The 144,179-nt window shown below is 38.8% G+C and overlaps 3 protein-coding genes across 4 annotated transcripts; 2 read left to right on the forward strand and 1 right to left on the reverse strand.

Annotated features, from left to right (window-relative positions):
* Positions 1–46,638: 46,638 nt before the first annotated feature.
* LOC143856401 (metaxin-like protein) lies at positions 46,639–84,932 on the forward strand. Of its 2 annotated transcripts, none has more exons than XR_013238187.1 (6): positions 46,639–47,104; positions 50,103–50,443; positions 50,866–50,942; positions 51,080–51,140; positions 53,544–53,907; positions 64,845–64,982. XR_013238187.1 is itself a non-coding variant. In XM_077366601.1 (6 exons), the coding sequence occupies exons 1-6, from the start codon at positions 46,948–46,950 to the stop codon at positions 84,665–84,667; spliced, it is 999 nt and encodes a 332-aa protein (XP_077222716.1). In that variant the 5' UTR covers positions 46,668–46,947; the 3' UTR covers positions 84,668–84,932. The 2 variants fall into 2 exon arrangements, 1 of the variants encoding a protein (XP_077222716.1); XM_077366601.1 differs by lacking the exon at positions 53,544–53,907 and adding an exon at positions 84,477–84,932 and having other exon boundaries at positions 46,668–47,104; positions 64,845–65,016.
* Positions 84,933–99,391: 14,459 nt separating this feature from the next.
* Positions 99,392–99,949, reverse strand: LOC143856097 (calmodulin-like protein 2). The gene has a single exon (XM_077366153.1). The coding sequence runs from the start codon at positions 99,947–99,949 to the stop codon at positions 99,392–99,394; it is 558 nt and encodes a 185-aa protein (XP_077222268.1).
* Positions 99,950–108,567: 8,618 nt separating this feature from the next.
* Positions 108,568–109,173, forward strand: LOC143855867 (agamous-like MADS-box protein AGL29). The gene has a single exon (XM_077365920.1). The coding sequence runs from the start codon at positions 108,568–108,570 to the stop codon at positions 109,171–109,173; it is 606 nt and encodes a 201-aa protein (XP_077222035.1).
* Positions 109,174–144,179: the final 35,006 nt, after the last annotated feature.

Consider the following 144,179-nt stretch of genomic DNA (forward strand, 5'->3'; position numbering starts at 1 on the left):
CTTCTTCTTCTTCTTCTTCTTCCAACTTCCTCCACCTCCATTAAACCCAAATCTCCATCGGGAACCCCCTTCTCCACCGATCTTTCAACCGTAAGATTTAACCCATTTGCCTTTAATTCCGGCCTGGAATCCGAACACCTCCACCACCATCTCTCCCACCTCCAAGCTCCGGCCGATCATTGCTACCTTGGATCTGATTCCCTCTTCAAATCTGTTCGTGAAAGAGAAATCTCATATCTGAGAAGAGAGAGAGAAAAACAGAGAGAGAAAGAGAGAGATTTTGTTTTTTTTTCTCCCTCTGATCGTCTTCTCCGATCAGATCTGTCAGATTCCGGCCGATTTCCGGTGGCAAGTTGCTTTTCCTTTCTCTTTGATAGATCTTGATCATTATCTCCCTCATCCATCTTTGTTTTCTTTCTTAGTTTTCTTTTTATCACCTTCTGTTGTTCCATCTCAACCATCTCCCCAGCTATCTATCAAACCTTCATCTCCTTCGGCCTAATACCATTCTTCTCACCGATTCTTATCTTCTCCGGCAAGATCCGTTATCTCTTTTGCTGGAAATCCTAGATCCATGTTTTCAAATCTCATATCGAAGCCCTATTTCAACTTAAAACTCATTTTCTGCACTATGAGCTTTAGATTGGTTGTTGAAACCCTTACTGCGAAGAAAAAGGAGGAGAGATTGTTGATCTCTATTTGACAAATTTGCTCGAGCAATCAGTTCTCTTCTCTGAAAGCTACTGCATGAAGAGCAGAAGAGGCATATTGGATCAGAGCATTTCCGAGATTGAAATAGAAAGGTAGAAGAAGCATCGAGGGGTAAGCTCACATTATTTTCTATAAATTTAGTGATGTTTTCTTCTCTCGATGAGTTATGCCTATGATTGTGCTTATATCTCTAATCTAATCTTTTATAACTCTATGTGTTTGTGATATTCTTTGTGTCCTTTAGTTACTGTATGTGGCAATATCTTATTTTAGTGTGAATTAATCCTTTTGTGTGCTTATCATCATTTGTTATAAAAGAAAAAGAAACTAGAATTTCTATTTCAATGCTTTCTATAGTCAGATTTATTTGTGGAAAATGCATTGATTTTCTATAACATTAATGGGCATAAAGAATCACGCTATTGAAATAATCGATGTTGTCTTTACCTTGCTTTGTCTAGATTTTTGCGAGCCTTGATATGAGGATTTCAAATATATGGGTTGTTTTCTTTTTCTGTTGATATAACTTGTATGATTGTGGGGCTTATATGAGAGGTTGTGATTTTATACTTATAGGAATTTTGCTTGTAAAACTGTAATAACAATGTGAAAGCATAGGCTTGTTTGTGTTCTTCACTGATTATTCTCATGTTTTAGTGGTTTGATTAGAATTAATGCTGTAATCTTTCCTGTTGAAGCCATTAAAGCCATATATATGTTTCCTGTTGGAATTATTTTCTTTAGAAATTTGTCTCAGGAGCTTATTAGATGGGAAATGAAAATTAGATGATTTTCTACCCTATGTCGAGAGTGTAAGTGTTTGAATCATCAGATTGCATGATTTTCTACAGATCCTAAAATGTTCAAGATTTATTGAAGATAGTATTTCTGCATTTCTGTTGGTTTTCTCTTGTTAAAATCACTATCTGCCTTTATTCATGGAAACAGAGGTTTGAGTCATACAATTAGATTTGGTTCACTCATCTTTATAAATTTGGCCTCATTTTCATTATGAATTGTCCATTTGAAGTATCTAATGGAGGGCCTAAATTATATAATATTATTGTCTAGGATTGACCATCTCATGGTTCCCATTCCAATATGCTTACAAAAGATTGCTAGAATAGAAGTGTTCACCTTATCACTAGTAACACTGTGCATATTAGTAGTGGCGCAAGTTTAGACCACAGTGTGAGCATAAAGGAATTATTTCATTGAAGAAGTTGTGGAAAGGATTTGTTATCATGTTGATATGAAGTTTAAAATTATAGTTACTGTAATGTATAGATCATAAGTTTTGGATGATTTTCCCCATATTGTAGTGTTGAATTGAAGTTCTAAAAAGAAAAGAGTAATCATAACTGCTGAGTTGATAAGGCATTGTTCGGTACTTTGGGCTTTACTAGTCTTCAGTCCCCTTGTTTAAGAAATTATTGGAGTCTCCTTTTATTTCTTCTTGAAAATGATATTATCAATGACTCAATGAAGGGGTAAGATGAGTTATTATATTTGTGGGGACATGTTTGTGGTAGCTGATTTTAATCATGGAGAATTATTAATGTCAAGACATAAATGGGCCAGTTATGAGCATTGTGATAGGAGTGTGGCTACTATCATCACTCATACCTTTATGATATTGACAGCCTTAACACCCCTGTTGATAATGATAGCCCTGTTATAAATTTGATTGCGTACTGTTGCCATGATTCTCATGTGTGCATAGTCAATTTTTCCTTGGAATATGTGAGATGGTCTTATAATCTTATCTCAGTCTCATTGATTGCATTACTAATTTTCTTTTGGAATATGATAAAAATCTGTTGGTTGATAGTCTTGTTTGTTATTCTAATAATTCTTCTGATAAATTGACTTTAAAATGTAAGAAGAATAAATGTTGGATTTTCGAGATTGGCTTAGATTTTAAGGTTGTTTACCATAATCTTTGAATTGTGCTCAAAGGAATTTGGTCATTAAGGTTGTGGTACTGATGTTGTAACACGGAAATGTTTGCTTTGGATCCTTGATATTTGCATAAATAGTTCCAAATACCTGCAGTATATTTGCATCGTTTACTGAGATATCCTAATGGCCATTAATGCTAAGAAATACTTCATGAGATTGTGTACAAGTTGTGCATATTTCTGTTTTAGTCAACTTCAGTTCAGTTATGCTTCTATTATCATGTGATTGCTCAATTTCAGTTCAGCTACGTCTATAACATCCGACATATGTTTCACTTTAGCTCAGTTGTGTCATCACTACCATGTGTATTTCAGCCCATGTCAGTTGTAGATCGGCCTATGTTTTAGTAATTATAAAAAACCAGTTAATCCATTTTTGTATTTCAGCTCAACCACAACTGTGTGTATGAATATATATGTCAATGAATGGGTGTGGCGGTGAAGGTGTATGTGTCTGGGTTTGTGTTTGTGTATGTGAAGGTGTTTATGTATATGTATGTTATATGCGCGTTTTGAATAAGCAAAGGTGTTATCATGTAGTGTATAGCTGTTGTTCCAACAGGTTATATACTACATGATTTGTGATTTTGGGGTTGAAATAAGAGTACATAATTGTTGCCTTGCATCGCATAGCCACTGTTCAGCAGGGTATACATTTAACAATTGAGATCTTGTTTAGTATAAAAAAAATAAAAAAATTCACAGCTGCTGTCCTATAGTTTCTATGCTTCATAATTGTGATTTTGGTAGAGTTAAAAAGCACATGGCTGCTGCCCTGCAATGAATAGTTGCTGTCTCACAGGCTATATACTCTGTAGTAGTCATTTTAGCTTGTTGAAATAATATGTGGCTGCTGCCCTGCAATGAATAGTTGTTGTCTCACAAGCTATATACTCTGTAGTAGTCATTCTAGCTTGTTGAAATATGTGGGACCCGATCCCGCAAGATGGGGTGGGGCGCGTGCCGCCACGCTCTCTCTTGGTCTCTCGTACCCACGCGATTGGCGTGTGCATTTTTATTGTTCATTTTAATTCATCTTTTATGTGAACTTGGGATCACTAAGGCAATCCGAATTCCACACAAAAAGAGACTGACAGAGTCGCCACCTAGATGTGGGATCTAGGACCCTAAATTAACCAGAAATCTAGACTCGCTACCTGGTTACAAGAATGGAAGGTATGGGGAGTTATCCACCACATGCACCATTCCTGCCCGATAATCGGTCTTCGATTCCAAAAGCTAACTCTTTTAAATTTATTTTAAATGGCTCATTCAACTCTATGTTAATGTGCGAACTATGTGACATGCATCCTATGATCTAATTTCAATGTAAATCCTAAGTGTGTATCTTGATTACTTTATTTGTTTGAATTCAATCTAAGTGAAAGTTCTCCTAAAATTCTAATTTCGTGGAAAATCTTAAGTGATTTGATTAAGCATTTACAAGAAAATTAATATTCAAAACACCACAATTTGTTGTAGTGCCGACTCGCGGTTGGTATGCCATCAGACATCCAAGCTGCCTACGTACCCAAGCCTCACTGGGATCAGAGTCGACGTAGTTCGGTGCACCTAAGCTAAGCTACTTATGCCTAACTCAACTAAGACACCGATCTAGACTGATTTGACTGTTTCAACAGTTTTAAGAGAAGTTATTTAATTCAAGTTGAGGATTTTATTATCTCAGGATTTCATCTAAGATGCTATATGATCCTATCTAAGTGCAAGTTGTCCCTTAGACTAATGCAGGTTAACCTACATCCTAGGTAACTAGGCTTGTCCTAGGGAAAGATTGGGTGACTAGTGTAACTAGACCTATGGTACGGTTGCTATCCATAGCAAACGCCTGTGATGAGGCTGGACTCCTAACTCTAGGACTCCCTAAAACATAGGACACGACATGACGTAAGTGTTCCTAAGGAGCCCTAAAGGTTCCTAAAGGAATTTTGAATCCAAAAGCTCTTAGGAATTTCGAATTCTTCGGGGCTTGTTGAGACTTTTATGAGTTTTCTTGAAGCTTTTTATTATCTGAAGATATTTAGTGTGTTTGGTAGCTTTTAAAGTTGTTTATTTAGAAGGTTTTAGTTTCACTTGAGATTTTTAGTGGTCTTTTGGTTAATGGCTTTTAATGGATTTAGAGCGATGGTTTTTTTACACGGGTAAATTTTAGATTTGTGACTCTTAGGTTGGGTATATTTTAAATTAATGTTTTTTTTTTTTTAAATTTTGGTTTAGAGAATGATATTAACACAAAAATGTTTTGACAATTGCACAAATTCGACAAAACCTTAACCATTTAAAGATTTAGCAAATCCAGCCCACTAAAACTGTCATAACTCTTTAACCACTTAGCCAAATCTAACATACGAATATGCGTTGGAAAGATATTGTAAAGGGCTTCAACTTTGTAGTTTACCATTTTCTATGAATCTGTGGTTTAAAGGTTCGAAATAGGGTCACAAGACGGGCAGCCAGCACTATGGCGGGAATGATATTGGCACTACCACGTTTTGCCCTATTATTTGTAATAACTCCTGTTGTCGTTGTTGTGATTAATGGGTCAAAAGGGTGTGGGCTGTGAATATCAATTAGAAATGAGGGCTACTATTATTAGTTTGGAATGGGGCTACGAATATCAATTTGGAATGATGGCTGTTATTATTAATTTGGAATGAGGGCTGTTATTATTAATTTGGAATGGGGTTGCGAATATCAATTTGGAATGAGGGCTGTTATTATTAATTTGGAATGGGGTTGCGAATATCAATTTGGAATGAGGGCTGTTATTATTAATTTGGAATGGGGCTGCGAATATCAATTTGTGAAGTGGATGTGGGCTATATTTGTTAGCGCTGCACAAGTTGGTTCTAAGATTGAGTGGGTTTTGCAAAATTGGGTTCTTGGTTGCAAAATTGGGTTCTTGGGCTACGAAAATGGGTTTTTAAATTGAGTTTTGGACTGTGTTGTGGTTGCAAAATTGGGTTTCGGATTATTGATTTTGCCCAAGAGGAACCGAAAATCCCATGAGCCTAAGATTCAAATTCCAACCTAAAGGGTTACCTAATTAGGTTTTATAATTAAATCTAATCAAAGCATGCAAAATAAAATTCATAATATATAAATCAAAGTTAAAAGAACACAAAGAATATATATAAGTCTGGTCAATGCAATCCTAGAATTAAAGGGGCAAAAGAAAATCATAGCGCACCTTTTTAGATGAAGAACACGACCGAGCTTAAGAGATCCGACCACAAAAATGTACTGTGCATGAAAATTGTTGTGAGGAGTTTCGACCACAGCAAGATAGAACCCAAGTAGGATCTGGCCACCGAGATTTTTTTCTCCAACAGAATTCAACCATCATGAATTGAATCTCCAAAAAATTTTAAAAAAATCCGGCATCACAATGTTAGGAATGCAATTCGGCTACAAGAGGAAGTTTAGCCCTTGATTTTTTGTTCCGAAAGGAAATTTTACTATTCAAAGAGATGAGAGAGGATGTGAGATGAGATATTGGGTAGGGATATAAGTAGATAGAATATGGGTATGGGTTGGATACATGGGATGTATAGGATGATAAAGTGATATGGTACGGGAGAAGAGGGAGCCCGGATGAACTTTCGAAGGTGATCCAAAAGGGCTGCTTGGACTAATTTTTTGAAACTTGTGGTGTGCTATCCTCCTATGTGAGAAACAAGAGAGAGCTCCCAAAAAACGTCCCTCCTCTAGGGAATAGGGCTGCTATTGGTATATATATGAGAGAGAGCATGAGTAGCAAGTCCAAAAAAAAGAACCTTCCCTTCTTGGTAGAAACATCCCATTTTTATAATGGGGGAAAAGAGAATCCAAAGATTCCGTGACTCTTTACTTTAGAAAGAGGGAGAGAGAAAGAAGCAAGTTTCCCTAAAAAAAAAACTTCGGATTTTTATAAGTGATCGAATCGCCTTATTTTTATAGAAATTCCATAAAAGTCCACTTCCAAACAAAGGGAGTCCAAATGATAAAGGAAAGTCACAAATAAAGAAAGAGGATTGGGCCAAAATATTCCAAGCGTGTGATCAGGACGTGGGGAAAGTTTACTGAACATTCCCTTTTATTGAAAACCAGGTTGAGAATCACTTGAGTATAACACCTCCAAACTAACAGGGACCGAACTTCTGTATTCCCTTTGAAATAAAAATAAATTCATTTCTTTTGCCATTGACGCGCTCCACTTTAGGTTGCATGAATTTTATTCACGCAGAACTCCCTTTCACTATCTTCAAAAAAAAAATGAAGCTTTAATAAGCAAATAGTAGACCCCACTCCAGTTTTACCAAAACATGTCAAAATCGATTTGGCTTTTAAATTTGTGTGGGCCATCGTTGAATGATTGAAATAATGTAGTGGGCCCGCCCTATTTGTGAAGCACATGAATGAAACACACATGAGTCCCCCAAGCAAATCGATTTCATTAAGTGGGCCCAAACACGGTCAAAATCCATTTTTCATAAAAAAAAAACAATACGGAGCCCACTTGCTTAATCCCATTCTAATCAAAATGTTCAATGCGGGCCTACCAAACGGGTCCAAATTCTCCCTTGCTCGGATTCTCGTGAATAACCCTTCTCAACACTTAGCGGGAAAATGCGAAACACGGCAGAAATGATCGAAAAGATCGAGAAAACATAAGAGGGGGACACGGGAATAGAAAAACACTAGAAAATCGATAAAAAACACTAACTTCTTTGTTGATTAAAGCGGAGCAAAATGGAGGTGTCTACAAAATATTATGTGGCTGCTGCCCTGCAATGAATAGTTGCTGTCTCACAGGTTATATATTTTGTAGTTGTAATTTTGGCTTGGTGAAATAATATATGGTTGTTGTCCATCAATGTATAATTACTGTCCTGCAGTTTATAGTCTTTGAAATTGTAATTTAGTTAAGTTTGCATGATATGAAGGTGCTGACCCAAGCCTTTTCTTAGGGGACTTGCTCAGTCCTAGTAGAGCTTCCCCTCTTTTATTTAGAGACTTCTCTAGTCTTTTAGATACTATTAGATGATGGTTCTTACTATTCATTGCTAGGGCGATGAAAGAGTTGTTTAAAGCCCCTTTAGAAGACATGCTTTGTCTCATTCTGGCAATCCTCCCTTGGAGACAAGCCTTATCGTTTAGGGCGTATCCCTTAAAGAGTTGCCTTAGTTTGGTAGGGAGTTTATTCATAGGAGGCATGCATTGCCTCGTTTATAGAGCCCTTATTTGAAGGTGAGCCTTGTCTCATTTAGAGAGTTTCCCTTTTAGGAGGCTTATCTAGCCTTATGTTAGAGTGCCTTTCTTTTAGAGCGAGTCTTTGACTCGTTTGTCCTTTTAAAGATATTATTAGAGAGTCTTTGACTCAATTGTCCTTTATTGGAGAGCCTTTGACTCATTTGCCTTTCTCATTGGTCCTTATTAGAGAGTCTTTGACTCATTTACCTTCGCTTTTGATAGTGTTATTAGTTGGGAGTTTCTCTTTAGTGTTGTCGTCGTTCTTCTTTATTAGAGATTAGCACAGTCTTATTAAAGCTTTGCTTGGTTGTGATCTTAGATCATCTCATTACCTTTGATAGCTAGCTTATCTGGTTTAGGGGTTTCCCCTGTTGACCCTAGGGTTTGGCCCTAGGGTTTTGCTTTGTCTATTCCCTTAGGTCTTTGACCGAAAGGGTAAAATCAGAAACTTAAAATCTAAAAACACTTGAAACATCTAAAAATCCAAAAAAATATATTGAAATATCTTAAAATTCAAAAACATGTTAAAACATTCAAAACTCAAAAACATTAGAAATCTAAAACATCAAAAACATTTAAAAAAATATCAAAAGCCTTAAATCTTTTGAAGTGTTGGGTGTTTTAGAAGTAGCAATTAGGAGAGTTCGTTTCGAACTACGTTGGCTTGATCATCTTCCATGAGGTACGTAGTGCAGCTTGGGATCTTTATCCCAAGTCCAGCCAAACTTTGTAAATAAAAACTATTCAAATCCTTTAAAAATTTAAAAATCTTTCATAAAACTGTTTTCAAAAAGATCTTCCTCTAGAGTTACGACTTTGTCCTAGATAGAGAGTTTTAGAGTTATGATTTTTCTTTGATTTGTTGTGTGCTTGTTTGTGCTTGTTTTTAGAGTTAGGGATTTGTCCTAGAGTTATAGGAACGCCTCCATCCGATCAGTCGGCGATCCACATCGCCGAGTGATGACTAGAGTAGGATACGTTAGTCCACCCTTTGTTTTCCTTAGGAAACACAGCCTAGTTACACATAGGTTGTAGAAACCACCTGCAGTAGCTTAGGGCTAATCTGCATTTAGTTAGGGCATATAGGGTGTCCTAAAATCCACAATTCACTGGAATTTAAATAATCGTACAAGAAACTTTAATAACTGGTTCGGTCTTTTAGATCGAGTCTAGGATAGAGGTCTAGGTGTCTTAGGCATCATAGCTTAGAATAGGCGCGAAGAACTACGTTGCTCTGATTCTTGCGGAGGCGAGGATACGTAGGCTTCTTTGGATGAATACCTGACCATCCGAGGACTTGGGCTAAATGGTTTAGAGTCTTAGGATTTGTTGTGTTGTTATTGTATGTTTTGATGCGTTTCTTTACTTTCTTGTATTGATCCTATACCTTTAGCTGTAGCTTGCATGTGTATGTTCACCAGAACTTAGACACCAGTTAGGCATGTCACTCACAATCTAGTTGTCATTAGGCGACACATCTTTTATCTTACTTTATGTGTGCTGATTATTTCATCCCCGAGTCATGCATGATTAGGTAGACGTTCACTCGGGGATATTTGTTCTCATTTCACATGATTTTTACCCAAACTTCTTTGTAGTTAATGAAAATGGCATAAGAGACCAAGTGCTTGCACTCGGATGAATTGGGGGTGCTCTTCGGACCTTCTCCATTCGTAATCAGGCACGAGCCTATTTATATTTCTGGTTATCCATTGCACAGAGGATTTGATTTTGGGGTTCCATGGACTATCCATGGATGGCGACTCTGAGTTATTTTAGGTACGTCATGGTTTGGGGATTTATCCTTGAATCAAGAGGTATCTCTTTCTTTTTATATCGCCACTCGTGCTATGCTATGAGAGTGGCATCCGTTTCGAGAGTTCCTTGGTAGAGCTCTCATTCATGTGGAGATCTTGAGGATGTAGGGACTCGTTTCCTCATCGTCCTCTCAGGATCGGGGTCCACACATATATACCTTCCTTTTTCTATTATTTTATGGGTAAGCTTGACGTTGAAAGGGATGCCGACGTGATTTAGAAACTAACAAAACATAAGGTTTTACACTCGCATACATTTTGCCATCTTCAATAATTCAATAATATGATATCAGCTTCCAATAAGATGGCATCCCTATTGAAAGTTCCCCCCTGAAGCCTCAAGCATTTCAAAGACACCAAAGGGCACTTCCAGTTCAGATAAAGCACATTCTTCTTTGCCAAATTCCCCCATTGAGAATCCTTGGCAAATTGTTTCAAAAAAGAAAGAAAAAACCCACCCATCCACGAACTCAACTCCTGGAATAAGATCCCCCCCCCCCTTTTAAGGGTCTCATTCCAGGATAGTCTTGGGTGGTGTTGGGTTGGGATATTCTCCCTTGTTTTGGTTGGGTCAGTTTGGTGCTTGATTCCTCTGTTGTTATGTTGCTGCCCTTCTTCTTTTTTGTTCTCTCTCTTGTTGAAGACTCTTTGGGAGCTGTTTTTTCTTTGCTTCTTATTTGCTTTGTGTTTTTGAGCTATCTTGCTCTTGATTTGCCCTCTGTTTTTGGATCAGGGGCTGGTCCTTCGCTCTTAATGCTGTATCCTTTTCTTATTTTAATATACCTGGTAGGGGTCTGCCTAACCCCAGCTTACGCATAAAAAAAATAAGATGGCATCCCTAACATCTTTACCCTGAATGAACATGTGCAATGTAGTGCGGCCATCAGTACGTAAGTGATGACAGTACCAATGCATGCATGTATCTCTAGCTGAATAAAATGGTGAATGATAAACCCCTTGGTATTTTCTTGAAGACATTCTATTGAAGCAAACTTATTACCAAATATTTTCCTTGTGCATAAACCAGGGAAAACAAAAGAGGGGTGCAACCTGAGGAATTCTTAAGAGGTCACCCATTTAAGTAATATTCTAGATAAATATATGCAACTATCGATATATGAACAAATCTACATAAATATATAAAATTAAAAGTTTAGAACTACATAAATAACAAGTGGAGAGTTTTACATTGGACATGTAACTATGTGCGTTTAACATACAAGTTCACAATGAACATCCTGACACAAAAATATTTTATAGCATAAAATGTCCTAGTAACATACAATTGATAAATCATATACTTCGTATATTATAAGGAATTAAAGCTGCCCCTAAAAAAAGCCAAATTGTTTTCATATGCCTCAAAGAACCTCTGCGGACTAAATTATTCACTACCGTCCTTTTTTCTTTTTTGTATGATGATGAATATAATAGAGAGAACAACATAATCAACGAGGTTATTAAGAAAAAAATAACGTAAAAAAGGGTGCTTAATAGCGGGCATAGTCAGGCATCTCCAAAGGCAAGGAATCTGAAATGATCAAAGCCACTCTAGTCACCAAAACAACCCTAGATTGAAATGGTGGAATAGATCCCATTGTCAAATCCACCTGTGATATCCAGTAGACCCGGACACCATTTCAACATATCACTACCCAAGAAGCATCTACCAGCGACATCGAGATCAACACCTACTTGTTTTCGATTGGCCACATCTTTATCCTTTGCTCCAGGTTCCAGCCCCTTTCTAACCATCCTTCAAGAACCTAAACCGGATTTGAAACTCATTGAGGTATGTATGGTATTTTATTGGCTGAGTAATTAGAGGAATTGAAGTACTACCCCAAGTGGAGGAGTCTGGGACGATGCCCCGGCTGAGGGTCATCGAGGGTAGCAGCCCCGGTTTGGAGTTTGAATGCAGAGCCCTCAACCAATAGGTTTACCCTGTTATAGGTGGTACTTCCGAAATGTACCGGACGTTTAGTTTTTCTGAGGAGCTTGGTTATTTGAAACAGTTACAGTTTTGGATTTTGACTGATGAGGCGGAGAAAAGCATGCAACCTTAAATCTCAAAGGTAGTGGAAATATTCCCACCTCGGTAGAGTTTGGCACACGGGCGAACCACATGGATCTTATTTTGTTATGTATTTCTGCTTTATTTTTTATGTTGCATTTGTGGTTTGATCTAGGTTTGCATCCATAATCTGGAATCACCATAGGTATCCCCCATCTCTCTCACCTAGACCAGGAAAGAAACTACCTCTGGCATCCTCTCGCATAGGACAAACGAGGGAGCCTCCCTGATCGCAATCCGCAACTCACCCCGGCCTACACATTTGAAGGCCTGAAAAAGATCAAACAACAGTATAGAACTTCCTAGGCTCAGATCTATGGCCAGTTGAAGATGCCACTCATTCACAATCCCCTACTGACCTGCATTTCCCACAAGATCTGCAAATAGATTGATATTTGAAGTGATGTGATTTAAATGAAGTAGAAGTGATGACTCTTTTATGGTTTCAAAAAGAGAACTCTCTTCCTAGACTGAGCTTCCGGTAAGTTCTCTGGCATGTTCTCCGGCGTGTTCTTTCTTTGGCGAAATCTAGTTGGGGCTTCGTGTTAAGATTTAATCCGAGGAAGAATCAGTGGATAAATCTATGAATGCCATGGGATTTAGTGACCGCGGTGATCTTCTTCTCTGGCGATTGATGGGTAGTTGGTAAGCGCTTCGGAGAGATTCGGAGTTTGGTGGATTTGGAGTGGGAGTCCTTCTCAGGCTAGCCGTAGTAGCTTGGTCACCTTCCCTAGTTCTCTCCATTTCAGCATCGAACTCTTCCCTCTCCGATCATGTTACTGAAGTTTCTGATGTAGAGGTTTCTACTTTGTACACGTAGGGCTCATCGTATTCCTCATCTGTTTCTTCTGGTCGGGGTCTGAAATGATGGGCCCTCTATGGGGACTTCTTCTACCTCATTTAAGGACCCATAATACCTTCTTTAATATCATGTGGAGACCCATGTAATGCCCTACAGAATCTCCCTTTACCTACTAATAACCCAATATAGGTAGCTGGGAACCCTTGAGTGTGAACTTCATGACCACAGTCTGTAGTTGATGGGTCCTCTATGGGGACTTCTTCTACCCCATTTAAGGGCCTATAATACCTTTTTGAATACTTTGTAGAGCTCTCCTATATTGTCCTTCAAAACCCTCTTTAGGTACTAGTAACCCCACCTAGGTAGCTGAAAACCCTTTTGTGTGAACTTGAGGACCATGGTGGGCAGTTGATGGGCCCTCTATGGGGACTTCTTCTACCCCATTTAAAGACCCATAATACCTTCTTTAATACCATGTGGAGACCCATGTAATGCCCTACAGAATCCCCCTTTACCTACTAGTAACCCAATATAGGTAGCTGGGAACCCTTGAGTGTGAACTTCATGACCACGGTTTAAGAGGTTTAAGAGGAAGGATGTCTTCCTCTTTTTGAATCTTAAATTTAGTAGCAGTGCCTTTATTTATTGCTTTTCAAGATGATAATGCCAATGAAAACTGATATTTTGTCTCTAGCAGATTGGTCCCACATGGGAGAGAAACTAAATGCAAAACACGATTTTATATTAAGAGTTGAACGATTCCTAGCAACGAGCTCAGTGGCACGAGCACTACTGTGTAAGACCAGGGTTGGGCCGAGTCTTGCTAGCTTGAACCACCCGTTCTAAGTCACGAGTCGGAGTCAGGAGTCGACTCCTCTGACTCGGGCGAAAATCTCCGCTTCCCGCTCCCTCCTCAGCCTTGGGTTCAGTAGGACATCTTTTTCCTTTTTTTCTCTTTCTGTCATCAGCAGATTTTGTCTTATTCATCATATTAGTCTCTGATATTTTGGGTCGCACTTGGGGATGGATAGGTGCAACTGAGAACGTTGATTTTATACAAAATTATCAGATGACTCCCGTCTAATATAAAGTATTACAAAAACCAACAACTAAAATTTGTACTACCATGTTTTAATAATTGCACTAACTCACTTTGTATTTTCTTTTCATTTGGCTTTGAGAGCTTTTTTGGGAATTGTAATAACCTTTTACAACTGGTTAAATAGTAAAAGACAAGGTGGGTTAGTGCAATTATCCAATCATAGTTGCGCAAATATCAATCACCATTCTTGGCAGAAATCTAAATGACCCTTTATAAATCAAAGGGCTCATCATTTGATCAAGGCATCCTAAAGTTGTCTTTAGACCGTTGATTTCTAAATATGTCATTCTACAACTGAAATCTCTGCTCGGAATCTGACCCGGACCCACTAGCCAGCCTTTCGATAGTCCATCAGATCAACGATCATGATGATAATCGCTAAGCACATATGCCGAGTGATCATATAATCACCAAAAAACGCTATAAAGAAAGTCACATTTAGCTCCTTAAAAGATAGTTAAGGGCCCCACTCAGACCTGTTTATGTAACCATATCCGTTGATTTGAAAAACAAGCATGAGACTGGCTAAATAAACTATAGATCACCTTAATCGGATGATTCTAGGCTCTTGATCGATCAAGCCTTATTTAAGGTTTTACCAAGAAAGATGAACCGTTGATTTTTGTAGTCTTATATCTTACGGTTGACACACAGGATGGAGATTATGTGGCCCCCCCATGGTGTTCTACATGTTCAACGATCTTGATCTTGCATGCATGCCATCATGGTTTTAACTTTAGACCGTTCGGTGGAGACCAACACCGAAATAGTCATTTATTTCGGCCGAAATTGAAATTTCAGTTTTTTTGAAATTTGACCCAAAAAATCTGTTTTTTTTTAAAAAATTAATTTAATATTTCACCGAAAATTCGACCGAAATTAGCGAAATTTCAGTAATTTCGGCCGAAATTTTAAACCTTGCATGCCATACCCAAAAATTGCATTTTTTGTACAAGAATCTCACTGTCAAACATCCTATTTGTCTGATAAATAAAGGCTACGGATATTGGTACTACTAATTTCTGATAATTGCACAAACCCAGCTTGTCTTTTCTTTTTCAATATGCGGGTGACCCGGTGAGTGCTTTTTGTGAACCTTAAACAGCTGTTTTAAAAAGGAAAAAGACAAACAGAGTTGGTGCAATTATGAAAAAATGGTAGTGCCCATATCAATAGCCTAATAAATTGTTTTTTTTAGGGAACATAACCAACGGTTCAATTTAATCTGCAGACGTTCATCGATTAGGGCAGTTAAGATCGCCCACAGAAGGCCCCATACAAATACCACGTGTACGGTAGAGATCATGCTGGCTGATAAAAATGCACTATGAATTAGGATAAGGATTCTCCGCTATTTCAACTCTCCAAACAAATCTCGGATTTTACGTAATGAGCAATCTTAAAAAATTCATCTCTAGCAGATTAGTCCCACATCGAAGAGTAACTTAAGCCACAATACGGTTTTATATTCAATGCTAATCCAATTAGCTAACAAAGCTCAGTTGCTCGAGCACTACTGTGTAAAACCTGGGTTGGGTTGAGCCTGCTATTTGGTCACGCCTATTTTGAGTCGCGAGTTGAACTCCGGAGTCAAGTCCTCTAACTCGGGCGTAATTTCTCCACTTCCCGCACCCTTCTCAACCTTGGATTCAGTAGGAATACTTTTTTATTTTCTCACTTTCTTTAGTCAGCAGATTTTGTCTTATTCATGTTACTCCTCTGATATTTTGGGTCCTACTTGGGGATGTATACGAGCAATTGAGAACAATGTTGATTTCATTTGATCAAGGCATCCTAAAGTTGTCTGTAGACCGTTGATTTTTGAATACCTAAATCTACGACTGAGAACTATGCTCGGCATCTGACCTGGACCCACTGGGCTGCCTTTGTGATGGTCCTCAGATCATGATGACCAAGCATAGATGCCTAGTGATAACCAAAGAAAATGCTATAAAGAAAGTCACTTTTATGCTCCTTAAAAAGTGTTATTGGGCCCCACTTAGACCTGTTTATGTGATCAGATCCGTTGATTCGAAAAACAACCATAAGGCTGGCTAAATGACGTATAGATCAAGCCTTAATAGGTTGATTCTACGCTCTCCGTCGATCAACCCTCATTTGGGGTTTTACCAAGAAAGATAAACTGCTCATTTTTGTAGTTTTATATCTTACGGCTGGCATTGACCAAGATTTTGTGGGACCCCATGATGTTCTACATGTTCAACGGTCTTGATCATACATGCATGCCATATTCTGGACTCCATGATTGCCTTTTACCATTGAGTGTAAGTGACTTTTTGTAAAATACTAAAATTGGCTTTCTTGTACGAGAATCTTACTATGGAACATCCTATCCGTCTCATAAAAACAACCTTTCCGTCTCATAAAAACAGGCTGCTGTTATTGGCACTACCATTTTTTATAATTGCAGAAACTCTTCTTGTCTTTTTTCTATAATTGGCTTGTGAGTAGGGGTGCAACTCGGGTCGGGTTGACGACGGTCAACCCTAACCCAACCCACCTCCAAAATGGCTCGGGTTGAGTCGGGTTAGGATCGGGTTCTACGGCCAAACAGAAAAATACAAGAAATAAAAACATAATCCTAAGAAAATAATTATAAAATTAGAGGACGGAAGTCGGGTCGGGTTGCCAAGGCCTCAACCCTAACCCAATCCGAATTTAGATCGGGTTGGCTTTTCCCAACCCTAATCCAACCCAACCTGAGAAAATGCCAACCCAACCCGAGCCAAAATAGGGTTGAACCCGTCGGGTTCGGGTTGAGCCCGACCCAAGTTGCATCCCTACTTGCGAGACCTTTTGGGAACTGTAACAAGCTTTGATAGTGTGGACCCCGATCCCGAGGACGGTGAGCGAGGGATACGAGATCCCACGTCGGTTCTTTAAGATCTCCACAATGTAAATGAGAGCTCTACCAAGGAACTCTCGAAATGATGCCACTCACAGCATGGGTGGCGATATAAATGAGATACCTCTCGATTCAAGGACTAGCTCGGAACCAAGATGTACCTATAACAAAGAAGAGTCGTCATCCACGGAAGTAGGCCCTGGATCCCATGAAATACTCTGTTGCAACGGATAACCAGAGATACAAAAGTCCGTGTCTGATGACGAATGGGGAAGGTGCTAAGCACCCCCAATTCGCCCAAGTGCAAGCACCTGGTCTCTTGTGCCATTTTTAATTAATTTTGAAGAGTTTTGGGCTAAAATCATGGGAAATGGGAATGAGTATCCCCGAGAAAACGTCTATCTAAGCATGCATGACCCGGGGATGGGCAAAAGAAAATAAACATCCAAATCCTAACTCACCGCATCTAATCCTAACCCATCACATCTAGGAAAGCAGTAACATCCACACGCACAGCTACAGCTAAGCAGATAATCAAGATAAGATGAATAAATGCTACAACTAAGCAGGTGAGAGGACAGATAAGCACAGCAGTAAACTATCAAAGCAATAGAATAAACACACTATCATGCGAGCCTATGTAAGAGATCATGCTAAGAAAATAATAATCAATCTCATGCTAGGAAAGTAAGCAAGCTAACAGAAGCACATAAGAAGTCAAAGATAAACACACAATGAGCTAAAAGATACAGGGAAAGAAATGAATCGGAAAATCAACGGTACATGAGGACCGAGAATGCCAGGGAAAAAAAAGGGAGCGTACGATAGGCTCAGGGAGCGATTCTAATGAATCAAGCTCGGCGATCCTGATCCACTAAAGATCGGATAAGTCTCACGATCGTCATAGCCTATCATTGGGCTCAGCGAGGACAATCCCTGTGAAGGGGCCACGCTACGTCGTCGCCCGTCCCAAAACCCGATAAAACGTCGGAAAACTGATAAAACCGGAAAACCATGATCAAAATCGGAAATGAAATGAAAGGAAGGCTCCGAGTGACCTGACAATCATCATCCTTGCCCATTTTGATTTTTGTTGTGAAAGGTTTGAAAGATTTTTTGGATGTTTGAATGATTTTTTGAAGGGTTTAAATGATTTTATTGAAAAGTTTGACTGAACTTGGGACGAGAATCCCAAGCTGCCTACGTACCCTGTGGAAAGGGATCAAGCCAACGTAGTTCAAAACAGCTTTTCGAAAAACGCTTTTGTTGTTTTTGGATTTTTATGTATTTTTTATCCCTTTTGATTGAAAGGGGATTTTGGGCTCAAGAGGTTGCCATCCGTCATCGCCTAAACCCGACGATGCGTTCCTGTGATCGATGGAATCCCGAAACTCAAAAAGGATCCCGAGGAACGTCCAAAGAATAGTCCCGACGGACGGTCTTATTCTTCTCTCGTCTCCCATTCATGATTTTGAGGAAATCCAGGTTTTTAAAATCCTTGTATCCAAATTGCCCCAAACAGACAAGATTTGGGCACATTTACCAGGATCCATGGACCCAGGTTCGAGTTGCTTGTACAAAGCCTCGTCAAATCGGTGAGTTGAGGTCCCAAATTGAACCCTGAAGTAGCTTATGGTCCCACCGAGGTCCCCGTAAAGTTTCGGCAAAATCCAACTTGATTTGGCAAATAGGACGAGCCGAGAAGGAGGCGTAGTAGAAGTGCATAAAGGGGGGCGAATTTATCTACACCAGGGGGTGTATTTACAAAGTCATTAAATATGAGTTGAGAAGAGGGGTGCGTTTATCCTACAAAGGTCGCGCCCAGGCCAAATAAGACAAAAATGGCGGGCGCGACTCATCCTCTTTCGCGCGCCCTATCAATCAGGGGTACGGATATCAACATTGTTTTATTGATATATAAAAAAAAATCAAGAGGAAAAGGGGAACTGTTCATTATCGTTGAAAGCAAAGAAAAGAGAGAGGGAGAGCAGAGGGATTTAGGTTTTCTTTTCTTTCATTTTTTCCTCCGCCGGTCGTTCTTCCGATCGTTAGTCGGAGGTCTAACCTCTCATCCGAAGCAGAGAGAGAGAGAGTCGGAGATAGAGAGAGAAGGAGAAATCGGATTTCAAAACATTAGTTCATGATCCTTCTCCGATCATTCTCCGATGGAATTCCGATCATCCTACTAGATCTTTTATGCTGAAAATTCTTCAATCCTATCACCTTGAATCTCTGTAAGTTTTGCTAGAAACATCAATTTTCATTTTTCCTCTTCCTTATCTTCTTCTCCAATCGGATCTGGCTCAGATCTAAATTTTTCCGACCTAATTCATTACAAATCCAGTAACCTTGCCGGAATTTGATCATTGCCTTCAATCTCCGTTCATTTTTCCTACCAGATTTTATAGAAATCTAATCATCCTTATTTTGTCTTCTCAATCCCAAACTCTTTAAATTCTAGAATTCATTTTTTAGAATCATCTACCTTGATCTCATTCTCTCAAGCCTTAGATTTGTATCTAAACTTTAGAACTAAGGCTCCAAACCCTTGATCCGTTCATATACCCTATAGATCTGATTTTTGTTGGTCCAGATCTCATTGTTAATGGACAAGATTTGAGTATTCCACTTGATTTTGGACAAGGAAGCATCACTTGCAAGTAGATCTGTGTGTTGAGCAAGATTTCATTCGAAATAATTTCTTAATCTCCAGAGAAAGGGTAGATCGAGACTTTGAATCAAGTAAGTACGATCTATTTCATCAAATTTCATCTTGATTTTGAGTATATGATTTATCTCTATAAGATTTGTATGGTTCATGTGATTATTTTCCCTATTTTAGCCTCTTATCTGATCGGATGGTATTTGCTTCACTTGATTGATTTGTACTTACAAAAGCTTACAATCTGTTCGATTAAATGCCTATAAGAAGATATTTGTATTAGCTCTAACTGGATTTTTATTCTTAAAATGTTTTTAATCTTAATGTAATTGTATTGTGGCTGATCCCTATCTTATTCTTAGCCTTGGTCCATACATGCGTTTCTTATGATTACAAGTAAATAAATCAATGATTTGTATCATTGGTTTCAACATTTGTGTTTGGTGATTTTAAAAATATGGGAAGATGTATCATGGTTGCAGATTAATTAAAATATCCTGAGGTTGTTCCTTAGAATTTTGTAAGAAGTATGGATCTTCCAAAATCTTCACGTTTTCTTTTCTTCTTATGAGTTCATGAACTGGATGAACACATAGATGGCTTCTTTTGTTTCATATACTTGGGTCACCTTCATATGTGTAGTTTTACTTTTCCTAAATCATTCAAACATAACCTGTTGTGAAGTTCTTACTACTTTTTGTTTTGTTGGCATTAATTTCTTGGAATTGTGTGCAGAAATAGTGCATTTCTTTAAGCAGTTGGTTTTTCGTGGTTAGGATCTTATCCAATATTTGTTCTTCTTGTACAATCTATATTTTGTGTGATTTTATTTAACTAGAGAAGATCATTTTTTGAATTAGTCCTCTTCAATGGCTGCAATTTCAGTGAAAGGATGAGAATATTGTTCTTAAGATCATTGTCAGGCACATATTTGTTGTCATGATTTGAATGTTCAAATGCTTGGATCTTTTTTTAAATACTCTCCAGGTTATAGCATTGTTAGATCAAGCTTGTTTCTTTTGTCTCATCTAATCATTTACATGTTCTTCTATATACTTAACTTAGAAATCGTGAAGAGAAGTCATTATAATTTGAGACAATCCTTTAAATGATAAAAGATTGACAAGGTCAATACCCTTTGAAAAAATGGCCAGCGCTAGTTTTGAGATTTGTTTTACTGAATTTCATTTGAACCTTGGTTTTCCATGAGCATTACACATCTTGAAACAACAATATTTGTGCATCCAGAGTGTTTTACGTTATGCGAAAAATAGAATGGTGATGTGTGATAATGATCTTGTCTTGCAAACTGTTTTGGATTTCATTGGTTGAAATGAAACTTGCCCGTAGAATGATAAGAAACGGTTCTTATATGGGTTTAAGTGGCTGGTGCTGAAATTCTGTTCAAATATATATATATATATATATATATATATATATATATATATATATATATATATGTATGTATGTATTTTGGCTTAGCAATACCACGTATATGTTGTCTTTTAAAAAAAAAAGAAAAAAAAGAAAAAAAAAGAAATGGAGCAAAGGTAAGCAGAAGGAGAAGGTGAACAACATGGTTCTCTTTGATCAGGGTAGTTATGACAAGCTTCTTATTGAAGTTCCCAAGTACAAGCTCATCACTCCGTCAATCTTGACGGACAGATTGAGGATTAATGGATCACTCGTACGGAGGACAATCAAAAATCTAATGGCGAGAGGTTCTATCAGGATGATTTCTGCTCACTACAGCCAGCAGATTTACACCAGAGCCACCAATACCTAGTAGTCCTCTTTCATCAGTTTATGTGCTGGATAGCCAACTGGTGGCCTTTTTGTTAGGAGTAATTGATGATGGCTTTAGTTTGCAGTTTTTGGACTACATGGTGATTCAGTCTTCGTGGGGTTGGATTTTAAATTCTGTTTACCGTTAAGTGGCTGCTAGTGCAATAGTCATTTCTATTTCTTATGGTATTATAAACACTTCCATGGTGTGGCTGTTGATCGCATTGGATGAATATTCTCTGTAGGTCTGCAACTCATGTTCAATCTCTTCTGTTATGGATTCAGCCATTTGGGGCTGCCCGTGGAATGATAAGAAATTGTTCTTATATGGGTTTAAGTGGCTGCCACTGAAATTCTGTTAATATATATATATATATATATATAAAATAAAATCTATTGTTATATTTTTTAGATAAGTTTGCTGACAATGAAGTTCAAGTTGTAGACCCTTGGGCACCTCCGTAATTCAAGGGCCAAATCGCAGGTACTCATGTTCTTGATTTGGAAAGCTTTCAAGGGCAGGAAAATCAAATGAAGTGAAGCTCTCAATATCGGATGACAGTGCAGCAAATATTATTTTGGAGGAGGATGCAGAGACTGCAAAGGCGCGAGTTGTGGAACCAGTGGCGGATCTCATTACCCTCAAATGTGTCATCCATCTCTCTAATTTAAATGGCGCTGGCCGAGGCCCCCTTTTCGGGAGGCTATTTTAGTCTCGTATTAATATTTCCCTTTTTAGGAGACTAGCTAAGTCTCATTGCCTTATCCTCTCTCCAACCTTTTAGGGGACTTGTTTAGTCCGAAAAGTATTCCCCTCTCTTCTTTGGCAGACTTTCCCAGTCTTGTTGGTCATGTAGCTTTATTCATTAGCTTTCTTTCATTGCAAGGGCAATGATGGCGATAGTCGGAGCCTCCCCTTTAGAGAGACAATTTGTGTCTCTATAGAAAAGCCCATCCTTAGGGGACTTGCTCAGTCCGAGTAGAGCTCCCCTCCTTTGTATATAGTAGACTTTACTAGTCTTTTGCGTGCCAGTAGAAATTAGATCCTTACTAGGAGACATGCTATGTCTCATTAGGCCTTGCTCCTTTGGAGACAAGCCTCATTTAGAGCCTACCCTCTGGGAGGTTGCTTTGATTTTAACAGATAGTGTACCCATAGGAGGCATGCCTTGCCTCATTTGTGGAATCCCTATTTGGAGACAAGCCTTGTCTCATTTGAGGGTTTCCATTTTCAGAAGGCTTACCTAGCCTTATATTAGAGCAGCTCCTTTTAGAGAGTCCTTGACTCATCACTCCTTTAAGTTGTAGTATTAGAGAGTCTTTGGCTCATTTGTCTTCTGTAGTGATTTTTATTAAAGAGTCGTTGGCTCGCTCGTCCTTTGGTAGCGGTATTAGAGAGTCTTGACTCATTTCCCCATTTTCTTTAGTTGTTTTTAGGAGTTTCTCATTTAGAGTTGTTGTCATTTCTTCTTTGTTAGGGACTGGCACAGTCTCATTAGAGCTTTTTCTTATTTGTGATCTTAGATCATTTCCTTCGTCTTTGGCGTTAGTTTACCTTGTTTAGGGGTTTCCCCTATTTGCCCTAGGGTTTGGCTCTAGGGTTTTGCTTTGTATATTCCCTTAGGTCTTTGACCAAAAGGGCAAAAACTCTTTAAAAACTTTAAAAACATTTGAAAAGTTTTAAAAATTCAAAAAACATTGAATATTTTAAAACTCAAAAACATTAGAAATTCAAAACATCAAAAATACTTGAAAAACCTTAAAGAAGCCTAAAGTGTTGAGTGTTTTAGAATTAACAATTAGGAGAGTTCGTTTCGAACTATGTTGGCTTGATCCTCTTTCACGAGGTACGTAGTACAGCTTGGGATCTTTATCCCAAGTCCAGCCAAACCTTTAAAAATAAATTTGTCGAACCTTTCAAAAATGTAAAAACTTCTTCAAAACCTTTTTTCAAAGAGATCTTCCCCTAGAGTTAGGAGTATGTCCTAGCCGTTTGGTTTGTTTTAGAGTTAGGAGTCTGTCCTGATTTGTTTGATATGGTGTGTCCTGTCGTGTGAGTGTCCCTAGAGTTAGGAGGCCTCGAGTCGATCGATTAGACATTTAGTCGAATCGATGGCTAGACTAGGAAGCATATAGTTAGCCCATGGTTTTCATTAGGTTGCACAGCCTAGATACACATAGGTTATAGGACCCACCTGCAATAGTTTAAGGCTAATCAACTTGCATTAGTTAGGACATATAGAGAGTCCTAAAATTACAATTCACATGAATTTAAGCTGTTATACAAAAAGCTTTAAAAATCAGTCTAGTTTAGTGGAACGAGTTTAGTTTAGTGGTTCTAGATGGTTAGGCATCGTAGTTAGAATAGATCATCGAACTACGTTGACTCCGATTCTTCCCGAGGCCGGGATACGTAGAGCAGCTGGGATGGACGGCCATCTTGGTCCGAGTCAAGTCGCATTAGAGTTAGGACTTGTTTTGTCCTGTCATATATAGGATTGATTTGTGTTGTATGTTTTGATATGTTTTCTTACTTCATTGTACTGATCCTATACCTTTAGCTATAGCTTGCATGTGTTTGCACATCAGAACTTAGACACCCATTAGGCATGTCACTAATAACCTAGCTATGCTTAGGTGACACATCTTTCATTTTATTTTATGTGTGCTTATTATCTTTATCCTCAGGAAATGTATGCTTAGGTAGACGACTCCTGAGGATTGTTCCCATTTCATATGATTTTTACCCAAACTTCTTTGGAGTTAATAAAAATGGCATAAGAGACCAAGTGCTTGCACTCGGACGAATTGGGGGTGCTCTCAGACCTTCCCCATTCATAACCAGGCACGAACCCATATATATTTCTGGTTATCCATTGCACAGAGGATTTGATTTTAGGGTTCCATGGCATATCCATGGATGGCGACTCTGAGTTTATTCTAGGTATGTCTCGGTTTCGAGCCTTGGCTCCGGATCAAGACATATCTCTTTCTTTTTATATCGCCACTAATGCTATGCTATGAGGGTGGCATCCGTTTCGAGAGTTCCTTGGCAGAGCTCTCCTTCACACGTGGATGATCCAGAGGTGGTAGGGACCAGTCCCTCGCCGCCTATCTCGGATCGGGGTCCACATCGTGTTAGTATTTTTAAATCAAAATTAGAGTTGAAAAGTCAAAGATACTTTTCCTTGGTATTTAACATTTAGAGGGAAGATTCAAATTAAAGATTTCCCTCTCTTATTTGGAAGGCAAAAGTCATTTGCATGAATGGGGACTTGAACCCAAGACCTTGATGTGTGTGTGAACATTGTGCTCTCTAAACCAAGGCAAAATAAATAGTCCCACATGGGAGCTTGAGAGAAATTTTCTCATCCATATAAGATGGAGAGTTAGAGAAAGGCTTGAGCCTTCAAGGGGCTTTAGAATTTGTTGGGTCTTGGGCTTTTAGAAGTGCACAAGCCCATGTGTAAAAAACACACACACGCGCGCGCGCGCCTCGCCGGGCCGTGGTCCGGGTTTGGGTTTAAAGGTTATTTTTATTGTAAAAAACCGTTTTAATTTTTACCCTTTGGTTTTGAATGGACACACTACCTTAATTGCAAAGAACCGTTTAGAATCTCAACGGTCACAAAAATGACTGTTGGGAGAAAAAACGTTACTGGCCTTTAAGGGTGTGTTTTAATGGTGGCTCTCCCCAACAGACACTTTCAAGTCTATAAAAGGGGACGAGACAGATTGTTTTAGACACAGAAAATTACACATACGTTTTTGCACTCAAGGCTTTCTGTTCTGTTCTCCTTTTAATTTTTACCCTTTGGTTTTGATATGGACACACTACCTTAATTGCAAAGAACCGTTTAGAATCTCAATGGTCACAAAAATGACTATTGGGAGAAAAAACGTTACTGGCCTTTAAGGGTGTGTTTTAATGGTGGCTCTCCCCAACAGACACTTTCAGGTCTATAAAAGGGGACGAGACAGATTGTTTTAGACACAGAAAATTACACATACGTTTTTGCACTCAAGGCTTTCTGTTCTGTTCTCCTCCTTCCTTCCATTCTTTCTGAGCACAGTTCCCTTGGTGATTCTGGGTGGACCAGTCAGCGAGTGCACATGGACTGGGGCCAAACAGATAAGTTCTATTTTATTTCTGATTTCCAAACAGAAAGAGTTTTTCATTTCAAGTTGCAGATTTTTTGGGTTCGAATAAACCATAGATCAGATCCATAATCTATATTCCAATAGTCTTAAGAATCGTAATCAAACAGATCTGATCTTATGGCTTCTGATAATCAAAACCCAATTTCTGTTCTTCCCATCTCTGGTGAGAATTCCAATCCAAATTTTGTCGTTCGAACACCTGTTGGGAACAGAATTCTCAATACTGTTCCTGATTTTTCAAAAATCGAACGACTAACTGGTTTGAATTACAAAAGGTGGAAACAACAGATCTTGTTTGCTTTGCAACAAATTGGTGTTGCTTTTGTCCTTACCCAACCAAAACCAAATGAAGAAACTGCTGAATCGGATAATGCAGATTATATTTGCAAAAATTATTTGTTGAATGGTTTGTCAAATGAACTTTATAATATTTATTATTCCTATGAGCATGCTGCTGATCTTTGGAATGCCATAGTAACTAAATATGAATTAGAGGATGCTGGAAATATGAAATATGTGATAGGAAATTTTTTAGACTTTACCATGGAAGATGTGAAACCTATTTCTGCCCAAATAGATGAGTATCACTTTATTATTGGTGAATTAGCTAAGGAAGGTATGAAATTACCTGATACATTCGTGGCTGGTTCTCTCATTGAGAAATTGCCTTTGTCTTGGAAAGATTTTAAAATCGGAATGAAACACAAGACAAAAGAATGGACCTTAGACCAAGTGGTTGTTCGGGTTAAAATTGAAGAGAAAAACAGACTTAAGGATAAGCAACTAAAGGCCAAAGAGTACACCTCTAAGGCAAACATTGTTGAAACTAAGAATGATGGATCTAAGAATCTAAAACCGAAGAAGGATAAGAACTTCAAGAAATCTGGACCTAAGAAGAATGGAGTCTGTTTTGAATGTGGGAAACCGGGACACTACAAGAAGGATTGTCGACACCGAAAGACTGGTTCATCCAGTGCTAAGGTTAATCTAACCGAGGCAGATATGATTGCAGCAGTTGTGACTGAGGTGAACTTGGTGGAAAATCCAAAAGAGTGGGTGCTGGATACAGGTGCTACCAAGCACATATGTGGAGACCGAAGTTCCTTCTACAACTTCACTACAGTTGATGGAGGAGATCAGGTCTATATGGGAAAGTCACAGACCTCGAAAGTCATGGGTAGAGGCAAGGTCCTTCTGAAGTTAACTTCAGGAAAGATACTTGCATTGCAAGAAGTGTTGTATGTGCCGGATATACGGCGGAACCTGGTGTCTGGCGCGCTCCTCAACAAAAATGGACTGAAGCTCACTTTTGAAGCAGACAAGGCGATCCTTAGTAAAAGTAATGTATTTATAGGAAAGGGCTATAATGCCAATGGTTTGTTTGTACTGAATGTACTTGAAATTATGAATGAAAAACCATCTTCTTCTGCTTACATAGTTGAATCTTTTGATATATGGCATGGTAGACTAGGTCATAGAAGTGCACCTTATATTAAAAGACTTTGCAACTTAGGTTTAATAAATGAAAAGATTGAACCTAGTAAAGAAAAATGTGAAATTTGTGTTGAAGCAAAATTCACTAAGAAACATCACTTTAGTGTTGAAAGAAAAACTGAATTATTAGAGCTAATTCATAGTGATCTAGCTGATTTTAGAAATCTTGAATCTAGAGGAGGTAAAAGGTACTATGTAACCTTTATAGATGACTACTCTAGATACACTAAAGTATACCTTCTTAGATCTAAAAATGAGGTTGAAGAAGCCTTTATCAAATATAAAAATGAAGTGGAAGATCAGTTAGATAAAAGAATTAAAAGACTTAGAACAGATAGAGGAACAGAATACTCTATAACTAAGTTCTGTGATGATAATGGTATTATCCATGAAACCACAGCCCCATACCAACCTGAATCAAATGGTATAGCAGAACGGATGAACAGAATCTTAAAGGATATGTTCAATGCTATGTTAATAAGTTCTGGTTTACCCTTAAACTTGTGGGGGGAAGCACTTCTATCGGCACGTTATATATATAACAGGATACCTCCAAAGAAGAACGGTCAAATACCATATGATTTATAACATAACAAGATGCCTTGTTTATCTCACTTAAGAGTTTGGGGTTGCTTGGCTAAGGTTGGAATACCTGAACCTAAGAAAAGAAAACTAGGACCTAAAACTTGTGACTGTGTATTCATAGGATATGCTAAAAATAGTACTGCCTATAGATTTCTGGTTTTAAAATCAGTTGAAAATATCCTAGAATATAACACTATAATTGAATCTAGGGATGTTGAGTTCTTTGAACATCACTTCCCTATGAAGAAAGAAATTCCTAAAGAACCTAGTAATGTTTCAAGAAATCAAACTGAAACTGAAAAGGAATTGGACCCTGAGTTTCAAGAACTCAGAAGAAGTAAAAGACAAAGGAAAGAAACAAATCTAGCAGATGGGATGTTCACCTATCTAATAGATAAAGATCCTGTAACTTATACTGAAGCTGTAACTTCTCCAGATGCTGTATTCTGGAAAGAAGCTATAAAAAGTGAACTAGACTCCATAATAGAAAATCACACTTGGGAACTAGTGGACCTTCCTCCTGGAACTAAAGCACTAGATAGCAAGTGGATATTTAAAAAGAAGCTAAGACCTGATGGGACAATTGATAAGTTTAAAGCAAGGCTACTAGCTAAAGGCTTTAGACAGAAAAAGGATATAGACTACTTTGATACTTATTCTCCTGTTGCAAGGTTGTCCACCATTAGGATATTATTAGCTATAGCTTCTATTCATAAATTGGTAATACATCAAATTGATGTAAAAACAGCTTTCTTAAATGGAGATTTAGATGAAGAAATCTACATTAAACAACCTGAAGGATTCATTGTAACTGGACATGAAAACAAAGTTTGTAAATTAATTAAGTCACTGTATGGCTTAAAACAAGCACCTAAACAGTGGAATGACAAATTTGATAGTGTCTTAATTACAAATGGCTATAAGATAAATGAATCTGATAAATGTGTTTATAGTAAGTTTAATGGTGATGAAGGTGTAATTTTGTGTGTATATGTAGATGATCTACTGATTATGGGTACTAGTTTGGACATAGTTAAATCTACTAAGAGATTTTTAATGTCAAACTTTGAAACCAAAGATATGGGTAAAGCTGATATAATTCTAGGAATGAAAATCATTAGAAAAGAAAATGAAATAATATTGTCTCAGTCTCACTATGTGGAAAACATTCTTAGGAAGTTTGGACAATATGATAGTTCACCTGCAAAGACACCTTTAGATTGTCAGGTTCACCTAAAGAAAAACAAAGGTGAGTTGGTATCCCAAAAGGAATACTCAAGTATTATAGGTTCAGTGTCATATTTAATGAACTGTACTAGACCTGACATTGCACTAGCAGTTGGAAAACTCAGTCAACACACACATAGACCAGGACATGAACACTGGCGGGCTTTGACTAGATTGTTGAGGTACTTAAAAGGTACAATGAACTTTGGACTGCATTTTAGGGGGTTTCCTGCTGTCTTAGAAGGCTATAGTGATACAAATTGGATCTCTGATTCAAGAGATTCAGTGTCTACCAGTGGATATGTATTCACCCTTGGTGGTGGTGTGATTTCTTGGAAATCGGTTAAACAAACATGTAGTGCAAGTTCCACTATGGAAGCAGAATTTATAGCCTTAGCCCTAGCAGGAGCTGAAGCCGAATGGCTCAGGAATTTTATGGCAGATGTGCCTTTATGGCCAAGGCCAGTTCCCTCGGTGTTTCTACACTGTGACTGCCAAGCTGCTTTAGCCAAGGCCAAAAATAAGACCTATAATGGCAAAAGAAGGCATATTCGCCTGAGGCATAATTTGGTAAAGCAATACTTGAGTGAGGGAACAATAGCACTCGACTTTGTAAGGTCGGAGAGGAATCTGGCATATCCTCTGACAAAGCCACAGATAAACAAGGTGGTTTATGAGGCATCGCAAGGAATGGGGTTAAAGCTCGTGGCATGAACCATTAGTGATGGACACCCAACCAATGTGAAAGGAGATCCCTGGAATTTGGTTCAATGGGTACTAACAAGTCACCGGATGGTTTGTTAACACTATCACCCCCTACTCCTAAGTGCAAAATGTTGGAAGATGGTGCTCACTGCAAATGAGAAAGGATGAGTTATAGGCTCTTAATCAGTTCATAACCTATATTGGGTGGTATGTTACTTGCAGTGCATACTTGATGACTGACCTAAGTGAATGTGGAAGTAAGGCCGCCTCCTATGAGAATTTAACGAGTAATTCTCTAGAACATTCATGAGAACCAAGAGGGGAACAATGCCAAAATGTTCCAAAACTGTGATTGAATCACCAAGGAATCGATGGTAGGGTGTGGGTGACAGGTTAGTCGGTTACACCTACGAGGAAAGGTTGAAGGAGTCTAACTCTACCCGTACTCGGTAACGTAATCTGTTTATCCTAAATATCGGTTGAAGTCCAAAAGACACCAGTATGAATCCGCTCTATTATTCTAATGTGCTCAGATACTTCCGTTTTCAAAACTGTAACTGTATTTTGAATCTTGTGGGAGATTGTGTGGACCCCGATCCGAGGGCGGTGAGGGAACGGGTCCATAACACCCTCTGGATCTCCACAACGTGAAGGAGAGCTCTACCAGGGAACTCTCAAAACGGATGCCACCCTCACAGCATAGCATGAGTGGCGATATAAAAAGACGGAGATACATCCTGATCCAGAGCCAGGGCTCGAAACCAAGATATATCTAAAAATAACCCAGAGTCGCCATCCATGGATGCGCCATGGAACCAAAACAAATGCTCTGTTTGCAATGGATAACCAGAGATACTAAAGGTCCCTGCCTGGTGACGAATGGAGAAGGTCCGAAGAGCGCCCCCAATTCGCCCGAGTGCGAACACTTGGTCTCTTATGCCATTTATTATTAACCTCGAAAAGTTTTGGGCGAAAATCATGTGAAATGGGAACAAATATCCCCGGGAAGACGTCTACCTAATCATGCATGACCAGGAGATGAAATAATAAGCACATACAAAACAAAATAAAAAATGTGTCGCCTAATTACAACTAGGTTATGAGTGACATACCTAACTGGTGTCTAAGTTCTGGTGGACAAACTCATGCATGCTACAGCTACAGGTATAGGGTCTGCACAAGAAAGTAAGAAAACATAACAAAATACACAATATAACAACACAACAAATCCTAAGACTCTAAACGATTTAGCCCGAGTCCTCGGATGGTCTGATGTTCATCCAAAGAAGCCTACGTATCCCCACCTCCACGAGAATCAAGGCAACGTAGTTCTTCGCACCTATTCTAAACTATGATGCCTAAGATACCTAGACCTCTATCTTAGACTCGATCTAAAAGACCGGACTAATTATTAAAGCTTCTTGAACGATTATTTAAATTCCAGTGAATTGTAGATTTTAGGACACCATATATGCCCTAACTAAATGCAGGTTAGCCCTAAGCTAATGCAGGTGGTTCCTACAACCTATGTGTAACTAGGCTGTATTTCCTAAGAAAAACAATGGGATCACTAACGCATCTTAGACCTAGTCATCAGTCGGCAATGTGAATCGCCAACTGACCGGACGGAGGCGTAACAAACCCCTAACTCTAACACAAACACAAACAAACCACACAACACAAGACAAACTCCTAACTCTAAAACTCTCTATCTAGGACAAAGTCCTAACTCTAGAGGAAGATCTTTTCGAAAAATAATATTTTGGAAGATTTATATTTTTTTTAAAAGGGTTAAAAGATTTATTTACAAAGGTTTGGCTGGACCTGGGATAAGAATCCCAAGCTGCACTACGTACCTCGTGGAAGAGGATCAAGCCAACGTAGTTCGAAAGCAAACTTTCCTAACTACGCTAAAAAACTCAACACTTTAGATTTTTTAAAGGTTTTTGATATTTTTCAAATGTTTTTTATGTTTTAAAATTTTTGGCGTTTAAAAGGTGTGTTAACACCCTTTCAGCTAAAGGAGATCCGATAGAAAAGCCTCCTTACCAACCATATCACGGTAGAATAATTTAAAGGAAAACGGGATCCCTAAAGCCTAAGGGGAAAGAAATCAAAATAGGGGGGACTAAAATCCTAAAGAAAAGAACAATCTCAAAGAGACGAAAACAAAACTAACGAGCCCTAATCAATCTCCAAAGGAGACGATATCTAACCTGCGAGGAAAAACCCTAAACAAACGAGAGATGAAAAGCTTCTAACTCTAAGGGGTAGACTTCTAAACAAAAGGGACAAACAAAAACACTATAAGAAGAATTACTAAACAATCAGCCACTGAGAAAGGGTCCTAACTAGCTAAACACTCTAAGAGGAGAGAATAGATTGGCTCAAGAAACGCTCCATCGTCGCCTAAACCCGAGGAAGATGACGAAGTGTCCCCAAAATAGATAGAATCCTGAAACTCGAAAAGGATCCCGAGAAACGTGCAAAGAATAATCCCAAAAGAAATGAAGCTCCTAACTCGGTGGAAATCCTACAAAGGGAGAGAAGATAGGAAGAGAGTAAAGGGATTTGGCTCAAGGGACAATGAATTGGAAGTACGATGAAGACCACCTGATATGCGGACCAAGTCCCCAATGGGGATGATTTGGTAGGCCCACAATCCCTTGGTAACTCAACAAAAATCACAGTATAAACTTTTAAATGGGTAGACCCATGGTTCTAAATAAAAACATTTCGTTGGCATAAGGCTACTTCGCAACACAATGAAAACCATGACGAAGATGAATCAATGGGCGGACCTAATGAAAATTTCAAGATAAACTAATTCAGAGCTTTCAATGGAAGTCATTCGAGAGACTCAAAACCTCCCTAGCAACACCATAAAATTTCAAGGGAAATCATCAGAGAGATGCACAGTACAAATTTCTAGACAGATGAATCTAAAATTTTCAATGAGAATTATTTGCCGGATTGGATCCTATCGATCCTAACAAAGGAGGAGAAATTTGCAGACTCTAAAGCTACCTCTAGCCAGTTATGTGGTCTGCCCGAGGTTCCACAAAAGGGGGGATTTAGTTTACCTATCCCGAAATTAAAACAATTATTTCAAAGAAAAAGGTAAAGTAGAAAGCCTCCTATATGATGACTCCATTCGAAATTCTTTGCATGTATTTTACCAAACAGTGGGTCTATAGCACGTAGGGTTTTGAAATTTTCCCCAAAGCAGCTGGCGTGCCTAAACATGATTTACTTGAAAAAACGAACAAAACCTTAGAAATTTCATGCCCAATCACTTGATATTTGGTAATCCTCTCTTAAAGAAAACACACAATCAAAGGGTAATCGAAATTGCCACTCCTACTCGATACTAATTGACATGAATTATGTGTGAAAATGAACTAAAGAGGGGCCACGTACATTACCTGGGCTGCTGAGCAAGGGTAGCTAAAAGGATGCTTTGATGTCAGACCCGATCGAGATAGGCGGCCGCTGAGTTTGGAGCTCCGATCGATAATGGGTCGATTCGTGGAATGATGGCCGTCCGATTCGGAGCTTGAGGTCCTCAATTGGAGAGGAACCCGAGGAGATTGTCTTTGTGGCATTTCTGAACCTCTTGATCTCGCCATTTTCTATTTCTCTATCCAGATTTTCAGTAGTGGGCCACTCTGTATGCTGTCTCCATTATAAATCTACCATCCTTCGAGACACATGGTGTGGTACCTTGTTGGAAGAAAGTGACTTGATCGGCTTCCAACCCAAAATATTTGTGACTTTCAAAAAAAACTTGCGTGTGGGATCATCAGTAGATGGACTGGTCATTGTGTACCAATGTATGGGCACAAAAGCCGTTGTGCCCTCGCTTATGGAAAATTCGCTCAGCTTGAAGTTGAAACAGTGATTTCCCTGACGGGAGTCCAATATTAAAACATCCCTTTGGGTCTGAACTTCGAAGTCGGGTCCCCTGGCCTCCGGATAAAAGCAACACAGCCAATTTCCCTTCTGAGATAGCCTTCAAACCCATCTTCCACCATCTCTCTCTCTCTCTCTCTCTCTCTCTCTCTCTCTCTCTCTGTTTTTTTTTTTTTTTTTTTTTTGGGTTTGTAGGGAAGGAAGGAAGATGGGGTCAGATTTTGGGGGGGGTTTGATCGGATTTGGGTGGTGGGTGGTGGCTGCTACGGAGGTTTGATTTGCAGAGAAATGGTTTCATGGGTGATTGAGCCAATGGTGCTCGGGTGGGGATGGTGAAATGAGAAGACGGTTTTGATGGTGGATGATGGTTGGAGGTGAGCGGGCGATGATGGGCCGCAGATGCGGCTGGCCAAATTCCGGCTGGAGATGGGTATGGGTCGGAGAGGGGTATGGTGGCCGTGGAATGGGTTTCAGGGTGGGGATGGAGCCGAATTTGCAGATCTGGTTTTGGGGAGAAGATGGGATTTGATGAGAAAATGAAAAATGGGTTTGAGATTAATGTAGAAATGGAGATGGAAATGGGGTTTTGGTCGTTGGGAAGAAGATGATGGAAGTGGGTTTGAGGGTGAGGATGGAGCGGATCTTACGGGAAAATGAAAGGGGTTTGGGGTTTTGGATTTTTGCAGAGAAGAGGAGATGCGGGCTGTTAGGGGTGGAGATCTCGATGGTGGCTGAGAGAGGGGGTTTAATGGAGGATGCCCGCTGGGGTTAATCGTGGATGGTCGGATTCCGGCGAGAATCCGACCGGAGAAGAAGGGGGTGGTGCGGCTGAGATGGTGGTGGCGAGGGTGGTGGAAAAGTGGCTGGAAAGTTCTTCTCTCCCTCTCTTCCTTCTTTGTCTTGTGGCTGCCGATGAGGTCCCCTGTTGGGGAGAACAAAATGAAGAAGAACCCTCCTCCAAAACCCTAGTTGATTTCCCTTTTAAAGAGAGTGTGAGGGCTGATACTTGTACCCCCAAGTTTTGGTAATGGCACCCGCCCAACTTGTCTTTTCTCTTTTGGTTATATACTTGCAGGAATTGGTGTTGGCACACCCATGATTTGACAAACTACCCTCCTGTTACATGGGAAATGATATACTTTACCCCCCATATTCCACGGACAGACCCTATGGTGCATTTACGACTACTCTTTTAATCTACAAAGGGGGTGACCCACATAAAACATTAGCACACCCAACCTTGATAAATCACACCCCCTTATTGCACTACACTACATTACCAACTCAGCTTGTCTAATTAAACAATTTTTATCGGATTTTCCTGAAATTTTAATGGGACCTACCTGGGACACTAAACTACCCTAGGAAGAAATTTAGAACTACAAAACACTAATTTACTAGGGTCAAAGATACTTTTCCTTTGTATTTAAAATTTAGAAGGAAGATTCAAATTAAAGTTTTCCCTCTCTTATTTGGAAGGCAAAAGTCCTTTGCTTGAATGGGGACTTGAACCCAAGACCTTGATGTGTGTGTGAACATTGTGCTCTCTAAACCAAGGCAAAATAAATAGTCCCACATGGGAGCTTGAGAGAAATTTTCTCATCCATATAAGATGGAGAGTTGGAGAAATGCTTGAGCCTTCAAGGGGCTTTAGAATTTGTTGGGTCTTGGGCTTTTAGAAGTGCACAAGCCCATGTGTAAAAAACACACACGCGCGCCTCGCCTCGCCGGGCCGTGGTCCGAGGTCCGGGTTTGGGTTTGGGTTTGGGTTTAAATGAAAAGGTTATTTTTATTGCAAAAAACCGTTTTAATTTTTACCCTTTGGTTTTGATATGGACACACTACCTTAATTGCAAAGAACCGTTTAGAATCTCAATGGTCACAAAAATGACTGTTGGGAGAAAAAACGTTACTGGCCTTTAAGGGTGTGTTTTAATGGTGGCTCTCCCCAACAGACACTTTCAGGTCTATAAAAGGGGACGAGACAGATTGTTTTAGACACAGAAAATTACACATACGTTTTTGCACTCAAGGCTTTCTGTTCTGTTCTCCTCCTTCCTTCCATTCTTTCTGAGCACAGTTCGGTTAGTGATTCTGGGTGGACCAGTCAGCGAGTGCACGTGGACTGGGGCCAATTTCGGCTGTTTTATCTTGGAGCGTCGGTTCGCAAATCCCGGTTGCACCGGTAGGGGGCGGATACGATTGTTAAGGAGAGTGACCAGTGGCACGACTCAGCCTTATTCTTTTCAATCCGATTTCCAAAGGGTTTTCAACTAAACAGATAAGTTCTATTTTATTTCTGATTTCCAAACAGAAAGAGTTTTTCATTTCAAGTTGCAGATTTTTTGGGTTCGAATAAACCATAGATCAGATCCATAATCTATATTCCAACATATCGGAAGTACCACCTATAACAGGGTAAACCTATTGGGGTAGGGCTCTGCATTTGAACTCCAAACTGGAGCTGCTACACCTGATGAACCCCAGCTGGCCAGCCAGGGCATAGTCCCAGACTCCTCTACTTGGGATAGTACTTCAATTCCTCTAATTACTCAGCCAATAAAATACCATACATACCTCAATGATTTTCAAATCCGGTGCAGGTTCTTGAAGGATTGTTACAAAGGGAGTGAAGCCTGGAGCAAAGGATAAAGATGTGGCCAGTCGAAAACAAGTAGGTGTTGATCTTGATGCCACTGGTAGATGCTTCTCGGGTAGTGATATGTTGAAATGGTGTCTGGTCTGCTGGATATCACAGGTGGATTTGACAATGGGATATATTCCACCATTGCAATCTAGGGTTCTTTTGGTTGGGCTGACGAGAGTGGCTTTGATCATTCCAGATTCCTTACCTTTGGACATGCCTGACTATGCCAGCTTTTAAGCACCCTTTTTTACATTTTTTTTCTTAATAACCTCCTTGACTATGTTCTCTCCACTATTAATATTCATCATCATATAAAAAAGAAAAAGAAAAAAAGACGGTAGTGAATAATTTAGTCCGCAGAGGTTCTTGGAGGCATATGAAAACAATTTGGCTTTTTTAGGGGCAGCTTTAATTCCGTATCATATAAGAAGTATATGATTTATCAAGGGAAATGGTATCTGCACCAAAGCATTTTGATAAACATGCGCTCCACTTGTCTGTCGTGTAGTATTTAAAGAGCTTCAAGAGCTTTTTGAGAACCGTAATATCCTCCAACATCTCTTTAAATACTACACGACAGACAAGTAGAGCGCATGTTTATCAAAACACTCTGGTGCTGATATCATTTCCCTTTATCAATTGTATGTTACTAGGACATTTTATGCTATAAAGTATTTTTGTGTCAGGATGTTCATTGTGGAATGTAAGACTCTCCACTTGCTATTTATGTAGTTACATGTTCTAGGACACAGTTACATGCTCAATGTAAGACCCTCCACTTGCTATTTATGTAGTTCTAAACTTTAAATTTTATATATTTATCTAGATTTGTTCATATATCGTTACATTATAGTTGTATATATTTATCTAGAATAGTACTTAAATAGGTGACCTCTTAGGAATTCCTCGGGTTGCACCCCTCTTTTGTTTTCCCTGGTCGAAGCACAAGGAAAATACTTGGTAATAGGTTTGCTACAATAGAATATGACATCAAGAAAATAGCAAAGGGTTCATCATTCACCGTTTTATTCAGCTAGAGATACATGCCTGCATTGGTACTGTCATCACTTACGTACTGATGTGATTTCTGACACAGGAGCTTTAGAGTTTGCAAAGCGCTTCATTGTGAAGAGGGGTACAGTTGATTTGTCTCCTGTATCAGCTCGCGCAATACTGTCGTTTTCCCATCCTTACGGTTTGGTTTCCATTGCGAATCGGTACTCACTCACTCTGTGAGTAATCAGGGTTCTTCGTATTGGAGGTTTTGGTTTTCGTGTTATTGACCGACCGGAACGCCGCCGTAAGAGACAGAGAAGGGTAGAAGCCCTTTTACAATTCCAAAAGCCGTACTACGTTGCACTTTTCCATTCAGGGTAAAGATGTTAGGGATGCTAGCCAATCTCCTATTATTGAAATTATTGACGATGGGAACGGTGAAATGTATGAGTGTAAAATCTCATGTTTTAATAGTTTCTAAATCATGTCGGCATCCCTTTCAGCTTTAAGCTTACCCATAAAATAGTAGAAAGAAGAAAAGTATATATGCACTTAACAAATGCATGCATGTCTACAAATGTCCTTGTTTCCATGAGCAGGTCTATATGTATGTATCAGTTTTATGTTTGATTTTCATTGATGGGAATCTCCTGTGTTTTGAACTAGAGAAAGGGATCAAACTGAAGGAACTGCGTAGAAAGAAGAAAGGGTGGAAGAAGAAATCATGGCCTACAACTCCAGAGGAAATTGAGCTTCTATTTGATCTCATCGACATTAAAGCGGTAATGTGAATTCTGAGAATGGCGAGGATTAGTAAAGAGCAGTTACTCTGGTGTGAAGAGAAAATGAGCAAGCTAGATGTGTCTGAGAACAACCTGCAGAGTGATGGGTCCCCACTCAGACCTGTTTATGTAACCATATCCGTTGATTTGAAAAACAAGCATGAGACCGGCTAAATAAACTATAGATCACCTTAATCGGATGATTCTAGGCTCTTGATCGATCAAGCCTTATTTAATGTTTTACCAAGAAAGGTAAACCGTTGATTTTTGTAGTCTTATATCTTACGGTTGACACACAGGATGGAGATTATGTGGCCCCCCCATGGTGTTCTACATGTTCAACGGTCTTGATCTTGCATGCATGCCATCATGGTTTTAAATTTAAACTGAAATCCGAAATTCGGATTTCGGTGGAGACCGACACCGAAACCACCCAAAACCGAAATGGTCATTTATTTCGGCCGAAATTGAAATTTTGGTTTTTCCAAAATTTGACCCAAAATATCGGTTTTTTTTTAAAATTAATTTAATATTTCACCAAAAATTCTACCGAAATTAGCAAAATTTTGGTAATTTCGGCCGAAATTTAATAATGAATAAAATATTTGTTTCGATTTTTGTACCAGATTTCAACCGGTACCAAAACCGGTACCGAAACCGAAATTTTAAACCTTGCATGCCATACCCAAAAATTGCATTTTTTGTACAAGAATCTCACGCTCAAACATCCTATTTGTCTGATAAATAAAGGCTACGGATATTGGTACTACTAATTTCTGATAATTGCACAAACCCAGCTTGTCTTTTCTTTTTCAATATGCTGGTGACCCGGTGAGTGCTTTTTGTGAACCTTAAACAGCTGTTTTAAAAAGGAAAAAGACAAGCAGAGTTGGTGTAATTATGAAAAAATGGTAGTGCCCATATCAATAGCCTAATAAATTGTTATTTTTAGGGAACATAACCAACGGTTCAATTTAATCTGCAGACGTTCATCGATCAGGGCAGTTAAGATCGCCCACAGAAGGCCCCATACAAATACCACGTGTACGGTAGAGATCATGCTGGTTGATAAAAATGCACTAGTGTTGGGTTGGGTAATTGCCGATGGAAATGACAAAAAAGCACTGCTGAAATGGGTAGTTTTGTAAAGCAGAGACAGGACGCGAAAGGGCATTTCGGTAAAATAACATAAGGAAAAACATAGGTTTCTCATAGTTATGAATTAGGATAAGGATTCTCCGCTATTTCAACTCTCCAAACAAATCTCAGATTTTACGTAATGGGCAATCTTAAAAAATTCATCTCTAGCAGATTAGTCCCACATCGAAGAGTAACTTAAGCCACAATACGATTTTATATTCAATGCTAATCCAATTAGCTAACGAAGCTCAGTTGCTCGAGCACTACTGTGTAAAACCTGGGTTGGGTTGAGCCTGCTAGTTGGTCACGCCTATTTTGAGTCCCGAGTTGACCTCCGGAGTCAAGTCCTCTAACTCGGGCGTAATTTCTCCACTTTCCGCACCCTTCTCAACCTTGGATTCAGTAGGAACACTTTTTTATTTTCTCACTTTCTTTAGTCAGCAGATTTTGTCTTATTCATGTTACTCCTCTGATATTTTGGGTCCTACTTGGGGATGTATACGAGCAATTGAGAACAACGTTGATTTTGTAGAAAGTCACTTTTATGCTCCTTAAAAAGTGTTATTGGGCCCCACTTAGACCTGTTTACGTGATCAGATCCGTTGATTCGAAAAACAACTATAAGGCTGGCTAAATGACGTATAGATCAAGCCTTAATAGGTTGATTCTACGCTCTCCGTCGATCAACCCTCATTTGGGGTTTTACCAAGAAAGATAAACTGCTCATTTTTATAGTTTTATATCTTACGGCTGGCATTGACCGAGATTTTGTGGGACCCCATGATGTTCTACATGTTCAACGGTCTTGATCATACATGCATGCCATATTCTGGACCCCATGATTCCCTTTTACCATTGAGTGTAAGTGACTTTTTTGTAAAATACTAAAATTGGCTTTCTTGTACGAGAATCTTACTATGGAACATCCTATCCGTCTCATAAAAACAACCTTTCCGTCTCATAAAAACAGGCTGCTGTTATTGGCAATACCATTTTTTTATAATTGCACAAACTCTTCTTGTCTTTTTTCTTTATTTGGCTTGTGAGTAGGGGTGCAACTCGGGTCGGGTTGAGGACGGTCAAACCTAACCCAACCCGCCTCCCAAATGGGTAGGGTTGAGTCGAGTTAGGATCGGGTTCTACGGCCAAACAGAAAAATACAAGAAAGAAAAACATAATCCTAAGAAAATAATGATAAAATTAGAGGACGGAAGTCGGGTCGGGTTGCCAAGGCCTCAACCCTAACCCAATCCGAATTTAGATCGGGTTGGCTTTTCCCAACCCTAATCCAACCCAACCTAAGAAAATGCCAACCCAACCCGAGCCAAAATCGGGTTGAGCCCGACCCAAGTTGCATCCCTACTTGCGAGACCTTTTGGGAACTGTAACAAGCTTTGATAGCTACTTAAATAATAAAAGACAAAATGATTTAGTGCAATTATAAAAAATTGGTAGTGCCAATATCAGTAGCCTAAATAAATTGCCTTTTTAGTTTAATAACGAACGGTTCAATTTAATCTGCAAATGCCCATCGATGTGGGGCGGGTAAGGATCGCCCAAAGATAAAAGTACAGAATGTGGGTAATTCGAGGAATTATGGATTTCGAGTACCTTTTAAAACTAGCATAAAAAATGGGTGATTCTTCAAAATTGGGTGGAAAATAGGGCTGGCAACGGGGCGGGGTGGGGCCGGATGTTGCATTCCCCTTCCCCGTCCCCCGTCCCCGCCCCGTCCCCACTTCGGGGACGGCGGGGAATCCCCCATCCCCCGCCCCCACGGGGAATATCCAATCCCCGTCCCCATCCTGCACAAACAATCCTCACCTCAATAAAGCTTTTTAATTCCCATAAAAAGAAAAGGACAAGCCTTGTTTGTGCACTTATCAAAATATGGTAGTGCCAATATCACTTGCCTAAAAGAAATATTTACTATTAACAAAAAAATACTACAACATTACTAAAATAAGAGGATGATAATGGCTTGCATATTAAAGTGGGGTGGCCCAGGTCCATCTCCATCCCCGTCCCCGCTCCAAGTCGGGGAATCCCCGCCCCGCAGATCCCCATTTTCACGGGTGAAATTGCCAGCCCTACGGAAAAAAGACTTGGGAAAAAAGACCCCGATACCCTTCTGACATCAAAGAAATCACCTTTTTCATTACTGCCCATTAAATGGCGCGCTTCACAAGGTTTCTTTTGGTTCGTCTGAATTTGTATTTGTACCGACATAACCTTGGGTTCGTTTCTATCTTGGTTGTCGGAAATAACTAAAGACGGATGGATGCTTGACACGTGTTGAAAAACTTTTTGGAACGCTGACGCCTCTATAGACAGCCGGCTTGGTTTGAATTTGAAATCTTTCTTTAAACCCAGAGTCCCATGGGTTCGTTTAAATCTTGGTTGTTGCCAATGTGCATAGACGGTCGGATCCACGACACGTGCACATCAATATGGAACGGTGGCATCTTCTAATAATACCACCTCTCTGTATGACATTCCGCAGGCGTACCCATTATTTCCGCAACGTACCCATTATTTCCGCTTACACCTTATTTTCGCAGGCGTACCCCTTGATATTCCGGCGGCTTACTCTATAATCCAGCGTCGTAGTTTAGAATCCAGCGGCGTATTCGATATTTCGGCGGCGTACTCGATACATTTGGAACAAATGTTTGAACTTAGAAAATCCGGCGGCGTACCCATTATTTCCGCTTACACCATATTTCCGCCGGCATACTCTATAATTTGGCGGCGTACACGATATTCCGGCAGCATACTCTAGAATCCGGTGACGCAGTGACAGAGCCAAGGGGGGCGAGAGGGGCGAGGCAATTGCCCCCCTAAAAGTTAGGATTTTTTTATTAGGCTTTAGTCGATAGATTTATTTTGATTTTTTTAGTAAAGTTGGCCCCCTAATTTCGGAAATTTTTCTTAAATAGGTCTCTCTTTGATTTTTTTTTTCAGTTAATTTGCCCCTTTATTTTCGGGATTTTTTTGCTTAAATCAATTCCTAAACTCTCTCTCTCTTTAGTTTTATTTTTTCAGTAAAGTTGCCCCCTTTATTTTCAGATTTTTTTCTTAAACTAGTTCCTAATCTCTCTCTCTCTCTCTCTCTCTCTCTCTCTCTCTCTCTTATTGTTACGTAAAGTTGCCCCATCCCCCTTAATTTCGAAAATTTTCTTAAATTAGTTTCTAAATTATCAGTTCTCTCTCTCCATTACTTAGTAAATCTGGATAAGGGGCTAAGGGAATGTCACCCTAGTTACAAGATGTTATAAGGTACCTAAGTAATTATGAGATTTTACCTGTTTGTGCACCTAAAATCTAAAGCACTCTATTATTTTTTTTAAAGTATTGTGGGCCCACTTCCTAGATGATCCAAATTGTTCATTCGTTGGGCCACATCGGAAATAGACTATACCTGGTAAATCATCTCCATTGGATGATCTTAATCATCCTATCTACAATGAGATTGTTCATTACAGAAACCTATATAGATCTGAGGGTTGGGATCATCCAATGGAGATGATTTATGCGGTGAATCTTATATATGTTGTGGCCCAACAATAATTCTTGTTTTTGAATGATATTTTCACTCCCCCACGTTCTCATCTGTAATTCTCGTTTTTGGATGATATTTCACTCCCCCATGTTTTCATCCTTTAAGATAATGATTGGACGTTCTCATATCTCATCCATTAGGAAGGGCAACATACGAGGACTCTTATCATGTCAGAAGGGTATTGGGGTCTTTTCCCCACACGATTTTGAAGAATCACATGTGTTTCATGCTAGTTTTAAAAGGTACCCGAAATCCATAATTCCTCGAAACCTGTACCCACATTCCGTACTTTTCTCTTGCCCAAATAGAGTATTACATACGTGGGCCCACAGAAGACTAACCCATCACATAGAGTACCACTTGTACCATAGATCTGAATACGAAAACTAGGGGTGCAACTTGGGTCGAGCGGGTCGGGCTTTCCAAAACCCTACCCTACCCGAGATTTATCTCGGGTCGAGTTCAATTTTTTTCAGGAAAACCCAAGATTCCTAGACCTGACCTAACCAAAGATAGTTTCTCGGGTCGGGTCGGGTTTTCATCAAGTGTATAACTTTAAGAAGGATATTATATTTTCACATAAAAGACATGATAAGCTTAATCAAAATAATTGTATCAATATATTGGAAAATAAATTTCTATGTTATTCAAGAGATATTTAAGAAAGTCTCAGTGCACTCTCCGTCGATCAACCCTCATTTGGGGTTTTACCAAGAAAGATAAACTGCTCATTTTTGTAGTTTTATATCTTACGGCTGGCATTGACCAAGATTTTGTGGGACCCCATGATGTTCTACATGTTCAACGGTCTTGATCATACATGCATGCCATATTCTGGACCCCATGATTGCCTTTTACCATTGAGTGTAAGTGACTTTTTTGTAAAATACTAAAATTGGCTTTCTTGTACAAGAATCTTACTATGGAACATCCTATCCGTCTCATAAAAACAACCTTTCCGTCTCATAAAAACAGGCTGCTGTTATTGGCACTACCATTTTTTATAATTGCACAAACTCTTCTTGTCTTTTTTTCTTTAATTGGCTTGTGAGTAGGGGTGCAACTCGGGTCGGGTTGAGGACGGTCAACCCTAACCCAACCCGCCTCCAAAATGGCTCGGGTTGAGTCGGGTTAGGATCGGGTTCTACGGCGAAACAGAAAAATACAAGAAAGAAAAACATAATCCTAAGAAAATAATGATAAAATTAGAGGATGGAAGTCGGGTCGGGTTGCCAAGGCCTCAACCCTAACCCAATCCGAATTTAGATCGGGTTGGCTTTTCCCAACCCTAATCCAACCCAACCTGAGAAAATGCCAGCCCAACCCGAGCCAAAATCGGGTTCAACCCGTCGGGTTCGGGTTAGGCCCGACCCAAGTTGCATCCCTACTTGCGAGACCTTTTGGGAACTGTAACAAGCTTTGATAGCTACTTAAATAATAAAAGACAAAATGATTTAGTGCAATTATAAAAAAATGGCAGTGCCAATATCAGTAGCCTAAATAAATTGCGTTTTCAGTTTAATAACGAATGGTTCAATTTAATCTGCAAATGCCCATGGATGTGGGGCGGGTAAGGATCGCCCAAAGATAAAAGTACGGAATGTGGGTAATTCGAGGAATTATGGATTTCAGGTACCTTTTAAAACTAGCATAAAAAACGAGTGATTCTTCAAAATCGGGTGGAAAAATAGGGCTGGCAACGGGGTGGGGCCGGATGTTGCATTCCCCTTCCCCGTGCCCGCCTCGTCCCCACTTCGGGGATGGCAGGGAATCCCCATCGCTGCCCCACGGGGAATATCTAATCCCCATCCCCGCCCGGTCCCCATCCTGCACAAAAAATCCTCACCTCAATAAAGCTTTTTAACGCCCATAAAAAGAAAACGACAAGCCTTGTTTGTGCACTTATCAAAATATGGTAGTGCCAATATCACTAGCCTAAAAGAAATATTTACTGTTAACAAAAAAATACTAGAACATTACTAAAATAAGAGGATGATAATGGCTTGCATATTAAAACGGGGCGGCGCAGGTCCATCTCCATCCCCGTCCCCACTTCGGGGAATTTTTTAAGTCCCCGTCCCCGCTCCAAGTCGGGGAATCCCCGCCCCGCGGATCCCCATTTTTTCACGGGTGAAATTGCCAGCCCTACGGAAAAAGACCCTGATACCCTTCTGACATCAAAGAAATCACCTTTTTCATTACTGCCCATTAAATGGCGCGCTCCACAAGGCTTCTTTTGGTTCGTCTGAATTTGTATTTGAACCGACATAACCTTGGGTTCGTTTCTATCTTGGTTGTCGGAAATAACTAGAGACGGATGGATGCTTGACACATGTTGAAAAACTTTTTGGAATGCTGGCGCCTCTATAGACAGCCGGCTTGGTTTGAATTTGAAATCTTTCTTTGAACCCATAGTCCATGGGTTCGTTTAAATCTTGGTTGTTGCCAATGTGCATAGACGGTCGGATCCACGACACGTGGACATCAATATGGAACGGTGGCATTTTCTAATAATACCACCTCTCTGTATGAGATTCCGCCGGCGTACCCATTATTTCCGCGACATACCCATTATTTCCAGTTACACTCTATTTCCGCCGGCGTACCCCTTGATATTCCGGCGGCTTACTCTATAATCCAGCGTTGTGCTTTAGAATCTAGCGGCGTATTCGATATTTCGGCGGCATACTCGATACATTTGGAACAAATGTTTGAACCTAGAAAATCCGGCGTCGTACTCTAGAATCCATCGGCGTACCCATTATTTCCGCTTACACCCTATTTCCGCCGGCGTACTCTATAATTTGGCGGCGTACTCGATATTCCGGCGGCATACTTTAGAATCTGGTGGCGCAGTAACAGAGCCAAGGGGGGCGTGGGGGGGCAATTGCCCCCCTAAAAGTTAGGATTTTTTTATTAGGCTTTAGTCATAGATTTATTTTGATTTTTTTAGTAAAGTTGGCCCCCTAATTTCAGGAATTTTTCTTAAATAGGTCTCTCTTTGATTTTTTTTTCCAGTTAATTTGCCCCTTTATTTTTGGGATTTTTTTGCTTAAATCAATTCCTAAACTCTCTCTCTCTCTCTTTAGTTTTATTTTTTCAGTAAAGTTGCCCCCTTTATTTTCAGATTTTTTTCTTAAACTAGTTCCTAATCTCTCTTTCTCTCTCTCTCTTATTGTTACGTAAAGTTGCCCCATCCCCCTTAATTTCAAAAATTTTCTTAAATTAGTTTCTAAATTATCAGTTCTTTCTCTCCATTACTTAGTAAATCTGGATAAGGGGCTAAGGGAATGTCACCTTAGTTACAAGATGTTATATGGTACCTACGTAATTATGAGATTTTACATGTTTGTGCACCTAAAATCTAAAGTACTCTATTATTTTTTTTAAAGTATTGTGGGCCCACTTCATAGATGATCCAAATTGTTCATTCGTTGGGCCACATCGGAAATAGACTATACCTGGTAAATCATCTCCATTGGATGATCTTAATCGTCCTATCTACAATGAGATTGTTCGTTACAGAAACCTATATAGATCTGAGGGTTGGGATCATCCAATGGAGATGATTTATGCGGTGCATCTTATATATGTTGTGGCCCAACAATAATTCTTGTTTTTGAATGATATTTTCACTCCCCCACGTTCTCATCTGTGATTCTCGTTTTTGGATGATATTTCACTCCCCATGTTCTCATCCTTTAAGATAATGATTGGACGTTCTCAAATCTCATCCATTAGGAAGGGGGCAACATACGAGGACTTTTATCATGTTAGAGGTATTTTCCCCACCCGATTTTGAAGAATCACATGTGTTTCATGCCAGTTTTAAAAGGAACCCGAAATCCATAATTCCTCGAAACTTGTACCCACATTCTGTACTTTTCTCTTGCCCAAATAGAGTATTACATACGTGGGCCCACAGAAGACTAACCCATCACATAGAAGTACCTCTTGTACCGTAGATCTGAATACCAAAACTAGGGGTGCAACTCGGGTCGAGCGGGTCGGGCTTTCCAAAACCCTACCGTACCCGAGATTAATCTCGGGTCGAGTCCAATTTTTTTCAGGAAAACCCAAGATTCCTAAACCTGACCCAACCAAAGATAGTTTCTCGGGTCGGGTCGGGTTTTCATTTTTTAGCATAGAATAGTGACTAATTTTAAAGATTGTAGAAAAAAAAAAAACAAATCTTCACACCAAAAATTTCTAAATTTATGTCATCAAGTGTATAACTTTAAGAAGGATACTATATTTTCACATAAAAGACATGATCAGCTTAATCAAAATAATTGTATCAATATATTGGAAAATAAATTTCTATGTTATTCAAGAGATATTTAAGAAAGTCTCAGTGCACTCATATGAGTCGGTCGGGTTTCGGGTTTGCAGTTTTTTTTCTTCAAACCCGACCCTACCCAAGATTGAGTTGGGAATTGGAAAATCCGACCCTACCCAAGACCCATGATTTCTAAACCCGACGGTCCCGATCCATGTTATTTTCGGGTCGGGTCGATGTCCCAAGTTGCAACCCTAACCAAAACCCAGACAAAACCCTCCATGGTACAATTGTTCCCCAAAAGAGTAAACCCTTTTATCCTCTGTTGTTACCTAATTGGCAACCCTAAATCTGTTCCAATTGACAACATTTTCTAAATCCATAACTGGCCCAGAAACTAAAAGAATAACTCTCGTCTAGGGTTCATATGGATGATCAGAAAGAAAAAGGGCTCGTTCTTGTTACAAGGAAACCTTGTTTTGGCCTCCCAACAGGCTGCCCGGTTTGTTTACCGGTTTATGTTTATCTCCGGCTCGCCAACGTCCGGTTCGATGTGCATTTCGATGTAACGAGTCCCGATTCAGGTCAGTTGGTGTTTTCTTAATCTTCAATTTCTCTTGTTCTTATTTCTGTTTTGTTTGTGTATTGTTTGATTTGCTCTTTTATTCGATTGCTTGGATTCAAGATTTTTTGTTCTTCTGGGCATCTTATATTTGGATTTTTTTATTATTATGAGATTAGGTCTAGGTGGCTGAATTTTTGGGTTATTTGTCAGTGCTAAATGGGAATTTATGAGATTTTGTGTATCTTAATCCTTGTGCTTGATTTTTTTTTTTTTTGGTTAATTATAAATGGGGTGATTTGGATTGTTTGGGTTTTAAGTATTTTTGTGCTTTTGGGTATCTTAGTGGAATAAGTAGTCAGCAGGAAGGAGACAAGCATTGGATTTGCCTGGAATTACCTTGGAGAATAGTGGTAAGTAGTGTTCAGTTGCGCGGCATAGACTCGGAGAGTTGCGCGGCATAGACTCGGAGAGTAGGGGAATAAGTAGGGGGTGTCATTACTAATATAAAGAGAGGAGAGAGAATGAAGAGAGAGAAAGAAAGAAAAAGAGAGAAAAAAGCAGCATTCCCAAGAAATTGCATGCAAACGGGAATTTTGCTGACGTAGAACCTAAATGCCAAGCAAAATCCCTAAGCCTCCCTGGCTTTTGTGCAACCAAATACACTATATAGAGTTGATACGTTATTCTCTTAAATGTATTTATTTTCCTGCTTATAGTCATTTGGGCCTTTGAGATTTTGGTTATTGGTTATTATTCTGCTTGGTTCTATGTTATACTATCATTGTTATGGTTCATGGGTTTTAACTTCTAAGGAGCTGTTTCGATACGTGGATTATAGAATCTAGGTTTTAGTTTGAAAGCAGTGTAAAAGAGGGGCGAGAAATTAGAAAACGACTGACGGTCTCTTTCTTTAAAATCTTGGATATCAATTGTTTTCTTAGATTTTAAGGAAGAAATCTAGGTTTTAGAAATCTCTTCCCCATTCTGAGATTTCTATATCCTGGAAACATGGGACAATCTCTTACTCTCTCGCTCGACGAGAGGGGCGAGAAATCAGAAAATGACGGGCGGTCTCCTTAATCCAGGATTTTAAAATCCTTGTATGATTGTATCCAAACAGCCCCCAAGTGTCTTTGTTCTTTTGTTCATCTGTCTCGAACTTTCTGTTCATTTTGTTGTTTCAAATGCATGATTTTACTAGTTATTGTAATTGCTGTAGGGTATTGGAAAGTGTTGTTGTTAGTTGATTTCTACAGGAACATATCCTGGTCATTGTTTCAAAACTCCCCTTTGTTATCATAGACTCCCCCAAGTCAACTCTTTTTAACAGTGGCAGCATTCTTGTTTGAGTCCGCATTTTTCCCTATAAAGTCAATCAAAGTCAAAACTCCTTTGACTTTCCCAAGTTATGACTGCATCATCAACTGAGTAATCAACCACGTTGTGCCGAGTTGACTTTGATATGCTTTTGCTGCGTGTTAACCCGCATCCGTGTTTTGAAACACTGATCCTGGTCCAAGAGAACCTAAAGAGGAGATGTTTCTAATAGGCATCGAGGTGCCATGTTTGTAGCAGCTGCTCAATTTTTTGTTGTTGTTTATAATTGAGTGTTTTGATTTTCGAATTTTAATAATCTTTTATCATCTGATTAACTTTTTTGAACTTTTTATTTTTATTGCTATAAATGTGCTTATTTTATGGGTTATCCTTGTGTCTGGGCACTTGAAGTTGTAGATTTTAGTTGCCATTTTTTGGGGTCTCTGGAATGTATAATCTGAGTGTTTATGATGGTCGGCTTTTACAAATCTTTTATTCTTCTGTTGTGTATCTTTGATTTGAGTTTGTTGTTTCCTTTATGTTAGAAATGCATGCATGATGCATTTACTGGCTATCTGTATTGTTAGCCGGGTATTGGAGTTTGTGGTTGGTTATAAGTTGTATTTGTTGTTTGCGTTAATATGAATTTTACCTGAAGTTTTTTTGTAAACTGCATCTTGCAAAAGAAGTGAACATTTTGGTTTAGAGTTGAGATGAGATTTTGGTTTCAGGAAATAACACATTTGTTTGTCACTAATAAGGCTTTCTCTTTTTACATCCAAAATCGCCACTTACTCAAATTAGTTAGGCTATTAATATTCGCACGACCATGTTTTGATGATGGGGTGAACTCACCTTGTTTTACATGGTTTAACCAGCTGTCAAAGGCTATTACAATTCCCAAAAAGCTCTCAGCAGTCAATTAAGAAGGGTAAAACAAGATGCGTTCGTGCTATTATCAAAAGATGTTCATGCCGGCATCAGTAGCCATCAGTTCATGTGTATATCAAGACCAACACTATACTTTCAAATCATTCATTTGAATCGTTGCACATTTTATTTAACTAAGGATTAAACGGGCGTCAGTTGAAATAATGAAATACTTCTGCAATTTCAAATCTGTGGCAACTCGTTAGTGGGTTTGCGTTTTGCCTTTTAATAAATTCACTGTTCAAGAATTCACTCACTGGCACACTCATGCACATACATTATGAATGATTACGAGATGGATTTCATAAACTGATTTTACTTTTCTTTTTCTTAGTTTTCATATTTGTTTTGGCGACCGAACTGACCTTTTGGAAGTTTTAATTGCAATTATAGAATCCCCAATGACAGAACAAAGATCACATACGCCTAATTATTTATTTGGTTTCATCTTTGATACCTATTAGACATTGAAAATGCCAGGGAATGTGGCTGGCATAATCCACTGGTGGATGCACCACAGGATAGGCGGCAGCCATGGGCCCAGACAGGACAACTCTGCATTCCAGCAGTGTCCCATCATGTCAGCTGTCATTGTTGCTTGTTAAACTATTTTGCTTTTAGCCCAAGGATTATATTCATTATGCATGGCATCATATGTAAATTTTCCGCAAATGACATCCCTTTTGTTGAGTATGGTGCTTTTTGTGGTGCTCTTCATGGCAGCATATGTGTATCAGCCTGTTGTGACGATGGATTTTAATTTTCTTCAGATGACATCCCATTTGTTGAACTTGGTGATTATGTTGCATTCAACAATGAAAAAGGTGGGGTCATTGAAAAGCTGAAAGAAGATGGCATTGTTGATTTGGACTCAAAACTTCCAAGTCACACTATCCCAGAGTGGTTGTCAACAAAGGCGATGATTAGCTCATGGCTTGCGGATGCAGCACTGTATGAACTCTGGGTGGGTTCTGATGGAAGTGCTGCATATAATATATATTTTTCTGATCTTTCATGGCCAATTGGGAAGGTTCTTCACTGGAAGCAAACTCGTGCCGTGAAGCAATTACTTGGGATAACGAAAGTCAATGCTGAAGAAAGAGAAGCCGAGGTCTGTTTAATTTAGACGGTTGTTGGGTGTGTAGATGTTTTACTTCTTTTTTCTCTTTTGGTCTAGGAGTATGCTCCTATGCCATCATGCTGTGTTTATCTGGTGGGACTATTGGTCCCCAATGTATCTTTCATGATATGAATATATTTGTCAACTTTCCAAAAAAAAAAAAACAATTTTCTCAATATATTGAAAAATAATTTGCTATGTTATTCAAGAGATATTTAAGAAAGTCACAGTACACCTATATGAGTCGGGTCGGGTTTGGGGTTTTTTCTTTAAACCCTACCCTACCCTACCCAAGATTGAGTCGAGTTTTTCAATCTAAAACCTGACCCAAGTTGCAACCTTAGCTTTTATGTGTTGTTGCTATGAGAGCATAGGTCTAAATAATTGACTGATTGAATTCGCTTCATTGACAGATTTACAGGAAAGCAACAATAGCATATGAGGCTCTATCATTAAGGTTGGGGGAGCAGGCCTTTTTCTTTGAGGACAGGTAACAGATAATTACTCGCATGTCATTTTTGGATTTCTTTCCTTCGCCATTTAGACATAATCTTTTGTTTGTAAAATCTGGTCCTTTACAAGAATAAATTGCATAGTTACCTTGCTTCCTTCTTTCTTTGTATATAGGGCTACAAGTGTGGATGCTATTTTCCTTGGGCATGCTCTTTTTATCCTTCACGCTTTAGCTGTGAGTTCTCTTTAGTCCTTATGGTTCATGGCATTCTGACTGAAGCTGAAAGCGGTTATTTGATTGTTTTGATGCCCATAACTCTTCTGAATTGTAAATCCATTTCATTGCGGTTTGACATATTTCATTAAGCTTTACATTATCCAATCTTGTGCAATTCAGACTTATGTATGTGCTAGTGATGGACGGGTGCACTGTTATACAGTAATTAGTAACTAATAATTAGTTCATGGATTTCCATGCGATTAATTTGCCTTTAGGGAATATATCCGGTGTTGTACAATTTGTTCTTATTTTTAGTGTTTCTCTCAATACATGGGGAACATTTGTATGATCATAGAGTTTATTTGGGAAGCTCTATCATGAATAGGAGACAACCCCAAAACCAGCCAAATGGGTGTTAACCATACAACCCAAGGACTTTTGAGGACTGCAAACTGACATCTAAGAAAAAGATGAGGAACACCATATTCAATGGATTAAGGTTCTCTAATCAGGTGGTTAGGATCACTTGATTGTCACAGTTTTTTGGGCTCTGGACTCGTGGTCCATCTACAATAGGGTTCACTAGATGAATTCTCCAGATCACATTAAAATCTGCTTCATATATTGGACTAGGAGTAATTAATACTCAAAAGAAAAAAAAGGAAGTATACACGAAGGCTTTCCCTTCCTTTTTTTTCCGAAAAAGTGGAACTTTATTCAAACGTATTTCCCCTCTGTTAACTCTCTTGTTTTATGCTTGTTAGTGTCTTGTATTTGCACGTATAACTTTGAGAATGTGAGTCTTATAAATTATATTTTAAATTTATTATTAATTTTGCCATCTAAGTTAGCCGACCCCAACTAGTTTGGGACAAAGGCTTTGTTGAGTTGAGTTTGTCATCTAAGTTAAATCTATTTAAGTCTTATGATATTTTATTTAGATGTCTTGTGTCTTATCTTGTGGCATTTGATATCCATTTCCTATTTTTTTGGAAATGCGGAGTCGTATCTTCATTTTCCTTGTCCTTGTCTGGATCCAATTCCGTATTTGGGTAACATAGATGGCAATCCTTCCATTGGAAATCAGAAAAGCTACCCAAGGTTTTAAATTTCGGTTTTGGCTTCTGTCAGTATGGAAATAGAAACATTTCGGTTTCGGGGTAAATCTTGTAAAATCACAGAAACGTATGGAAAGATATGCAAATTATGAAATTTTTTAATCTTTTAAAAAACATATTCATTTGATGAAAATTTAAAATTAAAGTTTGGGAAATGCTTGATTAATCACACATACTTAGAATCCATCACATGAGCAATAAAAGTGTAAAACTATTCACAATGGCTTAATTACATCGAACACCCCTTGACATGCGTTGTCGTGCATGTCTATAACAATAAAGTCAATAAGAAGTACAATGTAATGAAGTATAAGAAAGTACAATGACCAGCCTCCCCTCTAAGGACCCCAACTCTATGTCAATAACACAGAGTTACGAGGTATTATTGGTCCCATGCAGATCAAACATCCCATGCATAAGATACAGTTACTTTGCAATGCGATTAAATGATGTTGCCTACCCAATATCATTCTCTACATTAATGAAATGAAATGCAAATAATAACAATTTTCCATTCTTTTGTCGTTTCGACCATTTTGGTCGAATAAAGGGAATTTCAGCGAATGGAATATCGGTCACATTTCAGGAATTTTGGTCAAAATTTTGGGGACATATAACGTGAAAGGAAATCACATAGATTTAATTTCGGCGAGGATGGAAATGGAAATGTTTTTTGCTCCCGTCTAAGTTAAGTTTGATCCACCCCTTGAAGAGGCAATCCAAATTTTTGAGGCCTTTGGTGCCAAACATAATCCATACTGACTGTAAACCAATCATTAACAATATCCAGAAAATAAATTGTAGTGAAAAGAGAGGTTTTAGAAGCCCTTTCAGCTACTTAGACAATTACTCTATTTATGAAGATCTCAGTGGTATTAATTTTCCAGTAAAAATGCGTTAGTTGTGCTCTAACCATATTAGCCAAACAACAACTTGGAACAATATTTTCCATATACAATATAGTGTTTTATTTTCTATCTTCTGGCTGGACCTCCACCTCCAGAGGTCAATTAAAGACGGGGTATTATCAGAAATGCCTGGATCGACATTTGAAAGTGACAATAAAATACTTAAAAAATCCAAACATTGGTAGACCAGTTACAAAGAATAAAAATATGCCCTGGGTCCTCACTAATGAGTCGACAAAAGGGAAATTAGGTTGATCTTATATTTTGCTTTATAGCTAATTTATCCCCTCTTAGGATTTTTCTCATAGTGAACCAAGTATACAACTTTTTTAATTATTTTTTATTTTTATTTATTTTTGTTTGGAATGGTTATGCACTTTTTTTTTAATCAGGCTTCCAAATTATCTCATCCTAGACTCATCAGGAGGATTAATATGAGCAAGTCTTGCATAGAGGTTTGGGAACTCTTTTGAGGCGTGGACAGAGAGCCCCACACGGATTATCAGGGTGATAGTCATATTGTTCCTAGCATAAGACGTAAAGTCAGCAACCATGGATCTTTTGTTTACAACTCTCTTAAATAGATTTGGGAAATATTCATAAAGGATAAGGTCATCATGCCATTTGTACAGCTAAATGAAGGTGTTGTCCCTAATTCCAATGCATTCAAATGATGCTATCTTTGAACGCATTAAATTCATTAGTCCAAGCTTTCCATATATGGGACCCTGATTGATCCTACTCTCCCAATCTCAGGTCTGCCCCCAAGGACTTTGTATTTAGCTTTTATCTCATCAGATTTCATCGGCCCAAAGCTCGTTTATGTTATTAAATAATTGCCACCATGATTTAGCAAGTAATGCATGATTTTGGGATCAGATGTTCTTAACGCCTATGCTTCGATTTTTTTTTTTTTTTTTTTTAAGAAGAGAGTTTGAATTTTTGGCTGCTCATATATGCATTATCGGAAGCTGAATTGATTCATAAATTGTTAGTGCGATCATACCCTCTTCAGCAATTTTCAGAAAGTTGAATTGATTCATAAATTGTTAGTGCTAGATCAAATTGAATCTTAGAATTGGAATCTTAGAATTGGATGGTAAATCATAAATGCTATCATTATAGGCTACGGTGCATGCAATTTGTCATGACTGGTTTGCTACAGAGAATATCATGTCTAAAAAAGAATGATATGCATGTTATAACAAAAGTTTTGTATAAATTAGTGTATATACTTATATAGTATATGAAAACTTATACGTAGATATGTTATACTTTATAGTTATTATTATATTGCCTATTATATGAATTAATTATGTATATATTTTACTATAATAGATGAAAGTTTAATTTTTTTGGGATGATAAAAGGTTAACTTTTAGGGCTAGTTCTCTATAAAGTTCTAATCATGGCTTTAAATTTCGACCGGACAGATATTTTGGATTTCTGGTAAACACTGAAACCGAAATCATCAATACCCGAAATGGTACCGGATTTCGGCCGAAATTTTGAAATTTCGTTTTTTTAATATTTAGTCTGAAATTTTGTGAAATTCACCCCAAAAATCTCAAAATTGTTAACTATAAAGCATTTTTCGGTCGAAATTTGGTATTTAAGAAAATATTATTTTTAATGGTGTACCCCATTTTGTCCGAAATTTCAGTTTCGGTGAGGGCTGAAATGCATTTCGAAACCGAAATTTAAAACCATGGTTCTAATAACACAGATTGAAGATGGAACAGTTTGAAACCTTACATAATTTGGATTATATTTGGCCTTAAGTCATTTTACTTGTACATGATTTTATTTTTATTTTGGTCATGATTATGGGAGGCAAAAAAATTATATTGTTATATTTATTCAAAATTTTTTAAACATGGCATGATTGTGCTGTTCATAATTGTGGGCAGACTTTAACGCTTTTTGACGTCAAAAGGGGGGCGCATAGTCCTACAGAGGGGGGGGGGGGTTAGGAATCATCGCCCTTTATATATTTTTTAAATAATTTTATTTTATTCTTTTTCAACAATATAAACCCGAAAAAAATAAAAAAAGTAACATATCCCGATCTTTTTCCTTGCCTAGAAATTCCCGAGGACGATATTTGTGACGTAGTCGGATACTTGTCCAGGTCCAACATACCATGCCCAACACGCTATGCTATTGATATCTTACTTGCATACTCAAATACTTCATGGATATTTTTGTTGTTAAAAAAACTATAATGTTTGAAATATATGTCACCCTCTTTGAATTATCTATAATTTGTTATTTTCTTTTTGCCTTTTAGTGTCACATATTTGCAATTATAATTTTGGAGATGTGAGTCTTATAGATGCTATTTTAAATTGGGCAGTGATAAATCGACCCCCATATATCTTAAATCGACCCTTATATAGTGCAGTCCTAAGAGAGAGAGATATTAGGGGTTCGATTTATCACTGCCCTTTAAATTTACTTGTAGTTTTATCTTTTAAGTTAAGTCTATTTAAACCATTCAAAAAAAAGAAGAAGTTAAATCTAGTTAAGTTCTATGAAAATATGGGCTCAGAGGCTGACTTCTGGGAATTTAGGAGCAAATAAAATGTTCTAATTCAATGATAACAACAACATGTATTCCCAAAATAGGTTAACCAAAGCATAATAATCAAATTCAGCTTAGGTATTCATATAAATTTTAAAATTTAGAGTCATTCATAAGAAGTAATTAGTTCATCCCAAACCTGTTCCATACAATAATCCTAAATCATTCAATAATCCTAAATCCAAAGAAAATCCTACATAAAAGGACATGTCCAATATAAAACAACTGAATCTAATGACTAAGACTGCTGAAGCACATCAAGTTTTATAATATTTTACTTTTACGTGCCTAGAATTTGGAAAATACGGATTCACATCTCCGTTCCCGTGTCCGTGTCCATATCCGTATCATATTTCGGTCATATCACAGGTAATCGCAGGTCTAATTCTCTGTGCGCTGATTTTCCATCTCTTTTTTCAAGTAACCTTCGCAAAAGAGATTTATTGTGGCTGCCTCGTTTATTCAGTAGGGTGGAAGAATGAGTTGGAAGGTTCACTCTGGAGGAGAGCTTTTTTTGACTGGTAGATTGACTTGGTGTGGTGCTGGTCCTTTTCTCTCTCGGACGCCACACGTTTGAGGGGTGTCGAAAGCGGGGTGTTTTCATGAAGGTGTCTGCATTTCCGTGAACTTGGGATCGAGATCCGAATTCCACAGAAAAGAGTCTTTTAGAGTTGCCACCTAGGTTGGGGCTTAGGACCCGTGTCTGCTTTTTCGATGAATTAGGGATAAAGATCCGAATTTTATAAGAAGAGTAGTAACCAAAGCTATCATCTAGGTCAGGGCCTAGAACCCCTAATTTTACTCTGTTTTTAAGGCATGGTCTTTGCAGAAATCTGAGTGAGGGACATGGCTACAGTCACGGAAGGTGTTAGGCACCCCTTATGCTTGGATAAACTCAGTCTCTTGACTTGACTTGGCAGCTTTTAAAGAACTTTACCAAAAACCTTAACTTTTTATCCTTCATTGCGGTTAAGCTTAATTCCTATTCTAGAAAGAAGTGAATTTACAAGAAAATCGGTTAATATTATCCGGAGTAGGGGTGTTTACTGCGTGATTTGGGTCCTCGCGGGATTACTCCCGAATCACGTAGCGATCGCCTTGATGTGGATAATTGAAACGTGGAAAGAAAAAAGAAACGGTGGGCTTCGGTTCTCTCCGTTTGTCCAACACCGTCAGAGCACTAGGCTCTCACCTCTCTCTCTTTTGTCTATAGTGGGACTGAAGACAGAGTGGTGGGAAATGGAGAGGGAATGTAACCCTATTTACAAAGAGAGGTACGTGATTTATGTCATAGGATTCGGGGCAAGAGGAACCCCAGACCCTTTTCCGGGTTTTATAATGGAAATGCGAAAAGCTGGGAAATTAACGTAAACATACCGATAGAGAGGGGACGTCTTTCAAAAATTCGGCGGCGTAACGGCGCTGGTCAGATGGTGTAGCTCCGAGTTCTCCAAAATTTGGCAGAACATCGACTCTTGGAAAGTGGTGTCGCTCCGAGTCCTCGAAAATTTGGTAGAATGCCGATGTCTGGTGTAAGCTCCTTGAGTATTTATTTATTTTCTCTCTATTTGGAAAAAAAACTAGGGTTTGTGGAATATATGTTCTGAAAGGAAGGTCGCAAATGAAATAAACTTCGAAAAATGATCTGAAAATCAATTGAAAACTGATTTTTACTGGGTTTCTGATCTGAGTTTACTCTTAACCCCCCCCCCCCCCCCCCCCCCACCCTCCTATATGCTCGGCAAAAATCACAAATTGCGATTTTCTGGTGAATGTTAGGTCGACCAGGGGTGTTTCGAGCATTTTTCAGGAGTTTTTGGGACTTTGGCAGGCCGTAACTCCTTTGTTTGGACTCCAAATCGTGCGCAATCAGATCCGTTTTACTACTTGCGGCGAAGAGAATCCAATGAACCTAATTTCATGATTTGAAGTGGCGTGGTCAATTTTGGTGCGTCCGAAATCCGGTTTTCGGGGTTTTTCGGGAGTTTTCAAAAACTTTGACAGACCATAACTCCTTCGTTTGGACTCCAAATCACGCACGGTTTGATTTGTTGGATTCCTTGCGGCAAGGAGAATCCAATTAACCTAGTTTTGTGCTTTGAATTGGTGTACACAACTTTTGTATGTTTTTGACTCAAAGTTAAATTTGGGCGAATGTCGTGTAAAAACGGGCTTTTTTTGTTGTGCCGTAAAAGGCGGGTGCTGTGTGAAAACGGGCTTTCGGTTTTAACCTTGGGGAAAATTCATTTTTGGGAGATAGTTTTTGTTAACAAAGAGAGATCGAGAGAAAGAGAATTGGGGCCTTGAGCCCATCATGGGACTCATCCTCGCGACCACCTATCATTAGTACCACCTTAACAAAATTGGGTGTCTACACTTGGTTGCTTCGTTTTGGCAAGATAATATTTCGTCTTCATCTATAGACAAAGGGAAGATTGTAGGATTTAGACAAGGACTTTTGATGGTGCTTTTTTTGTGAGTTCTTTCTATTGTCAGCTTGCCCCGCATTTTGCTTGTTCCCTAAGCTATATAGCATGATTGGATAAGATCATAACTGTTGAGCATCTGATTAGGTCATAGGTGCGTGATGTGCAACATGGATTAGGTAATGGTAAGTCACCTCTTCATAGGGTATAGGATGGCCTTGAATCCTTGGGATAGTATATTATCCCTATTTAGATGCAGCTGGGCAGCATCAGTATCTTTCACAAAACTAGTGGAATGGTGGGCCTATACACCATGGCTGGAGAGAGGGAAAAAAGTTGTGGAAACTCTATTTTTCGGTGATGCCATGGATGATCTGGATTCTGGAAAGAATGAGCCAAATGAAACAAGGGAAAAGAAAAAAATTCAATATTGCGAAGGACATCATCCTCAATCTTTGAAATGTTTTCGGCATCGGCTCCTGAAGACTTCAAAGGTATAGAACCTTTGGAAATAAAGAGGATGTAGGAGTGCTACATTAACATTAGAGTTCGAGAGGATCGAGTAATCCATAGGTGGTCCCCTCCTTGAATAGGATCCTTAAGATGAACTTCAATTGGTCAAGTATTAGTATTCATGTCATGGTGCTAAATGTTGGCAGAAATTGACAAGAAACGGTCGACATATTTTTGTTTCCATCTCCACTGAAATTAAATCGGTCGGTCATCATGCATAGATTTGGTAACGTTTCGGTCATGTCAATTGAAATGTTGGCACTTTAATATGTAAATTACAGAACTTAGGTACTTTGAGTTTTCACATATTTACTTGGTAATGCTTATTTTTTGCTTGTTTCTTAAATTATGGTGCAAATGCATCAACTAATTGTTGATTTGACGCATATACACATGGATAGTGCTTGAATGTTCAATTTTCATGGATTTATGGGTTTGGAAATTGAGAAAAAGCATATTTTTGAATAAAATATAATCATATATGCATGTTAGCTTTCAACTTTATCATATTCGAGTTCTTGCTTGTTCTATCGATTTAAGGAGTCAATTTTTTCATTTTGAAAATTATTTATTTTTGTTTAAACTTTAAATATCCTTTAAAATACGGGAAACTATATTTCTGAAAAAACAAATCTTATCATATATGCATGTTAGCTTGTAAATTTTTATGTGTGAGTTATCTTGCCCAATCTACCAATTAACGGATTCAAATTTTTTTGAAATGCCAAATCTACCAATTAAGTGGTCAATATTTTTTTCTTTTTCTCTTTGACTTTGGTTTCCTCGTTTTTGGTTTCATTTGGTTCAGTAGTACCGTTTATTCTAGTTAGAGACCAATGTCTAGGGGCTAACGTGGGATCCAACTCCTTGAATAGTTTCCAGTGCAATGAAATTCATAGTCTATATATGAGTAATTCAACGGACAAATATTTGATAGGATTCAATTCGTTTCAGTAATGAACAAAACAAAGAGGTTGGATTCTTTTTAACCATTTTCTCACTACATGGATGGGTTTTTTGGTGAATATTTTGAATTTAATTATTTTATTTATTTTTGATAGAAAATTTTAAAAAATTTCATCATTATATAATACTCTTTCATTGTATTTTATTATCTTTATATAATTATTTAATGGAGTGGCTTTTTTCCTATAATTTGGGTTCATCGAAGCATATGTATATTTTCAATTTAGATCGTGCCTTACTGTTCCAGACGTGCACGACAATGCATGCCATTAGGCGTTTGATATTGTTAAACCATTATAAACGATTGTCTTGCTTATGTGTTTTTAAGTGTTTATTTGTACTTATTATCAAGGTTTCAAATTTCAGTTTCGGAGTAAATTTTGGACCTCGCTGAAACCGGGCCGAAATTTGGTAAAAAGTCTTCAAATGTCAGTATTTTGGGCTGAAATTTTGGCCGAAAGTCTGTAAAACAATAAAAAATATTATTTTTTCTAAATTGTAGCCTAAATTTCTGAAATTCCGACCGAAATATTGTACATTTTTGAAGTTTCGGTTTCCGTACGTTTCGATTTCGGTCTCAACCAAAATTTAAAACCTTGCTTATTATAGCATTTTATGAAGTTTTATCTCAAATTTCCCATATTTGCATGCATTTCCATAGATCCCGTGGTTTTACATGAGTTCCACTGGAAACTATGGCTGAACCCGAAATATAAAACCATGAATCTGCGTCTTACAAATAAATATAAGGGAGTTATTAGTTACCATGCGAGGTGAGATTTCAAACATGTTGGAAGTGATGAAGGCAATAGAAAGCTCTGAGACAAGGTCTCAAACTGTTGGAGGCATTATTTTCAGGCGCTCTGATTTTGGAAGGAGACTCCTTAAATGCAATCAAGTGGATTTGAGAGCAGTTTCATTGGAAGATTGCTGATATTTCAGAGTAAATGCAAGGTATTGCGGCTAGGTTGCTGCTTTCGTTCATGCATGTAAGTAGGGAGTCAAATTTGGGTGCAGACTCCCTGGCTAGAAGTGGGATCGATCGGAGAAATTTACTTATTAGTTGCTTCTATCATATAGAGGGAGTGCTGTAAATATTGATGATGTTGTTATAGTTGACCCTCAGATATGACTAACTTGGTTATTCCTTGCTGTTTTCTTTCTCCTTATTGCTTAGATTTTATTGCTAAAAATAATGCACTTATTTGTTTAGGGTAAGTAGTTGGACCACAATTATTATTATTATTATTATTTTGAAAAGATAATTGGAACACAATTATCATATGTAAGAAAACATCATGGAAGGAATTTATGAAGGGGATTATTCTAAGTAATATCCTAACAAAGAAGATAAGACTTGCATTGTACACATAACACTGGTCTAAACATATAGTAAATAGATTTTATTTTGATTTTAACATTCTAGACAACATCACGAAGTTCATCTACTGAATAAATTCTGAGTACAAGCAGACCAGTTACGCCCACCAATTCTGAGTACAAGGAACCACAAGAAGCTACAATGGAAATGAGATTAGATCCTGTTAGTTTCAGATTGTGCCCACCAATTGTTAGGCCCAAACCTATGATTTGTAGACACGGACATGAGCTGCGCGTGTCGATACTGACGGAGTGTCGGACACGGCAAACCCCCAAAATTTAGAAACGGCGACACGGTTCAAATAGAAAGTATATATAATTATAATTTGTCGATACAGATTCGTGTGTCAAGTTTTGACAGGGATATGAGTGGTCTCGACAGGGCAACTTCTCAAAATCTAGAAATGGTGACATGTACATACATATAAAATTATTCATTATTACACAAATACGTCTCCACATGCCCACATTAACTCCTACCACTTCTTCCAATACATTTTAAAGTGTCCAAAGGAGTGTTGACATGAGTGGACACGTGTGTCGTGTTGGACACGGCAAGACACGTGTGTCGACAATAAATTCAAAGGGTCAGCTAAATCATAGCAAACCGATTATTGGACTCAAAATTCAACTTAATTTTGAAAACAATAATCTGTTTGGGGCTAACAATCGGTTATCACAATTTGAAATGAACAGGGCCTTATTGTGTACATGTCAGCAAAGGAAATCTGCTATGAAATTCTATACTAATTTTTTGAAAGAGTAAATTTGATACTATCACTGGCCATTGACATATATAAGATGTATGATCTTAAGTTTAACTTAAGCTGACTATTGCACAATCCTTGGCTTGAGAAAATGACATTTTTCAGCCCATTATTTCTACATGTGTTGGGTCCATTGTTTGTTCATCTGTTGGGTCCATTGTTTGGTCATCCAAGGCCATTCATTTAAGTGGGCCGCACAAATCAACTGTTCTTGGCCATATAGCTTCCTATGAGGCTCTTATTGGTAGGCTTCCTGACTACTATAGTCTACATTAGTGAGGGTGCTTTTGTTATGCTCATGTTCCACCCACCCACCCACCCACCTTAAGAAATTTCCTCTAAAGATTATGACTTGTATATTCGTTTGCTGTAGTGATGAATGTCTGGGATACACTAGCATCCTGCTAGATGGTAATCTCAAGGCATGTTACTTTTGATGGGGGTCATCTCTATAATCCACCTTCCATTGGATGTGAACTTAAGGGGGAGATTAGCCCTTCTCTAGTGCTAGTACCATGTGCCCCAATGAATTCGCCACCAAGAAGCAATAACATCCAGGTAATTAATCTGGGCAGCAAGGGTGTCATTCAACCAATCAGCAATAACATCAAGGTTGGTAGCCGAGGTATACAATCAGCTGCACGGAGCACGGCCTAAATTGTGAAGAAACCTTCACGCTAGTTGTTAAGGCAGCTGCTGTGATAGTTATTTTGGCTTTGGCTAACTCACGACTAAAGCCTTAGCCAAATGGATGTGAAAAATGTCTTCCTACATTGATTGTTAAAGGTAGAGGTGTATATGGAGCGGCATAAGGGATTGAAAACAGTAGAAAGAAGCACTCATGTGTGCAAGCTTGAGAAAGTCATCTATGGTCTTAAACAGGTTCAAGGGCTTGGTTTGAGCGACACAATCAAGCTCTAAAACAAGAGGATGGAAGAGAATTTTATGCGACGAGTCTCTCTTTTTCAGACATACTGTTGCGGTTATGGTCTTTGCTCTTGTCTATGTAGATGACATCGTTATTATTGGTGATGATGTAACTGTGTGGTATGGCCTTTCCCCTTGTCTTTGTAAATGACTTATTATTGGTGATGGTATAACTGTGATTCGGAGACTAAAGAGTGGGCTAAACAAAAATTACATGAAAGATATTCGTGATCTTAATTATTTTCTAAGGGCATTGTTGTACTAAACATTCATTAGGCGTAACATCATTTAACGCAATAAATCGGGTTTGCTAATTCATGGATGATCCAAGAGAAGAACACCTTCAAACAACAAAAAGAATAATAAGGTACATACGTGGGCCATTGGATTATGGATGGCACCATGTCAGTGTGAAAACAGAGGAGTCACAATAGAAGGATTTTCAAATGCAGGTTGGGGCGGAGATTAAGATAGTAGAAGATTTATTACTTGCTTCTGCATAATGGTAAATGATATTGCTTAGTGTCATGGAGCAGCAACAAACAACGTACAGTTGCGAGATCCAATGCAGAAGTCGAATACATGGCCATCCAATACTTCAGAATTAACATGGGTGAGACATCTTCTATAGGAGATCCACATGTACGCTAACTCTTCCACTAGTCTTTTTTCTAATAATCAGAGTGCGATAAAGTTACCTCGTCTTTTTTCTAATAATCAGAATGCGATAAAGTTATCTCAGAACCCATTGTTTCATGCCAAGATGAAACACATAGGGATAGGCTAACAGTTTACAATAGAAAAGTTTAAGTGGAGAAATATGTCCATTATTTAGCAGGAGTAAAGATCCGGCTGCATACATCTTTACAAATGGGCTCACTAGTTATCATCCTCATTTTCTGGTGGACATGAGCTTTTAGAAGAGTAGTGATGGTGGTGGGGGGTTTGGGGGAAGTATTAGAGAAGTAAAAATATGCTTCTTGTATCACAATACCCTTCATTAAGCGTATAATGGTAAAATACATTGTATTAATATAAATATCATTGCAATTCACATTTTAATCTGTCAGAGAAGTAAAATACACCACTTGTTTGATAATACCCAGCTCACCACTTCTTGATCAAGTTAAGATTTTTCATGGACCATTAGCTATATGTTTTGCCGTTCATGTAAAAAAATGCGAGTCCTAGGCTGATTGAGAGAGTTTTCTTTTTCGACATGGCCTGCCTACAACAACCCACCAGATGAATAAGTAGGATTACTGAATGACAAGCCCCACACGTATGGATGCATTTTGAGCAAAAAATAGATGGTTATATGATCTATTCATTCAATATTTCTCTTTTTCGAGGACAAATTTTCACATTTAAATCATGTGTCAGATATACTAATACCCCACCCTATCCATCTGGAAATCTTGGTTCAAACCCTCCGCTGCTGGATATACGATGCTCCCTCTTTGCATTTGTTGAGCAAAATGAATTCATCTTTGGAGTTCAACTCGAACAAGTCTGAAAAAATAAAACCAACTCTATTAACAGAAATTAGGTGAATTAAGAATCCTGTCGTGCAATTTTCAATAACATTGCAGTTGCGACCCGGTGCTTAAATCCAGGCCAAATAGAATAAACTCATCCGAATTTTAAGTCAAACCATGATTTTTTGAAGATTGAAGTCCAGTATGAGTTTTTAAAGATTGATGTCGAGTATGAGCTTTTGCTTCAAACTTTGAGACTTATGCCTGCCAGTCGCCAGTCGGCTACCTTACCTTAAGCATGCCAAATTAAAGTGGAAGCAGAACATTGTCAGCCTTCCCCACATTATTATTACCAGTCTTTTAGAGTACTACTAGATTCAGTAATTTCTCAAATGTAACTGTTTTTGTAAATATTTAAAGCACGTGATTAAGTTTAATGCATTTTAGTTATAGTATTTTATAGATTTTGCATTTACAGTAGATTCAACTGAATTAGACAATCAATGCAGTTCTGTTATGTATTATGTTCTGCTAGAAGCTGTCTTAATTATTCAATTAATTTAATGGTGGTATGCTGATATATACATGTGTTCTCGCTTGTTTTTTCTTGTGGGCTTCATTCAAAAAGTAAATATTGTCTTATAATGTTTAGGATACGTCAGTCTTGCGAAGCAAGATCATGAAGCATGACAATCTTGTAAGATACGTGGAAAAGCATAAGACGGGGTACTTGGAATCTTGTTCATCATCATCATCATCTGTGCCTAGATCTCCTCATGACCCTTCAACCTCATCAACACCAAGGAGAGCCTATTCACATTGGAGTAAGATATTGATAGTATTACTTAACATTTATTTCTTTTTTTTTCGTATTAATAATTATATTATTAAGAAACGTTTCTTTCTTTACTTATTGTTTTTATGGGTATTTATGGATCAAAACCATTATATCCCAACTTAGGGCAACAGGACCTCAATCCTGAAAGAAGCAGCAATTAGTACCAAAATTCAAGGTTTGCAGATTGGTACCAGCAATATTTGCATGGTTGACTTGACTCAATCAAAACATGGGTCCACTTGAGGTGTAACTCAATTTCATACAACCTGTGAAATCTCATTGTGAATGCCCTAATCTCCACAGCATATCAGAAAGACAAAAAAATACGGCAATGAAAGCTGGGTGAGCTAACAAAGGAAATACCTAAAAAAAAGAAGGGGATATTGGGAATCATCAGCGAGGCAGCAAAAGCAACCTTCATTGCTTTAATCCCTAAAAAAGAAAGTGTTATTGGGATTAAGGATTTCCTCCCTATTAACCTCATGCATAGCATCCCTAAAATCATAGCTAAGTTGCTGGCCAGAAGAGTAAAAAATACCATTGGGGTATTATATCCCAGTTCCAAGGAGCCTTCGTTGAATCAAGGCAAATCTTGGATGGGGTACTCATAGCTAATGAACTTATTGACTCGGTGAAGAGAAGCTGACGCTCGGGCCTAGTGTTTAATATAGACATTGAGAAAGCCTATGATCATGTAGACTAGGATGTCCTTGATTTTATACAAGAAAGGATGGGATTTGGTCCAAAATGGAGGATGTAGATTAGGTCACTCATATCATTTAACTCTTTCTCAGTCATCATAAATGGATCAGCGGAGGGCTTTTTCAAGGCATCAAGGGGTATCCGCCAGGGGGAGCCTTTAGCTCCATGCCTGTTCATAATGGTGGTGGAGGCACTCAGTCAGATGATGACAAAAGCAAATAGATCGGATCTGATTCATGGGCTGCAAGCAGGACCTTCTGGTGAAGAAATAACACATCTCCAATTTGCGGACGATACGCCAGTGTTCTTGCAAAACAATTCCCAAGCCATCCTTAACATCATGAAGATATTTAAATGGTTTGAAGTCACCTCTGGCCTTAAAATCAAATTCAGCAAAAGTATGCTCTTGGGAATTAACATGGACCAACGAGAGGTTCAAAGCAGGCAGGGATAATTGGGTGCAGTGTCGGGACCTTCGTTGTATCCTAGTTGGGCCTACCTTTAGGATTTGAAACACCATCGGCTGCTTAGTGGGATCCGGTGGTGGAAAGAATAAGGAGGAAGTTAGCAACATGGAAGAAAAGCTATATTTCTCTTGGGGGAAGAATAACACTAATAAAAGCGGCTCTCTCAAACATGTCGGTTTACTTCATGTCTCTCTTCAAAATTCCGGTCAAGGTAGCATTGACAAATGAAAGGTTACAGTGGAATTTCTTATGGGACGGTGACGATCAGTCAAAGAAGCTGAAACATCTAATCAATTGGGAAAAGGTGACCCAATCCAAAAGACATGGAGGCCTGGGGATTGGGAAGATAAGACTTCGAAATAAATCATTACTTGGAAAATGGTTATGGAGATATGGTGTGGAGAAAATGGCATTGGGTAGTTGGGTTGAAATATGGATCGGAATGGGGGGACTGGAACATTAAAAAACCATATAGAGGGAAGGGATCGGGAGCATGGAAATCCATCTTGCTCAGTTAAGGAAGACTTCAAACAGGAAATACACTACAAAGTGGGTTAAGATTCTAGTTAGACCTCTAGTGTGGTAAAACACTATTGAGTGCGGAATTCTCACGATTATTCAGAATTGCAGTAAGTCCTGATGTTACGGTTTCAGATTATTTAATCAGAGAAGGACAGGGAGGCAGAGGCTTCTCGGATATACGTTTACGCAAGAACCTTAAGGAGCAGGAAATCCATGATTTACAGAGGCTCTTATCTATTCTGGAGTCGACATACTGCTCACAGTTTAAGTAAGATGAGCGGATATGGATCCCGGCATCCAACAGAGATTTCACAGCAAAATCCTTTTTACGGTCTTAAATGCCGGATAACCATCACCGATTAGGCGAATTTGGAAATCTCTGGACCTTCCGAGAGTGGTTGCTTTTGGGTGGGCGTTGGTCCATAGGAAAATAAATACCTGTGATCGCCTGAAGAAAAGACATTTCAGCCTAGCGAGTATGTGCGTCCTCTGCCGGCAACATGAGGAAACGTTGGATCATCTTATGCTGCATTGCCCATATTCATACCATCTGTGGGTGAGAGCAGTAGGAATTTTCGGTATATGCTGGATTTGTCCCGAAACAATTAGCTCTCTTCTCCTTGGGTAGCAATCTGGTCCCTTTAGTGACACAGGCAGAGCATTATGGTTGACCTTTCCCTACACCATAACTTGGAACATCTTGAAGGAACGTAACAGACGGATATTTGAGGAACAAAGTAAAACTTCTGGTCGCCTGGCATCGGACATTAAAGTGGAATTAGTCTCATGGACAAAGACTAAGAAACGAATTCCCTATGGGATGGGAGATCTTATAAGGAATTGGTGGTCAGTTATATGGGACAAAACAATCAAAACCAAGCCTAAACCTAAATGGGTACCACCACCACCATTGGTGTGGCTGAAACTTCACTTTGACAACTGCTTCCTCGGTAATCCAGGGAAGGCTGGTATAGGGGGGGTTATTAGAAATTCTAGCACATCGATGGTTATGACATTTTCCTGACCTGGTATCTGTGAAGCAAACGAAGCGGAAATCAGGGCTCTCCTCTTCGGATTGCGGTGGCATTCGAGAACAACCAATGTCCCTCAATTGTTGAAGGTGACTCTACAAATGCCGTAACCTGGGCCTGTGGCTCCTCAAAAGGACCTTCGAAGCTGTAGGAATTGGTTGCGGAAATACTTGATTTGATAAGGGTGCTTGATCCGCGGATTGAACATCGTAGGCGATCTGCGAATGAGGTGGCTGATAGCCTAGCAAAGGCTGGAGCCCAAAGGGAAGAAATAGAAATAGCATCTTTTCTGTAAACCCGCTTAAGGGCATCTATTATGAAACCGTGTTTGTAACCTTTTGGGGGCGCCTTGTCCCAACCATATTATAATAAATGGTCATATTTTAAAAAAAATACAAAGGAAATACAAAAGCAATTAAATATGAAATATACTATAAAGCCCATATTCTATAGTGGATTCGTCAACCCAATTACAAGCTCACGCTCATACTCTATTGTCAAATCATCTTCATCCCAATTGACACTTCTTGTGTCATGCTTGAGTACTGATGCTTTCTCTCGTATGATGTCAAGGATTTCTAGAATATACTAGTATTGACGGACCCAGTGAAGATCTCAAAGCCCATGATATTACAGTTTTTGAGTCACCTTCCACTCTTGGTATTCTGGATATCTCCTTGTAGATATGTAAGCTGGTCAGCTGTGATCTAACGCTCACTTCATTTGAATCCACTTAGAGGACCATAAAAGGCTTTAACAATCTCTTTCTTAATCTCTAACATCCCATCCCCATGACAGAGTATATGGAAAGTTCAACTAAATACTAAGATGCATGGAGCACCCCAAAATTTAAAAACCTAAGATAAAAAAGGAGGCCCAGTGCACTAGGCTCCTGCCATTGTGGGGTCTTGGGAGGGCTATATGTACGCAGCCTTACCCCTGCTTTGCAGAGAGGCTGTTTCCGTGACCTGAAAACCTCAGATGAATTTCGAAAAAAGGCCTATTGTTCACTCCTCAAACTAAATCACCCAGAATTTCAAATTAATACTTGAAAACATTGTTTGAAAACCCAGACTTCGATAGGAACCAAAGCACTCATTGGTGAAGTAGGTGACTTATTGGGTCAACCATTGGATAGTGCAAGTATATTTAAAATTAACTTTATTGCACAAGTTGCTAAATAACTTATAGAAAAATCAATGAAAAGGTAGAAATAAAAAAATCTGGCCTAATTTTCTAAAAAAAGTTTTTTTTTTTTTTTTTTGAAATTTGACAAAATATATTTAGACTATGAGAATTACATTGGGGACCAGAGGTCCCAACTTGCATTTACATAGTATGATGAGTCAAGAGTATACTCTTTTTTTTTGAATGGTAGTCAAGAGTATACTCTTGACCTAAAGATAAAGCGAAAAGGACAATTCTTACTTACATCATGACAAACTTGATCTGACAAAATTCCTAATCAAGCAGCCTCCATATACACTCCTGAAAGTTCTCCATATACACCCCCTGAAAGTTCTCCTCTCCCAACCTCCTGAGGGCAAGAACAGCCTCTGGGGAAGGATATCACCCAAAGCAATGACCCTAAAGTCTCTCATGCCAAGGGGAATCAACTTTCAAGCGAATGCTCGACAGCTTCCAATTAAAGCTTAGTGCCTAGAACGGCCACATGTATTGAAGCATAGTGAAGATCTTCATCGTGTTCTTCGCTCACTTGCAACCTCCAGAATAATTAAATCCCCCTTCTTTACAAACTAACCACCTTATAAGTTAACCAACCATCTTCTTTCAAACCACTCGAATCACAACCTTTAAACAACCTTACCCTGAAACTACCACCACTTTGAGTCTATTCTTTTCTAAAAAACTCTTATCACTTGTAAAAAGAAAATTCTACCACCACCTTCCAAAAAATTGTGCTAACTTTCTATTTCCCAGCATACCCATCATATCAACAACCTGAAAAGATCACAAAAAGCCAAAGACTATCACTAAAAAGCAGCAAACCTAAAAAACTAACTATCTACAGGAGGGGCGCCGAAAGATATTTTATTTAGGGTTCACGACCCTCGACCCCCTTAACTTCAACCTGCTTCCCAAGCTCATGTTCAGTAAGGTTCTCCCTTTTTTTTCCTTCTGATCTCTTATCGCCATTGCCACAAATATTTTTTTTTGTGGCTTCAAGGTCATCGTCATAGCCTATCCCAAAGACATCTTCTATAGCCAACATTTCATCAAATTCCTCAGAAGAATAACCATTATCCTCTACCCCCCGCCCCCGAGTATTCCTCAATCATTTTGCCTTTATCTTTGTCTTCTTCTTCCTTTCCCAACCGTTCCCGAACTTCCTGGCTTACTTCCCTGTCTAGCGAATCCTGAGACTCTTCGGACTACTCTGCAGAAACTGCCACCAGTTTTTCTAACTTTTCTATTTCAGTCGCTTTCTCCTCTTCCCACCGCTGTCGACGAATCCTCCTTTCCTTTTCTAAAGCATCCTTGAAGTGAGGGAGCTTATAGATAGGAACATATACACTCTTTGCACCTGTCTTCCCTGATACTTTTTTGAGCTCCTCCTTGTTCTCCCTTGCATCCTTTTTAAATTGCTTCCACTGTTTCTTCCAAATCCCCATCGAAATTTCTCTCGAAGTGGAATATTCCTCCGAAGCCATCTTCTCATTGTATTCCATTTCCTTAAGAAGTTTAAGGTCCTCAACAACGAACGGGGTGGCCTTCCTTTTCCTGATATTGGATCCTTCTACATCAGACATGTTGGAAGAGAGCGGTTTATCAAAGTCTTTCAGAAACGGTTTAACTTTGGATGCTAAATCTTTCTTACTAATTTCTTGTTTCTTAAGACGACCCAGAAGTCTCCTTTTAAACAGGGAAAGACTGCCTTAGTGGCCAATAAATGTGACTTGATACACGAGAGCCCTGTAGACACCCCATTTTGACCTGACCCCCAATTTCCCAAATCGAATAAATTCCCGAGATCGAATAAAATTCCGATTCCCAAATATCCCGAAACTCGAGTCTTAAAGTCAACCTCAGAATCTCCCGGAAGCCAAGTTTCAAATTCCGAAATCCGCAAAGAATCAAACCCAAATGCGAAGGAACTCCAAAATTTTATTGACCCACAGTGTTCTCTAATTGGTACAAATTTTCCCAGGATGGTTAACCTCTCCGAGAGTGTCCCTACAAATTTTAGAAGAGTTGGACAAGAAATGGAAGAAAGGACAAACAGGTTAGTGCAGCTATCAAAGCATGGTAGTGTTGATGCTATCTCCCTTTATTGCAAAAGAAGGGGGTGAACTAGCATAACAAAGGTGCCCATTGATAGGAAGAAAAGGCAAGTAAAGCCTAAGGGTAGGAGGGTGTAAAATCACCTTGTCCTAGGGGTATTTTAATAAAATGAGTGTTGCTTCCTTTGCAAGCAATAAACATGGGCTGTAGGATAAAAAAAGTGAAGTGTAGGGCTTGGATTAGATTAGAGCCTTCTAGATTTTTAGGGTTTCTAAAAGGGCACTAAGGCTAGCAGAAGAAAAGGGATGGCTGAGATGAGAAGGCAGCAAATGGAGGGTAGGGATTAGATTAAGAAAAATTCAGAGAGAGAGAGAGCTCGTGAGAAGGAGAGAGAGTTCTTCATTTTTCTGGAAAAACTTGCAGAGAGAGAGAAGGCATCCATCTTCTCCGGTTGCTTAGCCGGAGCCCCGACGAATCCGATCCTCACGACCACCATTCTCCACCTTCACTTCTACCTACCATCCTCCACCTTCTCCTCCACCTTCTCAGCCACCTACCACCATCACTTTCTTCATTTTCACCCCCAAAACCCACCTCACTCTCAAACCCATCTCGGTCGTCTTCCCAAACCATCCAAGCCGGAATCCGGTAAGAATCCGGCAAACCCATTTTATCTTTCCCACTCTCCGGCCATTCCCCCACCTTCTCCGACCACTACCTCCACTAGCCGCCACCCTCTCCTCAAACCAACCATCTACTAACCCCTTTTTTTTTCCTACCATCTCTGTAAACCACGACCACCATCCTCTTCGCCAACCACCATCTCTAGCCATTCTCACCCCTTCCTTCACAGCCATCTTCTTCTTCATTTTCCATTTTTTTTTATCAACCCATTTCAATCATCTTCTCCGACGAATACCACCGGAACTCCGGCCGTGCCACCTCCGACCACCGCCCACAACCATTAACTCCGGTCATCCTCTCCACAATAGCCATATTCTTCTCAATCAAAACCCTCTTCAAATCAGACCCCAAGACCTCCATACCACCATCCCTATCCTCTATCTCAACCAATCCCATCTCATTTTCTATTAGGCCAAACCCATTTTATTAAACCCCATTGCTAGTACCATTGATTCCGGCCACTTCGCCGGAATCCGGCCATCCAAATCCATAACCACCCCCTTCTTCTTCCAATTTCGTTCTAACCCCAAAATCTGACCAAATCCCCTGTTTTATCCAAACCCATTTCTACCACCAACAAATCCCACTTCCATTAACCCATATTCTTCAAACCCTCTTTGGCCCTTGCATTCTACCACCTAATTGACTACTCTCTCCATCCCAAGCCATTAATTAGTTCAGCAAAGCCAGGAATCCGGCTACAACCCTGCAAAATCTGAACCTCCTTCCACGGCCAGCACTCGATTCCGACAATCTGAAAACACTTTCGGCATTTTGGGCAATTTCACAATCACTGGCACTCTACATTGTAAGCATAATTGCCTGCGATCCATAGGTATGATTCATTCCCCTCAGGCTTTTACATGGTATTCTCTTTCAATTCATAGTGTTCATGGTGCTGCTATGAGTGTCTATTTGTTCTTGAGACGTTATGCTTGCTCTGATAGCATGAGTTGCAGGCCTGTCATCACAGCTTCTAGGGATTACAGGAGGACCTACCCTGATAGTTTTATTTCAGTTTGAATATTTTTGAGTTCTCAATCTTGGAAGTCTATCATTGCCTACCCGGTCATCTTTGTCATTTCCCTTGTGTCAATTTACAAAGAAATATGCCAAGTAATCTCAGTTCTTTATGTAATTTTTGGATCCATGTTGCTTGAATAGGTCATTCTCCATAAAAAAACATAGGTACAAATTTTATATCTTGGTTATGGCAACTGTTTTCTTCATTACCACGGTAGTCGAGTAGAGAGTAAGGGTTCTATTATATTTATACATGGAAGACGTGAGGGAAGGATTGCATGCATTCTCTTCCTACAGTGCTAGCTTTCCTTTTGCTTTGCTGAAGTGAAGAGGCGTTCATGTCAGTATTCTCACCTACTGATATTAGCCTTACTATATTTCAACGATTGTAATTTCTTTGGCACTGCCTTACCTCTGCAATAGTTTAAAATCGGGTTCCACTTTCCTTTGTAACTTGATTTTCTTTAGGCCCGAATCTTAGGGCTTTCCTGATCATGTGTTGCTTTGATATTTTGAACTAAATTGAATTCATTGCTATTGTGAAACATTGGTCGATGATATTTTGGATTATACCCAACCACCATTTTCATTTTAGCCCATAGCAACCTCTCCATTAGCAGTACGAGCATTACCTTGTTTTGTTGGGCGCATCAACTTCATCTGTTTCCAGTTAAAGTGCCCATGGCCCATTGGTCCTATTCTCCATCTACATGATTCCCTTGGCATTTATATTTGTGTTCCATCTTTGTTGGGCTCGGTCTTCTCGTACCTGTATAAGGATTTCAAAAGGGCCTTCATTGTAACTCGGGGTTCATTGTTTGTTTCAGGATATGAAAGTAGTGATGACGGAATAATTCTTGAGCCAACCCCTTGCCCTTCCTATCATTTTCCCCATCTCAAGGTTTTCACAGGGTTTGATGTTTCCTTTCTTTTCGGGACTACTCTTTGCACGTTCCTCAGGATCCTTTTCGAGTTTCGGGATTCCATCGATTTTGGGAACATCTTGTTTCGGGTTAAGGCGACGACGGACGGAAACCTCCTGAGCCAAAACCCCTTTCAATCAAAGGGATAGACAAAAACACATAAAAATCAAATAGTAAAAATCCAAAAAACAACAAAAATCGTCAAAAACATCAAAAACATTTTTCGAAAGAGCTGTTTCGAACTACGTTGGCTTGATCCCTTCCCACAGGGTACGTAGGTAGCTTGGGTCCACCCAAGTTCAGTCAAACCTTTTTAATAAATATTTTCAAACATTTTCAAACATTTCAAAACAAAAACAAAAATGGGCAAGGATGGTGATGGCCAGGTCACTCGGAGCCCCATTTTCATTCCATTTCCGATTTTGATCGTGGTTTTCCGGTTTCCATAGGTTTTCCTATGTTTTATCGAGTTTTGGGACGAGCGATGACGTAGCGTGACCCCTTCACAGGGATCGTTTTCGCTGAGCCCAACGATAGGTCATGACGATCGCGAGACTTGTCTGATCTTCAGCAGATTAGGATCGCTGGGCTTGATTTCTTTTGAATCACCCTCTGAGCCTATCGTGTGTTCCATTTTCTTTTTCCTGGCAGTTTTTGGTTCTCGCATACCGATGATTTTCTGATTCTTTTCTTTTCTTGCATCTTTTTAGCTTGTCGTGTGCTTGCCTCAGATTTCTCATGCGTCGCTTCTAGTTTGTTTGCTTCTCAAGCATGTGATTGATTGTTATTTTCTTAACCTTATCTCTCGCATAGGCTCACATGGTAGTGTATTTACTTTACTGCTTTGATTGCTTAGCTATAGCGTTTAGCCATTCGTCTTATCTTGATTATCTGTCTAAACTTAGATATTTGCTTTCCTTATCTCATTATATCTATCATTGTCTGATTAGTTATAGCTCTGCATGCGGATGTTACTGCTTTCCTAGAATGTGATGAGTTAGGATTAGATGCGATGAGTTAGGATTTGCATGTTTATTTTCTTTTGCCCATCCCCAGGTCATGCATGCTTAGTTAGACGTTTTCTCGGGGATGTTCGTTCTCATTTCACATGATTTTCGCCCAAAACTTTTCAAAGTTAATTAAAAATGGCAAAAGAGACCAAGTGCTTGTACTTGGGCGAATTGGGGGTGCTCTTCGGATCTTCCTCATTCGTCACCAGGCACGGACCTTTTGTATCTCTCGTTATCCGTTGCAACAGAGTATTTTATGGGGTTCCAGGGCCAACTCCCCTGGATGGCGACTCTGAGTTATTTTAGGTGCGTCTTTGTTTCGAGGCGCCTATCTCCTGATCAAGAGGTATCTCGTACATATACATTCGCCACCCATGCTGTGTGTGGCATCATTTCGAGAGTTCCTTGGTAGAGCTCTCCTTCACACTGTGGAGGTCTCAGAGGATTGACTGGGGGATCTCGCGTCCCTCGCTCACTGTCCTCGGGATCGGGGTCCACAGGGTGGCGACTCTGCTGGGGAGTTCGTGAAACATTGCCTAACTCTGTTAAAATGCCATTTTTACTAACTTTGGAGGCATTTGGGTTAAAATCATTTTAAATGGGAACCTTTTCGCTTAGAATCCAGGGGCACCAGATAGGTGCATAATTAAAACAAGGGATTCGCACACTATACATCATGCATTATCATATTTTTTTATTTCTTTCATTGTTTTTCATTATTGGCTCTACGGGATAGATTAAATGCGTGCCCGACTGGGATGTCATTACCTTGATGGTACTGTTGAATCTATTTCCAAGCTATGCGCCGGTGCTGCAGCCGTAAACACTAGGTGTACTGGTGTTTACAGCAGCCGATGAGCAATGAAGCATACTATGTATAACACTAGGTGTACTTGTGTTATACATTTTAAGTATGGTTCATACGCATAGTACCCGATAGATTGAGTCCGGAGCCCTACTTTGTTTTATATATTATGTATATACTTACTGACTTAGTGAAACCCCACTAGGAAGAACCCATGTTTATATATGTATATGTTGCATTCATATAAGGACGAACATGTGTTGCCTACACATGTGAAGCTTAGAGTTAGGAGCCTTGTCCCATTTGTAGACTAGGGTAGCTCACCTTGCGTGGCTACAACACGGTCCTAGTACACTCATCAGTCTGTCATCAGTCGAGACCTCCTTGACTTCGTTAGAGCAGACTAGGCTGGTGCCCCTGGTTAGGATGTATATATATGTATGTATTTATTTTTAGATTAGGGTCTGTTTTTTACGTTAGATTTTCCTTCCTAACCTAATCTGCTATCCCTATCTATCCGTCTTTCAGATTACAATCAGATCATTGGTTTCACTTCATCATCTTTATAGCCCGATCTATCTTCTATGAGCCTGATCCTTTGTTCGATCCTCATCAAATCCCATTCCACATGTCGATTGTGAGTCTATCTTGCCATTATTGCTACCAGAGTGTGTGTTCTTGTCGAGAGCCCTGCTTTATATTGACCATGACGGCGTACTCTTCATGTTTAGTTGCTGAGACCCTCCTAGTACAGTCGTTATGCTGCCGGATTTTCGTTAAAAACCATGGAGTGATCATTATTCTTTTAGGTTTGTTGACGAACCATGTGCTTACCGTACCACATCTCCTAGTATGGCCGTCATGCTGCCGAATTTTCTCTAAATACCTTGAGTGTGGTCATCACCATTTTAGGTTTGTTAACAAATCATGTGCTTACGTTACCCCGTCTCCATGTACTGTCGTTATGCTGTCGGATTTTGGCTAAAAACTTTGAGGGTAATCACTATCCTTTGGGGTATTGATAAACCATGAGTTTGCCATGCCATGATCCTTTTGTAAGACTGTTATGCTGTCGGATTTTTCTTTTTATCCGACACACCTTGAGTGTAACGACAATTCTTTTAGGTGTGATAGGCCGCCGTGACCCTTCTCACGATTGCTATGCTGCTGGCTTTACCCAGGAAAGGGATGCATTTGTATAATCTTTTGTTTCAATTTGCATGAAATATTATCATATGATTACTGCTTATTAAAACCTAATGTTTGTGATGTCCATGACAGGAGTCTTGCCCGATCGTTTAAACATCGCTCCCCGAAAAGTTACCGCTTCTGAGCCTGTTTGGTCTCGACAAACATCGAGACTAAGTCGTTATTCTACTTCACCAGAATCTTCTAATCCTGACCTAATGGCTGAGTCTACTGAGAGTAGTTTCATGATTGAAATGAGAGAAATGATGATGAACCTTACCAGACAGATGTCAACCCTTACTGAAAAAGTGACACGTCTGGAGGGTCAAGCAAATGAGAAGTCTTCAACCTCGAAGGACCCTGTAGTCCAGAATCCTCCAACTGGAGTCCATATCCCAGGTAGATCCATGCAAGTTCCTGCCTTTGATTACGATGATGAGCAGTACGCCGGGAAAAATCTTCCGCCACCTCCTGTTAGAGCCGGAAAAGAGAAGGAGTTATCTGAGAAAGTAGACCAGTTGGCTCCCGAGCTTCTGAATTTGAAAAATCACAATCCAAGGAAAATAGATATGTCTGAATTCTCAATCTTCCCTGGCGTCACTCTCCCTCCCAAGTTCAAAATTCCTGACTTTGCCAAGTATGACGGATCTGGGAGTCCTAGAAGTCATCTGAAGATGTACATCAATGCGCTTGAGCAGTACGGTCTGAATTCTCAGCAGATGGCTAAATTGTTCCAAATGTCTCTATCAGGCGTGGCGTGTAAATGGTTTCTGACTTTGGATTCAGCTTATACCAAGACTTGGGAGGACATTGTTGAAAAGTTTATTGAACAATTCTCTTATGATGACGGGGTTGAGGTCACTTGTCGAGATCTGAAAATGCTCAAGCAACAGATCCATGAGCCGTTCAGTACCTTTGTTAAGAAGTGGAGGAGAAAGGCAGCTCAGATGACTAACCGCCCATCTGAAGAAGACCAGCTCAGCATTATTGTCAAAAATCTCTCCGGCCCTTATGCGCAGTATATGGCTACTCAGTACTATCCAGATTTTAAGCATTTCATCCACACTGGGAACATGACAGAAGATGCTTTAGCACAGGATGTAGTTCCGAAGCATTATGTGAATCCAAAGGAAGGTAAAAGACCTATCATCAATGCTCCTAAAGAAGTGAATCAATTGGGGACTTCTCGCCCACCTCCAAGAAATATAGTAATGGGAGGAGAGAAACCCATTCAAAAGCCAAAGAAAGAGTTCACTCCGTTGCCTTACACCCCATCATCCATCATGAGAAATCTTGTTAGAGGTGGCGTAATTGAACTCTTACCACCAAGACCTCCCCCAGACCCTCTTCCCAGAACTTTCAGAGCAGACCAGTTCTGTCAGTACCATCAAGGTCCTGGACACCATACTGATCGTTGTATAGCCCTTAGATACAGAATCGAAAAACTGCTAGCGGTGGGTGACCTTGTTCTACCTGAACCTAACGTCACTCGAAGTCTACCTTGATAGTTTTATTTCAGTTTGAATATTTTTGAGTTCTCAATCTTGGAAGTCTATCATTGCCTACCCGGTCATCTTTGTCATTTCCCTTGTGTCAATTTACAAAGAAATATGCCAAGTAATCTCAGTTCTTTATGTAATTTTTGGATCCATGTTGCTTGAATAGTTCATTCTCCATAAAAAAACATAGGTACAAATTTTATATCTTGGTTATGGCAACTGTTTTCTTCATTACCACTGTAGTGGAGGAGAGAGTAATGGTTCTATTATATTTATACATGGAAGACGTGAGGGAAGGATTGCATGCATTCTCTTCCTACAGTGCTAGCTTTCCTTTTGCTTTGCTGCAGTGAAGAGGCGTTCATGTCAGTATTCTCACCTACTGATATTAGCCTTACTATATTTCAACGATTGTAATTTCTTTGGCACTGCCTTGCCTCTGCAATAGTTTAAAATCGGGTTCCACTTTCCTTTGTAACTTGATTTTCTTTAGGCCCGAATCTTAGGGCTCTCCTGATCATGTGTTGCTTTGATATTTTGAACTAAATTGAATTCATTGCTATTGTGAAACATTGGTCGATGATATTTTGGATTATACCCAACCACCATTTTCATTTTAGCCCATAGCAACCTCTCCATTAGCAGTACGAGCATTACCTTGTTTTGTTGGGCGCATCAACTTCATCTGTTTTCAGCTAAAGTGCCCATGGCCCATTGGTCCTATTCTCCATCTACATGATTCCCTTGGCATTTGTATTTATGTTCCATCTTTGTTGGGCTCGGTCTTCTCGTACCTGTATAAGGATTTCAAAAGGGCCTTCATTGTAACTCGGGGTTCATTGTTTGTTTCAGGATATGAAAGTGGTGATGACAGAATATTTCTTGAGCCAACCCCTTACCCTTCCTTTCATTTTCCCCATCTCAGGGTTTTCACTGGGTTTGAGGTTTCCTTTCTTTTTGGGACTACTCTTTGCACGTTCCTCAGGATCCTTTTCGAGTTTCGGGATTCCATCGATTTTGGGAACATCTTGTTTCGGGTTAAGGCGACGACGGACGGAAACCTCCTGAGCCAAAACCCCTTTCAATCAAAGGGATAAACAAAAACACATAAAAATCAAATAGTAAAAATCCAAAAAACAACAAAAATCGTCAAAAGCATCAAAAACATTTTTCGAAAAAGCTGTTTCGAACTACGTTGGCTTGATCCCTTCCCACAGGGTACGTAGGTAGCTTGGGTCCACCCTAGTTCAGTCAAACCTTTTTAATAAATATTTTCAAACATTTTCAAACATTTCAAAACAAAAACAAAAATGGGCAAGGATGGTGATGGCCAGGTCACTCGGAGCCCCATTTTCATTCCATTTCCGATTTTGATTGTGGTTTTCCGGTTTCCATAGGTTTTCCGACGTTTTATCGAGTTTTGGGACGGGCGATGACGTAGCGTGACCTCTTCACATGGATCGTCCTCGCTGAGCCCAACGATAGGTCATGACGATCGCGAGACTTGTCCGATCTTCAGCAGATTAGGATCGCTGGGCTTGATTCCTTTTGAATCGCTCTCTGAGCCTATCGTGTGTTCCATTTTCTTTTTTCTGGCAGTTTTTGGTTCTCGCGTACCGATGATTTTCTGATTCTTTTCTTTTTAGCTTGTCGTGTGCTTGCCTCAGATTTCTCATGCGTCGCTTCTAGTTTGTTTGCTTCTTAAGCATGTGATTGATTGTTATTTTCTTAACCTTATCTCTCGCATAGGCTCGCATGCTAGTGTATTTACTTTACTGCTTTGATTGGTTAGCTATAGCGTTTATCCATTCGTCTTATCTTGATTATCTGTCTAAACTTAGACATTTGCTTTCCTTATCTCATTATATCTATCATTGTCTGATTAGTTATAGCTCTGCATGCGGATGTTACTGCTTTCCTAGAATGTGATGAGTTAGGATTTGGATGTTTATTTTCTTTTGCCCATCCCCAGGTCATGCATGCTTAGATAGACGTTTTCTCGGGGATGTTCGTTCTCATTTCACATGATTTTCGCCCAAAGCTCTTCAAAGTTAATTAAAAATGGCATAAGAGACCAAGTGCTTGTACTTGGGCGAATTTGGGGTGCTCTTCGGATCTTCCTCATTCGTTACTAGGCACAGACCTTTTTTATCTCTGGTTATCCGTTGCAACAGAGTATTTTATGGGGTTCCAGGGCCAGCTCCCCTGGATGGCGACTCTGAGTTATTTTAGGTGCGTCTTGGTTTCGAGGCTCCTGTCTCCGGATCAAGAGGTATCTCGTACATATACATTCGCCACCCATGCTGTGAGTGGCATTATTTCGAGAGTTCCTTGGTAGAGCTCTCCTTCACCTTGTGGAGGTCTCAGAGGATTGACTGGGGGATCTCGCGTCCCTCGCTCACCGTCCTCGGGATCGGGGTCCACAAGCCCCAACCAGCTTGACCGACTTTTCCAACACGGTGAGAGTTACTTATCCGAGGGGTATTGTCACGAAACCCATTGTCTTGGCATTTATAAGATTTCAAACCCCTTGATTTTCCTTGGTTCTTTTTGTTCCCATTTAAAAATCGATTTTTAAATTTAATAGCCTTTCCATCTAATGCCGACTGCAGATTGAAACTGTCAGCAATATCTTTTCTGATAGCTTTCCCCATAAGGCCATGTGTCTCAGCATTTAAGGATTTCTGAATCGCTCATTTCCCATGTCCGTCTACCTTCCCTCTCAATGATGATTTCTTACTTTTTAATTTTCCTGACGACTTTTTCAATCCCAAAGCGGAAGGCAATTCAAAAAACGTAAAGGGCCCATCCAACGGCTCCCTAGCGTTGGAATTGACAATTTTACCCTCAGGATTTTCCAGAGGGGATCCTTCCTTTTCTAGGGAATTATTCGGCGACTTGTTTTCAGGTCCCTTGTTAGAAATTGAATCATTTGGGGCAGTGGAATCCCCTACCACCGACAAATCCATTATAGAATTAAACTCCTCAGCTACCGCCTTAAACTCCCACTGCATAGATATTGGACTCTACCTTACGGTTTATAAATGAGGGTAAGGATTTCCACATTGCCGTAAGAATCTCGGCGGATTCAAATTCTAGACAGTGATCATGGCTACCAAAAAGCTGGGTTTCCGGGACCTGACCGAAATGCTGACCCAAGGCCTCCGCAGTGGAGGTTGACTAGGTGTGAAGCGGGATATCATAAAATCTAAGCCTCACAAATCTCGCACCAGTATTGAGAGCAGGAAACTAAGGTTGAAGGGATACAAGGTACCCTCCCAAAGCATCACCACCACGCCTCAGGATGGACGTGGCCTGAAATTCTGACTAAAAACAAAATAGCACCAACGAAGGGCTAATACAAAAAGGTTTTTTGAGTAAAGGGAGAGCCCAATGTCTTTTGGCCTATCCCCAAACCTCTTCCAAAAGCGCCTTCTTTCTTAAACTGCTAACAAGACATCTTTTAAGAGTCCTCTTCCTATCAGTAACTAGATCTATTGGGATTTTAATCGCCGGAGTATCATTCTTCTTTTCAACACAAGGTAGATGAACAGCCATAGGAACCCAGGTTTTTGCCACCTCAATTTTTCTCTTGACCCAAAACATTTCCTACAAACATTGTGCGAACAAAATTTTTTATATCTGCAATTCGAACACAACCAATCACTTCCATGTTGATGTGAGGGATCTACCATTTTAGAACTTGTAATCCGTCTTCCATGGAATTTTCCAGCTCTGAATTCAAATCTTCTTATGATCGTATCCATATCCTCATAGCTTCCCAAGGATCGGGGAAGGGAACTTGGGGAGGCCCCGTGTGATCCCCACTAGTCTTCCCCCTTGATTCAACAAAATTAAGGATCTACGGCAGCAAATATTGAAAACTCCTAGTGAATGGAATACTTCCCGAGCAAAATATCCACATTCCACAAAAGCTAGAAAGGAGTCAGCCAACCGCTCAAGATTGAAGCCACAGCTACAGATGACCGGACTGTGTGCGTTATCGAAACAAGGCGGAGGATTATCTCGACGGCGACTATAGTATTCCCTAATGGTCATAGGTCATACACCCCCCCACCCCCCCCGCGCCCAATCTCTCAGCTGTTTCTCTTCTCCATAGCATTCTTCCATTAATGGGATTGCATCAAACGCCTGTACATGGAGAGGATTCTCATGTCTGCCTCTGAGATACTTGAAAAATGGCGCGAAAACAAAGCTGGTCGACCGGGATTTGTTTTTTTGTCTCAGTGACTTGGCGAAAACTCATCAACTGAAATCTGACCCAGGGTTTGTTTTGTGACTCAATCGACTTGGCAAAAGCCCATTAATTCGGATTAGTCTGGATTCAACCAGCTGTTTATTCGAACTATGCCTGAAAAACAAACTTGAGTAGTTTATATTATATGGTGGCTGTGCTTATTTTTAGGAGGAAAAACACTGGCAGAAATGGTACATGTGGGATGATTGGTCTGATGATCTAAACCATTATCTGCTTATTTTTAGGAGGAAAACATTGGCAGAAAAGGTACACGTGAGGTGATTGGTTTGATTATCTAAACCATTATCTGCTAGGCCACAATGGATGAGCCTTGTACCCAAAATCTTCTATATCAGACAATCCTAAGTCTGTTTTGTGAAGTTTTTTTAGAAAAAAAAACATTTGTCTCCTTACTTTCTGAACTACCTCAAGTTTGAGGGCGAAGTTTAAAAAAAAAAAACATTTGTCTCATTACTTTCTGAACTACCTCAAGTTTGAGGGTTAGGATTGCCCAATGGCTAAGATTTTTGGGGCACGTTCTGTCCCCAGTGGGACCAGCAAATGAGTTGTATGGATAATTGGACAATTGGTCGCCGATCATATTTTTCTTTGGAAAATTAGGTCCAGAGTCTGGCATCATATAACTCCTCAAATTAGTTTACTCAAAAGCTTCGGTGGAACTAAAAAGTTGGGAGTAGTCAAGGACTTTAATCGATTTACTTGAACGAAAGGTTTTAAATTTCGATCGAAATCCAAAATTTCGGGTTTCGGTCAACCCGGAACCGAATTTGGGTGAACTCGAAACGTGACAAAATTTCAACCGAAACTTCGAAATTTCATTTTCCCTGAAATATTTTGGTCTGAAATTTGAGGAAAATCTCCAAAAATATATGGATTTTATTCTTTATTTAATTTTTTTCCAAAATTTCAGCATTAAATTGCCGAAATTTCAGTAATTTCGTTCGAAATTTTGTATGAGATAAAATATTATTTATTTGATTCTTTAGATTTTGTCCGAAATTTCGGTTTCGGTGAGGAACGAAACGCATTCCGAAACCGAAATTTGAAACCTTGCTTGAAAATACATGGAAAGCATGAAACTGTCTTAAACTCAAAACGATGGACAAAGATTTGAGTAGTCAGCGATTCGCTTCAGTTTTGAGTACTCATCAAGTTTTTATTATAAATACTTTAAAAACTCCCTGAGACAATCATCGGCTTGCCTGGGTCGACTCCTTTTTACGTTGGCCAAGTTCTCTTTTGAGTCCGTGTTTTGCCCTACCAAGTCAACCAAAAACAGAACTCCTTTGACTTGTCCGAGTAATGAAAAATTGACCTCATCGATCATTGACTCGCCTGAATCCTGCTCATTTTTACCTTGGCCGAGTTCACATCTAAGTCTGACTTTTTAAACATTGGTTTTAAAGACATTGCTTAAATTGTTAATGCCACCTTTGATTTTTTCCATTGCTTAATCATGTGATTTATATATCTTTGTCATGATTTTTAGCCATTCAGTTTTTATATTGTTTATTATTGGAGAGAGCACCCATGTGCATAAACTGATGTTATTTCAAAGAAAGTAAAGCTTTTACCGGATACTGTCTTTGGCGACTGTGAAGTCACCAGATGAATTGCCGAGTAGATAGATCAGATCCGGACACTGCAGTTGCTACGCAGTGATACGGACTTGACCCGTTCCTACCCACCCCGGGGCACCATGTCGGGGATAGGAGAGGGGGGGGGGGGGGGGGGGGGGGGCATACAGGATGTAACAACTCCCTTGGTTGGGGGCTGTGTCGTCCTGCCTTTCGATCGATACACAGTTGAGGAGGCCAATCACGAACGCTACAGGTGTGGGAGCAATCCTTATCAGAGAAGGCTAAGACGGCGCCTCGCATATGGGTAGCAAGAAAGTAAAGCTTTTCGCACACTTCCTATTCTTTTTTTCTTCGTTTTCATTTATTTCTCTTGGCTTATGCTCTGATTAATTGATCTCTTATTTTTTTTAAGTGATTTCTTTCTTGCTAGTCTTTATTTCTCATAATCATCATTTTTCCCATTTTTTATCAAATTGAATGGGCCGTGTAGGTTCTAAACCCAAAAGCAAACCCAAAAGGGAGAAAACAGAAGAAGAGAAAACATTCAGAAGAAGAGCCAAATACTTCCTGGCAACCCAGGTGGTTGCTGTTCTCGTCTTCCTCTCGCTCTTGGGCGGGTCCGACGATGGTGAAGTGGAGATGGATGAAGATGATGATGGACGGCTGAGTTATGAAGAATAGAATATAAATTGACCTGGTAAGCACATCCTTAATAAGAATAATCATAATTATCTTTATCATTTTTATCAGTGGGTCTGGAGCAAGTTGTAACTTAACCGCATGGTGATGATATTTTTCAGTTATCGTTTTTGCTGAAATTTCACAAATTTATTCATTAGTTGAGGGTTGTAACTTAGCCGCATAGTGAGGATGTTTTTCAATTACCATTTTCATTGAATCTTCACAAATTTGTTCATTATCTGAGGAGCGTCCGATGAGTTGGTAATTTTGAGTACTTGAAAATTTTGAAATTGTTAATCATATGCATGTAGATTTAAAAAAAAAAAAAAAACAATTTTGTTCATTTACACAAAATAATTAATTACTTTCTCTTTTTGTTGTGTTCTTGCGGGCTTTAAGTTTCTGTAAACAGTGCTTAGGCATGAGAAGCTTGATCACTTGATCAAGGACCCTTCATACCAGGTGGGGCCCACCTCGTGTAGATAACATTTCATGAAATCCTATGGTTATCATTTCTAAATGTACCTGAGAACTTGAATCTGGACCGTTGCTCATATTTTCTTGACAGCCCGTTTTCAGGTCCACTGTGTAGATGGTTTGGGAATTGTTATTCCAGGTTATCTCTATAACAGGACTCACCAGATGTATGTTACGTATGATACAATGGGAAATGATATATTCGCCCACTTTTCTTCCCCGAGCCACCGACCCCTTTGTACACTAGAGTGGGTCTGGCCCTTGGAAGAAAAGGGGGCCAATATATTACTTCCCAACTTGTGACATATATAGTAATTAAAATTTGGGGCAAGGCAAAAGTTTGTTTTACACCTATTTTGGTGCTTGGGACAACCTTGACCCTAGTGTGTTTTAATATTTCTCCTACAAAGAAAATAACATGTTTAAACTTGTAGAATTTTGGTTGAAAGAGAATTCATTCATTTTTGGAAGGAATTTTTTTGTCCATGAATTTTGTTTTATCAAATGCTAGAAATTACAGACTGTGTAATGTATTTCTTTTCTTTTCTTTTCCACATTTTTTCAATTAACCAAAAATTACCTAGCGCTTTGCCAATCCTCTGAATTACTTTAGCTTCTATAGTAGTATCATAAAAATCATCTTAATTAATTTTTCAATTTTCACTAATCATGATGTTATTTATTTTTAATGCACAAAAATTATAAAAAATGAGAGTGACATTTGTCAGCCTAGATGTGACTAGGGGTGCAACTCGGGTCGGGTTGGGTCCAACCCAAACCTGACCTGACCAACCATTTGCTCAACCCGAACCTGACCTTACCCTATTTCCAACCCGACGAGGTTCAACCCTACCCGACCCGAGGAACCCTTTTTGCCAACCTAAACCTGACCCGACCCGAGTTCAACCCCACCCAACCCCAGATTTTAAGCTTAAAAAATAAAATAAAAAATATTAAAAATGTCGGGTTGACTCGGGTCGAGTTGCCTAAGCCCTCAATCTGAACCCGACCCAAACTCAACCTGGGTTAAGAAAACTCAATCCGAACGTGGCCCGAACTCAACCGAGCCTGACTTTTTTCCGGGTTCAACCCGTCGGGTTCGGGTTGAGCCCGCCCAAGTTGCACCCCTAGATGTGACACATGGACCTTCCACAGGATGCAATGTGGACCCTTATTGGAAGACTCATAGGGTAGAATTTGACTTTGACTATTTAGATGCCCCATAGATAGATGATTTTAAAACTGTTTGGAAGACTCATGGACAATGCAAATCTGTTATCAGTACGAGAATGTAAACTTTTGGCTTCGAAACTAAAAAGGTTCATTCTGAACTTGAGCAGAGTAGGTAGTTAAAAACTTAAAAATGAAACTCATCTAGACGGCACATGCACGAGAATGTAAACTTTTGGCTTCGAAACTAAAAGATTCATTCTAAGAATGAGGAGAGTAAGTAGTTAAAAACTAAAAGATGCATTTCCCGATTGAAGGTAAGTTACTGCTGTTGCAATGTATGATAGCCTAACAAGTATCTTACACCCACAAAATCTTGTTTGCAGTAAAAGATTCTTGTTGTCAAGTAATTCACTTTTCGGGTCTACCACAATCTATACACGGCACATGCACAATGAAATTAAACAATCCACAAGATGCACACAAGTCTTTTATATGGTTCAAAAAAATTGCCTACATTCACAAGAGAGAAACTGTTGCCTTCAATTATGAAAAAAATATATGAAGATTACGATGGGATTAAACTCGATTCCAAAATCCAATCCCCATCTTCTCTCAACGCAAAGATCGCGCAACATTTTGTGTCACATCCCTAATCTTCTTGAAATGTTTGGAAAGCAAAAAACAATTTTAAAATCATTTTCCTCTTGATGATATTCAATTTTTATTCAGAGGGACCTTCAATTTATGATGATATCCCTCTAAATTAACCATTATTAATGGGAGATGATGTTTCGCCAACCCCAAGGATGATACCTTCAATTTCCAAGCATCGTTTTCATCCGTATATGATGTAAATCCTGTTGGGCACATAGATTCTAACAACTGCTTGGTTTGATAGTCAATACCCTCATAAATAATTTGGCATAAATGCCAAGTGTCAAGTCCGTGGTGAGGGCACTCTTGGAGAAGATCCTTAAACCTCTCCATGAACTTGGAAAAAGACTCATGGGGTTTTTGCCTAAACTAAAGAATGTCATTCCTTAGTTTATTCGTTTTATGCATAGGAAAGAACTTTTTAAGAAAGGCAACAGTGAATTCTTCCCAAGTAGTGATAGAATTGGTGGGAAGACCATAGAGTCATTTCTTAGCTCCATTCTTGAGTGAAAAAGTGATAAATCTAAGCTTTACCGCATCATCTGAGAGTTGCTGCATTTTAATGAAGACACACACTTCCTCAAACTCTCTAAGAAATAGATAGGCATCCTTAGAAGGTAGCCCATGAAAATGAGGTAACATGGTGATGAATTGGGATTTGAGTTCAAAATTATTTCCCTGCACAGCAGGCAAACGTATGCATGAAGGTTGTGCTGTCCTAGCTGGATAGAATCTATCCCTAAGGGTTCTAGGTGCTTCCTCATCTGCCATGTCTATAGGTATAGGTTGAATTTTTGTTTTTGTTTCTGATCTAATTGCTCTTTCTAATTGGTTCACAGAATTTCGTACCCAACCAATACTCATGCAAAAATCAAAATCACGAAGGCAAATAAATAAGCAACTAAAAATATGCAATAATTAAATCTAATATAAACTAAATTTTTTTTTTTTACTAAAACTAAAACACTTCGAATAGTTAAGAATTTAATAAAAACTCCTCCACGGCAATGGTGCCAAAAACTTGTTTGCACAAAATTATACCGCAAGCGCACGGGTCAATCGTAGCTACATGTCGTTTACAGGGAAGAGCTATTAAACCTCTTAACTTAGGCAAAGTGAACAATTATCCAAATATTACTACTAATTATCTTCTGATTATCTAATCTAGATGATTAACTTAAAGCCAATTTACTAGTCTAACAATTTTTCAATTAATAGAAACAACTTCTCTAATCTAAGGGAAACCTATTCAAGCAATTTAACTACTAAATTTTTTTTTTTTATAAAATAAATTAAAGGACTGATTTGATTGAGAATTTTAACCACTAATTTAGTTATTAATCTAACACAATAATTATTTAATTTAATGAAAAACTTAAAGAACTATCGAGGTGCAAAGTTGTAAAACTATTAGAATGTTGCCTAAAATTCAAATAAAAAGTCTTAGGGTTAGAATCCACCATAGGTTAGATAAAAATTATTAGTTTGTATATATAGATTCGCTTCGATCACAATCTTGAATTAGATTGACTTGTATAGATGATCAATCCGATCAATGAAAAATCCAATCAATGGATGAGATTTTCCATTAGTAATTGATCAAGTACACAAACAATTTTCAATATCTATACAAGACTCTATAAATTCTCATCAACGATCACATATACAAGAGATAATCAATGGCATATATGATCTATAATTCAAATTTACAACCCCTTGTATATTAAAATTATATTCACAAAATTGAATCTAGACCGTTAGATCACATAATCTAATAAATTTAATCTACCCTTAAAGCTTCATCTAAACCCTAAGATTAAAAATTTAGCTACTCATTATTTATTCAAAACACAAATAATAAAAGATTACCATGATCAATAATCTAAACTAAAAGAAATAAAAATAAACAACAATTCAAAAGAATAAGAGTGCTTCCCCTTTAATTGAACTGTCCAAGTACAAGCATATTCCAAAAGAAAGAAAAGAAATTTTCGACCCTCCTCTTTAAAGCTCCTCTCTAATTCTTCTTGGATGGTTCATGATGATTGAGCCTCCTTGTGAATTTGAGTTCTTGGAATTGGTTGATGGTAGCCAAGGGAGAGCAAAAAAAATTAAATTTCTTTAGTTAACTCTCAAGAGGAGAGAAGAGAGAGAGCCCCCATAAATAGAAAACGTCCACCTCCTCTTGGTAATTGCCAACTTTCTTAATGCAAGTAAGAATCGTCCACTTCCTTCTTATTTTGGCTCCTTTTGCTTTTGGAAACTTTCCACCAATAGGAAATAAGTGGATTGCTAAGAAGTAGGGGTGGATATTACTAAAAATAAGATTCCACATGTTTTTTCCTAACCATAATAGTGTGGAAATAACGTCCAAAGAGGGGAGAAAACATGTATAATTTGGGCTCAAATTTGGTTTGGTTGGAAGTTACCAATTTTGATCCATTTTTCTTCTCGGTTACAAAATATAATAAAAGTTGGGTGTACATATTACCAAATTTGATCCCCTTTTGCTTTCAACTCTAATGTTATTTGGTGATTGATGAGTTGTAAGGGGGTGAATTCATCCGTTCCACTCAACTTTTTCTGGTGCTTGTGAAACTACCATATTGTCCTTACTCTTCAAAATAATTACACCCATCGTCATAATTATTTGAAAATGGCAAGACTACCCCTCATTTATATTGTACACAAACACTTGATATTTCTCCTCTCCTCTTCATCTCCAATAAACGATCCAAACCATTCAATTGACGGTCAACTTGTAAATTACTTGCACCACTAAACCGTCCCATTGATATGATCTGAACCGTTAAATTTGCAGGCCTCGATATAAACTTTGATCTTACCAATGAGCGCACCTCTTGAATCCTTTTTGTGGGCTGATTTGGACCATTCAAACGACGGTCAATAACTGTGAATTAATTTCCCTTCCAAGCCCATTTTTCATGGATTTTCTGAAAATAACCTGAAACATAAAAAATAAGGGAAAATACCATCATAGCACCGCTTTAATTAAATAATATGCATCCCTAAGTACCTAACATTCACACATTAACGTGTTCATCAATCACAATTGGTTGTCTTGCCCTACTTCCTTTGACAAGTAAAAAAAAGAAGGGATAAACAATCAAGGGCGATGCCACTTGAAGGGAAAGGGGGACAATTGCCCCCCTTAATTTTTTGGAAAAAAAAAATGTACCTTTATTTTTATACTTACCCCCTTTTTAAAAAAATATACCCCCCTTTCCAATCATCCCTAAGAAAGAAAATAAGTTTAAAATTTTAATTTTACCATTTTTATCTCCCTTCCTTTAGCAAAATTTACTATAATTTTTGCCCCCTTGTTCTATCTTAATTTTAAGATAGAAAAAAAATTACTATAATTTTTGCCCCCCCCTTTGCAAAATTTCTGGCATTGCCCCTGTAAACAATGCTTAACTTTGCAACTCAAGAATAATGAGGTCACTGTGAACAGGAGAAGAAACCCGAGAGAATGAGAAAGTACATAAGAATACCATAGGAGTGGGGATACCCTATGTCATAAAAAAAACAATGGAAAGTCTTCTTAAATAGTTATACCAGTGAGTAAGAAATGCTAAATTGACAAAGTTCCTCCATTTATGAGATATTTGTTTCTCTAAAATGTAAGACTAATCCATTAGTCTATTGTTATAAACTGCAATGAAAGGAAAATTCTGATCAAGAAAGTTAGAAATGAAGGCTCTAGAAATTCTTGGAAATTCAAAGAACCTAAATGTTGCCATGCACAAGAGGTGCCATGTTTGTCAATGGTGCAAGGCAGTTTCTGTGAAGGTAGACATCTTGTAATTCCATAAATTAGTAACAGAAAACTGACCATTAAATATGATACCAAATACTTAAATATGACAAACACAAGGGCCTAACCCTATCAACAACAATAAAGATAAAACAACTAAAGAACTAAAAGAAAAGCAAAATGAATAAAGAACTAAATGGAAAGTACGTAAACACTGTCATAAACCAAAGAAAAGCCTAAACAAACAGAAAAAATGAACAACCAATTCCAAAGAGGAGTGGACCAAAAAGAGATTCGTGGGAAATGATTTTGCATCCCTTCGAAAAAATTGGTCAGTGTGGGAGCCGGTTTTTTCCCGAGCGCGCGAGGTGGCGGGGATCACCACGTCGGGTTTTCTGGGAGTGTTTGTTGATCTGCGTTTCTTGTGAACTCAGGATCGTAGTTCGAATTTCACAAGAAAAAGAAACTTAGAGTCGCCACCTAGGTTAGGGCCTAGGACCCGTGCCTACTCTTCAGATGAAACGTGGATAAAGATCCCAATTTCATTGAAGAAGCAGTAACCAAATGGGTTCTTTTGCTTTGGGCCTAGAACCTATAATTTTGCTCTGTTTGTTAAGGCATGGTCATTACATATACCTGGGTAAGGGTTATGGTTACATTCGGGGAAGGTGTTAGGCACCCCTCATGCCCGGGTAAACCTGGTCTCTTGACTTGATTTGGCATTTTTGAAGAATGTAATAAGAATAACTTATCTTATTATTAGGGGTGGCAAAGGTTCGGTTTCGGTTCAGTTTGACCCCCCAAACCGAACCAAACCAAAATTTGAATCGGTTTGGTGTTACCATGAAACCGAATTTTCGGTTCGGTTTCGGCTCGGTTCCAGTTCGGTTCGGCCAATTTTGCCACCCCTACTTATTATCATTTATTTGGATTAGGCTTTAATTCAGAATGTAAATTAAAGAAAGAAAATAAGCTATTGTTATCCTGATTGAAGTCGTATGCTGTAATATGAGTCCCGAAAGATCTCGCAGTTGACCACAATTAGGTTAACTCAATCACACGGAAAAGACAATACAGAAGGAAAAAGAAACTCTAGGTTTATGATTCCCTCTGTTTGTCCAACACCGTGGAGCACGGGGGCTCTCGTTTCTATCTCTTTTGTCTATGGTAGGACCGGAGATAGAGTGGTGGGATAAGGAGATGGAACGTAGCCCTGTTTAAAGAGCGGAGAGGGGTTTACATTACAGGATCTAGGGCAAAAGGAGCCATAAATCCCATAACTATCCTGCACCGAGTTTTGTAATAGAAGTGCAGAAGCTGGGAAATAAATGTAAATTTACTAGAGGAGCGAGGATGCTTGCTGAGAAACTGGCAGCGTAACGATGCTAGTTGGACAATAGAGCCTTGGATTCTCTGAAATTCGGCAGAACAACGGCTCTATTTAGACAATAGGGCCCGAGTTCTACGAAATTCGGCAGAACAACGTCGCTATTTGGACGAAGACGGGTTTTCCGAGATTTCGACAGAACAACGGCTCTATTTGGACAATAGGGCCTCGTGTTCTCCAAAATTCGGTAGAATAACAGTGCTATTTGGACGAAGGGGCTTCGGGTTTGCCGAGATTTCGGCAGAACAACGGCGCTATTATTGAAAAATAGCCTAATAGTTCTCTGAAATTCAGCAGAGCAACGACGCTATTTGGAGGATGTCGCTCCGACTCTGCCGAAATTCGGCAGAGTGCAGACGCAAAGTGTGAGCTACTTAAGAATTTCTCTACTTTATCTCTTATAAAGTAAAGAAACTAGGTTTTTCTTAAAGTCAGAAGGGATTTTTGAACTAAAAACCAGAATAAAAACGTTTGAAAATAACCTCTTGAAGTTAAAAATCTGATCTGGAATAGTTAAAATCTGATTTTACTCTTACCCCTATTTATAGGGGTTCGGGCCAAAATTTCACAGAGTGCGAAAATTTCGTACTCTGCAAAATTTGCCTTTTCCAATTTCGCACTAAACCTGACATTGACATGCCAATGTCAGGTCGGCAACATTTCGGAAAATGTGATTTTTCTTTTTTTTAATCTCGAAAAATGTGATTTTTTCATCTCTTTTGATGGGATTTCGGGAAGTTTTGGAGGACCATAACTCCACCGTTTGGACTCCAAATCGTACACGGTCAGATCCGTTGGATTTCTCGTTACGAGGAGATTTCAACGAGTCTAATATCGCTGGTTTTCGGAACGTGAAATGTTTTTGGATAACAACGGATGTTTTCAACTCAAAATTAACTTCTTGGTTGAAATTCCGTGTAAAACATGTTTTTTTGGCTACACCGTAAAAGGCGGGAGGCCTTGTAAAGACGGGCTTTTGTCACACCTCTGGGGTAAAGTTTATTTTTGAGAAATTCTCCTAGTTTCATAACCTAGAGAGAGATTGAGAGAAAGAGAACAGGTGCTCTGGGACTCGTCATGGACTCTTCCTCGCGACAAACTATCATTAGTTCCACCTTGACAAAATTGGGTGTCTATAGTTAGTCTATGAATAAATAAGAAAATCTGCACAATGAAAGTGACATATTAAACCCTAGTAAATATAGTTGGAAACAGACGATTGGTGTCATATGGTAAAGGTAAGCATAAGTTTGTAATTTAGGAAAACTGAAAATGAACTAAAAGCATCTTACTGTGTCAGACGCCAATCTGTATCCATCCAAAAATGGCACTTTACCCATTAGAAATTCATGCAACATTTATGGCATCGGTTGCAGTGACGACATCATCGACATAATCATACGAGTTACTACTATCATGATATAAAGGAGTATCACCATAAGAGATGAAACGGGCAAAGTGATTATCTCTTTGCACCATTACAAACACACCAATGTTTTTAAATTGCAAGATTAAATTCCATTTGGCTGATTGTTTGTAAAGAGATACTTACTTCTGTAAACAAGTAAACTAGAAGAAATCATGCTTCCTATTAACAAAAAAAACTAAAGATGCCCTAATGAGAAAGAACAGTGAAATATGAGAAGAATCAAGCTAGGTAATGATGGTTGCTAGCTGATTTGCTATAGTTTTATCCTCTAGATGAACCCTTAAACTGGAAAATGAATAAAAACCCAAACTTGGGAACCAAAAGTTGCTAGGGGTTTAGTATACTGGTAAGCTGCTATTGCTGTGAAAAACCCCAAATAGCAATATACAATTTCAATGGCAAAACAAAACGAAAGAACAAACACAAGTAATCGCACAAAGACACAGATTTACGTGGTTCGGCAAAGCTGGCATCCACGGCAGAGGCGACGAGAAAAATCCACTATAGAAATAGGAGATTACAAGAGAAGGTCAGTATCTCTCATCAAACCCACAAGATACCGTAATACACCCTTTATCCCCTTGAGCTCTTAACCCTCTTCTCAAAGATATGAATACGAAAATAAGCCCAGACTAAAACCCCTTTATATAAAGCGAGGCAAAACTTATTCTTATCGGGCCGAAAACACTTAAAACGGGCCGGGCCAATAAACAGGCTGCATCCAGGTCGCACACAATGTTTCGGATCCCAACCCATTTTGAATTCAAGACACCCAATTCAACAGCTATCATTGTTACTTTAGAAACCATGGATAGCACCACAGTTCATCCAACCCTTGATGTCCAAGAACGAAAAATGAAATAGGCAAGATAAATTGTTTGCTCTGATTAAGTAACTAAATTATTCGAAGTGCATCCCTAGTGAGTAATAGAGATGCCCTAGACACCAACCAGCAATAGAGCAGACTTCATCTTGATAGACTCCATGTAACTAAAATAGGTTTTACTGAGATGCCAACCATGGAAGATGGGAAATATAAACCAATTATTGCACATACTATAAGTAGATGTGTGGGTAAACAGTAAATACGAACTGATTGGTCAACTAAACTAAATATAAATCAACATTCAAAGAATTATCACATGAAGAATTACTCTAAAATCATATACATTTATCTGAAAAAACTAATAGAGGAAACATATATAGGGCAAAAAAAAAAATAGAGAATATTATTGGTAGTGTGAAATGATAGGCTATAAAATAAAGAAAAGCAGAGATATCTGACCTATGGTTCAATGAATGGTAGATGCATATTGGGCGTCATGTTGGAAACTGTCGTATATAAAACTTGGTAAATAACAGCCCATAAATTTGAATCGAAATCACGAATTGTCACCATATAGAATTGAATTAATCCACCTACCCATAATATTCACTTTAAAAATTGTAATCATTCGATCGGTTGATAAATTGCACAACAATCCACACAATGTAATCAAAATCATGTATTTTTAACATTTGATATTGTCCTCCCACTAAGAATATTCACTTAAAAAAGCAATCATTACCTCTCATTGCAACACTTGAGATTGTTAATTGTTTTAGGACACCAAGAAAAAAAAAAACAGATTACAAATAATTTTAAAGATATCCAAAGAGGCCCGAAAATCCAAAATCAATTGGGAAAATTTGGCAAGAAAACAAGGAAGAAAGAAAGAAAGAAAAGATACAGACTCAAAGTTAAATTGAAACAAGAGGCAAGTTAGTGCAATGGAGACCGAAGAAAATGTGAAAACCAAGCACAAGTAATCAGAACAAAACATAAGAAGAAGTAGTTCAAGCTTATAATTTGGCTCAAAACGTATGGAATTTTATTCAATCAGAAAGTTCCCTTTCATGTTCTGTTTTTCTCCCCCCTTTTTGCAAACTAGGAGACCCAATTAAAAAAGAATTCCAATGCTAAAAAATAGAAAGTAGTTAAAGTCCTACCAAAATAAAATATTCTAAACAACTTTATCTTTCTAGAGAAAACAATGAATCTAACTAGAAGATGTAATCTTTTAAATAAGAAGGCTTTTTGATAACCCTTTTTTGCCTGATTTTCGGATCTAGACTCTTCACGTCGATATATGTCGCTGCATCAGTCTCCCCTGGTTGAGAAGGACTCGTCCTCGAGTATGAGTGATCAACATTGTCATCTCCATGATATGCGTCCAAATCAGTCATGTTGGAAGTTGTGGAAACTCCCATATCACCAGGTAGATAAATAATATACGCATTCTTGCCAATACGCTTGAGCACACAAAACAGTCCATCAGTTCCGTCTTGCAATTTACCATGCTTACCCCTTCGAAACCTTTCTTTCCGCATCTTGATCCAACATGATCTCCTTATTTAAATTCCACATGCCTTCTATGCTTATCAGCTGACTCTTTATATTTTTTATTGCTCTCTTCAAGCTTCCTTCGAACCCGTTCAAGTAATTTTTTAACGTAGTGAGTCATATCATTAGCATCTCCACTGAAACGATCTAAGATATGTGAAGGAACCAAATCCAATGGGCAATTTGGGATCTGATCATGCACCACTTCAAATGGACTCACACCAATCGATCGATTTTTTGATTTGTTGTAGGCTAACTTAGCTTAAGCTAAAACATCACTCACCTACCAATGATCTCAATAAGTTTCCCAACGATCGATTGACAACTTCGGTTTCTCCGTCTGTCTGTGGATGATGAGATCTACTAAATTGCAACTTCGTATCCATCTTTCACCAAAGTGTAGGCCAAACATGACTAATAAATATTGAATCTCGATCGGAAGTAATGGTCTTGGGAATACCATGCAACTTCACAATCTCGCAAAAATATAGTTCGGCCACATGATTAGTGTCCATTGTCTTGCTACAAGCCACAAAATGAGCTATTTTAGAAAAAGATAGACAACTACAAGGATAGAATCATTACCATACTTGGTCCTCAAAAGTCCCAAGGGATTTCATAGATTATGATGAGCAATTGGCAATCCAACCAAAAAAGAGCGGGCAACTATGACGACAAATTTTTCTCTCCGATCTGGTTACTCAAGAAGAGGCTGATAAGGGGAAATTCTGAGACAGACAAGAGAAAGCCTACAAGGCGAAGAACCAGCAGAGTTCCTGGCTTTTGACTTTTGGATGGCGAACCAGTAACGAAAGAGATTTGAGTTGATTGCAGGCTTGTCGTATAGGCCACAAATTCAGTGGCTGATTAGGAGCGATGGCAGCGGAGGTGTAATCAAATGCTCTGATACCACTGCTGGATACAAAGGATTATTTTACAACAGAATGTAGAAAATGCTATGAAGGAATCGGAAATGGAGAGGGAGGGCAGCATATTTCTTCCAATAAGAGATCAATTGTGTGACACTAGTAGTAATAGTGTGGATCGAATGAATAACAGGGAGAGAGATGGGTTGTTCTTATAGGAGAACCCCACATGTCTTTTGCCTTTCACCTCATGCCTTTTGGCCTTTCACCATGGCTTTTCCCCTCTCACCTCTCACACTGTTTCAATCTAACGGTCAACCTTTTTCCCTTCTCTAGCCACCATAGCCGCAACTCCTGCCTCCACACATCTCTAATTGTGTTGGCCAAGAGATTTTATAGCTAGGATGATCCAAACCATTCATTTGTTGGGCAACAACATAAATAGGCAGTGCCCAAAAAATCATTTTCGTAGGATGATTCTAACCCATTGATCTACAGAGGTTTCCATAACGTGCAGGCCCTCTATAGATTGGAGGGTTAGGACTTAGGATCATCTTATGGAAATGATTTTTGGGGCACTGCCTAGTTGCATTGTTTCCCAACAAATGAACGTTTTGGATCATCCTGTGAAGTGGGTGGTACAATACTTTTTGAAGCTAACAGACTATATGGCCACACAATATATTTTACTTTTTGTCTCTGGATTGAATCAGACTCTCTCAGTGCACACAACATAATCAAAGGAACCATCCCATGCCCATTGCGCATGATCAAAACGTTGGGCAGAATTCATTCCCTCCTCTCTGAATTTAATGCTTGGCAGATAACCCACACATGGCGAGAAGGCAACCTGATGTTCTTTCGAAGCCCCAGTTCTCCCCAAAAGGAGCTTTTGTGTTCTCCCTTGCCCTCTCATGATGAGCTTGAATGCATTGTTTTGAGGGACTCCTCGGGAGCTCTTTATCAACGAACGTAAATCTTATTTTCTTTCTATCGTAGGGGGTCTGCTTAACCCCAGTTTACCCATTTAAAAAAATTATATGCTGAAGGAGCGGACATGCCCTTGTTCATCTTACGACCGAATTGAAGTACCAGCTTTGAACTTTGATCAGACAGCAACATCTTAAAAAGTGTGCTGTCCTATCGAATATCAAAGCTGAGATGATGAATACGAGCATGTTAGCTTGTTCATCGTATAATATCTCCTCTTAAACAAAACAAGGCTATCAAAGGTACATAGAAGCAATATATGTTTTAAATTTCGACCAAAATTCTCGGTCAGGACCGAAACCGAAATGTTCTGAACCCGAAATACCAAAAATTTACCAAATTTCGGTGAGATTATTGATAAAATAATAAATTTTTATTCCTTTACAGAATTTCAAACCCGGCTAAAAAAAATGACATTTCAAGCGCTTCTACCGAATTTCGGGATTAAGCAAGGTTTTAAATTTCGTTTTCGGGGGTATTTCAGTCCTCACAGAAACATAAATTTTAGCTGAAATCCCAAAATTTCTGAAATTTTAGCCGAAATCCCGAAATTTCGGCTGAAATCGGTAAAGGTGCTCGAAATGACATTATTAATTTACGATATTTTGACCGAAATTTGGTCAAGTTTGGCAATTTCGGTTTCAGTCCTCACCCAAATCTGAAATTTCGGTCCAAAATTTGAGATTTCGGGCCGAAATTTAAAACCTTGCATAGAAGTAGAATGTTGGCGTATAACATGCCATTTTCTTCTCATGTAACTTCTAAAGCACTTGGATATAAGATAATACGCAAATAGTGTTAAGTGGCCCACTTCATAGGATGACCCAAACCGTTCATTTGTTGGACCACAACGTAAATAGGTTGTGTCCCACCATAAGATATTCTAACCCTCGGATCTATAGAGGATTCTATAATGTACAGTCTATCTATAGATCGGAGGGTTAGGATCATCCCTACGAAAATGATGTACATGGTACAACTCATGTACTATGTGGCCAACAAATGAACAGTTTGGATCATCGTATGAAGTGGGACCCACTGTACATTTTGAGTTGTACAGAGTAGCATAAGGGGCCTATATTGAGTTTTTATATTGTGTTTGGCCGTACAGTCCAATATTTTTCACAAAGCACCATACGGCCCACTATAGGCAGATCCAAACGGCCGGCATCCATTTGATGGGCCACAATCTAAATAGGTTATGTCCAAAAAAATCATTTCCATAGGATGATCATAAGCCTCCAAGCATAGAGTTTTACATAATACGCAGTCCCTCTATAGATCGGATGGTTAGGATCGTCCTATAGAAATGATTTATGGGGCACAACCTATTCAGATTGTGACCCATCAAATGGATGGTTTGGATCATCCTACATAGTCGACCATATGGTACTTTTCATTTCAAGCAATACTGGACTCTCTCTCTCTCTCTCTCTCTCTCTCTCTCTCTCAATGCCCACTCACTAAAATGCAAGAAAAAGAGTGTTTAACCAAGAAACAAAAAAGGAAAAGTGTGCAATCTTCAAAACATTCTAAATTCTTATATATAATTCATGAAAAATATACATGCACCACATTTTCTCCATTTCATTTTCCTCCCATCATCAACTCAAACTCACTAAAATCCACCTTGCCATCAAAATTGAGATCCACCACCTCAACCATCCTCTCAATCTCCCCTATATCCCATCCATTTCCCAATCCCAAACACTCCAACACCCTCTTCACCTCTAAGGCTTCTATAAACCCATCCCCATTCTCATCAAAAACCAAAAAGGCTCTTCTCATCAACTCACCCCTCAGCAACCCATCTTCATCTTCCTCTTCCCCGCAGCCCACGATCTCCTCGGATCGAAGCTCCTCCTCCAAGACACCAACTAGCTCGAAGCCAAACTCGTCCTCTCCGGCTATCAAGCCGAGTCTTTCCACCACTCGGCGTGCCTTCTCCTTCTTTATTCTCCCTTCTGCGTCCATACCAAACACAGCGGTTAACGCCCGACTAGCCAAGTCATCACGCCGAGCTGCATGGCTTGGCTTACTATAAGCATCCTTGGCATTGAACTGAGCCAAGCCGTTCGCCAGAGCCACAAATGCCTGTAAAAACTCGCCGAAAAATCGGTAGCAAACGCCCAATATGTCCATCATGTTGGATGAGTAAAAGAGAATCAAAGCTTGGAATTCTCTATGTATAATTTGAAGAACTGAACTAGAATTCTTTGGTAATGAAATAAACAGACTTGGAGAAAAACTACTTTTCTAATTTCTATTGAGACACAAATTACATACACTCAGCTCTGTGACTATCCTTGTTGTGGTTGCATCTCTTATATAGAGGAAGAACTCACATATACTGAAGTAGTGAGATGCCCTTCTGGCATTTTTTTACTGCCATAATGGAAGCACACTGATGTCTTATTAATGTTTAGAAAAGCAAGTACACTATGTGAGCTATACTTGGATTATTCAAGGCTATAAAAGAGACCCCATGATGTTAATATATTGTATAATATATATGTAGGGAAATGGTATCCATACTCCAATATTTTTATAATGGAACCCTTACTTTTTGGCAGAAGATTATATTCAAATAATAAAAGCTGTGTTTCTTTTCCCCCTTGGCCCTTGCTTCTATTTTAAAAAGTTAGGAAAAGATTTCAACTCGATCTTTAAAACATTTAAGTAAGGAAGGTGGGGGGACACATGAAGGCTGTCTACCGCGTAGAAGGATACCCTGTAACCTTGCACCATCCTGGAAGAGCAGTGGGTTGGCTTCTCAATCCTTTCAGATTCCTCCACTGTCTAGTTGTTATTTGACTTTTGACATTAAAAAATCCATTTTAGCAAAATGACCAAAACCCCCTTTTTATTTTCTTATGAAAAATACTTTTCTTGATTTTTCAATGCAATGCTTTGTTTATTTGTCCTCTTTTTTTTCTTTTTTCAATTGATCCCAACCACCTGATTAGTGGGTTGAAAATTTTCAGGTTCTTCAATCAAATGACTAGGAATATTTTATTAGAGAGATTTTCATTTGCACCTTTGATAAACGGTCTACAATCCTGATTATGCTTATATAATGTATGTGGGCCCAAGTCAAGCTTGCTCTGTACAGGGAAACCTTTAGGCTAAAATACATTTTTTGACGAGTTTAAAACTTTTACAGCAAAATGTTTTTAAGGAATTTAAAATTATTAAATGTGTTTTAGGCCAAATTTCCAATTTTACCCTCGTTGTATATTGTAAATGACAAAATTTTAAATGTATTAAACACATTTTTTCATGTTTTAAAGGAAGTATACTGAAGTAGTGAAATGCCCCTGAAGCTGACCAAACATATCATCAATTCTAGGCAGAGGGTATTTGTTTCTAACAGTCACCTTGTTCAGCTCTCTATAGTCTATGCAGAGTCGCATGCTACCATCCTTCTTTTTCACAAATAAAACTGGTGCTCCCCACGCTTAGTCTAATAAAACCTTTATATAATAACTCTTGAGCTCCTTCAATTCTGCTGGAGCAATTCGATAGGACTTAGAAATAGGTCCCGTGCCACCCACTAGGTCAATAGTGAACTCTATCTCCTATCTGGTGACAACCCAGACAATTCTTCCGGAAAGGCATCCGGATACTCGCTCACAATCAGAATGTCCTCTAGTCTTGGGTCTCCTTGACTTACATCCCTTACAGAAGCTAAAAATCCTTGCTATCCACTTGTCAACATCCGTGTGGCCTGCATAGCAGATATAACTCGAGGAGATGCAACTCTCACACTTCCTCTAAAAACGAACTCGGACTTATTAGGAATGCAAAATTTCACTATTTTCTTATGGCAGACAAGGTTGGCATGGTTTGATGCCTACCAATCCATCCTAGGATGACATCGAAATATTTCATCCCTAGGACCACTAAATCCACACGTATCTTCCTACCCTCAATCTCAACTCTGTAAGACTTGCAGATATTGTCTGCCACCATAGCACTTCTTACTGGAGTGTGCACCACTAATTCCACATCCATAGGTTCAAATTTCAATTTGTTCTTTCTAACAAAATTAGCAGATATAAAAGAATGGGACGCGCCCGAACCATACAAGACATTTGCATATGTTCAGAAATCAACAGGGTACCTGCCACAGGTGAACTCTCACAACTAACAATTCTATGATGCATGAATCAAGGTAAACATACGATGTAAAATAAGAAATCTTGAAAGACAGTGTTATACCTGTCATCACAGCATTGGAGGTCTGAGCATCATGCTCGTTGATATTGTATGCACTTGAGGCCTCTGGTTCACAGGTCGGTTCTAGTTTGATGGTGCTGGCAGGGCGGGTACTATTTGGGTTGGTCCTTGAATTTGATCTTCCTTCATCTAGGGACAATCGGCTTTCCTGGGTCCCTGTCCACAGACGAAGCAAGCGACCCATCACATAAGGGCATCCTTTTTCATCATGGCTCCTCGTGCACTTGGAGCATCATCCTCTCTAATTTCCACTTTTCTGTCCACCACCTTGTTTTTGAGATACACTTCCAGACTGATTGGATTTTTGCTTCATGAATTGACTGCCAGAACTTTGGCCGCTTTGCGACTCTAAAGTCTTAAACTTCTTCGTCCGCTGACGCTCCCTGGCCTGCTGGGCTACCACAATGCCCTCTTCAATTGCCAAGGCTTTCCCCATAGACTAGGCATAGGTATGACTCTGAAAATATTTAACCCTCTGTCTGATGGGTTCCCTAAGTCCTTTTTGGAATCGACGGGCTAGAGCCCCATCATTCCCCACAAGCTCCGAAGGGGTAAATTTTCCCAATTTACTGAACTCAGCCTCATACTCTGTTACCAGGTTAAAGAATTCATTCTCTTTTAAGATCTTCATGCTCTTGGGAAAGTATTTATCAGTGAAGGTCGTCTGGAATTCTTTCCATGTACACTGTGTATCTTTCCAAATGGTTCGCTTTTCCATCTTCCACCATGGATCTGCACCACCACGGAGCATGAAGGTGGCCGAGTCCAACCTTTCCTGGTCCGTGTATCCCAGATAATAAAAAGCTTTTTCCGTTTCCATCAACCACTCCTCAGCCTCCAATGGATTTGAACTCCCTTTAAATGGAGTTGTTAATTTTTAGAATTCTGATATCCTACTAGGCAGTTTTGGCTGAGGTTGAGGTTGTGGCTGAGGCTATTGCACCTGCACAGTCATCACCCGCACAAGAATTTTCATCGTATCCTTAGAGTCAGAGATCCTAGTTGTTCTTCTTCATTTCCTCCTTGTTGAGTCTCTTGCAGGGAATCAATTGGACCCTCATGGGAGATCTCCTGCTAGTTGTTGTTATGATTTTGAGCTTCTCCAGATGGAGCAGGGGTTCTCTGGGAAGGCCCAATGGAGTTGTGAGACTCTTCCTAAGCTTCCTCCTGAGGGACAATCGGTTGCCTTTGATTTGTAGCAGCGGATGCCGATATTTCTCTTGTAATACTTAGGAGGCATCCTCAACCTATGTCAGTAAACAAGCGTCCATAAGTGTATGTATAGTGTCTCTAAACAAGAATCTTACATATCCATATAGGTAAATATGCATACTAATACATATACGTAACGTCCCCATGATGATCCCCACTCTCATCGTTCATGTGTCCTAAGTGTTTTAGGTTTCTAGGTTTTATATCCTATGCTTTGATCCCACAAAACTGTCACGCCCCCAAACTGAGATTCTGATCTAGTCACATAACAATGTCACATATTCATCAAACCACGAATATGCAAGGCATTCAAAGAACCCTGCAATAAAACAGAGCAACTAAAATAACTAGCTATAGATAATATATCAACTATCAGAGTGATAAATGCGGAACTAAACTCTTGGTCCAATGGACTACATCAATTTAAATCAACTGAAATAACTAAAGGTTTGCTCCTACTATGACTACTATCTTAATAAAATGAAAAATTAAAATCTCCTAATCTCGTGCCCTTGCTCACTCCCTGAAGCCCGCGCATCCAATCACCCTACTGTTCACCATCTGTTACATAGAATACATGGGATGAACCAAAGCTCGATAAAATAGATAAGTTCTAACTAGGAATTAAATAACAAGAATATCATCAAGAATAACTGTTTAACTAGCATCCTATGTAATCACTGTATACTGGCATAGCAACTAGCTAGCGAAACTGGATGAATAACTCTGGCAATAGCATGCAATAACTGTAACTATAACTATGAGCTGGTGTGGTGAGACAAGTACTGCTAGACTATACAGTCATGGAACCTGCCCACTAACCTTTGGGAAGCTCGAAGATACTGCCAAGGATAATGCTCTCGAAAATACTGCGAGAAGCAATAACTACGGCTAGAGCTGTGACCCCTTTGTCATCTAGAAAAAGTCTCACACACGCTTGCAAATCTAAACGGATTGCACTTGTCCTAAAGGACGAAACACTATGTCCCGATGCAAAGATGTGACTATTAAAGTCTAACTGGCATATAACATGCAAATGTAATTACGTTCTTGGAAACATACCATACATTAATGTCTACGTGTACACTAAGACATCATTAACTGTCTCAAATAAACAAGAATCATGCACAACTTGCATAGTAAATCACTAAATCATCTAAAGGATGAAACAACCGATATTAGAACATGTCTACTCGTTATAGGTTATGTGAGAATTCCGTCACGTAAAAACCCCCAAACGGAATGTTCCCACCTTCAAGAGAAGTCACCTGACATTCATGTTATCCAACATTAGGGTTCAATCAAGTACTATTGAGTGGTTAGAAGACTCCAACTGCTTCCCTAAGCCTAACTGGGAAGAAAACGGTAAGCCGTTCTTGGGTCTTTCTTAGTATTTTGAAATTGACATCTATAAATAATCTTCATACATTTTTGAAACAATCTTTAAGGGAAAGTACGCATTTCCTGCATGTCCGTAGAGCATAAGAGCTTCACAAACGGATAAGAAACGTAAAAGTTATGAATTTCCAAAGTTGAGTTGCCGGGAGGCAAAACTGGCGCGCGGAAGTCTGTCTGTTTGTCCCGCATTTAAGCCCGTTTTAACACTAAAACGGCTCTACTTTATTTTAGATCGGATTTGGGTGCGGTTGGTACCATTGGAGAGCTTGGAACGAGGAGCTTCTCAAGAGGCCAAAAACCTCGACAAAATCTTGCCGGAACTTCTTCGGAATTAGGAAACAAGGGAAATCTCCTACTCTTTAATCCTAATATTTAATTATTTGAAGTTTTCTTGCCAAGACCGAAGTTTTTCTCATGGAAGCTTAAGGTTTGATCTTTTGTTTGTGATCTTAACCATAAATCTCCCATCAAATCTTTGATGAGGTCCTTTGGATGGGGATCTATGCGACCCAATCACAAAGCCTAGATCAAATCTATCAAAACTCAATTTCTTATGAATATCGATGACTCGAATCGCCCCTATCAATATGTGAGGTCTTAACATAACCTTCCTTCTCGTCTTACACGGGTGCATATGGATATTGATGCTAGGAAATGAAGCGATTCTGGCTGTGGGAAAGTCATGTCACTGAACATTGGATTAAGTGAAGGCGGAAGAGAAGAGTGAGGGAGGGAGACGACATCTAAAAATTCCGTTCCGAGGGAACAAAGGAAGAGTGACGCCTTTTGGAGAAATCAAAACTCATGGAAATTAGATTTTAATTCAATCACATACATTTTGGAAGACAAATTTCTTCTTCAACACCCAAATATTTTCTCCTCCGAGCCTCCCACACGTTTTATCTTTTTAGGGTTAATTATGTGGGTTTTGTGGCTCCTAATGAGTATTTATACATATTCTCATTAAGAGTCCTTATTTAGTAGGTTTAAAGAGCCCTAATTCGTTTTAACTAGGAAACTTGACAATTACTTTCTTATTTCCTAAATAAGTCCTCTTTAATTAAATTTTTAATTGGGACAAAATAGCCCCTTCCAAAACGTGGAAACGTTATTGAGTATTTCAGGTATAGTCATAGTGAAAAATAAAGCCTTAATGGTGTCATCCCATGAAATTGGCCATACAATCCTTTCTTGAGAAATATTGGATTATACGGCCACACGGCATAAAAAAAATCTCAGCATTTGGAGTCGTTGATCTGCTGGCCACTATCAGGCGATCAAGTCTCAATCTCATGCCAAATGGAGATCCCATTAATAAGTTACAAGGAATGGAAACAAGCAATGGCTTGAGGAACAACGACAGGTTGAACCGTGAAAATTTTAAAATGAAATTAAAGCAAAAGTCAATTAAAATACATACAATAAGAAAAAAGAGAAATATAGGAAATGTAACTTAAAATATAGCTAATTTGGTAATAACTATAAGTTAATTAAGTGTATGCCCCCTCCCCCTCTCTCTCTCTCTCTCACTCTCTCAAAAGCTTGGTTGGGCCCAAAAATTTTATTGTATAGATTTTTGAACAAAGTGGGCCCCACCCATTCTCTCACAACCTATGCTCTCCATTCTCTATTTAAACATGAATCCCTAGTGGGGCCCAACTATGAACACTTAAGATCTTTGAAAAAAGTGCACACAAAAAAAAAAAATACTTGAGGTCACTTTATTCGAAGATCATTTGTTGCGACCCAACGTACAAAGGCCTTGCCCAAAAAATCATCTCCTAAGATGATCCTAACCCTTCAAACTGTAGAAATTTTTATATGATGCGTCATTGTATTAGATTAGAGGGTTAGGATCATCCGATGGAGTCTATAGAGATGATTTTTGGGGCACATCCTATTTATGTTGAGGCTTAACAAATGAACAGTTTGGGTCTTCAAAGGTGGATACAATAAAAGTATACAAACGGTTTGGATCTTCAAAGGCTTAACAAATATATATTTTTTTAAATCACTTAAGCCCACCTAGTCTAAAGATCCAAACCGTTCATTTGATGAGGCTCAATGTAAATAGGCCTCTTCCTAAAAATCATCTCCCTTCGACGATCCTAACTCTTCGATCTGTAGATCTAATTGGAGGGTTTGGGTCAGGTGGTGTAGCTGATGAGTTTGAAACTACATGATTATTGTTGAATGTGTCAAAAAGTTGAAGGGTGTAACTGTATCTTTCCCTAAAATAAATTATACTTTTTATTGTATCCACCTTCAAAGATCTACATAATTCATTGTTGGCCCCACCAAGGATTTGTGCTCGAAGAAAGAAGAGGGAGAGTAGTAATCTTCATTGGATGATCATTACCCTCCGATCTAATACGAAGAGGCCTCATATAAAAGTCTACGGAGAGTTAAAATCATCATAAGGAGAGGATTTTTTGGGCAAGGATTATTTCCCCCCCCCCCCCTCCCCCATGGGTTCACGGGGGAAGAGAGAGAGAGAGAGAGAGACGTGTGACGTGTGTGGCGTCACTGCTTGTTGTACCCACTACCCGTCGGGGGATTTATCTACAGGGGGAATATCACTGCCCTTAACTTTTCCTTGCACGTTAATTAATTAAGATTCGAGGTAGGTAACTAGGGAAGTTAACATGGTAATACGTCTACACTGGAGACAAGAATTTCAAATTGTAATAAACTTCAAGAACATTAATTTATTTATTTATTATAATTTCATTTTAGGCAATTTTTGGCCCTTAAGAGGTTACATAGGGGGGCGTTTATGTGAAATCGAGACCGTCGATATTGCAGAACATCCTGAGGTGACCCACATAGTCTTGTCCTACCCTGGATGCATGGTTTCGGTTGAGATTTCGGTGATATCGGTGAAATAATTGATAAATTAATATTATTTTAATCATTTACCAAATTTCGACCGAAATTACCTTAATTTCGGCTTAAAAGAACGATATTTGGAGAGCTTTTACCAAAATTTTGGCTGAAATTTTGGTTTCGGGAAGGACCAAAATTTTGCCCGAAACTAAAATTTAAAACCGTGCCTGGATGGACATCCCATGTCCGAGATATAGGAGTACAAAAAATTAATGGCTTAGCCTTACTTGGCGTTTAAGGTTGATGTAGGAAGGGTCTAGACTCATCCGATCGTGTTGTTAATATGGCGGGGCTTATGGTATTCGTTTAGTGGGGTCCAATCCGTGTCTTTTAGGAAAGAGTATAAAAGTGACTTTCCTTTTACCTATTTTATCTCAATTTATTATGAAAATTGCTATAAAAAAAAATACACACAATTAAGCTTTTTCCTAACAGGCAATTTTTAGGGCCCACTTGTCCCATGTAGGCCAGCCAACTGCTGTTAATCCATTAAGCCTTTGTTATGAAATTATGATTAAGCTAAGAAAATCTAAACCGTTGGATTTTCTAGTTCTTTATATGATGTTCTACAAGATCTACCGTCATGATTGCACATAAATTTCTCTTTGTGGGACCAAGAAATTTATAGATCGTGACAGTTACTCTTTGATATTGACACTCCTCTCTTCTGTTTAGGCGTGATATCATACCATATCAGCTGGGATACCGTATCAGGTGGTCAGTCGGAGAAATTAGAAAGAACCCTCCTAAGGAAACTTGGCAACGGTCATATATTTGAAAACCCCCTTGCAGGGTTATGAAAAAGGAAAGAGAGGGATTAAAAAAAGAAACCCTTGTGTATCGATCATCTGGAATTTGGTTCAAGAGAAGAGAAGAAAAGAGAGTGATTGAGAGAAGAAACTCATCGCTGTTGATTCTCTCCTAATTCAATTCAAAAGAAGAGGAAAAAGAGCCATTAATTCAAGAAATCCATCTAAGAGAGAGAGAGAGAGAGAGAGAGGAGGAGGATGGGAAAGAGGAAGATAGAAATGAAGAAGATCGAAAACAAGAAAGCTAGGCGGGTGTGTTTCTCAAAGAGACACAAAGGCCTCTTCAAGAAAGCTCACGACCTTTGCATCCTCTGCGATTCTCAGATCGCCATTATAACCTTCTCCCCCGGTGGTAAACCCTATGTCTTCGCCCACCCCTCCATTGATGCTGTCCTCGACTACTACCTTGGCAATGGCGGCCCCACTCCTTCATACACCCTTGCCGAATTTCCCATACTCTCCAACCAGGTCTCTCAACTCGAACACCAGCTAGAGAAAGAGCAAAATCAAAGCAAGATGGGAAGGAATAATGAGAGTGGTGGTGGGGACTACTGGTGGAATAGAGTCAATATGGATGAATTGGGAGAACTACCCATTGAAGATCACAAGGCATTGATAAGGAAGATGGAGCAAGTTAGAGAGAACATGCTAAGACGCGCCGATTGGCTTGCTTCAGCACATGCCGAGGTTGAGGATCCTCTACCATTGGCCGTATGTGCCGAGGAAGGACCGATGGTGCCAGTTTCGGTGGTGCCTTCGGAGGAGGGCGATATTTATAGTCAGCTCGATTCACTTGATTTCCCATATTATTTGGGTGAATTCTGAGTATTTATTTTCCGTTTTCACATTCTCCTTCGGATAATTGCTTGTTGGGGATATGGAGTTTTGATTTTTTTTTTTTTCCCCAATCTTCACATTCTGTTTCTTTGCATAAAGTTCAAGCCGTTTTATGGGTTTTACCTTTTCTATTCAATTTTCAGTTTATCCAGCTGTTATTATCATTTTTGTCAATATTGCTTGTACAGAAACTCAATAATAATATTTCCCACATATTTTTGGGTGAATTCTGATTATTTTTTGGGTTTCCACATTCTCTTTTGGATGATTGCTTCTTTGGGATATGGAGTTCTAAATTTCTTTTTCCAATCTTCACCTTATATTTCTTTTAGATACAGTTCAAGTCCTTTAATGGGTTTTAACTTTTCCATTCAATTTTCTGTTTCTCCAAGTGTAATTATCAATTCTGTCAACATCTTTTGTACAGAAATGGAATTAAAATATTTCTCATGGATAATCTTATACTTGAAAATAACCTTTCATTGATCAGTTTTAAACATCGTTTATTATTTGTTAGTTTAACAAAGGAAAATAGAGTTCAGAATTTATGAACTTGGTACAATTTCTCTTTAAGTTGGGTTAACAAGTAAGCCCAATTTGTTCATTTATTGAATAGGTGTAATCCATGTTTCAGTTCTGGTTTTATATGAAGTATCAAGGGTTTCAACATGGCTATTGATTAACTTTATGATTCAATGTATTTTAAGGAATCCAAATAAATCGATGTGATTTAGTTTTTTCTCTTTGATCTGGATTCGTTTGGGCACAATTTTTTAGATCCCCACCTACTAAGATAGCAAATTAGTCCCATTGTATGCATTTGGATAGATTAATTATTTATATTTTGAGTTTAGTGTTGAAATAGTAAAGCTATAGATTATTGGAAATAGTATTAATCACTGAGGCTATTTGAAATAACCAACTTCCAGAGCATTTCTAATAAATTTTCTAATTTCCATAACTCTTCCTTGCAAGGTTATTGGAATCCTTGGTTATTCTTCTTCAGTCATCCCATTTTTGTTTGGCAGTAAAGTGGATAAATGGGTAAAGCCTATTGTTGTTGTGTTAGGGACCCTGGAATACAACTTCAGCAATTCATTGAAAGATTAAGAATCCCAAGTGCAGAGCAATACAATCCACAGAATGAACTAGATTGGAAAAGGTCCATGTAGAACACATTGGTAAGTCTGGGTCAAAAGAGAAACAATGGAACAGTCCCAGAGGCTTGTAATTCAGCTAAACCAAAAACCTTTGATATTTTGAATTCATGCTCTCCATAAGGTCTATTTTGGATTGATTTTTCTCTTATATTACGTGTCTCGGGTATGGAAAGTTTCCATATTTGCAATGGCATGAAGCCACATTATCTATCTTCTAAGGCCCTGTTCATTTTAGATTATGGCAACTGATCGTGAGTCCAAAACAAATTGTTTTAACTTTGAGTTCAATAATTGGTTTTGACTCACAATCAGTTTTCATAGTCTAAAACGAACATGTCATAAGAGAGAGGCTCTCCTAAACTGGTTTGTGCTTCATGGAGGTTGTGTGAACTTTGCAACCCTCCTAAAACACTAATTGTATGAGTGCAAACTTTTCATTCATCAAGATACACATTCTCAGTAAAAATGAGGCAGAAGAAGTCTTTCTAGTCTAAGAAGGGGCTGTCCCTCGCTTGCGGGTCCGGCTTCAGTTAACATGCCGTAAATCACCTTCTCTGTATCCCTAAGTTATCAGCTTTATTGCACTTGTCTACTTTCGACCTTTGCCTCTTCCCCTCTATTTGAAGGTGTAGGCCTGTCATATGCATTACTTATGCCTGTTAACAAGCTAATACTGACTCTGCTTGGGAGCTCATTGACAAGAGTGCTTAAGGTCTGGTTAGTTGACTTACTCGGCGGATTCCCCTTCATCGGTCTTGGTCCTAGGCTCGCTCATCTTATCTATGTTAGGATTCGAGCTATCGATTTCAAGATTTCAATCAGAATTGGAAATAGCATCAAAGTTCCCTGCTTCCGGATCAGAGCGGTACATTTGATTGATTAGCCCTCCCTTTGCCCCTACCTCTAAAGGGGCAAACGTCTGTTTGGATACACAATTTTCAGCTATGGAAAAGAAATATTTTTCTTTATTTTTTTTCCGATATCAAATCATTACGATAGGAAGCTGGGTTTTCACGTCTTCTCTTCTAACCTCTGCCTCCATTTCTGCCTCTTATGTTGTTTAGTAGGCGTGGCCACTCCCTCATTGAACTGCTTAGGCCCTGTTTGTTTTGGATTTTGAGAACCGACTGTGAGTCCAAAACTGATTATTGAACTCAAAATTAGACGTAAGTTGTCATGTTGAATGTCAGAACAGAAAATGGTTACTTCATCACATCTATTGATGCTTACTCAATGTTCGAGTCCATGATTTTCCCTATAAAGTCAATCAAAACTCCTTTGACTCTATCTAGTTATGACCGCGTCAACCGAGTACTCGGTCGCATCAATTGGATACTCAATCTCACAGCACCAAGTTGACAAGGATTTGCTTTGATAGTATTTTGGCTCGCATCTACATTTTGGAACCCTGGTTTTGTTAGAAAAAATTAAAATTAAAAGATGATTTAAAAATTTGGAGATTTTGAGTGCATGTCCCAGCCTTCATATATTATGTTTCGTCCGATTAACAGCATGAGGATTATGATGATGTATATCCCCGTAAGCGATATGCTAACTTTCAGGGGAAACTCCGATTAATTGTAATATGTAGGTGAAGGGCTCAATCCATAGGTACAAAAGTTTTAAATTGGATGATAACAGAACTGTCGGCAGTTGAAAATGCAGCACCAAGTTTTGCGGTCGGGAGATTTAACTAGTGGTAAAGGATATCCTTTCCAAAAGTTGAAGTTTAACTTTCTTGTGGTTGTACCCCTTCACTTAGAAGTCAATCCCCTTCAGAGAGAACACAAAGGGCATGTATTATAAGCTCACATTGATGAGTAGCTTGTATTATAATTTGGATATAATAGCGGAACATAGGCAAAGCAACAACTTCACTCTCCACAATTGTTGCAGGTCTCGGCTAAGTAGAGTTCTGTTAATTAAGCATTCAAGTGAGACTTATTCCACTCAAGGTTACAGTCTTTGTCCATTGAGGAGAATATCAAAGCAAGTGACAATCAAAATCAATAGAGACGAATGTCACTTTTGCTTTGACACTCAAAGCAAGTGACAATCATAATCATGCAGGAAAGCCTATTTCTGCTTGTTTAGGACTTGCCATAAGGCCTTTTTTTTAAAGCACTCATTTTGAAATCAATAGAGAAGAATGTTAAAGATCATCTAGCAAACATGGTGATGTTAAGCTCACTTGCTGGCCTTACTGACATGCCTCATTTAATTGTTGTTTTCCTAGTTTGAGGATCATCACTTCGGTCAAAAATCGCTAGGAAATGAAGCTTATATATCAGAGTAACAAATAGATAAGCAGATTTGGGCGTGAATAGATAGAAGCGTGCAGATCTTGAATCCACTTGATTCATTCCTACATATGAAACCGAGGGCAATGAAGTTTGCACAATTTTCATCTGCTACCTTCACTTTCGTCCACTACCAGAAGATTTAATGTGAGGCTGGTCAGAAAACAACTGAATCTTGGAAATATCGACAACCAGTCCTTGAATGGACAGATCTCTGAACTATATGTCGATATACACTATTGCCAGCAAGGGCTTAAGAACGTGTTGTTTCTAGCCTTCAAATTCCCCACAAATTTTGATATTCACAATTGGCATCTTCTTCTTTGATGAAATTTCTTCAAATTTCTTGTAGTTCTTGGGGAGGAGACACCAAGAATCAGATCTGATTGAAATCCTTGCAAATCAAGGAATTGATGAAGATGAAGAAAAGCTTGCTCATCCAGCTTGGAAATCATCCCTTAAGGTAGACGAAAATCCTATTTTGCAAAGAAAACATCCTTTTTACTAAACCCCCCAATCAGGTTGAGGTCCTTCAAATTTCTCTTTCAAGAATCAAGTCCAAGTACAAAAGAGAGCGGAAATGGCTATTTATAGCCAATTACAACGACAAATGACCTAAATACCCCTAATATCTCAAAGTGACTAAAAACCCAATGATAGTGTAGATTTGTCAAGGAAGTATTAGTGATAGGTGACGCGAGGAAGAACCTTGTGACGAGTTCCAGAGCACCAGTTGTGTTTCTCTCAATCTCTCTTTAGGGGAACGAAAGATTTTCGAAAGCCGTTTTAAACCACCAGAAAGCCTGTTTCGCATAGCAACCGCCTTTGTCGGCAAACCAAAAACCTGTCCACATAGTACCTGCCTTTTACGGCATAAATTGGTAAGCCCGTCTGCACACGGCATTTCCAATTAGTAGCTTATCTTTGGGTCTGAAACTCTCTTTTAGCACCCAGAGGACACCCTGTTTTCCGAAAGCACCCGAAATGTGGTCCATTGGAAAGCCCTGGAAACAAGGAATCTAACGGACCTGACTGCATGTGAATCGGAGTCCAATCGGAAGAGATATGGACGATCGAAGTTACCGATAAATGATGAAAATACTACAAAACAAAACAGAGAAGAGACAAACTATCGCGCCAACCGGGGACGACATCAACCGCCAAAAGGTGGATGATGTCATCCCAAATTCGTCTCAAACGAATTCCAAAAACGAATTCCAAATTCGTCCGACCCAGATATTTTTACCCCCCCTCCCCTATAAATAGGGGGTAAAGGTTTTTAACACTTCTCTCTCTCCCCCCTTTGGTGTATACACCTTCTTTCGGTGTATTTCTTCCCCCTTTTGGTGAAATCCAAACCCCAAACCCTTGCAAAAAATCAGAAAGAAACCCTAGTTAGCTTGCTTTAGAAGAGAGAAAGTAGAGAAACACTAGGTAGCTCTTTTTGGACGTCGGCCCCTCTACCTGCCACTTTACTACTTTCTGCAGTATGGGTGGGTTTCATCATTATTTGACGTCAAGCCCTTCTACCTGCCACTTTACTACTTTCTGCAATTTATAACTTTCTACACAGTAAGGTACGAGGTTGAGATGTCAAAGAGACTTGTTCCGCTACAGCCGAGCACTCGAGACAAAACTCCCTCCGACTTGCTTTTACTTTCTGCAATTTACAGCTTTCTGCACAGTAAGGTATGAGGTTGAGATGTCAAAGAGACTTGTTCCGCTACGGCCGAGTGCTTGAGACAAAAATCCCTCCGACTTGCTTTTATTTTCTGCAATTTACAGCTTTTTGTAATTCACTTTACAAAGTAAGGTACGAGGTGGTAACATCATAAAGACTGGTCATGCTCAAATTGCCCCCAGAATCCATGATATAAATCCCTCCACCTTTCTTTTACTTTACAACTTTTTGTAATTTACTTTACAAAGTAAGGTACGAGGTGGTAACACCATAAAGACTGGTCGTGCTCAAATTGCCCCCAGAATCTATGATATAAATCCCTCCACCTTTGTTTTACTTTCTGTACTGTCATTTTTCGTTTGATTTACGGAGAGGGGGCCTACTTGGGATCAGTTGCAGTATTTCTTTGGAGTCTGTAAAATATGGTCCCAAACAGGATCGAACCCGAATTAAGCATAACCTAACAAGGGAAATAAAATCAAATTATTTCGTTTCAAATCCTTCCAAATCGCCAATCTAAGTTAAGAGACCGGATTAATCCGGGCAAGAGGGGTACCTAACACCTTCCCCAATTGTAACCACAACCCTTACCCAGATATCTGTAAGGACCACGCCTTAAAAACAGAGCAAAATATAAGGTTCACAGCCCAGAGCAAAAGAACCTCGTTGATTATTCTTTCAATGAGATTTGAGCGCCAATGCTCAGTTCCTTGAAAGAATAGACACGGGTCCTAGGCCCTAACCTAGGTGGCGACTTTGAATTCTTTATCTCACGAGATTAGGACTTCGGTCTTGAGTTCGTAAGATACGCAGATCAAATAAACACCCCCTGAAAACCCGATAGTGGTGATTCCTTGTCGTCCTGCGCAACACGGGAAAAAACCGGCTCCCACAGATTGATGGCAAAAATAACCAAACTAAAAAAAGGGCGGCCCAGTGCACGAGGCTCCCGCCATTGCGGGGTTTGGGGAGGGCTAGATGTACGCAGCCTTACCCCTACTTTGCAGAGAGGCTGTTTCCGTGACTCGAATCCATGACCACCATGTCACAATGGAGCAACCTTACCGTTGCGCCAAGGCTCGCCGTCTTAAAAATAACCAAACTACGCCACTTAAATCAAAAGACATAAAAGGAACAAATGACAAGTGAACAAATGACAAAAAAAACCCTACACTAGTGGAGTAATGTCGGACGCCTATGGGATAAGGGATGCTCCTACATCACATAACTATCCCAATAATCTGATACGTACACCTCTTATTTCAATGTTCTCTCATTTATTGTTATGATTCCCAAGAAGTTGTTTACCAATCAGAGAATTTTAATCTAAAAGGTGTTGTGGATATCAGCTCCTTTGTAGGATTTGTATATAATTCTTATGAAGAGGTGACGAATATCCATCTGTTGAGAAGTCTTTGGTTCAGTTTGTATGCAAGAATTAACTGCATTTCAGGCGCAGTTTGTGTGTAATTGGTTTTTAAAAACCTTTTCCTTAAAAATCCTTTCCTTATTGCACTGTACACACTTTTTAGATGCAGTTGAAACATTTTGCATCCACAATGCAGGTAAGTTCACATCCAAACAGATTCTAAATCAAGTTCTAAAATGCATGAAAAAAGTCTGAAGAGAAGAGGGAATTCAAAACAAAACAAAAAAAAATAAAATTGGTAGTGCACTGAAGTATGAAACCCCTTGGGCCCACATTATAATTGTAGGGGTATTTATGAATATGCATGAGGTAAAATATGAAACATAACTATCACAGTATTAGTGATGGAGATCGGTGCCCTTTGCGCGTCTATTCGAGATGGGCCCTCCCTTTGAGAGGCCCATAGAGTTGTTTTTATTCTTATTTAGGCCCCACAGGGACCTTTTTGTTATTTTCAGCTTTAGTTAGGGTTATTTTAGTCATAGTTTATGTTTATCAGGTTTCTATTTCTTAGAGTTTTAGTTTTTGTATGATTCTATTTTTATTGGGTTGTATTTGGCTATTTAAAGCCATAAACCAACGTTTATTGGGACTTTTGCATGAATATTGATTGATATTGAGTGTTTTTCTTCCCCTCTTTAAGTTCGTCTATTTCTCTCCCCTATTCTTCTCTCTTCTTCCCCTAATTCTTATTCTTTCTTCTTCTCCTCAGTCTCTCTTTCATCAAATTGGTATCAAAGCATCTGGATAGCGATTCGTACGACAAGGTTATTGTGGAAGGTGACTCTTCGAATGTTATCTATTGGCTATCGGGAGCTGTGGCTCCCCCGTGGAGATTCTTTTCCTTCTTTAAGGAGATCTCAGATTTAGTGTTTGGTTCCTCTATTGTTTTTAAGCATGTAAAGAGGTTTGCTAATACTGAAGCAGATTCTCTAGCTAGCGAGGGTGTGGGTAGGTTGGGTTTGGAATGGTTTGATTTCCTTCTGCCTTGATTTTGCTTGCTCTTTTCGTCGTTGTTTGTAATCTTTAAGGACCATCTCGGTTCTCTCTTTAATATACATTTTATGTTGCCATTTCAAAAAAAAAAAAAATTCCTAGAAAATCTAAAGGGCAAATATGCCTCCCTAGAAAATCTAAAGGGCGAATATGCCTCTTATTTAAGCCTAAAATCTGCATCATTCTCCCCCGGTTGAAAAAGAACTCGCCCTCGAGTTCTAGTTCACCTGGGTCAAAGATGTAAACAATCCACTGAAGTAGCAGAACGCGTAATCCGGCGGAAGCAATCATGATGTCTAACGCTCGAGACAATCAGGAAAAGCATCTGCAAGGTCGGAGGAAGAAGAGGGAAGAAAGTGCCCATGCAGACTCATGCGAACATAATCTGCGCTGGAGAAGTAAACTAGCTGGGAAGATCGCAACGTACTCCTCTTGGATCAGCAAAACAGCTATGGGCATTAACAATCCATGATCAGAATCAAGATGGTCATCTTGTGCACTGAAATCAGCGGGCTCGAGCTCCATTAGCATCTTGATCGGGGCATCTACTGGAGAAGTAATGTAAGCCCAAGGGTTCCCCATGGGGTCATTCAATCACCTTGTTTTGATGATTAACAAACGCAAATTGATTAGTCATTTATGGACTGATCATTTGCCTTGAGTGTTGTGCTTTAGACAGCTCCTGCACAAGTCAAATCAAACTAGCACACACCTTGTTGGCATATGCTTGAAGATGAACCAACCAATGGACAAAGAAGCTAGAACATACTTGGACAAACCACACCTTGGAGGATCTACCAAGGAGAAGCTCAACAATCATCTCAAAGCATTGAACATACAGAGAAGATCATGAAGGCCAAAGCTGGAAGATCAAGAACCAATGCAAAGGACTAAGGAGCTTGTACCACAACTTAAAGATGTCAAGCATGAAAGCTCAACCATAGAAGATCCCATCTCAAGAGAAGAGTTCAAGAGAGTGGTAGAAAGGGTAGAATGTATTCCTATCTCTCTTGCGATTTCTCTTGTCAACGCACATTGTTTTAAACCCCTAAAACTAATGAAAAAAATATTTTTCAAAGAGACTACAACACACCCTAAGAGCCTAATTGGATTAGTGAATGACCAAGTGGTGTTCCATCATTATGGGACCCTCATGACATTCCTATATATATAGAAAATGAGTTCCAAAAGCCAAAGAAATCAACAACAAAGAAAAATAGGAAATCTGCTGTTTCATAGGCTTCTCGGAACTCATTGAATTATTCTTGGAGCTCCGAGCTCGGAACTCCGAAAAATGGTCCAGGAGTGTCATATTCTGTCCATTTTCTCGAAATGGTCCACGGAATGAAATTCCATTATCTGGCCATTTTCTCGGAACTCCGAGGATATTTCTTGGAACTCCGAGAACACTATGAACTCAAAAAATATAGCCGTTGCGGTTACAACGGCTAGTGGATTTTTTGACCAAAAAATTACCAGTTTGCCCCTGAAATGGTAATATTGAGTTGGGAACCTATATATACATGTTGTATGGTTTCAAAATATGAAGGAGAACATTTTCAACTCAAATTAAACCCTAGAAACACACTTGCAACTATTTTGGGTTAATTCCTCTCACCAACCAAACTCATTATGCCTTGATTTGAGAAAATCATTTGAGATTGGTTTAGTCTTAAACTTGTTTATCTTTGAGAGTATATTAGGAGATTCATTGTGCATTGTAGCCTACTTAGAGGCAAAGTTTTCTTCTTCTTCCTCATTAGATCGGTGGTAAGGGCATCCGTGTTTAATTCCCTTGGGTGAAGCGCTTAGAACTCGGCGGAGAAGGAGAGTCATTGTAAAGGTGGAAGGGCATCCTCATTTAATTCCCTTGGAGTGTAAAAGCCTTGGAGCCGGTCGTCGTGGAGGTCTCAATAGTGGAAATCCTCAAGTGCGACCTTGAGAAGAGTGAAGTAGGCCGTTTGCCGAACCACTTGTGTGATTGGTAGTTCTCTCACTCCCTCTCACTCTCTTATTTGATTATTTGTGCTTGCATTGTTACTTAGAATTGAGTGAGTAGTTAGCATCGATAATCAACCTAAATATCTTAACCTTGCTAACTAAGCTATAAATCGCCCAATTAAGTTTGCTAATCAAAAGGGTTTTTGAACTTAATATTATTTAAGTTCAACTATTTTAAACTTAATTTAACAAGGGATAAGTCTTGGGGGAAATCTTAGGAAATTTTTTTAAAAGGCAAAGGTTTTATAAACCTCCTATTCAACCCCCTCTAGGTTGCCAAACCGAGTCACTCATTGAATTTCAATTGGTATCAAAGCTTGCGCTCTTGATTAATACCCTAACCGGTTAAGAGTTAAACGATCTAAATTTTGACAACTTTAAAAGTGGGATCTAGACTACTTATTTTGGATGGTTCGGATTATGGATCATGGTTGATCCATATGAAGACATACTTAAAAGGTTTAGATAAAGATATGGTAAAGATAATTGAGAATGTATTCGTCTTAAATGTTAAATCTAAAGGACTAAATGAATATAGCAAAAAATTATCTTTACTAAACACACAAGCCCTAATTGCAATATGTTGTGTATTACCACCTAACATTTATGAAAAAGTATCCTCTTGCAAAAATGCTAAAAATATTTTCGATTTTATTGAAAATCTTCAAAATAAAAACATGTGCTTAATAGGATTATCTAATAAAAACCCCTTGGATAATGCCGAATTCACATTTGAAGAACTAATTGAAAATGTCTAAGAATTACATAAGAAACTTGAGGATCAGCTAGCTAAAAATTCAAACTTGAAAAATCATATTGCTAGTATTAGAAAGGAGTTTAGGGTGTTAGAAATAGATCATGCACATCTTAGTGAAGAAAATGAAATGCTTAAATTTTTTTATTGAATTAGGTGAAACCATTACATCACTAAGAGAAGAAAACCAACTCCTTAAAGAAGAAGAAGAGAAAATCAAAATGTTTTCATCTCTTGAATCAATAAATTTTAAAACGAAAGTCAATGACTTGAAAATCAAGAATGAAACATTAGTGTTGAAAAATCATTATTTACAAGAAAGTGCAAAACATAGTTTTCATTATAGTCACTCTTGTAAATCATCTTGTTCATCCTGTCCATCTACCTACTCATATATGTCTTGTGATTTTTGTGGTAGATTTGGACATTACAAATCTAAATGTAAGTTTAGATTTGTAAAAAGTAGTAAGTTTTTTTTTTTTGTTAGAAATGATACATCAACTAGAACAAACTTGCTTGGAACCGACATGGTTTGGGTTCCAAAATCCCCTACTTGAATCACATCATATGATTAGTAGATTTAGGGGTATGAGCTTTAATTTAAATATCATTTGATAAATTTGATTGTGTAGATACACTAAACTTATCATGTTTGATCCCCATGTATCTATGATAGGCTATTCATACCATATGTGACATGAGACACTAGGATTGTCTAATTTGTAATCTCATGTCATTATGCCTAGTAGAAGTAAACTATCCTCTTTGGTATGAATAGATTTTTGGCTAAGTGCTAAGTGCACACACTATGACTTAGATCTTATTGCACTTAGTATCCATCCACATAACATGCCGCACTAGAACCTAATGTGAAAACCATAAATTGATCCTTATAGAATATACAACCACATCACTTGCCCATGTGTTCAAATTGTACTTACAAGTATATCCTTAAATTTTAACATTATTTGGTAGTTGCTAGAAGCTAGGTTGTACGATCTATCACATCACTCTAGCGAAACCAAAAGGAGAAGAAACCCATAGGTTTAAAGACTTGAACTCAAATAAAAATTTATGACATCAAATAGTATTTGAGTGAAATTTGTGAATATGCCAAAATATTATTCTTTATACTTTATTTTGGACAAATATGGCACTTGCTAGATAATTGGGTTCTTAAATTGTTTTAAAATATCATTTCTAGCAAAACTATGGTATTGAATGCCTTGTGTAAGAAATCAACTCAAATTCTTTCTTAAACATCTTTATGTGCCCTAGGTGAATAAACTTGTTTATTACTTTGCACCTAGTTGTCCTATCAAACCCATTCTATTACATGCTTAATAATTTTCATAAAATGTAATAAGAATGATAGATGGGTTAAGAATTTGTGTATTTCCAAAGAGCTTTAATTGGATAATCTCATGACTAAGATGAACCTTAATTTGTATAGGTATTTTATATGTAATTCACTTCATGTAGTCATGAAAGCTCATATTGGAATACATGTGTCCAAGGTAGTTTCTATCATGTGATAAATATATTCTAAAAATCCCTGGTCTATTCCCTATAATCATATAAGAATATATTATATAGGGAAGGTAAATCATGAATCTAGATTCAATGTATGACACTCACTTGAGTTAAAAATTAAAAACTTTATAAGAATCTAGTATCATATTTGGGCATTCACTCACTTGAGTAAAATTGAAACTCATCCAGTGGTTGCACATAATACATTGCAATGGGAACATGTGTCTCCCACACATTTTTGGTTTTCAATGGGCTTGTGCACTATGTGGATGTAGGAAGTAGATGTTTGGACTTTGTACTTTATTTGTCATGTTCACCTTGCCCAAACAGGATAGACTATCCATGAAGGCCTTGATATGAATGATATCTTTCTCATAAGGTATACTCTCACCTTCATGAGCCATGGATGTATTTCTTAGACATTAGAACTTATAGTCTATCCTTGCATGTCTAAGGTCTTTAGATTTAAGCTAATTTTGATATATTTTTATATTCTATAGGTATCACCCCCCGCTTGTTTATTATTTACATGATTGAGATGTCAAACCTTAACCTTAAAAGTCACTCAATTGGTACCCTTAGCCTTCTTAGTTTCTAAGAGGGAGACGGTGCATTCACCTTAATTAAAAAACATAACAATGTGACCTTGTGCCAATATCTCAAAACATGAATAGGTATACATTTATATGTGTTCTCCCTAGTTAGTTATGTGTGTTACATACTTAGGGAAGTAAAGCTTGAAATTGAAAAATATGATATCACATTTAGGGGGAGCATGAGCCAAAAGTTGCAAATCTTTTGTGCTATGCTTGTTTATCATGATGAGCTAGACTATGGCTATCATTTTGATCATGATAAACCGACACTTACAGAGTAAGTGTCATTGTATCCCAAGGGTTGAGTCTAACTTGGTATCTTTTGGAAAATATATCCAAAAATCCTTGGAGTCTATGTGAGGACAACCCTTTGGATTCATGCATTGCATGATTCTTTTTCAAAGGGAGAGTTTTAAAGTTAATCTTGTCCTTTATATCTTATCATATGATTCTAGATGTGTATATCATCTCACATATGATAAGTACACTCATTTGGAGCATGGTCGCTTCATATGGGTTGTTCGGGCTTGTCTTGTGCTCTTACTTTGGTATCATTTCCTTTTTATATAGACAAAGAGCCCATAGCCTATAACTCAGTGTCATATCTCTTAGGCTTTTGACTTATCTTGGATGATCTAATATAATATCATCTATTCCAAAGATAAGTTTTGGTGGCCAATTATTCCATTGTCATATCATTGGCCTATTGTGTCATGTCATGCCTTAAATTTTAGGATTATCTAAGACCAATGACGAATACTAAGGGGGAGAGCTAATTGTTGCTATCCTTATATTTATATGGATCATTGTAAGATGCTTACACTATCCATTCAAATATTTTCCCATTAGTGGTGCTAAAAATTGCATATCTTTCTAGATATACATTCATAGGAGTGAACTAAAATTGCTTATCTTAGTTTCTATGGATTTGATTGCTTATCATGTGTACATTCACTTGGATATTTGTATTTTCATGATATTTGTATTTTCATGATAAGTTTCACTGTCATGCCATATATCCTAATAGTTAGCCATATTAGGACCAAATGCCCATTTCTATGCATGACAATTTAAGAGAATGCTTTTAACTTGAAAAATATATTTTCTTACACATCACCTCATGATAAGATTCTAATAGGAATTTAAAAAAAAAGAGGGCTTATCATACTAAACTTTAAACTTGTTTATTTTCTTTCATGATAAGTAAATATAAGCTTTATCTTGCTAATCTATTATTGTATTACGGGTCATAAAGTAGATTAATATTGGTTTTTATACTATGATATATCCTAAAAATGTGTGCTAAAATTGGAATGTCTCTTTGTTTTTCTAACATAGGCTTGATTTGTATTAGTTTATTCGTTTCCTATGTTGTTATGCTCTTATCATGTCATATATACTTTGATTTCATTGGCTAATCATAATAAGAATCTAGGGGGAGCATCATATTCTCATTGTATATCTTTGATGCTTTATATATTGTGTTTAAATGTTTAATCCTTCCTTTTTGCTAATGCCAAAAAGGGGAGAGTTTGTGTATAATTGATTAGATCCATTATCATATGCGTTCGTGTATTATAACTTATTAAATATAACTATTGCATATATTGAAGGGGAGTAGTAATGATAAAATTGTCTATCTAATCCTCATAAGAGGTTCCTCCCACCTATCTAATCAATTTGGTTTGTCATCATAAAAAAATGGGAGATTGTAAGCCCAATGGCTCCCCATGGGTTCATTCAATCACCTTGTTTTGATGATTAACAAATGCAAATTGATTAGTCGTTTATGGACTGATCATTTGCCTTGAGTGTTGTGCTTTAGACAGGTCCTGCACAAGTCAGATCATACTAGCACACCCCTTGTTGGCTTATGCTTGAAGATGAACCAACCAATGGACAAAGGAGCTAGAGCATACTTGGACAAACCACACCTTGGAGGATCTACCAAGGAGAAGCTCAACAATCATCTCAAAGCATTGAACATACAGAGAAGATCATGAAGGCCAAAGCTGGAAGATCAAGAACCAATGCAAAGGACTAAGGAGCTTGTACCACAACTTAAAGATGTCAAGCATGAAAGCTCAACCATAGAAGATCCCAGCTCAAAAGAAGAGTTCAAGAGAGTGGTAGAAAGGGTAGAATGTATCATATCTCTCTTGCATTTTCTCTTGTCAAGGCACATTATTTTAAACCCTTAAAACTAGTGAAAAATAATATTTTTCAAAGAGACTACAACAGACCCTAAGAGCCTAATTAGATTAGTGAATGACCGTGTGGTGTTCCATCATTGTGGGACCCTCATGACATTCCTATATATATAGAAAATGAGTTCTAAAAGCCAAATAAATCAGCAACAAAGAAAAACAGAAAATCTACTGATTCATAGGCTTCTCGGAGCTCCGAGCTCGGAACTCCGAGAGTTATCTCGGAACTACGAGAAATGGTCCAGGAGTATAATGTCATACTCTGTCTATTTTCTCGGAACTCCGAGAAATGGTGAAGGGAATGAAATTCCATTATCTGGCCGTTTCGAGGATATTTCTCGGAACTCTGAGAAATTTCTCGGAACTTCTCGGAACGCCGAGAACACTATGAACTCAAAAAATATAGTCGTTGCGGCTACAACGGCTAGTGGATTTTTTGACCCGAAAATTACCAGTTTGCCCCTGAAACGGTAATATTGAGTTGGGAACCTATATATACATGTTGTATGGTTTCAAAATATAAAGGAGAACATTTCCAACTCAAATTAAACCCTAGAAACACACTTGCAACTATTTTGGGTTAATTCCTCTGACCAACCAAACTCATTGTGCCTTGATTTGAGAAAATCATTTGAGATTGGTTGCGGTTTAAACTTGTTTATCTTTGAGAGTATATTAGAAGCTTCATTGTGCATTGTAGCCTACTTAGAGGCAAAGCTTTCTTCTTCTTCCTCTTTAGATCGGTGGTAAGGGCATCCGTGTTTAATTCCCATGGGTGAAGCGCTTAGAATTCGGCGGAGAAGGAGAGTCATTGTAAAGGTGGAAGGGCATCCTCATTTAATTCCCTTGGAGGGTAAAAGCCTCGGAGCCGGGTGTCGTGGATGTCTCAATAGTGAAAATCCTCAAGTGCGACCTTGAGAAGAGTGGAGTAGGCCGTTTACCGAACCACTATAATTCTTTGTGTCACTTGTGTGATTAATATTTCTCTCACTCTCTTATTTGATTATTTGTGCTTGCATTGTTACTTATAATTGAGTGAGTAGTTAGCATCGATAATCAACCTAAATATCTTAACCTTGCTAACTAGGCTATAAATCACCCAATTAAGTTTGCTAATCAAAAGAGTTTTTGAACTTATATAAATTTATAATATTGTTTAAGTTGAACTATTTTAAATTTAATTTAATAAGGGATAAGTCTTGGGTGAAATCTTAGGAAAAGTTTTTAAAAGGCAAAGGTTTTATAAACCTCATATTCACCCCCCTCTAGGTTGCCAAACTGAGTCACCCCTGGGATTTCAAGTAATGCTATCAGTGTGCTCATGTAATGATATGGAATCGGCATCCTCAATGATTAGCTCGTGCTGTGTATGCTCTGGTAATGCCTCAACGATCTGGTCACTCGGCTCGGATGCAGGCAATGGATCAGCCCTACATGGATCTGCCACAATATCTACCTCAGAAGAGTGAAGCTAACTCTCTAGATGAGCGATAATCGGTGCGACAGAAATCTCAGAAGCATCATGCGCAACGATGTTTCTATGCCTACATGTATCAAAAGTATCATGCTCTTGTAACCCTCTTTCTATTATCTGTAGGCATAGAAAGAGGGTTACTCAGAAGCATCATGCTCTAGTAGTTCCATGAATGTAGTCTCCCAAGCGGGTGTTTTTAAAATGAAGCTCAAACCTGAACCACACCCGCAACCGTACAAGGTTGCTTGGGTTGATAAGACATCCTTACCAGTTTCACAAAGGTGTCTTGTTCCCATCAAAATGGGAGATTTTTCAGATAAGATATGGTGTGATGTCCTCCCCATGGATGTTGCCTATGTCCTCCTTGGCCGCCCTTGGATTTATGATATGGACGTAGTTCATTATGGGCAAGAAAATACCTATGTGTTTAAACATTGTGGTAAAACAATTAAGTTGAAGCCTGCACAACCTACGGATAAAGTTAAGGGTTCCAAGCTTAATTCATCTTCAAAGCCAACCAAACCAAAAGGTCTTAATACCCTGAATCGCAAAGAATTTGAAGGAGCCAGTCAAGAGACATGACATATGTTGGCATTAGTGGATGAAGGAGCTCTTCAGCTCTCATCAGAACAACAAGTTGACCTACCACCTGCAGTCAACCAATTATTACAGGAATTTAACGATGTGATTCATGATGAGCTTCCTGCAGAATTACCACCCATGAGGGATGTTCAGCATGCGATTGACTTGATTCCAGGTTCTCAATTGCCCAACCTTCCACACTATCACATGAATCCTCTTGAGTGAGCAGAGTTACGTCGACAAGTAGAGGAGATGTCAAGTTTGTTAGCTATTTTTGACGAAAACTTTGGAAACTTTTTGTTAGCTAAAACTTTTAATACCTTTGAGCCTCCTTCTATGCCTACAGATGTTTCTACAGGTCGGACTGCCAGCTCCTCTGTTCCAGCACTGGTGCCAGTGGTTCCACCAGTGCCACCACTTCCTTCATACCAGATCGAGGCTATACTTAACGACCAGATCGAGGCTATACTTGACGATCAGATCGTTTCCTCTAGCCACGGTGGTTTTTCAGCGATACCTTGTTCAGTGGCGTGATCGTCCTCCTTCAGACACTACTTGGTTTACAGAGGACGAGCTTCGCCTTCTAGATCCTGACATACTGGAGCAGTACCACTCTCTTCACTCTTCGGAGGAGAGTTCTTTTCAGCAGGGGAAATGATGAAGATCGGTGCCCTTTGAGCGTCTATTCAAGACGAGCCCGCCCTCCGAGAGGCCCATAGAGTTGTTTTTATTCTTATTTAGGCCCCACAAGGACCTTTTTTTCATTTTCAACTTTAGTTAGGGTTATTTTAGTCATAGTTCATGTTTATCAGGTTTCTATTTCTTAAAGTGTTAGCTTTAGTATGATTCTATTTTTATTGGGTTGTATTTGGCTATTTAAAGCCATAAACCAATGTTTATTGGAACTTTTGCATGAATATTGATTGATATTGAGCGTTTTTCTTCCCATCTTTGAGTTTGTCTATTTCTCTCCCCTATTCTTCTCTCTTCTCCTAATTCTTCTTCACCTCAATCTCTCTTCAATACTCTCGCATCAATTAGAGTGTTCCAAAGTTTGTATTTGGTTGATAAATTGATATATAATTGCACATGGCATATTCCTTTCAGTGCTCCAACTCAATTGATTACTTTCTCTAAAAAACAATTCAATGCTGTTCATTTTTCCCTTTTCCATCTCAATTCTTATGATGGAAATGTTTCCATAGCATTGCCATGTGACTCTATGAGATCTCATGCTCCTAAAAAATGGTTGTTTAAGTATATTTGGAACAAAGTAATTTCTTCAAAGATTGCATATTGTTTCTAGAGAGCTTCTATCTTTAAAAATCCAATTGAAATAACTCTCAAACCAAGAAAATTCATATTAGCATCTCATTGCAATTTTGTAACTGAGCCAAATAAACTATTCTACATGTTCTTTTTTCTTAGTCATTTCGTAGGTTTTATGTGCCTTTCTTTGAACTATGGCTTAACATCCCTGGATTCAGGCCCTCCTGCCTTTTGGAGCTATTTCATATTGGAGAATTGGATACATAATTTTGCATTCAATGTAAGAAGTATGTCATATCTAGAGACAACAATGTCAAATCTACAGAATTGGAAACCCGTTGTCATCTGGTCATGGAAGAATTTTAGAGACAACAATGTTCCTTTCAGGCTTGGCTTTAGTTTCAATATATGCTGAGTCATAGACTCAAATACATAGCTTCAAGTGTTTTATTATGAGATTGCCATGCCTAGAAAATTCTTTCTTCAATCCCCTATCGAGATTGAATCGGACTCAAGTTCTATTGCTTATATACTTTAGAAAGACTACTCGGTTCCTTAGTCTATTTCGACATTGGTGGCTAGATCAAAGAAGCCTTTCAACTTCTTTCAATGGAAAAATCCTCACATTTATTGTGAAGGAACTAAGGAGGCTTCAAAATGCTCTATTGCAACGTCAAAGACTGTTTTTTAGATCCTCACTAGAGATCAATCATTTATTCAACAAAAGATGTTCAGTCATACACAATTTAAACCAATAAATCACACAAGTCTTGTACAAGAGAAAATACAAGTGTGGACATTCGATCGTATATTCTTGTTATTTTCTCTCAAGAAACGTACGGACGCTAACTCTCAAGTTGTACCCTCTTGAATCTTTGTTGGGGAATATTAGTAGGGACACTCTTAGTCTATTCCCAACACACAAACCAAAGAAAGGAAGCAAGAAGAAGGCAGGAGAAGAATAAGTAGATACTTTGAGCCCTTAGATACTTGGATCTACAGTGGGCCGCCAGGGGCAACCATTGCCTGTAGATGGCCGCCCTGTTTTCAGCAAGAGATCGGGGGACAAGTTCCCCCGAGCGTCCCCCCGGGGGGGCCAGCCTCACTCAATTCGAGATCGAGAGAATCATCCGCGCAATACGCGACTGGGATTAGGTCAAATAAAGAAAGTAAGAAAATGTTTGAAAATAACAAACATAAATAAAAGTCAAAAGAGGTACAAATCAATAAAGATAAACCAAAAACAAACAAGATATTTCCGGAAAATCGTTTCAAAGAAAAAATGTTATATAAAATGGGAGTTCTTTCTCATTTGTGAATCGTAATGTTATGTTACTTAACAGAATCCGTTTCAACCGCAAGCACTTCTATTCTGGGAGGGACATGAGCATCTTTATGGTATCTCAGAAACACAGATCAATATGGACCTGGCACTTCGAGATAACAACGTAGGGACGGTTGCTCCATCCGGATAAACGAGTGGAAAAGTGGAACCGGGGGGAACTTTCAAGAAAAGCCTTTACCGACATAGAAAGGACGAGAGATGAACCGTTCAATCGTTCGTTTTCCAGTTCCTATTTCATGGTTTATAAGCTATTCCATAGTCCCGGAAATTTCAGCATTTGTGGCTGAACGAAATGATTGGATTCGATCACAATGACTATACCATCAATCTTTTTCTTCCTTCACCCCTTCAGAGGAATATCTCGTTCGAAAGCGCGGCGCGGGGAATTGGAATGAAGCTGTTAAGGTCTCAGCCTATTCTGGAGATGACCATGAAATGAATCAATTCGGGCAGCATATCTGGATTCGATGAGAATGATTATCCCACCCACATTGATTATTGCATGCACTGGGGGATAGATAGCAACTTCGGGAAATAGAATCGCTTTTTTACGGAGAATGAGATGGTCGTGCCCATTCTCTCTCCGGGCACGAGCAGGAACATCCAAATCTCAGACCGAATACATGTACATGACGGAACGACATCTCATAGAATACGTGATCTGATTTGATAGGCTGCCTGCAGAAATAGTTGACTTTTTTTCATACATATTTGTTTCTCCCAGGCATCGTGTTTTTGTTGCTAGCATAAGTTCTAACAAAGAACCCGAGGTGAGAGAATACCCCTAAGGGCCTCTTGCCTCGCCTCAGGAACATACACAGAACATTCAGATGAATGCTCACTTTGAGCTAGTCTATTATTGAGCAATATTTGAACTCTATCCCTTTTTTTGGTAGGCATTTTGAACTCTATCTTTGTACTCGTCTTCGCAAAAGAACTCACAATGCTTCACCAGTAAAGCACTATAAGGTCTTGTGGGGGACAATATTTTCCCCGAGCGCATGAGGCCGCGAGGGATCACCACATCGGGCTTTCTAGGAGTGTTAGTTGATCTGCGTTTCTTGTGAACTCGGGATCGTGGTCCAGATTTCACAAGAAAGAGAAACTCAGAGTCGCACCTAGGTTAGGGCCTAGGACCCGTGCCTGTTCTTTTGATGAAATGGGGATAGATACTCGGGTTTTATTGGAGGAACAGTAACCAAAGGGGTTCTTTTGCTCTGGGCTTAGAACCTGTAATTTTGCTCTGTTTGTTAAGGCATGGTCCTTACAGATATCTGGGTAAGGGTTATGGTTACAATCGGGGAAGGTCTTAGGCACCCCTCTTGCCCGGGTAAATCCGGTGTCTTGACTTGATTTGGCATTTTTGAAGAATTTAATCAGGATAACTTATCTTTTTGTCCTTTATTTGGATTAGACTTAATTCCAGAATGTAAATTAAATGAATTTACAAAAGAAAGAAAATAAGCGATTGTTATCCTCATTGAGGTCGTATGTTGTGATGTTGAGTCCCGAAAGATCTCGCAGCTGACTACAATCAGGTTAACTAAATCAAACAAAAAACACAGTACAGAAGGGAAAAGAAACTTTGGGTTTATGATTTCCTCCGTTTGTCTAACACCGTGGAGCGCCAGGGCTCTCGTCTTTATCTCTTTTGTCTATGGTAGGACTGGAGACAGAGTGGTGGGATAAGGAGAGGGAACGTAGCCCTATTTACAGAGATGAGAGGGGTTTACGTTACATGATTTAGGGATATTTTAACCTGAATTATGGCCCTGTGTAAACGTTTGTTTCTCTGACGACCCTAAGTTATCAATGCATCTATTCCAGCGACATTTTCCGATAGAGTTCAGTTTCTGGATTGTATTCCTGTCCTTGAGTTAGGATACTCTTCTTGCCACGAATTGAAACCAAGGTTTGCATCTCTAAGTCTATTGAATCATGTCTTTGCACATTAAAGATAAAAGCAATTTCATGCTTTTGGCTAGACTGCATAATGCAGTAATCAAAGCTGTTATGCTGAAAAATCTTTAAATAACTTCTTGCAATGAGATTTAAAAGAATATAGTTAGACAGCATTAGAGAACAGTCAAATATGAACATAAGTAGTGCAAGGAGGTACTGGGGGACAGAAGTTAAAAATCCAGGAAGTCCATCAGCAAAATACTAAAGAGATTTCTCAGATACTCAGATCTACATCATTTTCAGCCATATTTGAGCCCTCTCTCTCTCTCTCTCTCTCTCTCTCTCTCTCTCTCTCTCTCTCTCATCTTCCCGTAAGTACTCAAAAATACCTGACCAGTAAGGCACTCCAAAGTACATTGCTTTGCCCAAATATGAAAATTGCAGCATATGTTACAGACACACTGATGCAGGAGCAACCCCTTGGCTACACCAGCTCCTTACATTGCTTCCTAGAGTAGCATCTTTTGTTACATTTGTTTACTCGCAGTTGTATTTTTGGGTCAGCCAAGTGCGTACCCAGATCTTGTCTAAAACCATTTATTGTTGAGCAATTGGGTTAAGTTCTGGAAATACTTGTTATAGATAGCGGAAAATGGTCTGGATCTGAGCGTGGAAAGTCCAGACAATGTGCCGATCAAGGGATGAAACTCCTAGCTCAGACTCCTTATTACAGATGATTTTTCACTTGGATTGGGAATTAAATACTCAAATTCGTATGAATTTCAATCAAAATCTAAACATTTTGATGATTTTTTAGAGGCTTTAAAGTTTAAACAATGAAATGAAGGAAACTTATTGCAAACAATGAGCAGTTACAGCTTTGAATGCTCTGTATTTGGATGCCTAATTCTTTTTAAAATTGAATGCTTTGTTTATTTTTGGCATGTCTCAGATGTTTGATTGAGAGTAGCTATTAGTTAATTAGTTCCATTACATTAGAGAACTTTCCTAATTGATTTGAAGCCAAAGCCTCACCAAAGTATGATCGAATTCTGCTCCTCACTGTCAACCATTAGAGATGAAGGAGATTAAAGCAGTTTGTGATTAAAATTGAAATGCTGCACTAAAATAGTGTGATATGTGGAAAATCTGAGCCAACGAAAGTTGGTGGCTAAGGCTTGTGATTCAGGGAGATCACATCCTTTCAGTGGCCATTTCTATTGGCTATTAACTGGTTTACTCGAGTGAACTCCAGATGACATACCCTTGGAAGTCTTCATGATTTTTATCAAATCAATGTCTCTAGCTGAACTTAGACTGTTATATTGTTCTCAGCCGAGACTTACTTTCAGGCCTAATGATCAGTCCAATTGTGGATGCTACCTAGCTGTTGAAGAAACTTCTAATCCAGGATAATAGATTGTAAAATTCGGAATTTTACACCGCTTTCAAACTAAAACCTGGATTCTAAAATCCATGTATCCAAACAGCCCCTAAAACTTCCGTAAGGAAATCAGCATCCATAGGACCCAGATTATCATTCTTCTGGTTCTTTAATATCAGTTTTCATCTATGGAAAGAAAGGGACAGTAACTCCTCGTGTGCAGAATTTCAATCTTATCCCCAATGCAGCTGACCTTAGTCTTCTAGTATGAAGTATGGAATGACTTTAAAATGATAGTCCAAGCCATAGCCAAGTCCAAGCTTGGGCAGAATTGAGAACAAGACTATGTTGAATGCCTCAACGTCCCACACTGCTGATCCTGAATATCGTCACATAAGGACCTTGCTTTGGCCATTGAGATGGGGGAATTCTGAGCATTGATTGCAAAACTTCCAGCACATAAGGACTCTTCCTTAAGCCTGTTCATTAGTTAAACTGGAGATTAAATCACATCAGCAATCTAGCGCATTTGCTTCCCTCACCTTACCCTTCATCACACGCACATTGTTGGAGAGTACACCCTAGACCCTAGGCCATATGTCTATGATTGCCTCATCATGAGGAAAATACTCTTAAAGAGAGTTTGAAAACTGTGGTGTCTAAGAGAGATTCACTTTGGTCTATTCCTTTCCTCTATTAAAATTAAGTAGGTTTGTTTAACTTTGCTTAATACTTCCCCTTAAGTTTTCATGCATAGAAGTAAAATAACAGATACCGAGCCTCCATCTGCATCACCATATCTGGGGCATGGACCCTAACTGTCTTCATGCCGTAGTTAAAAAGAAATGACAATAATAGATAAACTACCCATTCCAATTGCAGGATCTAGAAGCAGGATCAAATCTGCAATTTGATATTCCTTCCATTCCACTCCATGTACACTAGGTCAAATACATCCAAGATCAGTTGGCAATGAAATCAACAATGTCTCTAAAGTTGCAATTTAAGTCTCCCAAATCAATGTGTCTCCTTCATCAACATTTTCTGATCTAGTTCAGTCTAGATTGTATTCCTGGTTTTTAGTTTCAATATGCCTCTTGCCATGAATTGCTGAAGCTGAGTTCCAGGATCAACCCACACAACAATAACAGGGCTTGTTTGTTGGTCCATCTTACCCGCGAATAAAAATGGGATGAATCAATGAAACTAATAACCTTTCAAGTAAGATCTATGCAGGTTAGAAATTTTATTAGCAAGTTTCTAATAGTTGGGTACTCCAAAACTAACTCATATATCAATACTACTTCCAATAATTTGTAGCTTCACTATTTCCAATAAAGCCACTAAATATATCATGCAGAAATATACCAGCTTAAAACAGATCTATGAGAGGTTAGTTTCAACTACTCATCCTGTAAGTGAGAAATAGTTTTATTGAATTTCTGTACAAACAATGTTAACAAAAAATAACGATTGGAGAAACATAAAATCAAAAAGAAAATGTATAGCCCATAATAGGGATTGAACTACTAGGCATTTACAATTGGGTACTGATGAATATATCACTCTTTTTTTCCTGTATCAAGGCTAACCACAACAAAGAATTTCTGTACCAACAATGTTGAAAAAAAAAAAAAACAATTGGATGAACAAAAAATCAAAAAGAAAATGTAAAGCCCATAATAGGGATTGAACAGCTATGCATCTACAATTGGGTTCCGATGATGACGGTATCACTCTTTTGTTTCATTTATTAAGGCGAACCGCAACAAAGAATTTACATGACCAATGCCAGCTGCACGAAAGACGAATACATGTATAAGATCGGCTTTTGCCACCAAGCCATTTGCCTCAACAAATTCCCTCCATTTTCTTCCAGTGAAGACTTGGGCTTTGTTGCTACCCCAATACTTGAACTCGAGCCCCCATTCACGACCTGCCAAGTCCAACACCACCACATTCAACCCATTGTTGGATGATCTTGCTCGTTGCTTCTCCACTTGAGTCATCACAGTGTTGCCTCTGACAAGATTCTGCCTGCCATCTCCTTGGGTAACGAGAACCGATAATGGTGAGATCCTGTATCAGTCAGAGTGAGGACCTTATGTCCGAAATAAAGTGGTGGGGTGCCTCTCATCCGTAGGTGTGATACCAGCCATCCGTGGGGTGGAGAATTTGAGGAGCGGAGCTTCTTGTATGGGCGACAGTAAAACTTGGATAGCTCAGTTTCGGCGACATTTGCCAACAATAATAGATTATCGAAATCGGGTTTTTCTTCCATGGACTTGGAATCCATGATCGTGTCTTCTTCACTAAAGCCCAATTCAATTGGATATGTCAGAGAAAGAGAAGGGGATAAAATTGAACAAGACTAACCTTTCCCAGAGAGAGGAGAGACTGGGAAGAAGAAAAAGAAGGAAAATCCAGGAAGGAAAATAAAATTAAGAGCAAGACTAACCTTTGGAATTTTTTTATTTCTGGTGGAGAGGAAAGAGAGAAACTGCAGATTAAGATGCACTCCTGTTAAGAAAAAGAACCTTTGAATTCTTAGCTTGAATTGAAAGAGGTGAATTGGGGAGATGGTGAAAGGGGGAAAATCTAACAGAACAGAATTCAACCCAAATGGGTTTAACTGAGATGGGTTTAATTGCTTTGTAGAGCTTAGATGAACGTTAGGGCAGATTTGAAATTGAGATGGGTTTCTATTTTACTCCCTCTATTTCCCTGAGTTTTGAAATTAGACCGTTGCAAGTTTCCTTTTTCTAATCGTATAGCTTTCCTTTTACAAGTGCCATCTCAACTCATTTACAACGAGAAACGTTATACCGCGCAAACGTGCGAGTGTCGATATCAATATGACCCGTTGCTATGTTTCCTTTTCCTACCAACGACTAACTGAAAGAGAGACTCTGATTCCATAGGGAGTGATATGTTTAACTGATATTATTTAGGGAAGTGATATGTTTTTGCCTTCTTTTCTTACCCGAGCCAACCCCCTTAGTTTATCTATGACTCCTCTTTTTAAATTACAAGGGGTGGCCAGGTGAAGAAAAAGGGGGGTGAATAATATCATTTCCCTATTGATTAATATTGAGCTTTTATGGGTTCAGTAATCCACCTTTTACGAAATCATCTCCATCGTTAGTTTAGTAGGCCCTATTATGGAGATTACTAGACCATAAAATCACAATTATTGAATTTTTTTTTTTTTTTTTATAAATATGAGGATGTCACCCCTTCCTAACAGACATTTTTAGGGCCCACTTGTGTGCCGACGTGGGTGATCTGAACTGTTGATTTTTGAAGTTCTTTATACGACGTTCTACAAGATCATCCGTCCTAATTGCACATAAATCTCCTCTTGTGGTATTTTGGGGCTTTGTTTTGATATTGACACTCTGCTTACTTTTTCTTTTTCTTTTTTTTATTGGTAATTTGGGGTTAGGCAGACCCAACCAGATACAAGAAAAGAGAAAAAGAAGATATTACAATTTAAAGTATATGGCTCCCATGGAGTCCTTGGTCAAAATGGAGGAGAGATCATAGGGGATTGAGCTAATGGGAATATTGTCTCCTTTGCATATACAAGATGATTTAGAGAGGAAATCAGCTGCTCTATTGCCTTCACGCCGGATGTGTGTGATTTTCCATGATTCACAGTGATTGAGCGTATCCAAAATAGCTTCTAGCGTAGGGATTTTCGCCCATATGTGTGTCAAGTGTAAGAAACCTCATGCAGAAAAGGACTGCCTGTGGGTCATTGGAGCTTGTTTTGAGTGTGGCCAGATTGGTCACAGGATAGCAGATTGTCCTCAGAGGAGGCATGTTCAACCTTCAAGGGCATTTCCAGCACACAGGTCCTGCCTGTAGGACAGAATCAGGCAGGAAACCAGAAGCAACCAAGTGTATGCACTGACAGGGCAGGATGCTGGAGCCTCTAATGCAATGGTGACAGGTATGCCATTGTTTAATTGCTGATATCCATTGCATATCTTTATTTATCTAGAATCTTATTACATGGTATTGTGGACCCCGATCCGAGGACGGCGAGGGAACGGGTCCCTAACACCCTCGGGATCATCCACGTGAATGGAGAGCTCTACCAAGAAACTCTCGAAACGGATGCCACCCTCATAGCATAGCACGAGTGGCGATATAAAAAGAAAGAGATATGTCTCGATCTGGAGCCAAGGCTCGAAACCGAGACATACCTAAAATAAACTCATAGTCGCCATCCATGGATATGCCATGGAACCCTAAAATCAAATCCTCTGTGCAATGGATAACCAGAAATATATATGGGTTCGTGCCTGGTTACGAATGGAGAAGGTCTGAGAGCACCCCCAATTCGTCCGAGTGCAAGCACTTGGTCTTTTATGCCATTTTCATTAACTCCAAAGAAGTTTGGGTAAAAATCATGTGAAATGGGAACAATCCTCAGGAATCGTCTATCTAAGCATGCATTTCCTGAGGATAAAGATAATAAACAGACATAAAATAAAATGAAAGATGTGTCACCTAAGCATAGCTAGGTTATGAGTGACATGCCTAATAGGTGTCTAATTCTGATGTGCAAATACATGCAAGCTATAGCTAAAGGTACAGGATCAGTACAAGAAAGTAAGAAAACACATCAAAACATACAATGACTACACAACAAATCCTAAGACTCTAACTGATTAGCCCGAGTCTTCGGATGGTCTGGTATTCATCCAAAGAAGCCTACGTATCCCCGCCTCCACGAGAATCAAGGCAACGTAGTTCTTCGCGCCTATTCTAAGCTAGGATGCCTAAGACACCTAGACCTCTATCATACACTCGATCTAAAAGACCGGACTAGTTATTAAAGTTTTTTGTACGATTATTTAAATTTCAGTAAATTGTGGATTTTAGGACACCCTATATGCCCTAACTAAATGCAGATTAGCCCTAAGCTAATGCAGGTGGTTCCTACAACTTATGTGTAACTAGGCTGTGTCTCCTAAGAAAAACAAAGGGTGTAGTAACGTATCCTGCTCTAGTCATCACTCGGCAATGTGGATTGCCGACTGACCGGAGGAGGCGCTCTTATAACTCTAAGACAGAACCCTAACTCTAAAACAAACACAAACAAACACACAACAAATCAAAGACAAACTCCTAACTCTAAAACTCTCTATCTAGGGCAAACTCCTAACTCTAGAGGAAGATCTTTTGAAAACAAGGTTTTAAAGGTTGCTTATTCAAAAGATTTAAAAAAAATGCTATTTATAAAAGTTTGGCTGGACTTGGGATATAAATTCCAAGCTGCACTACATACCTCGGAAGAGGATCAAGCCAACGTAGTTCGAAAGGAACTCTCCAGATTACTACTTCTAAAACACTCAACACTTTATGTTTTTTTAAGGTTTTTCAAATGTTTTTCATGTTTTAAATTTCTAATGTTTTTTAGGTTTTAAATTTCTAATGTTTTTGCATTTTAAAAACTTTTCTAATGTTTTGAACTTTTAAAATGTTTTTACCCTTTTGGTCAAAGACCTAAGGGAATATACAAAGCAAAACCCTAGGGCCGAACCCTAGGGCTAACAGGGAAAACCCCTAAACCAGGTAAACTAAACGCCAAAGACGAGGGAATGATCTAAGATCTCAAACAAGAAAAACTCTAATGAGACTGTGCTAGTCTCTAACAAAGAAGAACGACGACAACACTAAGGAGAAACTCCTAACAGATAATACCAAGGAAGGAGAACAACTTAGACAGAGGCTTTTTAATAATATCACGAAAAGATGAATGAGTCAAAGACTCCCCGATAATATCGCTAAAGTAGACAACTAAGTCAAAGACTCCCTAACATGGACAAATGAGTCCAAGACTCTCTAATAATACTGCTAAGCAAGATAACTGAGTCAAAGACTCCCTACAACACTACCTAAAGGACGAGCGAATCAAAGACTCTCAAACAATGTCATCCAAAGGACGAGGGAGTCAACGACTCTCTAATAAAAATCACTAAAGAAGATAAATAAGCCAAAGGCTCTCTAATACTACAACTTTAAAGAAGGAGTAAGTCAAAGACTCTCTAATACTACCACTAAACAGGTGAGTGAGTCAAAGACTCTCTAATAAAAACACCTGAAAGGAGAGTGCTAACGAGACTAAGTAAGTCTCCTAAGAAAGGCTCCCAGAAACGAATGAAGCTCTAGAAGTTAAAACGGAATCTAAACATTTGCCCAAAACCCACAAGGGAAATAAGGACAAACGGAAGGTATGAGGCTCCTCATCAACCAAGACTAAACGTAATCGAATGAAATGAAAACAAAAGCATGCGAATTTTGGAAGTTTTTGACCTGTGCGGCATAAACTATGGAAAAGCATATTCCTCAATACTTCTCCTCCATCATAAAACCCACAAAATTGACCCAAACAGATATAGAATACAAGAGATCATCCAATCAAAACATTCCTACTACACCAGCTGGATTGAAAAGCTTAGATCGTAACCTTGTGTAATCATTAGCATTAAAGGTTTCCAAATATCTAGTAGGATTCCTTGGTGCAACCAAAATGACGATATTTTCATCATGACAATTTTCAGCAAACAAGTGACAGCAAATCCAAACCATAGGTCAGAACAGTACTAAAACATGATCAATTATGACACACAGAACTATATAGTCTAGACCACCCTTCCAGCATTTGAAATGAGGAAATCAGAATGGAAACAAAGCATGCTCGATGAAGATAAGCACAATAAGCACAATCATATAGCTCCGATCCCTTTTTTATGCCCCCGACATGGGGTAGATAAATGAGATCAAGTAATTCATATGCCTGGCCCATGACATGAGACAATGAAGAACTATCTAATCTCAATCATTCGTTTAGCAATACCCCATTTTCAATCAAGAGGTGAAGACAACCAATTTATTCAACAAGGAAACAACCATCTGATATATATATATATATATATATATATATATATATATATATATAGCAAGGTCAAATCTATAAGAATACCAATTAGGAAATCAATTGAATCATCTTTCTATATCCACGACCTGGAACCAATTAATGAAATCAGATGGTTCACATACCCACCATATGGAGAAAAGCAACCATCTGATTTCCATCTTTCATTTAACACAAACAAACTCATATAATCCATTCACTTCAGATTTTAAGCTCCGAATTAACTCCAAAATCAAATTAACCTCAAATCCATGAACTAATATGCCATATTTTTAAGACAGCAAAATGCACAATCTCAAACATTTCACCAACACAGAGAGGGATTATAATTTCTAGGGAAAACATCACAAGCTCTGGAGGAATTACCCAAGTTTTAGAGAAAATTTTAACCACACCATTCAATGACCATGACAGAAAGCTTATCACAGATTTGTGAGGGAATCGTCAGAAACTTCAAATAAGATCATACTATTAGAAAAAAATTTATTATGAAGCCATGGAAGATTACCATGAATTGAACAACTAATTAGAGCCACAATTATTTATAGAAACAGTATGAAATAGGGTAAGGTCATCGAAAATTACCTCAAAAGATTCTGGAAAAGTGCGGATCTTGCTGGATTTCTTGAGCTATCATTGATTGAACACCGATTGAATACAAATGCCAAAGAAAAGAGAAGGTCCGATTTAAAAAAAATAAAAAATGGCCGGAGCTCCGGTGAAGTGACCGGAATGGCCGATCGGAGAAGACAATCGGAGAGAAAAAGAAAAGCAAGATCTCTCGCTCTCTCTCTTCAGCTATCTCTCTAATTCTCTCTCTCTCTCAGATCTCGCTCAAAGCCTCTCTGCAAATCCCCTTTCCTCCTCCCTCTCTAACAAAAACAATGAGAAAATATAACTCCCCTCTTTTTCTGTTTTCTCACAACTTCCGATCAGAGGTGGGATTTCCGACAAACGATTGGAGCTAACGATCGGCGGAGGAAGAAAAGAGGTGCGATTGGATGAACTCACGGAAGTTAGTGGCCGGAGCTCCGGGAATCCGCCAGAGAAGAAGATCCACAAAGCAAACCCTCTTTCTGCAATCTCTTTCTCTGTCCTGTTTCAGATTAGGGAAAACCTAATCGAAACAAATCCTTCAATTTCAGATCTTAGATCTGAGGGTTCCCTCTCAGATCTGAGATTTCCCTTGCTCACCTCCATCTCTCAAACTCCCTCTATCCCTCTCTCTCACTCTTTCTAAGATTCATGACCAGATCTAACGAGATGTGGCCGGAAAACATGGAAACTCACCGAAGAGAAACATAATAATGATCAGAGAATGGAAAGGAGTTTAGATCTAGTGGTGATGGTAAAAAAAAATGGAGGTGATGAAAGTGTAGTTGATCGGATGTGAGAAATGGCCGGGAAACGGACGGAAGATGATCGGAAAATGAGGAAGAAGGGTAAGGTTTTTAAGATCTGGATTTTTCCCTCTTCCCTCCCTCTCTCTGCGAAAAAAAATGAAGAAGAAGCTCCCCTTTTTTTTTCTCTTTCACCGGCTTATATAAACCAAGAAATGGTCGCTGATATTGGCACTCCCCATTTTGATGGGCGCACCGAATGTGTTGGGCGCACGAAATTGGCTCAATTTTAGACGGGCTAATCCACCCCCCATCATGGCTTATGTGTAAAAAAAGAAATTTTAACCCCCCTCCATTTCATCTGGACAGCCCTCTCTTTATACATATTTATGGCTATCCTTACTTACCAAGGGAGCGGCTCGGGCAAAGCAGATGGGATAGCATTCTATCTCTTCTTCATTGCACAATGGATTGATATTAACACACCCCTTGTGCAGATAATTCATCCCTCTTTTCCAACACATTTTCATTCTTACTCGGTGCGCTGGCTAAGTGAATGAGCTCGGATCTCGACGAAATTTTGTGAGGATCTAGACGGGACCATAATCTACGCTGGAGTTAAATTTGGGGCACCCATTCACTCTTTGGACGGGGTTTAGCACAAACAACGCAAACTTGGATCTGATCAAAATGGGGTGTCTACAGATCCCCCTCTTTGGCAGAGCGTGCTTGTCACGCGAATGGCAAAGCTGAATAGATGACACATTTTGATCGGCTCAAAAGTAAAGCAAATTTTTGGGTTTTCAGTTCTAAGAACAGTATTCACAAGGATAAGACTCTATCAACAATAAGGAGATAGCCTCTCACCGACTCTTAACTCGGCAACTAAGACATCTCAAAGAGATAGTCTCTCCCTAATACTCATGACTCAACTATCTAAACTAGTTAACAAAGATGAACGAACGATTATAAAACACAAACGCACATTTTTTTTTATCAGGCTAAGCCAAAGTAAACATAACAATTGCTCAAAGTGCACCAACCAAACAAACAAACAAATCATTTCAATCACTCAAAGAGTTTTTATTTTTTTAATTTTTTAGAAACCACGCTGCGATTTGTCTAAGACAAGTATAACTCCAAACACTCAAAGAGTTTTTCTTTTTAGAAACCTGCAAAAATAGGCCAAAGACCACTAGAGTGAAACTCGTCCAAAACAAGTTCAAAACCAAACACTCAAAGAGTTAAAAATTTTTTTTATCATGCCGATCAGTCTAAAACTTGACCAATTATTAGGGTACTCGAATATTTGAGCTAAACTCAAACATCTAATATCGAGGCGAAACTAAGTCTCAAGCCTGGCGATAGATATACAGATCATTGCTGAAAATAAATCTGTTTAACTATTCGAGTAACTCTGACTCCTCTCTTTCAAGGTAGCGAATCACTCCGGATCACGCGGTTCTGTTAAAGAGTTCCACATAAACCCAAATTCGTATGTCCTGCTAAATAGTCCCATACAAACCTCTTCGCAGATACACATGACTCCTAACATGTTAGGAAGCTGCACATTGCGGAACGACGATTAGGCAAATCACTACGTGACATTGCACTACTAATCATCAGGGTACTAAATACCCGGGAGAAGGAAGAAAAGACCAATCCGTGTAACACAGGATCAAAAATATTTTCCTTATTAAAAACTTTCAAAAGACCAAACCGTGTAACACAGGTTGGGTAATGTTCATCTCTGTTAAAATCTTTCAAAATGACCAAACCGTGTAACACATGTTTGGTAATTTCTATTTATGTTAAAACCTTTCAAAAAGACCAAACCGTGTAACACAAGTTCGGTAATTTCCATATCTATTAAAATCTTTCAAAAAGACCAAACCGTGTAACACAGGTTCGGTAATTTCCATTTCTGTTAAAATCTTTCAAAAGGACCAAACCGTGTAACACAGGTTCAGTAATTTCTATCTCTATTAAAATCTTTCAAAAAAAACCAAACTGTGTAACACAAGTTCGGTAATTTCTATCTCTGTTAAAATCTTTCAAAAAGACCAAACCGTGTAACACAGGTTCGGTAATTTCCAACTCTGTTAAAATCTTTCAAAAAGACCAAACCGTGTAACACAGGTTCGGTAATTTCTATCTCTATTGAAATTTTTCAAAAAGACCAAACCGTGTAACACAAGTTCGGTAATTTCTATCTCTGTTAAACTCTTTCAAAAAGACCAAACCGTGTTACACAAGTTCGGTAATTTATCTCGTCGATCAGTCTAAAACTTACTCGACCAATTATTAGGGTACTCGAATATTTGAGCTAAACTCAAACTTCTAATACCGAGGTGAAACTAAGTCTCAAGCCTGACGATAGATATACAGATCATTGCTGAAAATAAATCTGTTTAACTATCCGAGTAACTCTGACTCCTCTCTTTCAAGGTAGCGAATCACTCCGGATCATGCGGTTCTGTTAAACAGTTCCACATAAACCCAAATTCGTATGTCCTGCTAAACAGTCCCATACAAATCTCTTCGCAGATACGCATGACTCCTAACACGTTAGGAAGCTGCACATTGCGGGACGATGATTATGTAAGTCACTACTTGACATTACATTACTAATCATCTGGGTACTAAATACCCGGGAGAAGGAAAAAAAAATACCAATCCGTGTAACACAAAATCGGAAATATTTTCCCTATTAAAACTTTTCAAAAAGACCAAACCGTGCAACACAGGTTTGGTAATGCTCATCTCTTAAAAAGTTTTTGTCATTGAATTAAAACTTTGTCAAAGCAAACAAAAACCAAACACTCAAAGAGTACAAATCAGATAAGTACACACTAATTACTCAAAGAGCCCCTTTTTTTTATAGCTGTATTAAAATTTTTTATCAAAACAAGTGTAAACCAAAGGTTTTTTTTTTTTTTTTAAATGATTGATGGAAGAAAAGATCAAACCGTGTAACACAGAATATAGTAATTTCTTCCTTTATTGAAAACTTTCTAAAACCATGGAAGAAAAACCAAACCGTGGAACACGGAAATATCAATTTCTATCCTTATTAAAAACCTTCAAAAGGAATGAAGAATTTACCATCTTTGATCGATTTCACTAATGGGCCAGTTACCTCTTACCGAGAATAACTAGGAGCGCATGATCTTTGCTGAAAGCAAAATTCTAGTAGATTGATGAGATTTTCAGGTATTGACTCTCTTTAATAGATGAAAAGCATTTTGCTGAAGTTTGAGGATTGCAGGAGTAGATTCTATACTCCGCTGGGAATTGAAGTTTCTGAAACTGACTCGAAAAGAAACAATTTGATCAAAGAATTCAACTCAAAGAGTATGTTCAAGCTTCTCTGGTTTCTATTTGCTAAGAATAGATATCCCAGTTATCATTGTGTAATATCTTTTATGACGCAAGTCATAAAAGATGCCCCTAGTATGATGTGCTTCCATGACAAGGTCTTAAGAAAGCAGAACCAAGGTAAGTAGGAAAAATTTGTGTTTGCATGGGTTCTTTCTTTGGTATAGTGATAAAAGGATATCCACAATGGATGAGTCTGAGAATTTTTTCTTTCATTGCTCACTACTTGAGGCTTTGATGTCTCCGACAAGTTTGGACAAAATGTCTCTTGCCACTTCCTTGATTTTCAGACCAGGATCCACTTTGAATTTTCTTCGCATTTCAGAAGGTATACACCTGCTCTTCCAGTGCCAGACACTATGGACTTTAGAATTGAATATCAATGAAAAACATACTTCTGAGGACTCAACAAAGAAGACGCAAATTATTCAAGGGACCTGACTCACTTTCGATTCACCCTTAGATAAAATGTGTTATTTTATTATGGTAAGGTTAGCCACTCTTAGAGTACTCTTAAAAACCATGTCAAGAGGCTCTAGTTTCCTCCATCGGGACATCCGTCATGGTTATTACCCCCTTCGGATTGTGTAGTCTTAATGCCCCTAGTTTAAAAGGATATCAAAGTAAGTCTTGTCGACACTACTCAGATTCCAAGATCCTGCCCTGGGTAGAGGTTGCTTCTCCGTCTCCTTGATTTCTCTTTTCGAAAGAAGT

Source organism: Tasmannia lanceolata, unplaced genomic scaffold (assembly GCF_043159265.1).
Source record: "Tasmannia lanceolata isolate RefF3 unplaced genomic scaffold, GAP_Taslan_0.1 ptg000023l, whole genome shotgun sequence".
Taxonomy (NCBI): Eukaryota; Viridiplantae; Streptophyta; class Magnoliopsida; order Canellales; family Winteraceae; genus Tasmannia; species Tasmannia lanceolata.

Excerpts from the sequence above, each read along its gene's own strand:
- LOC143855867 (XM_077365920.1), top strand. The coding sequence starts at position 108,568 with ATGAAGAAGATCGAAAACAAGAAAGCTAGGCGGGTGTGTTTCTCAAAG.
- LOC143856401 (XM_077366601.1), top strand. The coding sequence starts at position 46,948 with ATGGATGATCAGAAAGAAAAAGGGCTCGTTCTTGTTACAAGGAAACCT. Across the intron at positions 47,105-50,102 it reads TGTAACGAGTCCCGATTCAG|ATGACATCCCATTTGTTGAA; the intron begins GTCAGTTGGTGT and ends AATTTTCTTCAG. Across the intron at positions 51,141-64,844 it reads TTATCCTTCACGCTTTAGCT|GATACGTCAGTCTTGCGAAG; the intron begins GTGAGTTCTCTT and ends TATAATGTTTAG.
- LOC143856097 (XM_077366153.1), bottom strand. The coding sequence starts at position 99,949 with ATGATGGACATATTGGGCGTTTGCTACCGATTTTTCGGCGAGTTTTTA.